This window comes from Salvelinus alpinus, chromosome 24 (genome assembly GCF_045679555.1).
Source record: "Salvelinus alpinus chromosome 24, SLU_Salpinus.1, whole genome shotgun sequence".
Lineage (NCBI taxonomy): Eukaryota > Metazoa > Chordata > Actinopteri > Salmoniformes > Salmonidae > Salvelinus > Salvelinus alpinus.
The window spans coordinates 18,038,720-18,170,668 of NC_092109.1; the positions used below are offsets into that span (position 1 = coordinate 18,038,720).

Here is a 131,949-nt window from a genome sequence, read left to right on the forward strand (position 1 = left end):
TCTTTGGCATCAACTCAACTTGCCGTGTTTGGAGGAGGAGGAATGCTGCCTATGACCCCAAGAAACCATCCCCACCGTCAAACATGGAGGTGGAAACATTATGCTTTGGGGGTGTTTTTCTGCTAAGGGGACAGGACAACTTCACCGCATCAAAGGGACGATGGACGGGGCCATGTACCGTCAAATCTTGGGTGAAAACCTCCTTCCCTCAGCCAGGGTATTGAAAATGGGTCGTGGATGGGTATTCCAGCATGACAATGACCCAAAACACACGGCCAAGGCAACAAAGGAGTGGCTCAAGAAAAAGCACATTAAGGTCCTGGAGTGGCCTAGCCAGTCTCCAGACCTTAATCCCATAGAAAATCTGTGGAGGGAGCTGAAGGTTCGAGTTGCCAAACGTCAGCCTCGAAACCTTAATGACTTGAAGAAGATCTGCAAAGAGGAGTGGGACAAAATCCCTCCTGAGATGTGTGCAAACCTGGTGGCCAACTACAAGAAACGTCTGACCTCTGTGATTGCCAACAAGGGTTTTGCCACCAAGTACTAAGTCATGTTTTGCAGAGGGGTCAAATACTTATTTCCCTCATTAAAATGCAAATCAATTTATAACATTTTTGACATGCGTTTTTCTGGATATTTTTGTTGTTATTCTGTCTCTCACTGTTCAAATAAACCTACCATTAAAATTATAGACTGATCATTTCTTTGTCAGTGGGCAAACGTACAAAATCAGCAGGGGATCAAATACTTTTTTCCCTCACTGTACCTGTTTAACAGACAAAATTAGGCTATAAGCTGTTATATCCAAAGATTTGTTGGTCAATTCCTCCACCCACCATGCACTCTTTAAATAGCCTACCTGAGTGAACGTGAAGGGTTGTTAAATTAAAACCAAGATTCGAATTGAGGGGGTATGAGAGAGAATGCCATAGGCCTAGTTTTTATTAAAGAAAATGGCAAAAAGCACAGGCCTACCCCTTGTTAGCTTAAGATTTGGAAGAAAATAAAAACAGATTGATAACAGCGTTTTTGTCAACCCTGACCATAGAAAGCTGTTATTCTCTATGTTGGTTAGGTCGGGGTGTGATTAAGGGTGGGTTATCTAGGGGAATTATATATCTATGTTGGCTTGGTATGATTCCCAATCAGAGGCAGCTGTTTATCATTGTCTCTGATTGGGGATCATATTTGGGCAGCCATTTCCCCTTTTGTACTTTGTGGGATCTTGACTATGTTTTTGCATAGTTGCTGTCTAGCCCTGCAGAACTTTACGTTTCGTTTTGTCTTTTGTTGTTTTTCAGTGTTCATCTAATAAAGAAAAATGTACGCCTAGGACGCTGCACCTTCGTCTCATTCCAACAACGAACGTAACAGAAGATCCCACCACAAACGGACCAAGCAGCGTGGTCAGGAGGAGAGGACATGACGGAAACCCGAGAGGCAGCCCCCCCAAAACATTTTTGGGGGGCAGATGACGTGGGCATCGGTGCTGAGGGGTGAGTCCGAGACCGAGGAGGAATTCTTGGACCGTTACGGCGAGGAGTGGTTGGCAGTGGAGAGGGACGAAAGAGTTTGGAAGGGTTGGAGTCTGGAGCAAGACAGTCGCTTTGAGGAGCGTATGACCCTTCAGGCACCATGCTTTGCGGTTACACGTACTGTGTCTCCGGTACGCATCCACAGCCCGGTGCACTCTGTGCCAACTCCCCGCATTTGCCGTGCTAGAGTGGGCATTCAGCCAGGACGGATTGTGCCGGCACAGCGCTCCTGGTCTTCGGGGCGTCTCTTCGGCCCTGGATATCCTGCGCTGACTCTGCGCACTGTGACTCCGGTGCGCCTTCACAGCCCAGTACGTCCTGTGCCAGCGCCCCGCAGTTGCCGGGCTAGGGTGAGCATCCAGCCAGGACGGGTTGTTCCAGCTCTGCGCTCCAGACCTCCGGTGCATCTCCACGGTCCAGTATATCCTGTGCCAGCTTCACGCACCCGGTCTCCTGTGCGTCTGCCCAGCCTGGTAAGCCCTGTGCCAGCTCTACGCACCAGGCCTCCAGTGCGTCTCCCCAACCCGGTAAGGCCTGTGCCAGCTCCACGCACCAGGCCTCCAGTGTGTCTCTCTGGCCCGGAGCCTCCAGTGGTGATCCATAGCCCGAAGCCTCCAGTGATGATCCATGGCACGAAACCTCCAGTGATGATCCATGGCCCGAAGCCTCCAGTGATGATCCATGGCACAAAGCCTCCAGTGATGATCCATGGCACGAAGCCTCCAGTGATGATCCATGGCCCAGAGCCTCCAGTGATGATCCATGGCCCGAAGCCTCCAGTGGTGATCCATGGCCCGAAGCCTCCAGTGATGATCCATGGCCCGAAGCCTCCAGTGATGATCCATGGCACGAAACCTCCAGTGATGATCCATGGCCCGAAGCCTCCAGTGATGATCCATGGCACAAAGCCTCCAGTGATGATCCATGGCACGAAGCCTCCAGTGATGATCCATGGCCCAGAGCCTCCAGTGATGATCCATGGCCCGAAGCCTCCAGTGGTGATCCATGGCCCGAAGCCTCCAGTGATGATCCATGACACGACGCCTCCAGTGATGATCCATGGCCCGAAGCCTCCAGTGATGATCCATGGCACGAAGCCTCCAGTGATGATCCATGGCCCGGAGCCTGCAGTGATGATCCATGGCACGAAGCCTGCAGTGATGATCCATTGCACGAAGCCTGCAGTGATGATCCATTGCACGAAGCCTCCAGTGATGATCCATGGCCCGAAGCCTCCAGTGATGATCCATGGCACGAAGCCTCCACTGATGATCCATGTCCTGGAGCCTCCAGTGATGATCCCTGGCCCGGACCCTGCAGTGATGATCCATGGCACGAAGCCTGCAGTGATGATTCATTGCACGAAGCCTCCAGTGATGATCCGCGGTCCGGAGTCTCCAGCTACGGTCTGCAGTCCAGAGTCTCCAGCGACGGTCTGCAGTCCAGAGTCTCCAGCGACGGTCTGCAGTCCAGAGTCTACAGCGACGGTCTGCAGTCTAGAGCCTCCAGCGGGGTTTCCTAGTCCAGAGCCGCCTGCGAGGGTTCCCAGTCCGGAGCCTCCAGCGAAGCCACCATTGAACAATGGTGGCCGGCACAAACGGGAGGGGGTAGCGGTATTTGGTACTGATGGCATTGAGACCTCTGTAGTCAATACACGGACGAAGACCCCCCTCCTTCTTGGCCACAAAAAAGAAACCAGCCGACGCAGGGGAGGTGGATGGGTGGATGAAACCCTGTTGGAGCCTCCTGGATGTACTCCTCCATAGCCTTGGTTTCAGCCCCCGACAGGGCGTAGATGCGGAGGCGCAGAGTCTGATAGCAGGTCGATGGCACTGTCCCAGGGGCAATGAGGAGAAAGACAGATGTTGCGAGTCTTAGAGAAAACCTCCCAGAGATCCTGGTAAACCTCCGTAATCTCCATCCACGGCCAGGAGATGGTGGGGTCGTGGCATTGGAGCCACGGGAGGCAGAGGACGACCTTGTGTACGGATGCCTGGATGATGAGGAAAGGGAGGCTTTCTTGGTGCAGGGGTCCCACAGTGATGGTGAGTGGTGCTGTGATGTGTGTGACTGTGCCAGACCCCAGTGGTCGTTTATCCAGCGCTTGAACCGGAAAGGAGAGCGGGTATGATGTTATGTTCAGGGAGGAAGTAAGGGCCTGGTCAATATAATTCCTGGTGGCTCCGGAGTCCACTAGAGCTGTGGAAACAACACGAGGGACAGCCAACTAGTGAAATCGGTACTAAAAGGGTTTGATGGAGAGTGAAGATGATGGAATACTCACACCTACCCCAGGAGACAGATGATCACTGGACCACTCCTCTGCTTTAGTGGCTCTTGGGTTAGAACGTAGCGGACACCGTTGAAGCTGGTGTCCCTCCTGGCCACAATAGGGACAGAGCCCCAGCTGTCTCTATGGCGTCGCTCAGCCGCGGGGGAGGTGTGGCCCCTACCTCCATGGGTTCAGGCTCTGACTCAGATCGGTCAACGAAGGAGGGAGAGAGGCGATGGGAGTGCCGACGCTCCCGAAGGAGGTTATCCAGACGGATGGACATCGTGATGAGTGCGTCCAATGAGAGGGTGTCATCTTGGCATACCAGCTCTGTCAGGACCTCTTCACTCAATCCTCTTCTGAATAAGGTCTGGTCCTCCTGCCGTAGTTGGAGTAGGCACTCACCCACCTCTCTGCCCTCCAGTGGATGATCAAAGACTCTTCCGAACAGAGCCATGAACCTCCCTTAGGAATCCAGGTCATCCTCTCCTTTCTCCCAGACGGCCGTAGCCCATTCCAACGCCCGCCCGGTCAACAGGGAAATAGCCATGGCAACCTTGGACCTCTCGGTGGTGGGGGGCTCTCGTTTTGATAAGCAAAAGAGAGCTTGCACTGATGGAGGAAGCCACTCATTTGGATGGAGTCCTGTCATGTTTGTCTGGGACAAACGGGCCCCGCTGACTTGGGCAGACTGCTGAATGGGCTGGGGTGCTGGCTCGCTGGGTCGACTCGTGGTAGAGGATCCTCCGCTCATTGGGGGTGATGCCCCTTGGGGAAGATCCAGATGTTGAAGAACACGGAGGACCTCATCCATCGTCTTCCCCAGTTGCGCCAGCTTATCGTGCTGTTGGCGAAGTAGGTCTACCTGTTCGTCAACCATCTGGGAGATGTCTCGGTTGGCTCCCGCTTCCATTTTGTGAGGCAATATTCTGTAACGTAAACGCAAGGAGTCAGGAAGCAAGTGCAGTTAGCGAGTTTAATTACGAAGATGACGGAACGATACAAAACAAGGAAACACGTCTAACATGGAAACATAAACAATATTGCCTGGTGGGGGATAACAAGGGAGTGCTGGATAAAGGGGGAAGTAGTCAGGGGAGTGATGGAATCCAGGTGTGCCTCATGATGGGGCGCATGTGTGCGTAATGATGGGTTGCCAGGACCGTGGTTAGTAGACCGGCGACATCGAGCACCGGAGAGGGGGAGAGGGAGTAGACTTGACTCATTGATGCATTCAGTTACTCTTTGATTGAACGTTAGAATGAGCAAAATAAGTGACCTAAATGACTTTGAGCATAATATGATTGCCGGTGCCAGGCGCAGCGGTTCCAGTATCTCAGAAACGGCCAGCCTTCTGGGCTTTTCACGCATGACAGTGTCTAGGGCAGGGGTCTCTAACAGTTTGATAGAGAGCTACCAGTAGCTCGCAGCCCACCTATGAGTAGCTCACCAAAAAAATCGGGAAGTGTTAAGCCACTATTTGTTTAAAAAAACATACCTAACACAATATCTGCCAATTAATTTTCAGCAATATTGCCCGTCTGTCTGTGTGGTGCACACGTTTGTCTATCACACATGTTTAGCCAGTTGATGTGATAACTTGTGGGTTGACAGAAATAATTTCCCCAAAACCTTCTCAATTAAATGTTAACTACAAGGTAGGCTTACCTGGCAGAAGTACATGAGTAAGTATATTGTTTGTATCTATTATTTGTTACTTGCAAACTGTGCCATGAAATGAGCAGCAGCAGTACAGAACCATCCTAGACCGGCACATTAGAAGGCACATTCCTCACTGGCTAGATGCGCAATTAAAGGGGAGTTACACTCAAATCAAAATGTGTTAGTTTTCTTCCTGACCTAAAAAGTTGTCTTCTGATGTGGTTTAAGTATTGACATGGGCTCAGAACATCCAATTTTGTTGTTTCACTATGAACAATTGTAATTTTGAGAGTGAAAAAACAATCAAATCTATTGGGAAATATAAAACATAATTTTGGGGAACAAATCACAGATTTTTTATGGCCCCCCTTAGTTGTTTATTAACCATTAGTTTTCCAGGTATATTGCCAGAACAAATAGTGCACTGCTTTCTCTTGTACACTAAGGACCCGGGGAAGAGTTGCAGAGGAGAAGAGAAGAATGTGCGCATTTGAAAGCTAGAAATAAATGTGTAGCTAGCAAAAAGTTTCATTTGTTTAAAGTAAATGTCGTGCTAGAAAAGGTTGGAGACCCCTGGTCTAGGGTTTACTTCTTGATGAGAGGTCGAATGAGAATGGCAAGAACCATGCAGGCGGGCCACAAACAGACAAATAACGGCGCAGTACAACAGTGGTGTGCAGAACAGCATCTCGGAACGCACAACTCATCGGTCCTTGTCACAGATGGGCTATTGCCGCAGACGACCACTCCTATCAGCTAAAACAAGAAGAAACAATTGAGGAGTAGAAAAACATTGCCTTGTCCGACAAATCCCGGTTCCTGTAGCGTCCTGCTGATGGCAGAGTCAGGATAAGCAACATGAGTCCATTGCCCCATCCTGCCTGGTTAAACGGTACAGGCTGGTGGCGGTGTAGTAACAATGTGTGGAATGTTTTCGCCGACAACGTACATTTTGCCTCCAATTGGTCCTCACACACCTCCTCTATACAGTCCTTTCACAAATAATAAGAATAATACATTGAATTTATAACATGCTTTTCATTGAAAAACAATCTCAATGTGCTACAGCAAGTGCATTAAAATAAATAAAAACGAGAGGTAGACAAAAAAGGAAGGAGCTAGACAGGGCAACTGACACAAAGGACACAGCTGATGCTACAAAAGAGGCAAGGACAGCAAAAAACACAGCTATATCTAACGGAAGGCCTTCCTTAACAGGAGGCTTGGTAGGCCATTTTTAAAAGAGCCTAGAGTCTGTCGTGCCTTCAGGTTGTCCGGTTGCTTTCAGGTTGTCCAGGAGTACATTCCAGAGGCGGGGGGGGAGGCGGTCGCGCAGAAAGCCTGATCACCCATGGAGCAAAGCTTGGTCCTGGGGATGTGGAGGAACAGGCTATCGCTTGATAAGAGGATGCAGGTTGGGATATGAGATATGAGCTGGTCTTTGAGGTATGGAGGGGCATTGCCATGGATGCACTGGAATGTCAGCAGGAGGGTTTTGAATTCGATTCGGGAAGCCAGTGGAGAGATGATGAAAGTGTTTACTCACTTTCATCAGGATCCTGGCAGCGCTGATCTGAATGTACTGGAGCTTCTGGAGACTCCTGCCAGGGATCAGGAGACAAAATAAATGGACGAGTTTCTCTGCATCAGACTGGGACAATGGGACATTTCCAACATTACCGCAGAACTTTGATATGCCTTGTTATTCTTACACATGCCTAATTTCTCTCTGACACATTTGAAGCAAAGACATATTCACTTTACTCGCCTCTGTGAGCTTAGATTATTGAAGTGGTTTTGACAGCGTATAGAAAAAGCGATGGCAGACAGAAAGCGTATGCTGTGTGTACATTGCTTAAACCCAGCTGAGGGATCTTGTAGAACTAGACTTGGCCTATATTCCAGGCAAAAACTATCATTGTGTGTCTACTCAGTGTTATTGAACACCTTGGTTTCTTCATTTTCTCCTTTCCTCCTCTCCTCCTTCTTAGAAACTTGTTTTATAAACGGCAACGTTAGTGGTCTGTGTGAAGAACCGTTACTATCTCTTGTTGGAGCCCTGGAAGACTAGCTGTCATCATGGCTTCAGCTAATGGGGATCCAAATTAAATTAAATAATCCCACTTTGGCACAGTAGTTCCCTCAGTAGCAACCCTCCCTTATTCTCACATCTCGTTGGCTGTGTCCATCACTCCCTACCTGCTCCCGGCAAGCACTGGGAGTTGTGCCAGTGAGCGGCAGTGTGTGAGTAATGGTAAGTCATCCATCAAACCCTATAGCATCTGTCTGCTAGCCACGAAACCCTACTGATCCCCAGTTTGAACCCCAGCTCATATGAAAACGCCTCTGCCACTTCTAGGCAAGTGTCACCAAACTGTAAAGCCAAGCTAATTAACCGAACAATAAAATAATTTACCCTAATTAACAAAGAACAGGCCTATAAAAGGAAGGAATGTCAAACACTGCGAGGTCACTCGAATTCTTGCACATAAAGGAAGGAATGCAGTGTGTGCGTGTATCTGTGTGTGTGTCTGTGCGTGCGCGAGTGCGACTCTTGCATATTATCATTGCGAGTGATATAGACATATTTACCCCGTAACAAGACATTATAATCTGTGCTCTAATTACACTTATGGTCTAGTCCTCCTGTGTGGCTCAGTTGGTTAGAGCATGGTGCTTGCAACATCAGAGTTGTGAGTTTGATTCCCACGGGAGAGCAATATGAAAAAGCACTGAAATATAGAGCTTTAAGCTGATCTAGGTAAGAGCCTTTGTTGATGTGTCTATTTTCTCACAAAGACACAAACACTGCAGACAGGCTCCTGTACTCAAACTCCACTGACAGTCCCATTTACCTTTGTACTAATTCTGTACAATTCTTACCTTGTACTAAGAGCAGAGACTGTGGCTGTTACTTCAGTGAACGAGTGTGTTGTTGAGCTGTCCTGTCCTCTCTGAGAGCTGGCTCCTGGGACGTGTGTGTGTTACTGTGTAGTGGGTCAGGTGGCTCCTCGGAGCCCGAGGCTGCTGGGAACACCTGCTGCTGTAGCCTGGAGGACTCTACTATCCCATATGCCCCGGCTTGTGTAAAGCATATTGTTTGTTGTTCTTGTTATGTTATTATCTCACAATTCAATGCAAAAGTAGAATCAGTCCGGAACAGCAACTACTCATGACCACATCGCATTGTAGGATGACTTTGACAATGTAATACCTGTGATGTTATTACAGATATCTCTCCTGTTCAAGTGAGAACTTCCTGGAATAAAAACTTTTGCACACCTGCCTTGTCACAGGTATGCACCATATTAGTATCCATTTTACACACAGACCGAAATCCCACTAATTTACCATGACTGCATTTTGCTTGCTCTGTTGTATATCTGAAAGGTGTAAGTGGTAAAAAAAAAACATGGGAATCCCCACCTAAAGGCCTAGTCATGATTCCTGCATTTGCACAGACCCTGTAACCAAAATACAGGTATCAGGTCTGTGTGAACGGTTCTCTGCTTGTTTGCAGGTAAATTCATGAACACTGTCATTGTTCAACACCTCCCTAATTGGAAATGCAAACAGCCCCCGTGGTTTATCAACACCCCCCTGCCACCACCCCTCCCAATTTGCCAGTTACCCACTGATATGTATAAAAGGGGTATACCTGCAAGAAAGTGGTAAATAAGGGGCTGTTTGAAAGGGGCTCATATAAACATTGCCTTGTATTTTTACAGGTAATATACCACATATTCTGTCTGAAATGGGTATAGGAGAATCAACCTTTTTTTTTTCAAAGTGAGAAACTGACAGCAATGCTCATTGATCAGACATAGGGGCCAGTCTTCGCTTGGTCAATCATTTTTCTTGTCCAGAACTACATGTGTCTGTCTGGATTATAGATTTAGAACTCGTCAATCTGAGAGCCATATTCTCCGTTTTCTCTGGCTCCATCTCTCTCCTCAGAAACCACTTTCAGCTCGAGGCCATCTCTGCCATAGAGAGACGAGAGAGGGATGAATACTCTCAACTCCACTCCATCTTATTTATAGAGTTTTGAGTAGAGTTACAGATGGCCCATATAAATCTGAATAGGGCTTCATTTCAGTAATAGGGCCTAAAATTGTCCACTGAGCCATTGTGAGGTCTATTATCTGACGTCCAGTAAGTTGTCCCTAGCCAAGTTCAGTACAGTACGGCGGTAGGATTTCTCATGATGATTTTAAAACAGGCTTTCTCGTCATGACAATTTCCTATCACTCGGCAAAGGCCGCATCTTCAAACGAGATGATACTGTCTTTTGGGTGCTAATATCCCATCTCATTCCTGGAACATTCTTTTTCCTGTGTCAGTCAGTGAGAAACCCATCTGCTCAAACCATCAGCCAAATGAAGAGGACAGAAAGTTTGAATTAAAGCAGATATTAAAAGCTTCCCCGGGGAGATCAAATGAAGTCGCTGCGTGAGGTGTGACAGTGATACGAAGGAGAAAAACAGGATCAGGAATTAGAACACGTCAAATGTAAATCATACCACTCCGCTAATTATGTTTCACAAACAAAGTTTGAATTTGATCATCAAATCCCATTTTGCCCTCAGGATACACTGTGTGTGGATCCCTCAGGCGACATACTTCAGTCAGAACATCCAGCTCCTAACCATTGAGAACATGCTCCTATGTGCATGCTTGTTGACTACTTTCCATAATTCTCTCCTTCATCTATGCAGGATGCAGATCTCTAGTCTTAAGCAGCTGACCTTCCATTTCTGGGTGTGTAGACCCAACAAGGCTATAATATCATGGTGTCCCACAGTTATCTGCCAGACTAAACACACAGTACGCTTCCTGTTGTTGACATTTCTCAAGGTGGCAGGTTTTCCTTGCGACTGAGTTAATGAACGTGATGCGCTCATACCTCCCGCTAATGCATCTGCTGGGTGAGACTCGCCACAGATGGAGAAACAGACAGAAAACAGCTTCTAGGCTTACATTTCAAAGGAAGATGATCCAGCTATACCTCCTCTCATCTATTTAACCCCTCGCCTATATTTCTCTCTCCCTGTCTGTCTGTGAGGTGGTTCATATTTAATGACACATTCATAGTAATCCAATCTAACACAGATCATGTAAAATGAGGCATGTACCACACACTCCCAGGGGTGGAAACATATCCTTCGTATTAATCACTGGTGCTTCATTGTCAGAAGTTGATCCACAGAACAGCCAGACATAAATCTCTCTGCCTAATCCCATTAAAGAGAACAAGGCTGTGGATTTAACCATCTTAATCATCTCAACATGAGAGTGTATGGAAATGGAAGGTGATTATACTTCACCTGATTTCAAGGTAAACCCCCCCGCGACGCAATACTGGGCTATTCCGAGGTTCCTGTACGCACTGTACACATTCCTGAGAGAGGATAACCCTCATTCATGGTTTACTAAAGGTCAATTATATTCTGTCTGTCTTTCAGTTAGCATACCACACCACAGTGCTGGTTGAGAATAGCAGTGGGTGTGGTCCCCTCAGGACTATGACGTAGAGTGGCGGTGGGTTTAGGTGTCACTGAATAAGGAGAGGAAGGAAGGTCAAAGAATGCAAGCAGATTCACAGGTCGCCTGCCTTGAATGACACCCAGCTCTTTTTCTCCACCAATCCTGTATAGAGTGGCTCAACTGTGTCTTGTTGTTGAAGATAAAACACATGATTGTTATAATGATTCTCTCTTGGTTGAGAACTCTGTTCTTGACCTTTAGTTGTTGTTTGGTTCCCAGGGTCTCTGTGAGGTTGTAACCTAAATGTCTGATAAGGCCTCTAAAGCTCTCCCTTACATTGTAATTACACTGCTGTTTGGCAAAAGGCTTCGGTGTCAAAATCACTGTCTGCTCCCATTAGAGAGAGAGAGAGAGAGAGAGAGAGAGAGAGAGAGAGAGAGAGAGAGAGAGAGAGAGAGAGAGAGAGAGAGAGAGAGAGAGAGAGAGAGAGAGAGAGAGAGAGAGAGAGAGAGAGAGAGAGAGAGAGAGAGAGAGAGAGAGAGAGAGAGAGAGGAAGAACAGAGAGAAAGAACAGAGAGAACAGAGAGAACAGAGAGAGGTGAGAGAACAGAGAGAGGTGAGAGAGAGAAAGAGGACAGAGAGAGTGAGAGAGAGAGAGAAAGAGGACAGAGAATGAGATGGAGGAGGAAAGAGAGGAAGGTCAGAGAAAGAGAGGGAGAGTGGAAATAGACAGGAAGGACCGAGAAAGAGAGGGAGAGAGAGGGATAGACACACAGAGAGAAAACAAGGGTAATGAGAGAGAAGCCTAGGTTTTGGCAGAGATCCTAAGAAATCACTCAACACATTGCAGGTTCAAGTATGATTGTTTGAAGTTGTGTAGTTTTTCTATTTGGGAATTAACTTCAGATAATAGAATGACAGCTGTTCAGTAGTAAGGAGTGTAAATAAACAACTTTGGATGCCTAACACGTACTGCTTATTGACAGTTATCTTCCATTTTTGTCAAAGAGCAATGAACAAAAGCTTGTCTCTATTTAATTTTCCACCCATTATTGAACCTTTATTCAACTAGACAAGTCAGTTAAGAACAAATTCTTATTTACAATGACGGCCTACCGGGGAACAGTGGGTTAACTGCCTTTTTCAGGGGCAGAACAACAGACTTTTACCTTGTCAGCTCAGGGATTCGATCACAGCAACCTTTCTGTTACTGGCCCAACGCACTAACCACTAGGCTACCTGCCGCCCCATTAGACAAAGCGGTTCAATTTACATAAAAAAGATAAGACATTACAAATTTGAGAGACAATGACAAACAACTTTTATTAAATCATTTTTTTTTGTAGTTAGTCATAGCTGCTCCAACACGTGTATTTACAAATAATGGCCTTCGTATGAAATACATTTGCAGAAAAATCTGGTGAAGCGAGTTAGACCAGGAAGAGAGGGAGGAGTTACAACAGTCTGGGGAGGTGAGGACAATAGGTCTGGGACAAGAGAACAGGGACAGAGGCCAGGAGACAGAGGACAGGGACAGAGGACAGAGGACAGGGGACAGATACATACAGTAGGACAGGGTACATAGGAGGGCACAGTGACATTAGGTTCAGGCTAAATGGCTACAGGTACCAAATTCAGGTGAAGAGCTCCTCAAATCAGACTCACTGTTCACCCTGTAACAAAACTGTGTCTAATACTCTACATCAACGTTTGAATAGAAAATGACAGTTAACTGATTTAGGACATTGTAATATGCACAGAAAACCAGCACTCAACAAGCTTTACAAAAAAATTGACATTCCATCTCCTGAATTCAGGTACAACAACATCTGAATTCAGGTACAACAACATGGTGCTACTGACTACTGAAGCTTCATCTGAAACCATTGGAGAGACCACAGACAAACTAAGCAGGTACAAGAACTCAAAACATTAGGCACCTAAACCACATTCCAGATGAAAATACTACTAAGTAAAGGTCTGGTCAAAAGGGGAGAGCGATAGGAGCGTGGTCTGGTTCTTGGAATGGGCATGGATGGATATAGTGCACTTCCAATAGCAAAGACCTTAACTTCAACCTCCACACACACACACACACACACACACACACACACACACACACACACACACACACACACACACACACACACACACACACACACACACACACACACACACACACACACACACACACACACACACACACACACACACACACACACACACACACACACGGTTGATATTTGAAGCTTACACATAATGCTAACTGCACGGTGGATTCAGAATTGATAGATATAGACTGTAACATTGATCATGTTTCTCATACAAAAAGACATTTAGAAATGAAATCAACTGTTTGTTTTTTTATCAAACATTTACATTTTTCTCACTAACAACATTAACAATGTCTCCCTTAACTCTGGTTGCCCTTCAAAGAAGTGTGAGAATCACTGCTCTAACACTGTACGTTCTATTAGACTACGGCTGGATACACAGTACCCATAAGACAAGTTGATCTGTGTTTCCCAATGTTGCCCGAAGTGAATGTCGGTGACAATGAATTTTTCTTTTCCTATCTACAGATTTGGTCAAACTGAATCCCACAATGACAGCCTACAGAGGCAGAGGCTGAATGTATTTCTCACTGATAGTCCATTCGACCCTTTACAAAGGAGGTGAGTGAGTGTCAGTACACTAAATAGACTGTGTATAAGTAAGTGAAGGGACTGAGGGAAATATTTACCGAGTGTTCCTGGGTTTGAGAAGCCGATTTCTATTGATCTCAGCTGGGGCCTCTCTCTCACTTCATCACTCACTCCGGTCCTCTGGGCTGAACAGGACACCTCTCGCGCCCCTGCTAGTGAACGTATCCAGAGACTGAACAGGACACCTCTCACGCCCCTGCTAGTGAACGTATCCAGAGACTGAACAGGACACCTCTCTCACCCCTGCTAGTGAACCTATCCAGAGACTGAACAGGACACCTCTCTCGCCCCTGCTAGTTAACCTATCCAGAGACTGAACAGGACACCTCTCTCGCCCCTGCTAGTGAACCTATCCAGAGACTGAACAGGACACCTCTCTCGCCCCTGCTAGTGAACCTATCCAGAGACTGAACAGGACACCTCTCTCGCCCCTGCTAGTGAACCTATCCAGAGACTGAACAAGACACCTCTCTCGCCCCTGCTAGTTAACCTATCCAGAGACTGAACAGGACACCTCTCTCGCCCCTGCTAGTGAACCTATCCAGAGACTGAACAGGACACCTCTCTCGCCCCTTCTAGTGAACCTATCCAGAGACTGAACAAGACACCTCTCTCGCCCCTGCTAGTTAACCTATCCAGAGACTGAACAGGACACCTCTCTCGCCCCTGCTAGTGAACCTATCCAGAGACTGAACAGGACACCTCTCTCGCCCCTTCTAGTGAACCTATCCAGAGACTGAACAAGACACCTCTCTCGCCCCTGCTAGTTAACCTATCCAGAGACTGAACAGGACACCTCTCTCGCCCCTGCTAGTGAACCTATCCAGAGACTGAACAGGACACCTCTCTCGCCCCTGCTAGTGAACGTATCCAGAGACTGAACAGGACACCTCTCTCGCCCCTGCTAGTGAACCTATCCAGAGACTGAACAGGACACCTCTCTCGCCCCTGCTAGTGAACCTATCCAGAGACTGAACAAGACACCTCTCTCGCCCCTGCTAGTTAACCTATCCAGAGACTGAACAGGACACCTCTCTCGCCCCTGCTAGTGAACCTATCCAGAGACTGAACAGGACACCTCTCTCACCCCTGCTAGTGAACCTATTCAGAGACTGAACAGGACACCTCTCTCGCCCCTGCTAGTGAACCTATCCAGAGACTGAACAAGACACCTCTCTCGCCCCTGCTAGTTAACCTATCCAGAGACTGAACAGGACACCTCTCTCACCCCTGCTAGTGAACCTATCCAGAGACTGAACAGGACACCTCTCTCGCCCCTGCTAGTGAACCTATCCAGAGACTGAACAGGACACCTCTCTCGCCCCTTCTAGTGAACCTATCCAGAGACTGAACAGGACACCTCTCACGCCCCTGCTAGTGAACCTATTCAGAGACTGAACAGGACACCTCTCTCGCCCCTGCTAGTGAACCTATTCAGAGACTGAACAGGACACCTCTCTCGCCCCTTCTAGTGAACCTATCCAGAGACTGAACAGGACACCTCTCACGCCCCTGCTAGTGAACCTATTCAGAGACTGAACAGGACACCTCTCTCGCCCCTGCTAGTTAACCTATCCAGAGACTGAACAGGACACCTCTCTCGCCCCTGCTAGTGAACCTATCCAGAGACTGAACAGGACACCTCTCTCGCCCCTGCTAGTTAACCTATCCAGAGACTGAACAGGACACCTCTCTCGCCCCTGCTAGTTAACCTATCCAGAGACCGAACAGGACACCTCTCTCGCCCCTGCTAGTGAACCTATCCAGAGACTGAACAGGACACCTCTCTCGCCCCTGCTAGTGAACCTATCCAGAGACTGAACAGGACACCTCTCTCGCCCCTGCTAGTTAACCTATCCAGAGACTGAACAGGACACCTCTCTCACCCCTGCTAGTGAACCTATCCAGAGACTGAACAGGACACCTCTCTCGCCCCTGCTAGTTAACCTATCCAGAGACTGAACAGGACACCTCTCTCGCCCCTTCTAGTGAACGTATCCAGAGACCGAACAGGACACCTCTCACGCCCCTTCTAGTGAACCTATCCAGAGACCGAACAGGACACCTCTCACGCCCCTGCTAGTGAACCTATCCAGAGACTGAACAGGACACCTCTCTTGCCCCTGCTAGTGAACCTATCCAGAGACTGAACAGGACACCTCTCTCCCACTCTCTCCTGGTGGTCATTTTTTGTTTCATTCCAGAAATAACCAACGCATGGCCCCCTAGCATGTGGTCTGCAAGGCGCTGCTCCACACGACATCAAAGACACGGCTAAATCATACCAGAGCTGCAGCTGCTATTGAGGAACCTTATGTCCACAACGTTACCACAACCTTCCTGCAAAGTTAGGAGAACTGCGGGGACGTGTGGGTGGAACATCACTGCATGGTCGCTAACCTATCAATATCAATATCAAGGAAAGTGTGTGCTGTTTGCCTGGAAGAACCCAAGAATACTACTAAAAACATAATTGAAACTAATCGTGTTAGCTACAGAATGGTATCATCCCTGTACCTTGTGTTTATAAACGTAAATGTAGTTTGGTAAAGGTTATGACAATGTTTCCAAAAGAAGTAGTGGATTGTAATATGGGCTGACTTGTTAGCACACACATATAGTTTGTGTTTACTGTTACAGAGAAGATCACAGTTATAACTCACATTCCTACACCCTGATACAACATGCAACTCTCTGTCCTCAATCCCTGAACTCAGCTTGATAAAAACAATCCAATTATATTATATTTTGAGTCCAAGCCCAGATATTTTAATGTGTATGAGTAATGAAATATTAGCATACCTGTCCTAAACAAAAAGAGAGACTGGTGCATTTTAGTGGTGGGATGTTTTGGGCTTGTCTCTGCTGTAGTTACAGTGACTGAACCAGGACAGTCATCAGAAAAGGTATAGAGCACAAGGACTCAAGAATAAATAGGAAAATACATTTGCCTGACAAAATACCATATCAGCTCCCACGCTCCTCGCAAATATACACCCGTGTTGGCTGCTAAACTTGAATTATGTGATTTATTTCAAAAATACATTAATCGATCACTAATTCCCCTAAAAGGACAGAAAGTACTAAACATGAGGGCTTATGTTTTCCGGTTAATCTCAAACATCCTCTGAGTCTCTCAGTCTCTGAGTCATTGAATACAACCCCCATCACCTGAGAGGAACTTCTAATGGACTCTTCAAAGGAAAGAAAATAACAGAGCCCCCTCCGCTTGGCAACAGGATTTCTCCAAGCTACAACCATGGCTTTGGATCCTTGTTTCACCGTTGATTGGCCAGCATGCCTTGTCCTCATTTTACTGGCCAATATACCTTGGCCTCATTTGATTGGCCAGTATGCCTTGGCCTCATTGCCATTGGCTGATCTGATCAGTCACAAGCCTTCTTCAAACGATCAATTGTCATTTGCTGTAAGACTTCATATTCTCAATCAAAGTAATTTGGGGGTTTGGAAAATGTTTTTGTTCCGTAGTTTAATCTTGCAAAATGTTTGGTGTGGCTACAGAGGAGGGCGAGAGAGAGAGAGAGAGAGCGAGAGAGAGAGAGAGAGAGAGAGAGAGAGAGAGAGAGAGCATGTGTGTGTTAGTGTGTGAGAGGGTGTGGAGATGGCAAATTCAACGGCATACCATGGCCTTCAAATATCAAAATTCACAGGAAAGTAAAATGACAAAATGAGAGTCAAAAAGGCTTTTGGCATCTTAACTCCCCAAAGCAAAGTTTATAAAAAGGACTTCCACTTATAAGTCTCTCCTCTCCCTTGCACTGAGAGAGACTGTCTGTTAAAAAGTGCTCCTTGGGGGGCCTGTGGTCCAGTCAGGGCGGTCCACTCCGCTCTGTCTAAAACCCTCAGGCTGGGCGCTATGAAGACAAGATGGCCGCCAGGAGAAACAGGGAGGAGGTCACCAGCAAGCCGGCGGTCTGAACCTGGCCCACGGAGTTGACGTCACCTCGGGATGGCTCAGCTGACTCGTGGCTGGTGTCATCTAGATGAAGGGAGGAAAAGATGGAGGAGAGAGGAAAGAGAAGGAGATAAGAATAATTGGAGAAGAGACATCATTCACATGCAAGACTGAAACATGAATGTGTGAAATTAAGTAGTGGCTTTGTCATCATAAATTGTCTATGTGACTGACTTGTAAATTCCATTGGAAGAATGGGAAAATAAGATCCTCTTCGGGATTCTGTATCAGGAAATACAATTTGTCATTCCTGGGTACACACCTGCGCAGGCAGGCAGGCACACACCCAAAGACACACACTCACACACACACACGTTATAGAGTCAAACAAACCTCTTGGTTCTAGGGAATTGTCCACTCTCTCATTGACGTCAAAGACCCGATCGTGAACACTGACAGTTTTCACACAATTGTCTGCAACAAAAGGAGTTGGGACGTAAACATTCATAGTGAGCCCAAGATTGATATCAGACTTTCACATAATGCGATAAAAGTTGTCAACAGATTGAAAGAATAGAGAATGGCATGTTCTTTCAGAAATACATTTACTTGCTGGTCTGACGAACACCTTCAGTCGTAGGCAACTTCTCCTTCCATTGTCAGCAATGGTGGAAGCTGTGAAAACATTTCAGATATATTAAGAACAATGCTTACGTACTTCAACGCTTACAGCAAAGAACTGAGAGCTATTCTGTACAGACATACACCACTGGTCAAAAGTTTTAGAACACCTACTCATTCAAGGATTTTTCTTTATTTTGACTATTTTCTACATTGTAGAATAATAGTGAAGACATCAAAACGATGAAATAACACATATGGAATCATGTAGTAACCAAGAAAGTGTTAAACAAATCAAAATATATTTTATAATTGAGATTCTTCAAATAGCCACCCATTGCCTTGATGACAGCTTTGCACACTCTTGGCATTCTCTCAACCAGCTTCATGATGTAGTCACCTGGAATGCATTTGAATTAACAGGTGGGCCTGGTTAAAAGTTCAAATGGAATTTATTTTCTTCTTATTGCGTTTGAGCCATTCAGTTGTGTTGTGACAAGGTAGGGGGGTATACAGAAGACAGCCCTATTTGGTAAAAGACCAAGTCCATATTATGGCAAGAACAGCTCAAATAAGCAAAGAGAAACGACAGTCCATCATTACTTTAAGACATGAAGGTCAGTCAATATGGAACAAGTTTCTTCAAGTGCAGTCTCAAAAAACATCAAGCGCTATGATGAAACTGGCTCTCATGAGGACCGCCACAGGAAAGGAAGACCCAGAGTTACCTCTGCTGCAGACGATAAGTTCATTAGAATTACCAGCCTCGGAAATTGCTGGCCAAAATAAATGCTTCACAGAGTTCAAGTAACAGACACATCTCAACATCAACTGTTCAGAGGAGACTGTGTGAATCAGGCCTTCATGGTGGAATTGCTGCAAAGAAACCACCACTAAAGGACCAATAATAAGAAGAAACTTGTTTGGGCCAAGAAACACGAGCAATGGACATCTTTGTGAGACGCGGTGTGGGTGAACGGATGATCTCCGAATGTGTGGTTCCCACCATAAGGCATGGGGAGGTGTTATGGTGTGGGAGTGCTTTGCTGGTGACACTGTCTATAATTTATTTAGAATTCAAGGCACACTTAAACAGCATGGCTACCACAGCATTCTGCAGCAATACTCCATCCCATCTAGTTCGCGCTTAGTGGGACTAACATTTTTTTTTCCAACAGGACAATGACTCAACATACCTCCAGGCTGTGAAAGGGCTATTTTACCAAGAAGGAGAGCGATGGAGTGCTGCATCAGATGACCTGGCCTCCACAATCCCCCGACCTCAACCCAATTGAGATGGTTACGGATGAGTTTGCAGGCAGAGTGAAGGAAAAACAGTCAACAAGTGCTCAGCAGATGTGGGAACTCCTTCAAGATTGTTGGAAAAGCATTATAGGTGAAGTTGGTTGAGAGAATGCCAAGAGCGTGCAAAGCTGTCATCAATGCAAAGGGTGGCTATTTGAAGAATCTCAAATATAAAATATCTTTTGATTTGTTTAACACTTTTTTGGTTACTACATGATTCCTTTGTGTTATTTCATAGTTTTGATGTCTTCACTATTATTCTAGGTTCTCAAAGGATGCAACTTGTGATGAATGTAGCATACTGTAGGCCACATGTACGAATTAGCAATGTCGATCAACACCTGAAACACATTTCAATTGGCTACTGAGTGAAGGCAACATCTGCGACTTAGACTTCCATTAGCTTTAAACAACACAAAAACCCGCCCACTTCAATTTTGATTGGCTTTCAAGAAACATCCGCATCTGCTACTCAAACATCCATTGGCTGAAAGAACTGTCTGCACCTGCTACTCAAAACTTCTATTGGCTCCAAATGTTGTCCACATCTGCAACACAGAATTCGATTGGCTCAGAGTAACATCACCATCTGCTATGAATGATTTGATTGGCTGCAGAAGCTGTCAACACCTGCCACTGGGTTCTATTAGCAGTAAAGTAGCACAACCCTGCAACACAGACGTCTACTCTGGATAACTGGAATATGACAGCTGCTTCACTAAATCCCTATGGTGGCAGGTCACTTCAACTCAGGCCGCTTCACCTTCTGACCTGTCAACAACTAGACAATGTCACCTAGGACGTAGTCACCAAAGTGACAAACTAGACTGCGGGTGTTTCACATTGTGATGTCTTGAGAAGCAGTGCTTCTGAAGTCTCTATCTCACTTCTATTCTGAAAGTAGGTTGTGACTGAGATCTTGTTCTTGTTGCTAGTTTGACAGACCCTGACCGTGACTGTATTCATCCCCTCTATAGAATGCCTCTCTTATTCTCCCACCCCACCCAGCAACCCCCAACTCTGTGGGCCCCTATGTTCTGACCCCGTCATTTCCTGGCCTGCCTGGGGTCTCAAGCTGCTCTTAATCTAGACATAAACCCCCACCCCTCAGGGCACCATCATGCTGTGTGTGTGTGGGTGTGTGCGTATGTGCATGTGCATGTGTGTGTGTGTGTGTTTGAGATAGAGAGAGAGCAATACAGTTTGTCTATAGTGTCCTATAGCCTATCATCTATCTTGATACACTCTTCTTCCCCGTGAAAGATACTGGCAGTCAATTCCCGATAAAAACGAGCCATGTCAGTATTTCCATGACTGAAGACTGAGGTTCCAATTTTAAAGCACTTAGCGTGGCTATGAAATATGATAAAAATTGTCTTTAGAACTTGATGTGGAGAGTTATATTGGCAGTGTGGCGTCAATCATGGCTCTTCTGTCTGTGTCAGCGAGTATCGTGTAACTTACCTCACACCCCTACAGTGGCAGGCACTCAGGCCAGACTGTACTAGCTCCCTTTCTATTCCCAGTCAGTCAATCAGACAGACAGAGACAGAGCCTGGACTCCACAATACACCACACAGCCGTGAGCTGCTTTTCTACGACCCCGTCTCACGCGCTGCGACACTAGATCCCAGGTTAGTCATGCCATGCGGCCCAGTGGAGGAGATTAGCATCCTCTCGTGAACACACACCATCCCATAAACGTCTCACACGTCCACTAACACTATACACATGCAGACACTCCCGAACACACACACACACACCACCAGACACACACACGCAGACACACACACCACCAGACACACACACACATGACCAGACACAAGCTAGGGGCTCAGATGCCGTGTAACTTAAGTCTGGGGTATAGACCGGAGATGAATTGGAGATCTGATATAAATACGATGGGATCAGATGATTCCCTTGTGATCAGTTTGTATCTGTCGGAACAAAGCAAAACCCTAGACAGTGGAACAAACACACTGTTGAACAGGGTTTATCTCATTATCTATGTAGATCTTCAGACTGTGTACGTAGTAGGACCTGGGCTTTTGAAGCTTTACAGCATACAGTCAGCCCCAGTCACACAGAGAGAGACAGACTCCCCACTGTCTCCCCAGATAATTGGATTTCTATCCCCTGAGATTTGGATCACACTTCCCCATTGGCTATTTTAGAAAAACATGCAGCTGTAGCCTGGGAGAATCCCGGGTTCACATCCAGCCATCAGGACATGCGGAACTTTGACCCCCCCGGGACGCCCCTTCTGATCCCCCTGATAGCTTCCTGCAGACGTCTGTCTGCCAGACGGACGGACAGACCCAGGGCCAACCGCAGGTGTCAGCCATTTGATTTAACCCACCCCATGTCCCACCGCACCCGTTCCTTTCCTCTCGTCGCCTGGGGGGTTAACTATCCACGGGGGGGACAAAGGGTTGTCTGTCTGTCCTCTGCGCTGAGTCGTTGTCACCGGCACATGTCAACCCCCAAACACTTGACTTACTTGCTCTAAGTTCTCAGCTCTATTGTCCAGTAGTGTTACAACATGTGCTGGTATCATCTGACAATGTAACTCTTTAGTCATACTTGACAGATCAGACACATGTAATGTGATACTGAAACTGATATCACATGGTTTATTGTGAGATATCCTGCTTTTCTGGAACTACATAGACATGATGTTGGAGCAGATTAGTGTACAGCTCGGTATGTTCCCCGGGGTGTGATTACGTACACGCCTTTTTGTTATTTCATCCTCCTCGCAGGTGACGTGTTCTTGGTAAAAAACTATTTTCTGAGTGAATCTCTAACTGTTGAATAATAATTCTGAGTCAAGGAAGGAAATGCCTTCAGGCCATGTGGCCAGTCTCTCTTTCTCTTTCTCTCTCCCCCAGTTTCACTGGAAAAGCCAGTATGGCAATATATACTTGATGGCTATTTTGACTCCATCTTGGCTCTCCTATTAGCACATTAAACAGAGCCTGAGAGACATCCTAACGTAAAGTCCATTACCTGCCCCACATCATCCTTTATTCAATCTATCCAATCCAGTAGAATAACATCCTAGGAGATTGGGCAGGTCAGCATATCATTTGCCTTTAAGAACTGCCGATTCGTCAGGCAGCTTTCTCCTAAATCACATGACGGGGGTCTGAGGCATGCAGCTGAGGCCGAGGCTGAGGCTACTGAGGAGTAGGCCTAAGTGAAGCCATCTCTGTAAGAGGAATCAGATATACTGTAGCCTAGCAGGCCGCCCGGTGCTATCTCTTATTTAGTCTCAGATCTCTGCCTTGTAGGGCTCCGACTCGACTTGTAAAAACATGGCTTCAGATGCTTGTGTTCCAGAGGCCTTCTCATGAGCAGTAGAAAGTTGAGCCTGGCGAGTTTGTAACAAAGTCTCTTCATATGGAGACCATGAGAATGGAGATGTTTTCCCTCAGGCAAATGTTGGGTTTTGAACCTCTTTGCCAGGACTTGAAAAACAAAGTTCTACTTTGCTATTGTTTTTTCCCCCGCAGTCAGTTCCATGCTTGGACTCAAATGTCTGGCCTCACATCACACCCTTGAATCGTCTAAGTATGTTGTGTTTTTCCATAGTAGCCTGAGCCCACAACATAATAACTCTTCACTGATATCATAAATGTCCATGCCATGCAGGAAAACTGTGGTAGCTTTCTCTCTGCCTTTAAGCAAAGCATTCCTGTATTCCTGTACTGTGGTATCAACCATGTTTTTGTATGATATGTAAATGAGTGGTATTCAGGCATACATGGCCCTGATAACTCAATTTGTTGGGGCATGGTGCTTGCACCAGCAGAGTTGTGGGTTTGATTCCCGCACTTTATACTGAATGCTTTTGTTAACTTTAAGCTTATTTGACTATAAGCATGTGCTAAATTACCATAAAGATGACCATTACTCACAGATGTAGTAGTACTCTCTGCCGGGGCGGAACTCGAAGCCCAGAGAGAAGGGGGTGAAGAGCTGGAACTTCTCGGAGAACTTCAGGGGTCCGTTTGGGGAGTGGGGCCTGTTACACTCCCAGCGTTTGAAGCCCTTGGCCGTGTGGTCACAGGAGCTGTAGCCATCGTAGTTGACCATGTAGAGGACGTAGTGCTCTGTCCGCTCCTCTGGGACAGAGTCCAGGTAGTGGGGACAGAAGACGTCCAGGTAGTCGTTTATACACACGTCGATGTGGTAGTCACCCCGGTAGAACCTGGGAAGGAAAGCAGAAGGGTTATGGAGTAGGAGTCTTCAAGACTACAAGGTCTAATAGTATTGATACGATCACTCATTTCCATGACTCTACCGGTCTTGATGTCATCACTGATCTAACACTGTTGGATAGGTAAAGTATACGCAAGAGCTTCATTATGTAGCTCTCACCTACTGTGTCATGTCAGGTCGGTGATGACTTCGAAAAGGGGAATAACATAAGATACATTAAAAGTTTGTGAACTAAAGCCCTAAACAAGAGAAAATGCAACCAGATGTGTTGTGAAAGACAGAGACACTTCAGACTGCCAGGTATGCCAGGTATTCATTCCTGGGGAGTGATGGGAAACACACATTCCCATAGGCGTCATATACGGTTGCATTTCTGATGCTTTTAGTGGAGACAGATTGGGTTAGGATGGCCGGCACGTCTCAAGAGTCGCTAATGGCCCGAGCTCGGTATCACTGACATACTGTGGATGTCTTCAATACTCCACCTCTGTTCATTGACACACTGGGGCCAGGGGGAACAGGCTGGAGACCGCGTCTGTGCATGCTGAGCACTGATGATCCCATACGGGTGAACTCACTCTGGCTCTGTGGGAGGTTTCTCAAGTAAGGACTGCGACTCACAGGCCAAGGAGCAGATGTTACACCCACCTAACAACCTTTCCAGGGGGGAAAGGACCACTCAGAACTGATTCAGGGTCAGGTGAGAGAGGAGCCTGCGTTGGACGGCAGTGCAGCTGTTCTCACTGACACGTACATTTCCAGGCTTTAAGAGGCGTATGAAGGGTGGTGTGTGTTGGCTGGGACCTGCTGGGGGTATCAGGTTGTCATTATACGGATTGCAAATGTGCTGCAGGATTAGTGACTGTACTACTGGGTTGGGTGGGCCACAGAGGAGTGTGTGTGTGTGTGTGTGTGTGTGTGTGTGTGTGTGTGTGTGTGTGTGTGTGTGTGTGTGTGTGTGTGTGTGTGTGTGTGTGTGTGTGTGTGTGTGTGTGTGTGTGTGTGTGTGTGTGTGTGTGTGTGTGTGTGTGTGTGTGTGTGCATGCGTGTGTGTGTGTGCATTCCATGTGTGTCCTATATTATGTGTGAGAGTGTGTCAATGTGTGTGATTCTCATCATTTTCTCTCAAGTTATAGTCTGGTCAAACACAAACCAAAGCCTTGTTTTCTCTCTAGTTATAGCCTGGTCAAACATGAAACCAAAGCCTTGTTTTCTCTCTCAAAGGCCCACGTTTCTCATGCTCCAGCTGAGTGCTGTGGCTACAGGCAAACACAGCAGGGCTTCCATCAGCCTCAGTTTCAGAGGCGTTCACTGATACCATAACTGACAGAGGGCAACCAAACCACAGAAAGCCACCAGTAAGTATCACTTCCTCAGCCAGAGGCACTGTGGGATAGTCAGCATGGTCTGTCCATCTCCTTAAGCTTTTAATGCTACCTTTCAAGTCAACCTGTGTGTACATGTAGATGCTCTCACCTAACTGTCACTCAAATCTGGCCTGGGACCTGCCATAAAGATTAACACGAATTAGAGAAGAGAGTTCCGCTAGATTTTCGTCTGACCGAGAGGTGAGGAGTGGTCACTTTTCTGAACATGACGAGCGGAAGATTTACGTCAGACGAGCTAACAGGGACAGCAGAGAGGATTACTCTGGCCCTCCTAGAGAGGATGCCCACCACAGATACACTGAGAGAGCCTTCCTTGTGAGTGATAGTACCCAATATCGATCCACACTGAGCCATAATCTTGAACCATAATGCCGAGACATATGTCTCAGTCTGAAACTCATTAGCACCTCGAGTGTGAGTCTTCAATCTTTTTGTGAATGTCTTCAGGCTAGAGAAATGCTTCACAACGCACAGACAGAGCTCAACTGGGACATCAGCGTTTTCTCAGAGTTCTTTTGGGAGTTTGCACAAAAACAATGACAAATGAGGATGTGTACAAAGTCTCTTACAACGAACATAAATGTAGCAGACAAGGAAGTAAATAACTCAGGCTTTAAAACTGATGACAACATGATTAAGAAATCGACACCTTCATTTGTTAATTCAGTTGTTCATGTGACGCGATGAGCCAATAGAGTTAAAAAATAATAAAGACACCCAAATCCTAGCACTATCGTGTTGGGATTAATTACGCTTGATTGGCTCACACCCACTTAGACAGGCTCATGTCTGATTCAGGGGCAAGTACTCTTAACAAAGCACACTCATAACGATAATCCTTCGTTTTACTCCTCTAATCCTATCTTTGCTTCTCTTTCTCCCGCTCTCTTTCGCTCAGGTGACCAAGCACGGGTAATGAATGGTTTGCACCCTGGTTCAGAGGAGGAGAGGAGGAGGGAGAGAGAGAGAAAGCCTTCCTGGTGTTTTCTATAACACATGATTACAGTGGGGTCAGAGCAAGGTCAGATTCCAATGGTTTTATAACAATGGGAGAAAAGAGGAGACACTTTCCCTGCCCAGACCACATGAAACTGCTGACCTGTCCCGAACCACATAATGGGACTATAACAACTGTCTAAATACAAACTAAATGGTCATGGGAGCAAACATTTCAAGGTTCAACTGCACTGTCTCTCACATAATTACATTGTTTTCCATTGAAAACCTATGAGTCAACAATCATAGCTTAAAGCAATGTGTATTACAGACCACAGTCTCTGTGCTTGGGTTTTAAAATATTTCCTTGATATCTATTCTCCTGACACACCAATTTGTAAGTCGCTCTGGATAAGAGCGTCTGCTAAATGACTTAAATGTAAATGTAAATTTGTTGTGGGTTCTACACACTCGCACAAGCACACACCCCACACGGTATGTAGTTCATATCCTTGACCTCTAGGGGGAGCTCTTTAGGTAGGTCATTTCACTACTGTGGCCCCACAGGGTAGAGGCTAATACATCTGGTCATTTGACCCTGGGCTCTGATGTCACCATATGGAGTCTATCTTTCCCTCTGCCTGGTGTTCCCCCTCTCCCTCAGGGTAGGAGGACCTGACCCCCATCCACCCGGCCCATCATTCATAGCACTGGGAACCTGTGCCAGCAACACCACCAGCACCATCAGCCATGGTTCAGACATCATTACCTCCACTGATCAGTGATCACACACATCTGTGCAGACAAACACAGAGAGAGAGAGAGAGAGCAAGAGAGAGAGAGAGAGAGAGAGAGAGAGAGAGAGAGAGAGAGAGAGAGAGAGAGAGAGAGAGAGAGAGAGAGAGAGAGAGAGAGAGAGAGAGAGAGAGAGAGAGAGAGAGAGAGAGAGAGAGAGAGAGAGAGAGCTGTCGGCCAGGGTTCAGAGTCCGACTGGGTGTTGACAGCAAAAATGGATGAGAAAAGAGAAACTATTTAAAAAAAATACACTTCTCTCTTTTCTTTGTGGTAAATTTCCCTGGGAACAAAAGGTTTTGTCTGAGCTTGTCAGACAAGGGCGAGAGTAACTGAGTTTTAGATTGTAAACCCATTGCTGTTCGTGGGAGGTAGGTCCTACATGGCAGGAATAGTACAATGAGAGCAACAGAGAGAGAATATAGACAGAATATAGAGTAGGAGAGTGAGAACCAGAGCGCTAAGAAGAGAAACAAAGACAGAAAGAGAAGTTTACAGTAATTCTAAGCGGTTTACCCTGAATAACATAAGAAGTTAAATCACAGTACAGGACAGGTTAATGAATGATGATGCTATTCTGGTGGTCAAAGGGTCAAATAGGCAGCATGGAGTGAGTGTCACTGAACACACACACACACACACACACACACACACACACACACACACACACACACACACACACACACACACACACACACACACACACACACACACACACACACACACACACACACACACACACACACACACACACACACACACACACACACACACACACACACACACACACACACACTCACACACACACACAAAGACACAGCAGGGCTCCATCACTCACTCAGTGCTTAACCCCAGGGGCTGACAGCTCATACCATAAACCCCTGGTCTCACGGCAGACCCTCACACTGGTTGCCATCACACTGACTTATGACAGAGCTGTGCTCTACCTCTTTTACACGCATAGGGTGCTCAAATTCAAGGACACACACACACACACACACACACACACACACACACACACACACACACACACACACACACACACACACACACACACACACACACACACACACACACACACACACACACACACACAGATCTCAGGGTGTTCTCCATCTAGCTCAGAAGCCACATAACTGGAGAAGCCCCAAGCCTTGTTAAAATAACCCTACTAAATATGGCACACTCAGCACCTTGGACAGAACAGGTGTAACATATAGCCCTAGATCATAGAAACAGACGCCTAGATCTACAGAAAACAGAAACATCAATGATGGAGCATGAGCTTGGATTCCAAATAGATTGCCTGTCTAGATGGCTAGATGCTCCCTATCACTATCAGACATTCCACTCAGGAGGATATCAATCTGACACATAAGAGCCTGGCCAGGGGTGAGAGGTCACTGACAGACCATTATTCATCTAGGGCCTCAGTATTTGGCCAATGTCTGAGCCAGGTGACGGGGATGACTCCAGGGTCGTCCATCTTAGGAGCTGCTGTGTAGGTGGTGGGGCTGCTAAGGGACGGAAGGGGAAGTTTAAAATGGTGGATCCATGAGGCTTAGAGCAAACAGAGTGGCCCAGCCCTCTCATTAAACACAAACTCACACACACACACACACACACACACAAATGAATACATACATACACAGACACAAAGTAATGGTATAAGCATCTGTGAGTTATACAGGAAGGGTCTACCTCAGTCCGTGTTTGACTAACATGACCCTGATCCCCCTCACCGAGCTGGAGTTTTGACATTTGACCCGTCCCTCCAGGGGCGATTTGAACCCCCCGCGCCGCCCTATCACTTTACTGCACCCCAGGGAACTCCAACCCGCCCTGCCCTGGGCCAAACCAACCCTGTATAGCGGTGAGAGAAGAAAAACACAACGTCTGGACTCAATCACCCACCCATGACAAGGCTCCACAGCGTTCACACACACCACCAGCCATCCACTAGTGAGGTCTTACCCATATCACAGTGGGGTAACATTGATTAAGTTGAGTAATAGTGTTCTGTGGGAAGATGGTAAAAAACAAAATGACGCTGTTGGATATTTGTTGTGTTCAAGGTTGGGAAAAGTCAGAAAGGCGAAAGACGAGGAGAACAGAAAAGAGAGAAGCAAGGCGAAAAAGAGGGCGAAAAGGAGAGATGAGAAAAGTGGGAAGAAGGAGCAAAGTGGGAATGGGAGAGGGAAGGAAAGAGGGATGTGCTCAGGTCAGATGTAACATGGGTAACTTAGAGCCAGAGAGGGGTTGGTAGATGCCTGTTAGAGTGTAAGAGGGGGTGGTCCGGCCGCCACTGAGGGGGAACCATTCTGTTCTGTCAACAAACAGCAGCAGGCCCAGAAAAAACAGCACATGTAAAATCATGTAAGGGCTAAACATAGAGCGCCCCTCAGAGTGCCAGGCATGCCAGCTCCAAGTCACAACACCTGCCCCCCTCAATCGCACCCCTCTAGGCCCCATAACCCACCTTTCTTCACCCCCGCCCCGCCCCACCCCGACCCCTGTCTGTCAAAGCCTCCTCCATCAGTCCACAACCAGAGCTCCACACATCCCTCCACATCCACACACACCACCTTAAGAGGCGGTTCCACTTCTGCAGCATTTCAGGTTCATCAAATACACTCTAACTACCTTAGTAGACCACATTGACAATACTATACCACTCCAGGAGAACATCATCTCAAACTCAGCCATTGTGACTTTTCAAAGGGCAAGTTTTATATCCAAATGTAACATTTATATAAAACGGCAACCCACAGCTAATATTCACACAGTGGTCCCATTAAAGAGTTTCCTAGCCAAAAGCTCACACACAGAAAGTTTAGCGATGCAGCTCATATTGTTCTGAGATCAAGGCCAAAGGACAGCAGGAACAAAAGCCAGTCCTGAATCACAGGCCAAGATCCAGCAGACAAAAGCAGCCCACCCCCGATGTCATGGATGGACCAGCCCAGACATTCCCTTTACCAGCTGGTCATATGCCCCTACAGCACCTGCTCAGGCCTCGCTGAAGCCAACACTGACTCAACCTCCCCTCTCTGTCCTTCAAAACTGATTTCAGATCAGCTCTCCCAATCCCAGCCCTAACACTAACCATTAAAAGAAAAGAAACAAATATATAAACAGCCACATGTCACTGGCTGTTTATATATTTGTCCAGGGATGTACAGTGTCTTTCTGGTGATAGAGTAGGTAATAACAGAGCAAGATAGCTTCTTTTGATAGATCACCTCATGACAGGCCAGTTTCCATTCCAAAGAACATTGAGTCAGACACTTCTCTGTCTGAGGTACGACGCCAGAGGAATAGAGACGTACAGTAAGACAGATGCTCTGTCTCCCTCAGACCATCCATCCACTCAGTGTTGGATCAGTGTATGTGTGTTATTAAGCCTGGCCCAGCAGATTGGATCTCATCTCAGTATCGTCATGGACGGCAGAGCTGAGCACATGTTCAGGTTAAAGAGCCTTCATTTAATCTGGGCATGGTTCCATCTATACCCATCCCATCCACACAAAAAGCTGTGTGAATGTGCATGCGCGAGTGCATTTATTTGTGTGTGTGTGTGTGGGGGGCAGGCTTTTTGGCTATGTGCTGCTGCCAGTGCAGAAGGAGGGCTGTGTGCTGAATCATTATCACTGTGTTTTAGTGAACCGACTGTAGTGATTAGCCCCAGACACTGAACCATGGGCCACCTCATTTACCACACCACTTGATGTGATTGTTATTGGAGTGGAGATACTACCCTGCTGTGCAAACGCCACCTTTCCTCTCCTCTCACTTCCGCACAGTCACTAAGTGTCCTTGCCTCAGAGAGAGAGGGAGGGAAAATGAGAGAGAGAGAGAGAGAGAGAGAGAGATAGGCGAGTTAGCAATAAAGCGTGAGGCAGAGAGAGATAGAGGAAGGAGAAAGGAGAGAAGAACAAGTGAGGGAGAGGGAGAGACAAGAGAGAGAAAGAAATAGAGGGAGACAAAGTAAGAGAGAGAAAGAGAGGGGCAAGCGAGAGAGAGACAGGAGAGGAAAGAGAGCTGTGCAGTTCCAGCAGGCCTGGAGCACAGTAGTGTGTACATAAATACACCCCCCTTGTGAATGACAGGCATGCTAGTCCCTCATCTACCCCATGTGGAGAGAGGAGCAGGGAGGCTGCAGCCATCTTAACCCTTACTGTCAGCTCACTTTACAGCCCGACAGAACAGAACACTCTGCTGCAGGCGCTCACTGTCATGGCTATTGGCTAACCTCTACCCCATCTTAAAACCCTAACTGCCAAGTAACCATAGTGATCCTGAAACAGTAAGTGCATAAAGCCTGTACGTCATCATCTCGACACATAACCATTCGTGCCTTCTACCACAGTTGAAGTGTACCTATGATAAAAATTACAGACCTCTACATGCTTTGTAAGTAGGAAAACTTGCAAAATCGGCAGTGTATCAAATACTTGTTCTCCCCACTGTATGTTCTATATGTTCTGCATGTTCTATATGTTCTGCATATTCTATATGTTCTGCATGTTCTAAATGTTCTGCATGTTCTATATGTTATTCATGTTCTATATGTTCTGCATGTTCTATATGTTCTTCATGTTCTATATGTTCTGCATATTCTATATGTTCCTCATGTTCTATATGTCCTACATGTTCTACTTGTTCCACATGTTCTACTTGTTCCCCATGTTCTATATGTTCCTCATGCTATATATGTTCTATATGTTCCTCATGTTCTATATGTCCTGCATGTTCTATATGTTATGTTCTGCATGTTCTATATGTTTTGCATGTTCTGCATATTATATACTGTATGTTCCTCATGTTCTGTATGTTCTATATGTTCTTCATGTTCTATATGTTCTGTATATTCTATATGTTCCTCATGTTCTATATGTTCTGCATGTTCTATATGTTCTACATGTTCTATATATTCTGCATGTTCTATATGTTCTATATGTTCTGCATGTTCTATATGTTATATATGTTATATGTTCCACATGTTCTATATGTTCCTCATGTTCTATATGTTCTGCATGTTCCATATGTTTTATATGTTCTGCATGCTCTATATGTTCTGCATGGTCTATATGTTCCTCGTGTTCTATATGTTCTTCATGTTCTATATGTTCTGCATGTTCTATATGTTCTGCATGTTCTATATATTCTGCATGTTCTACATGTTCTATATGTTCCTCATGTTCTGCATGTTCTATAAGTTATATTTGTTCTGCATGTTCCATATGTTCTATATGTTCTGCATGTTCTATATGTTCTGCATGTTTTATATGTTCCTCATGTTCTGCATTTTCTATATGTTCTGCATGTTCTATATGTTCTGCATGTTCTATATGTTCTGCATGTTCTATTTGTTCTGCATGTTCCATGTGTTCTTCATGTTCTATATGTTCCATATGTTCTGCATATTCTATTTGTTCTTCATGTTCCATATGTTCTATATGTTCCTCATGTTCTATATGATTTGCATGTTCTATAAGTTCTATTTGTTCTGCATGTTCCATATGTTCTTCATGTTCTGCATATTATATATGTTCTGCATGTTCTATATGTTCTTCATGTTCTGCATATTCTATATGTTCTGCATGTTCTATATGTTCTGCATATTCTATTTGTTCTATATGTTCTGTATGTTCTATATGTTTTATATATTATATATGTTCTGAATGTTCTATATGTTCTATTAAATTCTATATGTTCTGCATGTTCTACATAATCTATTTGTTCTGCATGTTCTATATGTTCTGCTTATTCTATTTGTTCTTCATGTTCTTCATGTTCTGCATATTCTATATGTTCCGCGTGTTCTATTTGTTCTGCATGTTCTATAAGTTCTATTTGTTCTTCATGTTCAATATGTTCTGCATATTCTATATGTTCTGCATGTTCTATATGTTCTTCATGTTATATATGTTTTATATATTATATATGTTCTGCATGTTCTATATGTTCTGCATATTCTATTTGTTCTTCATGTTCTATATGTTCTATATATTCTATATGTTCTGCGTATTCTATTTGTTCTTCATGTTCTGTATGTTCTATATGTCTTATAGGTTACATATGTTCTGAATGTTCTATATGTTCTGCTATATTCTATATGTTCTACATAATCTATTTGTTCTTCATGTTCTGTATGTTCTTCATATTATATATGTTCTTCATGTGCTATATGTTCTGCATATTCTATTTGTTCTTCATGTTCTATATGTTCTTCATGTTCTATATGTTCTTCATGTTCTATATGCTCTATGTATTATATGTTCTTCATGTTCTATACGCTCTATATGTTCTATATATTCTATATGTTCTGCGTATTCTATTTGTTCTTCATGTTCTGCATATTCTATAGGTTCTATTTGTTCTATATGTTCTGCATATTCTATATGTTTTATTTGTTCTTCATGTTCTGTATGTTCTTCATATTATATATGTTCTTCATGTGCTATATGTTCTGCATATTCTATTTGTTCTTCATGTTCTATATGTTCTTCATGTTCTATATGCTCTATGTATTATATGTTCTTCATGTTCTATACGCTCTATATGTTCTTCATGTTCTATATGTTCTATATGTTCTTCATGTTCTATATGTTCTTCATGTTCTATATGTTCTTCATGTTCTATATGTTCTATATGTTCTTCATGTTCTATATATTATTTATTTACATTTTTAGTCATTTAGCAGACGCTCTTATCCAGAGCGACTTACAGTAGAGTGCATACATTTTATTACATTTTTTACATACTGAGACAAGGATATCCCTACCGGCCAAACCCTCCCTAACCCGGACGACGCTATGCCAATTGTGCGTCGCCCCACGGATCTCCCGGTTGCGGCCGGCTGCGACAGAGCCTGGGCGCAAACCCAGCCCAGCCTGGGCGTGAACCCAGAGACTCTGGTGGCTCAGCTAGCACTGCGATGCAGTGCCCTAGACCACTGCGCCACCCGGGAGTCATTATATACAGTATGTTCTATATATTATATATGTTCTTCATGTTCTATATGGTCTATATGTTCTTTATGTTCTTCATGTTCTATATGCTCTATATGTTCTTCACATAATGGAATATAGACTAACACAGGTAAAATCATGGAACCCACTGGACAAAAAAGTTGGACAAAAAAGTCAAATTTTGGTTGAAGTAAATTTGACTGAAAATAAAACAAGCCTTTAAACTCTAGCATCGATTTGTGGTTTGAAAAGAGACCCTAACCCTGTTTCATCCAGGAGAGAAGGGCCTTGTGTGGAGTGTCCCTTGGATTGTTCTGTGAGTCAGAGAGGGTGGTGGGGCTTACTTTAGGTTTGCGCGTTTCCGTGTAAAGCTGTCACTTTATTAGCATACACATCTGTCCTTCCTTTCAGGGGCACAAGGTAGGCAGTCACATGCATTAAAAACTGTAGCAGAAAGCTTCAGAACAAGGGTCTCGAAGACCAACGTACAGTATCCATGACCACCAATGAAATAGAGTGTGTGTGTCCACATACGTGTGTGTGGAAGGGGGAGTGGGTAGGGTATAAAAACACTGCGAACCCACGTCAGTCAACATACACATTGAAAACACATGGCTGAACACACACGGCACCCATTGCACACACAGGAACACACAATACACACTTAACGTGCTCAACACGTCGTAGATAGTGTGTTCATCCTTATAACAACACCCAAGTACATAAACATAGAGGCTTTTCAGCAGCACTGCTGGCATCTATCTGTGCTGTATCCATGTCATACTGATGCATAGGGTGTGTCAAAGGGTGGCTACTGTGTCAACTATAATGATTGTTTCAAAAGAGGAAGATCAATCAATAGACCCCAATATCTAATTTGAAGGCCTATGAGTTTTTCCTGATCATGTGACCTGACCATGAAGATCTCTGGCTCGAGCTCAAAGCTATAGCAGTTTTATACATTTGATACCCCAGAAGAAGAACGAACTCTACAGCCACAGGTCACGAGGTCATCATTAATGTCTAATCCAGCCTAACCCTGTTAGTAACCCTAACCCAGCATAATCCTCCCTCACAAAGCTCCTCTCTCGCAGACAGCAGTGAGTGATGATCTGCCAGGTAGAATAGACTCTGCTGGTCCACTCTATTCACAGGAGGGATTACTGACCGAGGTGTGTTACTGGGAGACAACCCAATGGGGGCAGGTAGGAGGAGGAAGTCTAATGTGTGTATAACGGGGTTCAACATGATCTGTGACTGTGTGTTGAAGAGTTATGGTTTGTATGTGTCAGGGGTTGGACGATGGCTGTGTTGTGTGTGTTATTTTAATGGATTGTGTGTGTTATTTTAATGGATTGTGTGTGATCAACTGGATTCAGCCGCGGGCCGGTTTCTTCTTGAGCGGATGGTCAGGGGGCTGGAAAACATTATTTGTAGACTACAAATTGACTGCAAGAAGCCCAAACAGATATAACATTTGAATAAAACATAATACTTTCAATCCTTGCTTAGTGTGTAGTGTGTACAATCACACATACAGCTCTATTTTGCACGGGAATACTTTGGAACAGATTTCCAAAATTAAAATGTTTTTCCAGTCTTTTATATTATTTATTATTTTTTCTCAGGGGCTAAATAAACTCACCAGCAGGCCAATTCCGGCCCGCCTCCACCAGTTGGGGAACCCTGAGGTATGGTTATAGCTTTACAACGGCAGCAGACCATACCCTGGGACTGTGTCAGGGCTGTCACAGGTAGACTGATGATGTTGCCTTTTCTCACCACAGGTAAAGACACTAATCCCCATAATTCCCTCAGTGATCCCACCCAGGTCAGGAGTGATACCACACACACACACACAACAATGAGGAATAGAGAATTTGTCATACAAAGTAAATGATGAGGGACCAATCTGCTGAACGCAAACAAGCAGTACTGCAAACCAAACAATCAGTCAGTACAATTCCATTTAAACACCACACTCAGAAAGAGACGAACACACACACAACCACACACAAAGTGGAGTCTTTGCTGCATTCCTCTGTGCCTGCTGGCTCTTTTCCCTCCACACTTGTCACCAGGCAATTCTGGCCCTCGAGCGTGTTAGAGTTGTGTGAAGAGCCTCTCACAGGCCTGTTAGCATGCGGGGGGCGTCGGCTGAGAACTCTTGCCTTGAGGACACACAGGAGGGGACACTATGGCAGCCTCGGCCCCTCCCAGTAGACTCACACACATACACAGGTAACAGCCAAAATGAAGGAAACACTTGAGTAAATAAGGGATACCAAGTACATTGATAGCAGGTGCTTCCACACAGGTGCGGTTTTCTGAGTTAATTAAGCAATTAACATCCCATCATGCTGAGTCATGTATACAAATGTGTGTGTGTTTCTGTGTCTGTGTGTGTGTGTGTGTGTGTCTCAGTCAGCAGATCTCAACCCAATTGATTCTGGAGCAGCGCCTTAGACAGCGTTTTCCATCACTATCAACAAAACACCAAATTATTGAATTTCTTGTGGAAGAATGGTTTCACATCCCTCTAACAGAGTTCCGGACACTTGTAGAATCTATACCAAAGAGCATTGAAGCTGTTTTGGTGGCCCGTGGCGGCCCAACGCCCTATGAAAATATTTTATGTTGGTGTTTCCTTTATTTTGGCAGTTACCTATACACACTGGTCGGACACACACGTGAACACACACCCTGCAGGCAAAGACAGTCGGACTCTTTAGCTATATACACAGTTCTGTGAATCCTACACCAAATGAATCCTGATTTGGGCCCGTCTGGCAGTGTGTATACAGCATACAGGCCTCTGGTGCATCTTCCTACATACCTGTGTCTTCCTGTCCAGGGCCGAAGCTGTCAGAATTAAGACAGATGGTTGGATGGGGGGACAGAGACGGACGCAGGCGCTGAAACTGAGACGGCATGTTTGGTTTGGGGCTTAATTGGAAGAATAACAGTGCCCTTTCCAACTCCTAACAGATCTGGAGTAAGGCTCTCCACTCAGGCAGGCAGGCAGAACGTGAAGAGAGTGCAAATGACCACAGTAGTGGGATTTTACCTTATCCCTCCTCACCCCTTTCTCACCTTCTAAAACACATGAACATCTGCCTCTGTGTCTCTTCTCTGTCTCTTCTCTCTTGTAACATTGCCTCAACTGTTCTTCCTTCTCTTTTTATTATCCCTTTCTTCTACCTACATCCATTTCCCTGTCTCACTCAGTCTGTTCTTTACATCTACATTCCTCTCAATTCCTTTTTCCTCCTTCCTTCTTTTTGCTCTCTTTGTCTCTCTGTCAGTCCCTGAAGCCATTATGTGTCTCATTGATTGAGGCAGTCCTTATTGAATCCTGTGTTCGTGTGTGTTCGTGTGTGTTCGTGTGTGTGTGTGTGTGTGTGTGTGTGTGTGTGTGTGTGTGTGTGTGTGTGTGTGTGTGTGTGTGTGTGTGTGTGTGTGTGTGTGTGTGTGTGTGTGTGTGTGTGTGTGTGTGTGTGTGTGTGTGTAGGGATTCTATGGATGGGCTTGTTTTCTCAGCAGATCTTGGTACAAATAGAGGCGGAATGGAGAGGGGTTTAGGGGATTCCAGGAGCAAAGAGAGACCCTGGTGAAGGGTTACAAAACAGCTGTGTCCACTCTGCCCAATATCACTCTGGAAGAGAGGGAGACCACGAGGGAGTGGAGAAAGGGAGAGACAGATAGGGAGGTAGAGGTTGGGGAAGAAACGTTGACAGACGTTGCAAAATGAAGAGATCTTACCAAAAACAACTAATCATCCCAAAAATGTGACAAGGGACTTTATTCAAGCAAGTTTGAAATATTACATATGCGATTGCAGAGGCAAAGAGATAGAAAACAAGAAAGAAAAAGCGAGCGAGACTGATCCTATATAAGCCTTTGCACAATCACGTCTCTCTATTATGCGTGGGAATACTATGTGTGGGAATAATAAATTAAAATCACTTGGAGCTGATTTCCTGGTGTTTTTGCAGTCTTTTATGTCCAACGCTAATGTTTTTTTGCCCACCCAAAAATTGGGGGGCCAAATAAAACCACCGTAGGCCAAATTTGTTCAGCGGGCCACCAGTTGGGGAGCCCTGACTGTACAGTATATCTACTGTATCCTGAGCTATGCTGATGAATATTTGTGTCCAAGTTGCGTCTGTAATTTAGACGTTGAGTGGTGTTTCATCCCAGATTCCCCTTCATGAAGGGGATGTCCCTGTAAATGAGAGCCTTGTTTGGAGTAAACATGGAGCCTTCTGTTTACATTTTTACATTTAGCAGACACTCTTATCCAGAGCGTCTTACAGCTAGAGCATTCATCTTGTGGGACAACCACATATCACAGTCGTAGTAAGTACATTTTTCCTCAATAAAGTACAGTAGCTATCAGCAAAGTCAGAGCTAGCTGGGAAAAAGTAATGTGCAAGTGTTAGTTCACGAATGGCTTTTTTTTCCCACCATCATCTCCCTCTCCTATTTCTCTCTCTCTCTCTCCTGCAGGATCTGACACCGGAGATGAAAAGCAGAGACACCGTTAGGCTGGCACCACATCTCATTAACACACTGGTAAAACGCTGCCACATCCACATACACGCGCATGCACGAAAGGTACGTACACGCGCACTGCCACACCCACAGCCACTGCAATCCAAGAGTGACTGTAAACCCAAGCAGAGATCAGAGACACCGTGACTATACTGTAACTGACTGACAGTTTACCTGAACAAAGTCAGGACGGGGTTGCTGGTCAGTGTTACTGTAGGAATGAGGATTAGATATGTGTGTGTTGTCATAACACAGAGTAGATTAGACCAGGAGGCTGTGGATACTCTGCCCAGGTTTAAGCCAGCCTGCTCTACCCTGGGTTTATCCACGGCTCTGGCTTTATCACCAACCCCCCGAGGGATGGAAGACAGAGGAAAGAGAAAGAACAAAGCTTCACTGTAACAGATCCAGGTGTGAATATTTCCTAAACAAACTTGTGGGCTCCCGCCCGCGGTGCCGGGGCTACATTATGGGGAGGTGTCGGGCTGTGGTGAGATAACTGTGGTGAGATAACTATGGTGAGTGGATGGTGTTGACAGTTTACAGTATACTCCGGGATGATATTACATTCAATGAGATCTTAAACGCCCTCGGGTGGTTTCTGAAACACACAGGGCGTCACTGTTTAGGCTCAGGTTGCCATGACACTGCAGATGGACACTGTTAAGGGCACACATGGTGTGGTCAGAGGACAGAGGAATAAAGGTATAAAGGAATGGAGAGATGGATAAACGAGTGAGAGCAATGGAATTGATGGCTTCCAAATCAAATCAAAGTTTATTGGTCGCGTACACAGTTTAACAGACGGTATAAAGCGGGTGAGCAAAAAGCTTTCTATTACTAGTTCACAAATAATCAAAACCTAAACTCAAGAAATGTCAGAACAAATCCAATTAACAACTCAAATAACACTGTATCAGTAAAAACCTGCCCAGGGACTAAATAACACTGTATCAGTAAAAACCTGCCCAGGGACTAAATAACACTGTATCAGTAAAAACCTGCCCAGGGACTAAATAACACTGTATCAGTAAAAACCTGCCCAGGGACTAAATAACACTGTATCAGTAAAAACCTGCCCAGGGACTAAATAACACTGTATCAGTAAAAACCTGCCCAGGGACTAAATAACACTGTATCAGTAAAAACCTGCCCAGGGACTAAATAACACTGTATCAGTAAAAACCTGCCCAGGGACTAAATAACACTGTATCAGTAAAAACCTGCCCAGGGACTAAATAACACTGTATCAGTAAAAACCTGCCCAGGGACTAAATAACACTGTATCAGTAAAAACCTGCCCAGGGACTAAATAACACTGTATCAGTAAAAACCTGCCCAGGGACTAAATAACACTGTATCAGTAAAAACCTGCCCAGGGACTAAATAACACTGTATCAGTAAAAACCTGCCCAGGGACTAAATAACACTGTATCAGTAAAAACCTGCCCAGGGACTAAATAACACTGTATCAGTAAAAACCTGCCCAGGGACTAAATAACACTGTATCAGTAAAAACCTGCCCAGGGACTAAATAACACTGTATCAGTAAAAACCTGCCCAGGGACTGTGGTTGAAAATTTGCCAACAGGCTAAAACCGGCACTTTTACTGAAACGTTGATTAATGTGCACAAACTCAATCCAAATGCAATCTTTGCATATATACACCAAAAAGATATACTAAGAATGATATGTACAGCAGTAGATACACTAAACAAAAATATAAATGCAACAATTTCAAAGATTTTAGTTACAGTTAGAGTTCATATAAGGAAATCAGTCAATTGGAATATATTATACTGGGCCCTAATTCAAATAGGCCCTAATCTATGGACTTCACATGACTGGGAATACAGATATGCATCTGTTGGTCACAGATATCTGTAAAAAAAAGTAAGGGCGTGGAAACCATTCAGTATCTGGTGTGACCACCACTTGCCTCGTGCAGCGCAACACATCTCCTTTGAATTGAGTTGATCATGCTGTTTATTGTGGCCTGTGGAATGTTGTCCCACTCCTCTTCAATGGCTGTGCGAAGTTGCTGGATATTGGCGGGAACTGGAACACGCTGTCATACACGTCGATCCAGAGCATCCCAAACATTTTAAATGGAAATTTAAATTTCTATTGATTAAATGCAATTGTGTTTGTTTTCCGTAGATTATGCCTGCCCATACCATAACCCCACCGCCACCATGCCTCTGTTCACAGCATTGACATCAGCTAACCACTTGCCCGCACAACGGCATACACGCTGTCTGCCATCTGCCCGGTACAGTTGAAACCGGGATTAATCCGTAAAGCGCACACTTCTCCAGTGTGCCAGTGGCCATCGAAGGTGAGCATTTACCCACTGAAGTTGGTTACAATGCCGAATTGCAGTCAGGTCAAGACCCTAGTGAGGACATGGTTACACATAGTCTGCGGTTGTGAGGCTGGTTGGACGTACTGCAAAATTCTCCAAAGCAACATTGGAGGCTGCTTATGATAGATAAATGAACATTGAATTATCTGGCAACAGCTCTGTTAACTTCTTTGGGGTAGGGGGCAGTATTTTCACGTCCGGATGAAAAGCATGCCCAGAGTAAACGGCCTGCTACAAAGCCATAAAAGCTAGAATATGCATATTATTAGTAGATTTGGATAGAAAACACTCTGGATAGAAAACTGTTTGAATGATGTCTGTGAGTATAACAGAACTCATATGGCAGGCAAAAACCTGAGAAAAAATCCAACCAGGAAGTGGGAAATCTGAGGTTGATCGATTTTCAACTCAGCTCCTATTGAAGATACAGTGGGATATTGGTAATGTTGCACTTCCTAAGGCTTCCACTAGATGTCAACAGTCTTTAGAACCTTGTCTGATGCTTCTACTGTGAAGTGGGGCAGAAGGAGAGGGGAATGAGTAAGGTCTATCATGACCTGAACATGCGCTGACCATGCGCGTTCACGTGAGAGCGAGCTCTGTTCCATCGCACTTCTGAAGACAATGGAATTCTCCGGTTGGAACATTATTGAAGATTTATGTTAAAAACATCCTAAAGATTGATGCAATACATCGTTTGACATGTTTCTACTGACTGTTACGGAACTTTTTGACATTTCGTCTGCTTTTAGTGAACGCGCTTCGTGACTTTGGATTTGTTTACCAAACGCGCAAACAAAAGTAGCTATTTGGACATAAATGATGGACATTACTGAACAAAACGAACATTTCTTGTGGAAGTGGGAGTCCTGGGAGTGCATTCCGACGAAGATCAGCAAAGGTAAGTGAAGATTTATAATGCTATTTATGACTTTTGTTGACTGCATAATATGGCGGATATATTTGTGTCTTGATTGGGCTCTGAGCGCCGACTCAGATTATTGCATGGTTTGCTTTTTCCGTAAAGTTTTTTTGAAATCTGACACAGCGGTTGCATTAAGGAGAAGTGCATCTAAAATTCCATGCATAACAGTTGTATCTTTTAGCAATGTTTATTATGAGTATTCCTGTAAATTGATGTGGCTCTCTGCAAAATCAAAGGATGTTTTGGAACTTCTGAACGTAAGGCGCCAATGTAAACTCTGACTTTTGTATATAAATATGAACTTTACCGAACAAAACATACATGTATTGTGAAACATGAAGTCCTATGAGTGTCATCTGATGAAGATCATCAAAGGTTAGTGATTAATTTTATCTATATTTCTGCTTTTTGTGAATTCTCTCTTTGGCTGGAAAAATGGCTGTGTTATTCTGTGAATAGGCACTCACCTAACATAATCGTTTGGTTTGCTTTCGTCGTAAAGCCTTTTTGAAATCGGACACTGTGGCTGGATTTACAACAAGTGTATCTTTAAAATGGTGTAAAATACATGTATGTTTGAGGAATTTTAATTATGGGATTTCTGTTGTTTTGAATTTGGCGCCCTGCAGTTTCACTGGCTGTTGAAGAGGTGGGACGCTACCATCTCACGTACCCTAGAGAGGTTAAACATTCCTGCAGTACGCAAACCAATTGCACGCTACTTTAAAACTTGAGACATCTTTAGCATTGTGTTGTGTGAGTGGTCTTTAATTGTCCCCAGCACAAGGTGCACCTGTGTAATGATCATGCTGTTTAATCAGTTTCTTCATATGCCACACCTGTCAGGTGGATTAACTATCTTGGCAAAGGAGAAATGCTCACTAACAGGGATGTAAACAAATTTGTGGCCAACATTTTTGAGAAATAAGCTTTTTGTGCGTAGGGAACATTTCTGGGTTACTTTATATCAGCTCATGAAACATGGGACCAACACATTACATGTTGCGTTTACATTTGTGTTCATTGTATATTAAAGTGAGTTATGCTATTCCATATGTTACAGCCATTCTGTCACGCATGTCTTCATATCCCACAAAAGAAAGTGTTCTCTCTCTCTCTCTTTCCTCTCTCTTCTCTGTCTCTTAGTGGTTCCAGTAGCATACCCTGAGCTGTCAAGGCCAAGTCTAGGGAACAGATCAGAAACAAATTTTGTCTGGCACTCATGAGGAAGGGAAATATGCCTTATCTTAGCTTTAGTGGGGGCTTTAGGAACGCACCTCAACTCACACGCTTCCCCAGCCCTTAGCCCCGTTCCATCAGCCCTGAGCCCGGAGGAAGAGCAGCTCCCAACCGCTTTGTCTGAGGAATGTGGGAATGTGGTCTGTGGAGGCTTGGAATAGAGGGATAGGAGAGAGCGACAGGGCTTACTGGGAGAGAGGGATCAGGGGTGGATGGAAGATCTCTATATGTTGACAGCCCCCTTCTCCAAATGGACACCTTCCCCTGAGCGGGAATGCCCGGGTGGATTAGAGGCCTGGTTAAGAGCCAGGCCAGAGCCCTCACCCCCCACTCTCCCTACACACAGCCATGCCTCCACTTCTTCATGTGCCCGAGACAGAGGGCAGCTGTTTCAAGAAGACCAAATGCTATCATAACCCTCAGCTTGGATAACCAACTTTTAACAGAGAGAGCATAGGGGGAAAGAGAGGGAGCGAGCCTCTATACTGGTTTACGTGTGAGTGAGCAGTGAACACTCCCTTCCCTCTCTCCCTCTCCCTCTCTCCCCCTCTCTCCGCTCTCATTCCATTTCAGTCGATCTCTGCCTCTCATCCCTCGTAATCCGTTATCCAAACAGTGAAGTGTAAGTATTGACACACAGCCACATCGTCTGTCTCTGCCCTGTCTGCCGGGGATTCACTTCCTAAACAATGGCCCAGAGATAGAAGGGACGGACTAGCCCGACACACACTTCCCGCACACACACACACACACACACACACACACACTTGCAGTTTGCAAACACTCACGCAGTCACACATTCACATGTGGACACATTTGGAGAAGGGGGCCACAGATGGGCCCTTCCCCGCATACATGGAAACGTATTCCCATACACACACACACAGGTGTGCTCAAAGCAATCCTAAAGATCCTATCTCTCATAGCTTAGAAAGCAGCAGGACTGTGTGCAATTGTACAGGCTTGGCCGTATTTCTCCTTAAGGATTCTGTTCCAATGGAATAAACAGGTCCTGTAGTGACGAATGGCTCCCGAGAGGGCTACTTTTCCTTCACTGTCTCTCTCTCGCTTTCTCTGTATCTCTATCTTTCACTCTCTCTCCCTCTCCTTTGTCCATTCCTCTAATAACTGGGCCGCTTGCCAGCACACGGACCCCGGCCCATCCATAACCAACCATCTGTCAGATCGGAACCATCATGTGTTTGCGTGTGTGTGGGTGCACGCGCGCATGTGTGTGTGTGCAGTGTGTGTGTGTATGCCTGCGTGCGTGTGTTTTTCTGAGTATATAAACCATGTGTGTGAATGGGAGTGTGTGTCAGGCAGCTTCACACCACACCTGCCACACACACACCAGTGCCCAGTCTGTTAGATCCTCTCAACACATCGTATTCATGTATGAGCCAGCGTGGCGTTGCTAATCCATACCGTTAAGGGTCAGCTAGCGGCTATTGAGTTGCTGCTGTACTAACAGGATCCTCCACATGTCTGAATGGGAGCGGAATGCATCACAGATGTTAGCCTTATGCATAGCCTACTGTACTTAGCCATGGAGGCCTAAACCTGTGAGACTGGCGATGTACAGTTGGCCTGTATTAGATGGGCAAAATGATAGAAGAGTCACATGCATGCTAAAAAGAAATGCAATTTCAGTTGTGAATGGCCACACTGTGTGAACGCTTTCACACCAGCCCAGATTTATAGTAACACTAATTGTTTTCAAGATTGAAGACCATGTCTAATCACAATTAGCTGAATCAGGTGATTTAGTGCTGGGATAAAACAAAAGCCTGCATACACTGCAGCTCTTAAGGACCGGAATAGCACCACTTAAAAAGACATGAAGACAATGGGAGCTATAACTCTTCTCTGACTGTTTGAGTGTAGTTATGGCAGGAGGTCCATTAGCTAAATGGAGAATGTGCACATAGCAGTAGCCTTAAATGACCAGTAGCCCTAACCCTGACCCTGACCCCACAGCACTCTGAAGAATCGACCCGGACTAATTCCACACATCCCATAATAACCCCAGAAGGTCAGGCCACAGTAAATCTCAGGGTGATTAAACTGAGGTGACACCCAGGAATGTCCTAGCAATGACATGATGTCACACACTGAGGCATTCCAAGGACTTCTGGTGACCAAATGTGATTAGTAGAGGAGAGTGGTCAATGACTCACATGGGCCATTGTTCTCAGTGTCGATTGAAGACAGTGGACTGCTGGGCACTGTCTCATTCATATAAGGTAGTTAGAAAATGTTTCTAAACGGGTCACATGTTAAAACATGCCCTCACATGTTAGAGACAGGTGGGGAACGTACATGCACAGAATAGCACACACCTCTGTTTGATAAGCCAGTGCCCTGACCAAGAATATGGTCCTAAGTTTTTCCTGACCACAGGAACTGAATGAGAAAAACTCAGTGCCCTAGAACTCTTGGTCAGAGCACTAGAATACCAAAGACAGAAGTCTAATATTCAGAGGTCTAACTGCCTCACAACACGACCCACCACCAGCACTATCTTAGAACCCACAGGTCAATGCCGGGACCAATCAAGCCACTGCTCTGGCCACATTGTATTGAAGCCCAGCTGTTATCAATATCAGCTGTCTGGCTGGCTTTCCACACACTGCCAGGTATCGTGTGTTCTCAAAGAGCGTCACCCTATGATGTATTGAGCTGTTTGGGAGTGTTGCCTCTGATCTAAGGTAACAAAAGAGGCACATGAGCCGCCCAGTTTGTGTGTGTGTGTGTGTGTGTGTGTGTGTGTGTGTGTGTGTGTGTGTGTGTGTGTGTGTGTGTGTGTGTGTGTGTGTGTGTGTGTGTGTGCGCGTGTGCGTGTGTGCATGTGCGTGCGTGCGTGCGTGCGTGTGCATGCATGTGTGTGCGCGTGTGTGTGTGCGGGTGTGTGTGTGTGTGTGTGTGTGTGTGTGTGTGTGTGTGTGTGTGTGTGTGTGTGTGTGTGTGTGTGTGTGTGTGTGTGTGTGTGTGTGTGTGTGCGCGTGTGTGCATGTGCGTGCGTGCGTGCGTGCGTGTGCATGCATGTGTGTGCGCGTGTGTGTGTGCGGGTGTGTGTGTGTGTGTGTGTGTGTGTGTGTGTGTGTGTGTGTGTGTGTGTGTGTGTGTGTGTGTGTGTGTGTGTGTGTGTGTGTGTGTGTGTGTGGAGAAGGCAAAGTTACTCCCTATGATAAGGTCAGGCCCTCTCATCTCTGTGTGCTGATAAAGGGAATACACACACCCCCACACACACTGTCTACACAGCCATACCAGGCATCAAAGCAATGATAAGACACCTCATATATCTCCCTGTTGTTTTGTCCAAGACTACAATAAAATAAATTGTGTCTTGAAACGGGAAAGGCATTTCAAATCAGCTCATTACATGAGGAGACAATCTGGTGTTATCCAGCCCAAACTGAGGTAAACACAATTCTGAAGGAACAAAGCACGGTATCTGTCAAAGTTGATCTGTTAACCTTTTACTGCAGTGAGCTAAATCAGGGTCACATAGAGTGATTATTGGTAGTCTTAAACAAATCTACTTTGAAACAAAAGTATACACCTCACACACTTGGTTATGGACTTTAAAAAGAAGAAGACGCCTGTACCATGTCAGATATAGAGATGAAATGTATTCCATTTTGAGTTTGCATCCCAATATTACACTTTGTATACACCACAGAAGACTGAAATATAACAAAACCGTTTGACATAGAAACACCCGATTTTTCAGCGTTTAAAATAAAAAGATGTTTATGAAATTATGAAAACTATTAATAACATTCCACCCATGAGGCCAGTAGAGGGGGATTTGGTCATTTGACTGCAGGAAAGAGACCCTGGTCTGGGCTTGTACTAACTAAGGCCTATATATATATATATCCTCGAGTAGCTTTGGATTGTGTTTTTTTTTTCTTCCTATTATTATTTTCAAAAGAATTCAAGCTCTGTCAAATTGGTTGTTGATCATTGCTAGACAACCATAGATTTTAAAGTATATTTAAGTCCAAACTGTAACTCGGCCACTCAGGAACATTCACTGTCTTCTTGGTAAGCAACTCCAGTGTAGATTTGGCCTTGTGTTTTTATTGTCCTGTTGAAGGTGAATTCATCTCCCAGTGTCTGGTGGAAAGCAGACTGAACCAGGTTTTCCTCTAGGATTTTGCATGTGCTTAGCTCTATTCCGCTTCTTTTTTATCCTGAAAAACTCCCCAGTCTTTAACGATTACAAGCACACCCATAACATGATGCAGCCACCACTATGCTTGAAAATATGGAGAGTGATACTCAGTAATGTGTTGTATTGGATTTGCCTCAAACATAACACTGTGTATTCAGGGGAAAAAGTGAATTGCTCTGCCACATTTTTGCAGTATTACTTTAGTGCCTTGTTGCAAACAGGATGCATGTTTTGGAATATTTGTATTATGTACAGGCTTCCTTCTTTTCACTCTGTCAATTAGGTTAGTATTGTGGAGTAACTACAATGTTGTTGATTCATCCTCAGTTTTCTCATATCACAGCCATTAAACTATGTAACTGTTTTAAAGTCACCATTGGCCTCATGGTGAAATCCTTGAACGGTTCCCTTCCTCTCCAGCAACTGAGTTAGGAAGGACGCCTGTATCTTTGACTGGGTGTATTGATACACCATCCAATGTGTAATTAATAACTTCACCGTGCTCAAAGGAATATTCAATGTCTGCTTACCAATCTATGCAAGGCATTGGAAAACATCCCTGGTCTTTATGGTTGAATCTGTGTTTGAAATTCACTGCTTGACTGAGGGACCTTACAGATAATTGTGTGTGTGGGGTACAGAGATGAGGTAGTCATTCAAAAATCATGTTAAACACTATTATTGCAGACAGAGGGAGTCAATGCAACTTATTATGTGACTTGTTATGCACATTTTTACTCCTGAACTTATTTAGGCTTACCATAACAAAGAGGTTGAATACTTATTGACTCAAGACATTTCAGCTTTTCATTTGAATTCATTTGTAAAAAATGTAGAAACATAATTCCACTTCAACATTATGGAGTACTGTGTGTAGGCCAGTAACAAAACATTTCAACTTAATACATTTTTAATGAGCCTGTAACACAACAAAATGTGGAAAAAGTAAAAGGGTGTGAATACTTTCTGAAGACTCTGTATATATGGTATTACAGTACCATGATCCGATTGTAACGTTCTTCCTCATGATACTACACTGAGATACAGTATGCCTTGCCAGACCACTTCTCACAGTATCACGCGACCCAAGCCATTACGACCCTGACAGAATATATGGTTGTCTCTAGGAGATAAGGTTGGACAAACTCCACACACTCACATCCTGCCCTTAACAACTGATCTCACATCAGCTTTGCCTCTACCAGCCCCAACCTCCTTCATTCTGAGATTCAACAATAAACCTGGCACCAGGCCAGTTATTAAGGGCATAAAGCAACAACATTAGTGAACCTAACACCTAAGGATTCCCTGGCACACACAGGGGCAGTGCCACCCGATCCTGGAGCCACCGACCCACCAGACTGTAAATCAGGAGGGCTGTGAGACGCTGATCTGGCCGTGAGAAGAAGACGAGACAGACAGGAACGCTGATCTCGGTCTCTGATAGCACAACTACACAGAGCCCCCGACTCTTCCCAGTTCTCGCACGACTCACAAAAGGCCGGGCGCAAAGAGACCAGCAGGGAGATCACACCAGGACTGACATGGTGGTGTACACACTAATTATCTCCACACCAAGCTTGCGGGGGCACAATGGGCTTTTCATAGCCACCTCGTACACTACACGGGAGACGCTGGTATCAGGGTCGGGACCGCTGCCATGTATCTGATACCCCCTTTGATCTAATGTGAATGGTACTCTGCCCCCAAAATACTACACTACAGAGAGAGGGGGAAGAGAGAGGTGGCTGGACTTGTTTGAGGAGATGACTGTCACAGTGTGAAAGGCTGATGCTGGGTTTTGTTTGGGGGTTGACAGGCGTGTTATGAACAAGCGTTGCTGGTTTTGTTCGGCGAGTGACATTCTCTCAAAGAGAGGGGCCAGAGGGGCCTTTGTTGTCCATGTCCAATGACATGAATGACGTTCAGGACCTGGCCCACTGCCAAAGGGGAGTGGTCAGCAGATCACGGCCTGATGACATCACTGCTGACCTACAAATCTGACACTGATACACTCTGAAAAACATTTCCAAATTATGCTCTACTAGTATGGCAAACACACACACACACACACACACACACACACACACACACACACACACACACACACACACACACACACACACACACACACACACACACACACACACACACACACACACACACACACACACACACACACACACACACACACACACACACACACACACACACACACACACACACACACACACACACACAGACACACACACACACACACACACAGACAGAGATACCCATGCTCATCTGTGTATACAAGACTGTGTGTGTTGAGTGACACCCTCCCAGCTGTATTTCTGTCTCTGTTAACCAGACGAGGCTGATGGTTGTGATGAGCTCATACTGTTCCCTCACACACCCAGGTGGCTGGGATTACACATCAGACTTAGATCATCTTAGATCAGAAACTCACACAGTGAACAGCTTGGATGGATAGACACGTTGATAAAGGACGGGGTCTGGATTTGGAAAGCTCAGACTCTTTCCACTGTGGATGATTCGGGCAGCTAATAATGAATGTGTTTGTTTCCACAGACAAAGTCGAGATGAAAAGATCTTGGGAACAAGAAAGAAAGAGACATATACGCGTAGATAGAAATATGAAGTGAGTTCCTATCCCCCTCTCCTCTCCTCTCCTCTCCTCTCCTCTCCTCTCCTCTCCTCTCCTCTCCTCTCCTCTCCTCTCCTCTCCTCTCTTCTCTTCTCCTCTCTTCTCCTCTCCTCATCTCCCTCCTGAGGTAACGTCAGTCCACTAGGGGTGCAGAGAACATCCAGCGGGGCCCTGCTCAGCCTCGGAGCTCCGCTGATTTAAAACACCCTCATCCATCTGGCCTTACACCCCCCCAAAATAGCCAACTGTTTATTTTATTTACTGCTCAAGGAAAATAGCTGTCTGTGAGCCTCCAGCGCTAGGTACCCTGGGTTATCATTGCGCCAGCATTAAGGAAAAGCACATGTTTGGCCTGACATGAGAAAGGCCTGTCAAGAGGAATGGAGAGACTGACTGGGGGAGAGAAAGAGACACAGAGCGAGAGAGTGGAGGAGTGCAGACTGGTTTCACTGGTCCCAATCCAGCCAACTGCCGACAGGCATGCCTCTTTTCAAATGGCTGCATCGCTGAATTTGACCAGTCTGCAAATATTTCAAGGTAAACGCAAAACACATTTTATACGTTTTTTATTGGGTGTATAAAATACTGGGTGATAATAAAGAGAAGCTTGGCTCAAGGAGATGGCTTTATGTTAGCTACTGATCTAAGGTCAGTTTTCCATCAGTTTCACTCTCTTAAAGGACCATTAAGGAAGACTGAGGACAACAGAGAGAGAAAGCTGAGAAAAGGCATCCATCTCCCCCACCTCTTCAAAGCCAAGCACAAGAGATACACACCACAGAGAGGGCTAATGAAAGTGTGTGTGTGTGTGTGTGTGTGTGTGTGTGTGTGTGTGTGTGTGTGTGTGTGTGTGTGTGTGTGTGTGTGTGTGTGTGTGTGTGTGTGTGTGTGTGTGTGTGTGTGTGTGTGTGTGTGTGTGTGTGTGTGTGTGTGAAATCCTATCAATGTCACAAAGGTCACGCTCCCTCAAGATAACCCGGGGAGATTGCTGTGGGCTCCTGTGGGATTTTTTCCCTCTCTCTTTTTGTGATTAGGTGTCACGATAATTTCCTTGGTGTAAAGACGAAGCCTTTCATGTTGCGGGTTTCTCAGGGTTTACTGGGCCATGTCGCAGGCCATTCAAACCCATACAAAGCAGGGTCGCAAAGCAAACTACACACTGTTCATTCATTATACATTTGCACAAAGACAAATCCATATTTACCTAAGGAGGTGTTCTGCATCCTAATAGGGTTTTTGACCTGTTTTGGCTGTCAATGGGTGGCTGTTTGTGTTATTTCAAAGGGAAGCAAAAGAAACTGGGCTAGTAAAAACAGCATCATGTGGCATTTACTGAGCACCATGACTAGGATGAGCTTATGTTGAGAGTGTCCTGTTTGTGAAGGCTTTTTAGGGGCCAACGTCAACAGTTAACACAGGACCCACACACACACGCAGACACACACCAACAAACACACACAGCGGCTTTTCAGTGACAACTGTTTACAGCTGATATGTTAATGGCTTGTGTAATGCCATTCCGGCTCTTCCATCCCCCAGTGCCAGAACTGGCCTTTTAAAAACCCTTGCTCATCAGGAAACGAATTTACACGTTGGGCTCAGATTTGGCAAGCAGCTAAAAACTTGAATGACATTCCATAATTAAAGTGAACCCTTCCAATTACACACCCCCCGCTGAAGATATTTACACCTCATCTGCATGTGTGTGTGTGTTACTGAAGCTCTGCACAAATGTCATCTGTGAGCATCGGTCCTAGTTCTGAGATGGACAAACTAACAGAGCAGAATGAGGGGATTTCAGAGAGAAGAAAGGAGTGAGTGATGGGGATTGGGTTGAGATGGAGAGAAGGAGTGAAATATTGAACTAGAAAGATGAAAGGAGGAATAAGAAGGATTAAGAGAGAGAGAAAGCAGGACTGAACTAGAGAGGAGAGAGAGAGAGAGAGAGAGAGAGAGAGAGAGAGAGAGAGAGAGAGAGAGAGAGAGAGAGAGAGAGAGAGAGAGAGAGAGAGAGAGAGAGAGAGAGAGAGAGAGAGAGAGAGAGAGAGAGAGAGAGAGAGAGAGAGAGAGAGAGAGAGAGAGAGAGAGCGAGAGAGCGAGAGAGAGAGAGGCGAGGATGGAGAATCTACGGAATGAGGGTGAGAGGAAGATAGGGCAGGACAGTAGTGATAAAAGGAGGAAGTGAGGAAAAAGGAGAGTGAGAGTGGGTTTCCTCCGTGTGTGAAACAGTTGGGACTGGCTGGAAATCACACAGGGCTGGGGTGGAGCGGTTGTGGCTCTGCTACGTGCCTTTCTGGCCTCCGATCCCAATCATTCATACTCCCCAGCAAGGCCACAAGCCCACAGGGAGCGACCCTGCCCTGCCCTTACAGTGGTTCAGACTTCCTGTGGGTTCCTTCCTGCCGAGAAATGCACTCCTGCTGCCGCTCCTAAAACGAATGTCCCAGCTAAATGTCCCAGCTAAATAAACAGAGTGATATGACTTTGAAATCCAAATAAATGCTGTGATGTTTTACAGTGTAAACGTACATACATTGGAGTGGGGATGTAGCCCCTTGGTGATGTACTGAAACATCCAGGCCGTGCCACTGAGAAAAGGTGTCAGACCCCGTTAGAGGCCTTAGGTTGGACGCAGCTCAAGTACAACTTGGACAAAAGCGCTGCTTGTCTCCACTCATTAAGTGATTTAAGTCCCGTGTTCCCAGGTTCCTTTCATCGGCCGCCAAAGTGAACACACTTTTCTTCTTTTTCTTTTACAAGAATGCCGGGCCGCGGAGATGAATAGAGCGAGGGGGAAAGCTGGACGTTAGGGCCAGGGAACTGGGTCAAAAGCTGAGTGGCTACGCTAGCCATGCCTATTAGCGTCCCCAGTACGGAGGGCCATATGTGAATGAACAGTAAGGGCCTACACTGGGAAAACAGCCCCTCACTGGGAAAAGAAGCAGCCACTTAATCCATTAACAGTTCTCTCCCCACAGAACCAGCTTTTCCCATGGAGGTTTAGTTCTGTAAAGTGCTGCTATTTTCACATTTCTTGCTAACGAGACATAGCTGTCATGGGGGAAGGGGGGCTACTGCTCAGTGCTCTGACCAGCCCCAGGGGAGTGATGCTTCAGCAGACTGGTGTCATAATTATATCTGATAGCCTATTGGATATCACACAGTTTGCATATTTACTCTTAAAACACCATCACGGTGCGTTGGGATGTGAGTGACGCCCCTGGGCTTGGCGGGAGGAAGGAATGTGGCCAGAGAGAGAGTGTTAGCGTTCGCTAGCTGGGATGAGCTCTCTGGCAAACACACACTGTTTCAATTTGCACCTGAAAGACAGCAGGCTCTTCTGGGCCATTATGTCATCTGTTTGTGAGCTCTCTAATTGGAGAGCTGTGGAAGGAAGGCTCCCTCTGTTCAGCACGGACGGCCTCGCTGATGCCTGTTCTGCTAGCCATGCTGCTGCAGTATAGTCCTCTGCTGTACAGGGGGTACGAGCAGTTCTCATAATGAGCTGGGTTGATCTGAGATCAGTTTGTAGAGGAAAGGGATGTATTCAGAGTCTCAGTTTGTGACACATAAGTCGCAGAGGGATGATAAATGATACAGTGTGAAAAGCAGCACTTGCACATTGTCAGTTCTCTAAGTTTCCATAGCCAAGTCTCTCCAGCAGGGGCCCTAGCTATCGTCTGTAATCCTGGGGAGAATCTCAATTGCATACTTCTCGCGTCCTCTCTCCTCACCTCCTTCTCGAAACCCATTGCAGGAGGTTAGTATGGGCGGGACCTCTGTCTTTCTCATCCAATTGGTTTTGAGAAGGAGGTGAGGAGAGAGGCCTTGCGGAGTATGCAACGGAGATTCTCCCCTAGTGGGAAAGACAGGCTATGGGAGGGTTCCACAGTTCATCAGCCCAGTGGGTGTGGCTACACCCCAGCAGCCAACCTCAACCCCCTGACATTACACCACAGCCATGAGGTCAGAGGGAAGCTCTTTCCTCCTCTTCACAAAGAAGTGATTTTTCTATCTCCCCGTGAGAACAGCAGCGGATAATGAACCTTTGGGCTGGGGATATCGCGTTCGCTTTCACACGCGTCAACTCCATTCTGAACCGTAACAAAAGGCTGCAGGAAAACATTGGTAGGGAGGGACCGGGAGTCGGGGTACGCCAAAGCGCATTTCTCCATCTTAGATGTGAGGGATGTGGAGAGATAATGTGGCTACTACAGATCTGAGAATTGTATTACATGTGGGGCAATACAAACAGATGAGGCCACTGTTAACATTTAAACTGCACTTTATTCACGGCTATCGACGTTCATTAATCACAAACTCTGGTCAAAACACTTATTTACAGGGGGATAACGTAATGTATGGCATGATGTGCTTGGCAGTTCTGTGTGTGTGTGTTTTAAGACCTCTGTCTCCACACAGCCTGCAGACTCATTTCCACACCAGATTAGATGAGAGTGTCTGTCTGGGCCAGAGTGTGGTTTCAAATTAAAATCATGCAGTGCCACACAATCATCTGAAGAGCATCTGTAACAGCCATGAGCACTGAGCACAATACGAGGCCCACAAACAGTTAACATCACACCCTGCTGCTTACTGTGGTACCGCACATCAAGCTGTACACACAGCCTGGATACTGATAAAAAAAACAAGCATCTGCTATATGCAGTCATATCCAATCACACATTCACATCCATTAACAGATGCAGAGGAAAGAGTACGGGTATACAAGTTGGGAAAACGCCTACTAGAGATCCATACGATACGATGCATAGCATCAGTCCTGTGGGGTCACGCCAAGAGGGGAGCAAATGACATCAGAGGTAAACTCTAGCCGTTCCAGTATGGGGGAGTCAGCTGGGTCAGAGGTGGAGGGTTGAGGGGTGGGGGAAGGAGAGGAGTGAAAGGCTGTGAAGTCCCTCTCCTCATATCTGATATCAGCCCAGGACTGGGAGTCAGCATATGTGACAGACGTCTGGACACCAGGGCAGGGAGGGAGGGAGGGAGAGGAGAATGAGGGGTTAGAGAGGGAGAGACAGAAAAAAGAAAGCAGAGAGAGAGATGTGGAGAGACAGGGATACAGATAAATCATTCTCAAGAAAAAGGGTAAGAGAGAAAGAAAGTGAGGAACAGAGAGAGAGAGACGGGTGGTTATAACCTTCTCACATTTACTTCAGATGTCTTGGGCTAAGGGAAGGCACCTGTGTGTGTGTGTGTGTGTGTGTGTGTGTGTGTGTGTGTGTGTGTGTGTGTGTGTGTGTGTGTGCGTGCGTGCGTGCGTGCGTGCGTGCGTGCGTGCGTGCGTGCGTGCGTGCGTGCGTGCGTGTGTGGTTACTATGTGGCATGGACACTATGTTGTGGATACTGTTTTAAAATGATTGCTCTGTGCTTTTCAGTGGTTATATGCCCCAAAATAAACTAGCACTGCCACACAGCATAAATCCAACAGTGCATTAATGGCCTCCCTTTAGGCATGGGTACAGATGGAATACGATTTCCACATGGTGTATCTGCCACACTTTTGGTTATCAGTGCTGATCTCCCAATGAAAACGCAGCTGCTCTACGCCTCATTGGTTGCCACAGGTTCTAGCTTAATCCTTATTGGTGAGTTTCTGACTGATCACACCTCTCGCTTCCATTGTCTTTGGGCTTCGATTTGCATAATTCCTATCCCTTACACTAGCCTAGAGGATTTGTAATTCGAAATACTCTGGGATTTAAATAACAGGAACAAAGCTACCAAATGGAGGAGATCATTAGACCAGCACAGGCAAGCACTGCGAGCCACACTGCCAGCTGAAACTGAACACCAAAATGATTAACACAATGATATAGATCTATTAAATGAAGCCTTGAGTTTACCTAAACGTTTTATCAGAATTATCAGATATTTCTATGTTTTCCAGAAACAATTGGGGCAAAATCCAGTTGCACACGGTAAATTTTTTAACCAATAGAAAAGGAGAATTGTAACCAGCAATATTAGCTCAGCCCACCATATTTCCTATCATGTTGCTGGGCAAAATTTCATATGAGCCTGCCTCCGTCATACTATGGTAGCTTGGTTGGTGGTTGTTAAACGTGTGTGATGTGTTAGCTGGTGCACTTCTTTGGCCCCCTGTGTATCGTGTGTCTGACCTCACTAACAGAACTTCTGCATTGCCCAAAGTAGCAGTCACAGGACTTCAGCACCTAACAGACCAGTGGCTTTTTTTCAATCAATTCTCTTTTTCCCCCGTCTTTAATCATTCGATATGCTCCAATAGGCGAAACAGAGGAGTAGTGACAGATTTGGAAGCCGTCTCGAAACACCCATGGTTGGATCAAAGGTCCATCCAAGCACTGAAATGCCAGCTTCCTAAATAAAACTGCACTTTTCTCTTAGACTGAGAGATAAATAACCATTATATCTAGAAAGCACCATTCACCTGACTCTGTTATTTACTCATTCCACAAAATATGGTTAGGGCCGCCTTTACAACTTATTAACTTATCAAATAACTAACTCAGCACGAGGATCAAAATGAAAATACTTGATTGTATTTCAAACAATTCAAATGTAATTATTTTGTATTTTCCCGTTTTTGATCGATTTTGTCAGAAGTTCATTGTACATTTTATTTGATTTATACCCACCACAAGACACTTATGAAAATGTTTCGTTTTTTAGTTTAAAAAATATATATTTCTCATCTATCTATCTAAAAAAGAGTTGGCGATATTTCATTTATTTGCTTAAAAGTTGTCTTTATATTTTTCTAAATCCGTTGTTTTATAATAAAATATTGTACTTCAATTTTGGAGCATAATTGTTGAAATATATCTAGCACAGTCCAACATTTTTTTTTATTTGCTTCACTTTAGTGAATGCCTTGATTTAGTTTTTGCTCTTAAACATAGGCTACAAACAAATGCCCTAAGCGAGTGAAAACACCGATATTGCAGTAGAATATTATATGTGACAATTTACGACTGTTTCGTCACCATGTGAGTATGAACATATGAAAACCAACATATGAAAACTATAAATTCTAGTAAATATTACTAGTAGTGCCTCTGTATGATCTCTACCTGGGTTGTTCCATGTCTGGCCCTAAAACATCTCTGCCCAGAAGTGCACTTAAAGGACCTGGGCTTTGGTCATTAAGATCATAAAGTCCTGCTCATAAATATGTTTTATTTGTTCCTTGAGTGTGCTCACTGCTTAGGAAGTCTTTATAGCAGAGCGGTAATATGTCTTCTCCAGACGGACCTGCCCATTGAGTTATTATGGAATACTGTAACTGGCCAAATCATAGCATGGCTCAGAGTTTATAACTGAAATATAAAAAATATTTTCTCCTCTAATAAGCTGCTATAATATTCAATCCCTTGAGAATCTTGATTCTTAAAATGTATAGTAATAAAGATACAGTACATTGCTTGGTCTGATAGATTGATTCCATGAAATGGATGTTAGGTTTTAATTAATACAACTAAAATATCATCACTTTATTAGATGACTGTTGGTCGTATTCAAATGTTATAACGATGGAAAATAAATTGCTATCTATTTCTAACAACTAAAGGATTTCTTAAATTTTTTAAAAAGACGTTAATTTATCAATTGAAAATTAAGGCATTTTCGTTTATATATTTTATTGCCGACTAGGCTGACTTACACTGAAAAAATACTACATTCTTTTTTATTTAACTTTTAAAATATATATATAGTTGTAATTGTCTCACATCTATCCAGTACATCTGGTCCCTCTTGTCTGTCCCATAGTACTATAATACTATTGGGAATGATACTGAGTGGTTTCAAGCTCTGATCGCAGCATCGTAACCAGGAACACAGGTATTTCAGATGGGTTTCAGGGGAAGTCCTGCAGCTTTTATTGCAGTTTTTTGTTGAGAAAGGTAGTCGACTGCTTCGAAGTGGGACAGGACAGGTTATCTGTGACCTGGCCTCTTTGTTTAATAGACAACGGAGGGTTATTTGGCCATTAGTGTCTCTTTGTAGTGACTTGTCTAGGTGTGATATACACCCTGTCACTAGAGATCCAGCACAGACAATCTCTGCTACATCTAATGCATGATAAAGGAACAAAGATGGTGGAGACAATGCCTTGTGACGCAATGTACCCATAAACACCACAATCCAGGCTCATTCACATGACCAGTAAAATGCCAAATTACTTCAATTATAATCAATGTAATGTAAAAGCGTAATGCTACTCATTCTCTATTTCAGTTTAATTTAATATGAGAAAGGGCTAATAAAACCTATGAAAAACGTAGCACGTCATCTGCAGACTACAGACTGCTAACTGCGGTCGGTTGTCTGATTCACGGGGAACGTAGTATTCTGCTTCGGCGAAGACGTCTTATTGGTGGGAAGATGTTGAGCTGTGATTGGCTGGGAGGGTGACATTCTGTGTCGAACTCCACACACCAGAGGACGGGGACCTGTTACTCCAGATGTCCTCTCGTCGTCCCCTCCAATGTTTGCAGCCGCACGCACGCGATCCCCCGCTCTGCCTGGCTGCACCCTCTCATCGCATTACTTCTGCTATTCTAACTCCGCCATCAATTATGCACTAGAATAACTGAGGGACCTGGCGGAGCCAAGACATAAAGGGAGATCATAAGCCCGGGCCCTGCGAGCATCTGCCTGCTTGTTCCCACTGTGTTGCCGTGAAGAGTGATACGGGTGCCAGGCCGCCAGCTCAGCTAGGGCACCGGCAACCACGGCACAGATACAGCTATGCTAAGCTAGGGCACAAACGCAACATGGCTATGACACAAACACAGCCAAGCCATGACTATGTTGCTTCTACCATTGTTTTCACTCTAAACTAACGTTGTACATGTTTTTGGAGAAATGCATTAAAATCGCAATCAATTTTTTTTGGGTTAATCATATCTAAAGCTGTTTGTTGTCTCCTAAGGATCTTCATGTTGAATTAAACAAGGGGCGGAGCCTGTTCAGTAAGGCTCCCAGGATTCTCAACCGACTTTATTTCTTGAAAAGAAAATGGAGTCGAATTTGGAGGGAAATGGCGGTCTTTGCTTCCCTCCCTGTCACAAGACACAGCTGGGAGTCAGGCAAAGAGGAGAGAGAGACACCTACGAAGACAGAACAAATCCTAGCAGTCTGAGATTTCAATCAACAGTGCTAAACTTGGGGTGATGATAAACTCAAATGATTTCATCGAAGTCTCTTAACATCAAAGAAACATGGGGTGGGTGAGAAAACATGTATGTATTATGGAGTGAGACAAAATGTCGACCCCTGCATTAAAGTCATGGTGGTCCTGACCTGGATTTCTTCTGGTTGCGTGTGAAGGTTTGCTGTCCAGGCTCTACTGTGAGATCGCAAACAGCTTTTTAATATTTAATGGGTTCCAAAGCACTGAGCATGCTCAAAGCCAACAGGAGGAAATACTCTGTCTCCATGGGCCAGAAAGCCACACTAAAGGTCCTGCAAAGTCACATCAAGTTCATGAAAAGAACACTGTTCTTCCCAGATATCTAAATGTCACTTTTTTTTATTGACTCAGAAATCACATTATCAATGCCCTTTACCTAATCTGTCCACGGGTGCCTGAAATGCCACAACTATGCCAAAGATCATTGCATACACTAAGCTAACCCAAAATACAAGACTTCTCTTAACATGCTATGAAAAATAATGAGCTTTCATCAGATAAAACAAAGTTTCATCAGACAAAAGTAATATTTACTTCACTTGAACCAAATTAATTAGAGAGGAGCACAGTACATTCAACCATTAAAAAATGTAGGCCAATTTCGTTTTCAGAGTGTATCAGTAATTCAATATGATCTAAACAGCAAATACAATGGGGTGAAAAAATAATACTACACACTTCATCTACCCTGCTTGTCTGTAAGTCTGATGCAATCACAGAAGAAATTCGGTAGAAGCAAAATGTCTTAATCTCCCCACCCCCTCAAAAAAAAAAAAAAAAAAAAACAAGACCTTGAAAGTTAGTCACCAATGAAACGAAGAAACGTTGCCTCTTGGAGAGGGATATTTGCTTTTTCTTTAATTTAAAAAGCCACATTGACCCAAATAAAGTTCCAGAAGCATTACACGGATGCTTTGCCTGTAATCACATTTGTTTTATATCGTGCATACTTTCCGGCCAATTTGGATTCATTTGGAATAGTATATACTAAGGTCTGTAAAACACAGCTCCCTGTGCCAATGTGCCTGGTGGGAGCCACAAGCATGCCAGGTCTGTGTGCCATAGACCAGAGAGTAGCACTGGTGGAATTCCAGTTAACAACACTAAAACAGCCAAACTGTCATGACCACACCCTTCTGGAGCTATCTCAGACTGAGCACTACTAACAGCAATCATGACTAATTACTAAAGACAGAGGACGAGCCAATCCTCTGTAAATAACCAGGCTTTAGGCCAGGGGTGTCAAACATACGGGCCAGATCGAGCCCACGAGGTAGTATAAAATGTAGGTCCATTAGAAGTGATAATGGATCTACATACATACAGTTCCATACAGTTATTGCCAGTTCGCTAATAATCACCAGAATGAAAGACAGTCAGGGAGCATCAAAAGTTCCAAAAACGATGAATAGAGGACCATTTTTTATACATATTTTTGACGGTGAGGAAATATAACACATTGAAGACCGAACGCAGCCCTGGGCAAAATGAGTTTGACACCCTTGCTCTAGCACTCCAGCTGCAGAGAGCTCTGCTATGGTCGACAGAGGGAAAGGAGATCATTCCAATTCTCTTTCTGCCTTTTTCTCTCTCTCTGCCCATCTTTCCCCTGATTTGCACTGAGACAATTTGTTTTCTCCATTTACTTGATCCGTTTAAAGTCTGCAGTGCAAAATGAATCCTTAATTTCCTTTCCTCAGAGAACGTTCTGCAGTAGGGGGCATGCAGTAGATAACACAACGTTACTGTAGCTCACCGCAGTAAAAAGTGTTCAGACCCTACACTTTCTTGGTGGGATTCTGTTTGTGGAGTCCATTTTCATTACCTTGGCCTTGGCCTACTGTACATAGTCCTCTTTCATTGTGGGCTTGTTCTGCTAAAGCGTACTGTAAAAGCGTACTGTAAAAGGAAGCTCAGATAGCCACTCACCACACTACTGCATAGAGGCCGTCAATACAGAAGCCTTCCCAGCACACCACTACACTGTCTGTCAGGAGGCTTTAGGGACTCTTTAGGGCCTTCAAGCGGCAGTTCCAGAGGCTTTACTGCAGTCATTAGGGGCTGTGCCTGATTAATGTGAATGGTCAGGCAGGCCCTGGCTTTCTGGGGGAAGAACAGAGCGGGGTGAAGGGTCCCACAGGAAGTGCTTTGTGTCTCCACACAAAGGGAGGCTGACCTCTTAAGCCCCTTAGAGCCTCTCTGCTAATACCCTCACTGGTGCCTACAAAGACACAGTGGACGCCATTTCACCACTCACATTTAAACAGCACACAAAAAGCCCCGCCGAGACTTAAACCTTAAGAAACAGCAGAAAAATGAACCTTGGGAGCGCTGAAGTGAGACTTGGAGATTAGGGGCTGGAGGGTTGGCTCTAATCCACTGACTGGCCCGCGCATATTAAATGACAGATGCCGACTTGCCGAGCTATACCACCGATCGGAAAATTGACTGAAAACAAGTTTACGGAAGTTGCTGAGAATGTGATCTGCACAAAGTTGAACAGAAACAGCATGGCAAAGGCTTTCTATCCAAAAAGGGATTAATTGTGTGGTGCTCTGAATATTGAGTATTCCTGTAAGGTAACAGAGAAATCCCTACTTACACACAGTTAACACAATAAATGTTCACCAACAAGACACCCACTTAAAACACCCTCCTCTTTTTAGTCCCTGTTAGTCAAGCAGTGGCAGCCTTGTTAGTTTGAAGAGAATGACAGGGCCAAGCCACCTTTCTCTGTGTGCAGGGTCACAGAGCAGTGGGACAGGCTGCTTTCTCCACAGGACTATTATCCCCTTCAGAGAGGGCCAGGACAAATCACCTCACTCTCTGACGCCAAGAGTTCCCTGAGAAGATGGCTGCAACACATGCGGCTCCATCCACAGGCTAATTAAGGGCGGGTGTGGAAATACAGGTTTTGACCTCATGCAGGGGGCCCATGGCATGGCCACTATTTCCCCGGGTAACCCTGTGTCCCATCTCCGGGAGCTTCTGTTACCTCTGTGACTGTGTCTCGCTCCCGTTGTGTGCCCCTTCCCCTTCGCCTCCTTACGTACTCACCCTCACAAGAGCCTGCCACAACTCTACTCTCCCACTCCCCTCTCCTCCAACTCTCCCTATATGCCTATCTCGCTTTAAGAGCATGCATAGTTTAAAGACGGCTATGGGGCCGCTGAGTACGATAGGAACAATAGTGTCCTTTCACGCGGTCTGGGCTGGGGCTGGGAGAGGGTTGCGGTCCTGAGACCCAGTCAATATTTGGACGTGGCTGCTTTTTGTTTCCGTTTTGTATCCAAGCGGAACCCAGCAGCAGGGAGCCGGGAAAAGGCTGAGGGGGAAAACAAAGGTAAACACTGAAAAATGCAAACGGAGCAACTCACAATGCCACTGGGAAACTATCACAACATCAACTTGTCACAAACTGGAAAGTGGTGTATTGTTTCTTAAGTGGAGATTAAAAATGTTGCCAGAACAGAGAAAGCAAACAGCCAAGGTCATTTCGCTGAGAGGAGAACTATCTGTATCTGTAAGGGCAAGGATGTTATAAGGTGGAAAGAGAAGCCACTGAGTCATTTTCACATTTCTAAGGTGTCCTCACATGGACTGCAGAACCAAATCATAGTATACCAAAGTAGTGGGCCGCAAGACAGACGAAAAAGTAGTTTGATTGTCTTCGATAAATATGTCACATCTGTTGTAGAAAGATTTGAGGGGCATTAACGAAGCTTAAACTGCAGTCCCTAGGGTGACAGTGCTCTTGTAGAATGCTGAAATCCCTCTCCCCAGCTGTCAGGTCGTTAGTCCCACCCAATGAGCCTCTTTGATGAGGAAGAGTATCAGTTTCCATGGCATCGGTGACACAAACAGCAGGAAGATTAGGGACGGAACTCAGCCCTGATTCTCCACTGATCCCACCTATTAGCAACAAATAAACACCTTGCCACAGCAATGGTTGCATGTGTCCCATATGGAGCCTGACGCTTTTAATTAAGCAACTATCAAACTAAATACAGTCCGGTGGGGATTTCTCTAATGCTAACTCATCAATGGGCAATAATCTAATCGTTAACTTTACTTACAAATTGTGTTTTTAATTACACATGTGTTAACACAGTATTACTGAAGAAAATGCATGACTAGCCCCTCCACCGTGTTTACACAATCATTCACGCATGTATGTTAACCAACAGCCATCCAAAGATACCACAGCCCTTCTCCTCCAATCTTTACAAGACATTTTATTTTGTGGCCGAGCAATTTCTATAGCTAATTACTACCAATATAGCACATTCTTATAAGACGGGCACTTAAAAATGATGCTCTCTTAAAATTTGTCACGAACAAGTCAAACAAAACACTCTGACTCATTATAATATAGGGTCATTCCATTTTATTTCAATCACTTTTTGACTGCACCCCTTTTTATTTGAATGAAACTTTCCATACATATTTGACCATGGTAGAAGTGGTCAGAAAGTTACTTTTTGGACCTGAATGCCAAAATATTCAGGAGATATAGGTGCCCAAAGTTGACCCATTTTTCATACCCCACCATACCATGAGACATCCATATCTTAATCACTGGAAAAGATAAACGGTTGAGTTTGATAGCATTTAAACGCTCACAAAAACAGTTGTCAAACTATTCCATAATTTTGTGATTATATATATTTTTTTACTTTTTTAGCCTTAAACGTCAATTATCTGAAACCGCGGGCAACAACGATTTTTTTCATTTCCGCACATGTAGTTTAGACCCTATTTTACATAATCTGAGGTATTTGTGCTGTGCCCACCATCAGTGGTTAGAAGGGATAGGTCCATTCTATGAATTATATTTCTATGATTGAAATGACACCCGCCCTGTATTCAAGAGTATGAGTCTCAACTGATGGCGGGCACAATGCATGCACTTCAGATTATGCAAATTAGGTTTTAAGGTACAACATATGTGAATATGTAAATAATCGGAGTTGACACGTTTTTAGATCATTGACATTAAATGTCAAAAAAGTAATAATAATTATTGATTTATTTTTAATTCAACAAATGATTACATTTTTTGACAACCCTGTTTGTAAGCTGTTAAATTGTTTTAAACTGAACCTTCAATATTTTCCAGTGATGTCTTATGGCATGGTGGGGTACGCAAAACCTGTCAACTTTGAGAATCTGTGTCTCCAAAAAGTCACTTTCTTACAACTTTTACCATGGGCAAGTATTGAAAGTTTCATTCAAATCAAAAGGGATGCGGTCAAAAGCGGATTGAAATCAAATGGAACGACCCTATATCCATTGTAGCTCAGAAATGTTATGTCTCCTCAACAAGCACTTCATTTTCTTTTAATTAAGGCGATTATAATGACTTGAGCGCCTCACTGTCACTGATTGAGGCATTTGTACCTCCGAGCATGACTGAATCCTTATCATAGTTACACTACTGTTCCACTGCTTTTGATTCCCACTGTTGGAGTGTATCAACAAAGTGCGTCAGAATGCTGAGAGGTTTTTCTTGAGAGATATTGGGAGGGAAATAGGAGCAACATTTATTAAGTGCGCAACAAACATGACACCATCAACCTACATGAGTTTTAAACAATAGAAAATGTCTTCACCATTTACATTTTTCACGAGTCACTTCCCATTTCAATTTCAGAGTCCCTGTAAGGGATTTCATGAATGGCTGAGTATGGACTGCAGGACTGCAGGGCTGCTGCGTTGGGTGCCGCTTTTCTACTGTGGTCAGGAAAAAAGCCTCATCTGGAAGTTGTGACTATACCCCAGCAGGCTTCGGGCTCTGATGGCCGAGTATAGTTACATTACCCAGCAGGGGCCATGGGTCCAAGGTCTAACACAGAGCATGGTTATATTAAACGGCAGGGCCAGGGGCCCCTGAGTCTTAGCATGGTGCATGGTTACATTATACAGTGGGTTGGGTTTGGATTAGGCCCCTGAATGAGAAAAAGAGAGTCAATTTAGAGTTAGTCATTTATTTACTCGAGGAGCCCTATTCTCCTCAGACAAAACCCAGGCAGGGTGCCGTTGCATGGCCGTCGCAGAGCCTCAGAGAAGAGGCAGGCTCTGCCCCGGGCTTAACCCTGACTACAGTCCCCTCTGTGCTGCTCTGTGATGGTTAACCCAGGGCCTGCTTGGTTACCACAGAGTGTGTGACCTCAGCATGTGTGTGTCTCTCACAGGAGCATGCACCACACTGGGCCTGGGCACTGCTGAAATACCTCTCTGTGTTACCCTCATTGTCTGCCCCAGCATGTGGTTGGGGGGCAGGGGAGCCGGGACGGGGGGCTTGGCTTTGGAGGAGCAGGACTTGGGAAGCTGGAAATATATATTTTTTTAGGCAGGAGCTGTTGGAATGAGCTGATGACACTATGGGAGTGCATCAAAGATGTTATATGTTCCAGGAAAAGAGGCAGAGAGCCTTGCCTTTGATGCCACCATATTTGCGTTAATATCTCAACCGTTCTCTTTCTTCTCCTAACTAGCTCATTGCACACACTTTGCCTCAGGGTTACCACAAAAAGACAAACAAGTACAGCATCATCTGTTGATTCCGTGCAAAGCAAATCACCCCAACGGACCAGTTTCTTCTCCCTAAGCATAAATGTTGAGGAGTCATTCCGAAACTGTAAATGTCAGGAAAAACCTGATAAGGTACAAAGGTGATATGTTATGCATGACACGAAGTGGTACACTCATACTACAAACTATTTTCTGAGAATCAAGCCATCCAGTGTGAATAACAGTTAGTCACCTGGGGAGTCAACTCAACGCTGTAGGCTACTTGAGAATAGTATTGCACAATTAGCATCTCTGTCAAATAGCAGTCACATCTGACCATTCCATTACAGTGGGTAATTACAGCCATTGCTTTACCCTTGTGACCACACTAATTGGCAACTTTGACCAATTACAATAAAATACAAACGGCAGGTGGAAACCTAACTGAATATTTCTTGTATTTTATTGTACAACCATAAGGAAGGGCTTTAACATGTTATAAGCAGGCACAAGTGTTGTGGGATTTTGTTGTGCGTCATATGTAAACGCCTTATCATTTTTTCAAATAAAACTGGCAGATAATATTGAATCTTATTCAAGGCAACATTTTAGATGTGTTGAACAGACACTTGGATACATTCGTAGCCAATTCTAACAGAAATCAATAGCTACTGCTGCTACAGAATAATTTTCCTACTGCCGAATCAGTAAAAGTGAACGTGTTAAGAATCCGACTCACACACAGAATATTTTAAATGATCAAACTAACACCCGATTTCCCTCACTCGAGAGATAAGCCACATCATTTCCCATTAGTTCAATTATAAGCCTACCTAAAATGAAAGCCTTTCGCGGCAACAGATCTGTGGACGCATCCAGCAGAACCAGGATAATATTCATAATCATTCTGGTGTATTTACAGTATAGGATATAACAAACTTATTGATGAGAGGTAGATAAGATATATGTCACGCAACATACACGTTCGTCTTTGTAAATGATTGCCGAAGTGCATCAATAAAATGTATATTTAGGCTATAAACAAGTGACTATTGGTTCAATGAATCATGGTCAGCATAGTAGGGCAGAATATTTCAAATTCACATTGTAACAAATATCATATGGTCTACGGGCCATCCACCTCCAACCAATGTCATCAATGAAGTTGATCCCGCATGAAGTTTGTGACCGTGGCCCATCCCTGACACACATTGCGGTTACGCACGAGACTCACCTGGGGTTGGTCCGGTTCCAGTAGACCGCATAGCGGTCGGACACCACCTTGGAGGCCGGCTCTTGGCCGTAGACACACGTCCATAACACCAGCGAAACGCATAGGATCATTTCCACCTGCGGCATGGCTCCCGAACTTGGACACGTCAAGGTCCCTCTCGATGCAGCGTCTGGCGCGGTAGAATTCTTCAAATTAACAGAGTGAAATTAGATTCACATCTGAAGGCTTTTAAATTATAATTGCCTTATGTCTTAGTTGACTGCTCGAGTATAACGCATTGATTGGATTATTACACAAGGCAGTTATTGTGCTGAGGCTTGAATTGATATTTGTAAAAAGTTTTTTCATTCATTAAAAAAAAGCACTGCCATTTTGTGGAATACAAAAGTATTGCAATTGGTGGGTAAATGTCTTGATTATTAATTAGTTGATGATCCGTTTAAAAGACATACTATTTCAGTCAATGTTCTTGTCGTGTATTCATAGCAACAAGCGCATCCTCTTCAATCGCAGAAGATGTGGGATGTCACAGCTATTATAAACATGAATTTTTAGCTTTATAATAGTTTTCTCCTGCAGTCGGTCTACAGCAGCCTACACAAATGAATAATTATTCTCTCGGATCAACTCTTCTTTGGGCACCAATAGTTTCTGTAACTATAGGCCTACGCAGCGTTGAATTGTTGATTTTCAAGTTAATAACAGCGTGGTCCATGCATGAATATGCTATGAAATGTTTCTATAACATTTGAATAATAATTAACTCCACAGAACCAGCCGGCTACAGACAGTGCCAAATCTTCCTTGACGCTGTACTCGCTCGGATCTGTGTCCGTGTCTTCGGCGCTGTCGCTGTCGCTGTATTGTCACGGCTGAAGAGCCGCTGAAGAACTAGGAGCAGCTCTTTCCTTGAACCGGAGTCGTTCAAATGTGCCGTGGCAAAAAATGTGTTAATAAAATCCTTAGCATGGACACAAATACTTCTAAGTGTCGCTTGAAACGAGGCAAATATAAGCAGGAGCGGTGGAAAGTCGTGTAGTTCAGCATGAAGAAATCAACCCATGTCAGAGCAGCGCTCGCTCGGCTATGCATGATCCCCCACTGTGCCAGCGCGGGTACAGTTTCAGGCTCACGCACAGTCTCATTGGTTTGCATTTTGAATGATGGGCGTTTCGCTTACAAAAACAACATCCCTCCTCCTGAGGAGGTGTATCTGCTTCAGTGCTTCCTCAAGCGACAGATAATTTATTTCACAAAGTAGACCTACTGGGCACGAGGGCCATGGCCCCTAAACGAGATGATAAAGATGTGATACCAGCTCCGCAGGTCGGTTACAGGTTTACACCTTTCACGCAGGTTGATGCTGTCTTTACCCACACATACAAGTGTTTTGAAATAACCATGTTTTTTATTATACAGCATTGTGGAAACTTATGCTGCAACTAACCACTGAGTCGTATTGCCCGCTACTGTATTTTATATCATCCATTGAGCTCAAATTGTTAATTTACTACACCTTTAGCAGTTAAACATGTGAATAAAGTGACATGTATGTGGCACTCTGCATTATTTCCTAGTTTTTGTCAATGTATTCAACATTCAAACATTGGGCAAAGGCAATTTCTAACTGTTCTACCCTGTCTTGTAGGGTTTGCTGTCTTGTAGGCTTGGCTACAGACTGATGCGCCGTGTCGGTTTTTGCTCATACCATGCTTTACGCAGTAGCCTTCCAATGTTTCTTGGCGCCCCACAGTGGAGGTAAGGAGAATCGCTTATTAGAAGGCTCCCGGTAGGCTTTAAAAGAAAGTAATTCGATTAAATATTAGGTAATGTGTTATGTTTTCTATATTTGTAATCAATATGATTATTTTAGGATTAACATCATAGGCATGTAGTAGGGCCAATTGTTAAGGTATTTATTGTGTATTTTACAATGGGTGGGTCTAAGGCACGGGGGGGGGGGGGGGGTATATGGCCAATATACCACTGCTAAGGGCTGTTCTTATGCACAACGCATCGCAGAGTGCCTGGACACAGCCCTTAGTCGTGGTATCATGGCCATATACCACAAACCCCTGAGATGCCTTATTGATATTATAAACTGGTTACCAACGTAATTAGAGCAGTAAAAATGAATGCTTTGTCATACCCGTGGTTTACGGTCTGATATACCACTGCTGTCAACCAATCAGCATTCAGGGCTCGACCCACCCAATTTATAATCCACAAATGACCACCGGCTAAATCTATGACGTTAAAATGCCTATTTACTCTGTTCCATCTGACTGCGCAATCCACTGTCTCATCAGCACAGCCCAGTAAGTTATAAACTTGATCTGCAATATATAAGCATCTAGACATTATCTCAGATTTCTTTTTGACTTGCATTTAGTTTTCAACAGCAGAGATTTGTACAAACCTTGCTGTCTGTCTCTCTTACATTTGCAACATTGTTTCAATATTCAAATTAGATCTCCAGCTGTCCCATAGTAATGAGCGTGCCGGGAATTGGACCGAGACAGACAGGCAGCGTTTCTCAGCCAGTCGAAATCGCGAATCAGCTGGCATAATTTTTATGGATATATACAAATAAATGTCAATTTAAAAAAGGTCAAATGAAATAAAGTGCAGCTAGGTTGCAGTCTTTCCAGCTTCAGTTTGAAGTGATTGTGTTAGCTGTGTTGTTGGCTAGCTCCTCTGAACAACAGTGTCCTGACGAGAGAGCACATTTTCAATGGCAAGTGAAATCGCGCCTTATTAGCTCATTGTTATGGATGTATACAAATAAATGTCACTAGAAAACAGCTTAAGCAAATGCAGCTACTGTTGTTATGCTGGCTGCACGGTTTGACTTGACTGTAAATTGGCCGTAGTTGGCTAGCTAACAAGCAAGGGGTGAGAACGTTGCCAGCCAGTATGTCAATGAGACATTTAGAACGAACGACCAGGTCGCTTCCACAGATACAGAACAAAAAGACTGAACAACTGTGTAGCATCTCCGGCAACCGAACCGATAGAACGAACGACCAGCCGGCTTTGGTAGCAACCCTAGATTTGTGTCGGGACTATATGTTGTGGAAGGATGAAATAGTATGAATAAATTAATCAAAATAACGTTTTTAATGAAAATATGTCAATCATTAACCCGTCTAAAAGTGATAATGCCCTCGAAGATGGTTTTTGGAGGATATATCCTCCAAACACTGTCTTTTTGGGCATTATTACTTAAGTATAGGCTAACATACCATCGAGCAGACAGGATGGCAGTACTAGACACAGGAGGGTCTGGTGCGTCAAAGATAATCCCTAGTATAACAGTACCACGGAGGAACCTCACCTTAAACCCTGGATATTCAACCAGAACATGAATCATTCAAGATTCAGAACATCTCAACATTCCTAACCCTAACATTTGCTCAAAACAGTCGCCAACTCCTGAGTACCTTATTAAGTTCAACCATCCAGTGGTTTGGAATTGAACTTGGCTCTTCGCATAGCGACACACTTTCCAAGGCTGAGATCCCGAAGACATCTGTTGCTTAGTAATACAGTAAACACTATATTTTTGCAGAACAAATAGCCTGCGTTGCATACAAATACACATAGAAAAGGCAATTATATTGATGAAATCTGAGAACCTAGTTTTGTATGTAGAAAAGAAAGCATTAGCATAATCACACAGGACAATTAGTGTAATATGTTCCTTTGGTTGTGTTTAACTCAGTCTCACACTGTGTTTGTTTGGGTGGCCAATCTGGCTATGTGTGATGTGTGTGAGCTGGTCACCAACAGGCCCAGTCTCTCACCCAAGCAGACTAATCCATGAGCCTTAATCACCTCACCATCTCCCCAGCTAAAGCGCCTGTCCTACTTCATTCATGCACCATATACATCCATGTCACGAGAGACAATGGAGTCATTATGAATTAGGGTCAGTAGAGCCGCAGTGTGTGCCGGCGCGATACACAGCGCCGCATTCTAATGTGCCCTCTTTCTCATGGCCTTGCGCGGCTGCCTCTGTCACACATAAGGAAATATAATCTCTATCTGCCTCCACATATGAGCTACATATCACACACATACAGAAGGAGAAGGAGGAGATTGGATCTGCCGTGCACAAATGAACAAGAAATTGCACGCAAAAAGCAGTGATGGGAAAATGGCTTGTTTTTCCCTTTTTTTCCCTATGGGTTATTCATATTTCTCATAACCCATTGGCATCAAACCGTCACTGTGTTTGTGTTATAACACACTCATAATGCCCCTAGAGTCCTATTCCGTTAGCAAGGGATAATAAGGCAGTAATCACATTGTAGCTGTGTGTGAAACCAGATTCCCCCTACACATCTGATAATCTCCACTGTAATGGTTATGGATTCACTGAGAGTCAACTACCTGTTCACAATTTAGTGGGTATGGAAGATGTGAGACACAGCATAGGGGTGCTTTATCCTGAGTTTGGTTTACTGCTGGTTGTTCTGGCCTGGCTAACACCTGGAGAGTGATTAGAAAGGATGCTGTTATGATCTATGCTAGAAACTGAATGATGAATGGAAATGTCTTTCTCTTCCTTTCTTTCTCTCCCCCCTCTATCCTCTTTGACCGCATGTCATGCTAATGCTAACTCCTCATAGAAAAGTAAATGTTTATCTCTCCCTCGGTGGAGCGGTTTATTTCTCTGTCTCTCCCCGTCATTCCTCTGTCTAAAAGTCCACTGTGACCCATTCCAGCTGGCCACTCTGCTAATACAAGACTATAACAGAGCTAAGGTGAAGGATAGCTCCTAATAAAAGAGCGATGCCGAAAAGTGGTAGAGTAACATAAGTTCAGAAAGAGATGGATAGAGAGACAAAATCAAACAATGCAGTTCAAGAAATAGAGTTAAGAAAATATTTACTAAATAAATAAATAAAAATAAACTAAATAAATAAAAAGTAAAAAAGTAAATAAAAAGTAACACAATCAAATAACAATAACGAGGCTATATACAGGGGGTACCGGTACCGAGTCAAGGTGCGGGGGTACAGGTTAGTCAAGGTAATTTGTACCTGTAGGTAGGGTAAAGTGACTATGCGTACATAATAAACAGCGAGTAGCAGCAGGGTAAAAACAAAGTGTAAATAGTCCGGCTGGCCATTTGATTAATTGTTCAGCAGTCTTATGGCTTGAGGGTAGAAGATGTTAAGGAGCCTTTTAAACCTAGACTTGGCGCTCCGGTACCTCTTGCCGTGCGATAGCAGAGAGAACAGTCTATGACTTGGGTGACTGGAGCCTTGAAAAATGTTTGGGCCTTCCTCTGACACTGCTTAGTATGTAGGTCCCGGATGGGGGGAAGTTTGGCCCCAGTGATATACTGGGCCATACGCACTACCCTCTGTAGCGCCTTGCGGTCGGATGCCGAGGAATTGCCATACCAGTCTGTGATGCAACCAGTCAGGATGCTTTCGATGGTGCAGCTGTATAACTTTTTGAAGGTCTGGGGACCCATGCCAAATCTTTTCAGTCTCCTGAGGGGGAAAAGGTGTTGACGTGCCCTCTTCACGACTGTCTTGGTGTGTTTGGACCATGATAGTTTGTTGGTGATGTGGACATCAAAGAACTTCAAACTCTCGACCCGCTCCACTACAGCCCCTTCGATGTGAATGGGGGTGTATTCGGCCCTCCTTTTCCTGTAGTCCACGATCATCTCTTTTGTCTTGCTCACGTTGAGGGAGAGGTTGTTGTCCTGACACCACACTGCCAGGTCTCTGACCTCCTCCCTATAGGCTGTCTCATTGTTGTCGGTGATCAGGCCTACCACTGTTGTGTCGTCAGCAAACTTAATGATGGTGTTGGAGACGTGCGTGGCCAAGCAGTCGTGGGTGAACAGGTGGTACAGGAAGGGGCTAATCCCGCACCCCTGAGGGGACCCCGTGTTGAGGATCAGTGTGGCAGATGTGTTGTTGCCTATTCTTACCACCTGGGGGCAGACCGTCAGGAAGTCCAGGATCCAGTTGCAGAAGGAGGTGTTTAGTCCCAGGGTCCTTAGCTTAGTGATAAGCTTTGTGAGCACTATGGTGTTGAACGCTGAGCTGTAGTCAATGAACAGCATTCTCACATAGGTGTTCCTTTTGTCCAGGTGGGAAAGGGCAGTGTGGAGTGCGATTGAGATTGCATCATCTCTGGATCTGTTGCGGTAGTATATGAATTGGAGTGGATCTATAGGTTTCCGGGATGATGGTGCTGATGTGAGCCATGACCAGCCTTTCAACGCAGGCTACCTTCACTTTCTTGGGCACAGGGATAATGGTGGTCTGCTTGAAACATGTAGGTATTACAGACTTGATCAGGAAGAGGTTGAAAATGTCAGTGAAGACACTTGCCAGTTGGTCCACGCATGCTCTGAGTACACGTCCTGGTAATCCATCTGACCCGCGGCCTTGTGAATGTTGACCTGTTTAAAGGTCTTGCTCACATCGGCTACGGAGAGTGTGATCACACAGTCGTCCGGAACAGCTGGTGCGCTCATGCATGCTTCAATGTTGCTTGCCTCGAAGCGAGCATAAAAGGCATTTAGCTTGTCTGGTAGGCTCACGTCACTGGGCAGCTCGTGGCTGGCTATCCCTTTGTAGTCCGTAATAGTTGGCAAGCCCTGCCACATCCGATGAGCATCAAAGCCGATGTAGAAGGATTCAATCTTAGTCCTGTATTGAGGCTTTGCATGTTTGATGGTTCGTTTGAGGGCATAGCGGGAGTTTTTATAAGCACGTCGGATTAGTGTCCTGTTCCTTGAAAGCGGCAGCTCTGGCCTTTAGCTCGGTGCAGATGTTGCCTGTAATCCATGGCTTCTGGTTGGGATATGTACATACGGTCACTGTGGGGACGACGTCGTCGATGCACTTATTGATGAATCCAGTGACTGAGGTGGTATAGTTCTCAATGGCATTGGATGAATCCCGGAACATATTCCAGTCTGTGCTAGCAAAACAGTCCTGTAGTGTAGCATCCACATCATATGACCACTTCCGTATTTCGCGAGTCACTGGTACTTCCTGCTTTAGTTTTAGCTTGTAAGCAGGAATCAAAAGGATATAATTATGGTTAGATTTGCCAAATGGAGGTCGAGGGAGAGCTTTGCATGCGTCTCTGTTGTGGAGTGAAGGTGGTCTAGTTTTTTCCCTCTGGTTGCACATGTGACATGCTGGTAGAAATGAGGTGAAACGGATTTAAGTTTGCCTGCATTAAAGTTCCCGGCCACAAGGAGCGCCGCTTCTAGATGAGCATTAACTTGTTTGCTTATGGCCTTATACAGCTCGTTGAGAGCGGTCAGACAGCAAGCATCAGTTTGTGGTGGCAAATAGACAGCTACGAAAAATATAGATGAAAACTCCCTTGGTAGATAGTGTGGTCTACAGCTTAACATGAGGTACTCTATCTCAAGCAAGCAATACCTAGAGACTTCCTTAATATTAGACATCACGCACCAGCTGTTATTGACAAATAGACACACACCCCCACCCCTCGTCTTACTAGACATAGCTGTTTTGTCCTGCCGATGCACGGAAAACCCAGCCAACTGTATATTATCGGTATCGTCGTTTAGCCACGACTCAGTGAAACATAAGATATTACAATTTTTAATGTCCCGTTGGTGGTATAGTCTTCAACGGAGATCATCCAGTTTATTCTCCAGTGATTGTTTGTTGGCCAATTGAACAGACGATAGAGGTGGGTTGTCCACTCGCCGATGAATTCTCACAAGGCACCCCGAACTCTGCCCCCTGTATTGTTGTCTTTTCTTCAAGTGAATGAGGGATTTGGGCCTGGTCTCAGAGAAGCAGTATATCTCGTTAAAAATATATATATTTAAAAATATATATATTTCTCCAGTTCGAGGTGAGTAATTGCTGTCCTGATATCCAGAAGCTCTTTGCGGTCATAAGAGAGTGTAGCAGCAACATTATGTACAAAATAGGTTACAAACAATGCGAAAAAACACACAAAATAGCACAGTTGGTTAGGAGCCCGTAAAACGGCAGACATCACCTCCGGCGCCATTCTCCCTCAAGATAGAGATAGCGAGAGAGAAATAGAGAGAGAGAGAGATAGGGAGACGGAGAGAGTATATGAGATGCAAGGAGGCAGGGTGATTTAGATTCAGCAAGCTGAAGTTCCGTCCTTGATCTGTTCTTGTCTATTAATGTTCTATATTATGTCAAGTTTTGTGTGGCCCCCCGGAAGAGTATCTTCTGCTTTCATAATAGCTAATGTAGATCCTAATAAATACCAAATACCAACGCTGTAGGAATAGTATACATGACCATTGGAATACAAACACACACACACACACACACACACACACACACACACACACACACACACACACACACACACACACACACACACACACACACACACACACACACACAGAAACACACACACACACATGCTTGTTTATGGCCAGAATAATAACTTCCCTCCATGCATGTTTTCATAATTTATGTTTTCATAATTTATGTTTCCCTGGTCCAAAGTAAGTAATGTCTGTGACCCATGAAGACTGCACTGTTTAAAGTCATTGTAAAGAAAGTGAGGACTGCTGACATTTGAATGCCAGCTATTTCAGTTGGGAAAGTTCTCACCAGATTTCTACATTTCCACATACAGTATCTTGCAGAGCCGTAGAACGAGGATCAGAGTCGCGGTTGTGACACGGGGAGAAAAGAGTCACAACTGTGGGTGTCCACTGTTGGATAATCAGAGTGGGTCAGAGCCAATCAGCCTCAGGCAGTCACATAACAAAATCAATGGGGTGGCAGGTAGTCTAGTGGTTAAGAGTGTTGGGCCAATAACCAAAAGGTTGTTGGTTCAAATCCCAGAGCCAACTTGGTGAATAATCTCTGGATGTGCCCTTGAGCAAGGCACTTAGGCCTAATTGCTCCTATAAGTCACTTTGGATAAGAGTGTCTGCCAAATGCTTAAAATTTGAAAATGTCCAATCAGCTCATCCATCTGTTCATATTGCCCTCTCAGTCCACTGATAACATTGTTCTCTCATCAGTCACATAGTTTGTTATGTGAAATAAGCTTTGTTCAAGGACACAAGATAAGATCATCTTTGTTCTAAGATAAAGAAATAATCTAAAATTGTGCTCTATTGAGTGGTATTACATGGCCACCTTAAGCACTAGGAGGCTCTGCTGATCCATAGCCGTCTGGTTCAGTACAGTATGTCTGGCCTTTTGGTTGTTTTTGTGTCTGCTTCTTACGACTGAATAGAGATTGATCCAGTAACCAAACAAAGCACAAAATGGTCCAGCCTTAGAAGCAGCTTTTGTGATTGTTAATCTTTTTAATAACTGATTAATTATGCATCATATACTCAAACACACATCTAAACCCCCTAAATGAAAAGGTCTGGAAATGAGTTTTGCCCGCTTTTATTCATTGGCCTTTGATCTGAAGAGTTTCAAGTTGAAGTAGGTACGTGTTCATAACAGGACTAAAGGGAGTTGTCATGAATTGGATGTGTAAAATGAGAAAGCTCAAAGCGGTGTAAAATTGATCTGAGGCCACTAGTGTTGAAGGGACATCAGTTCACGTCTCCCGTCCAATGAAAGGAGTGGGCGGCATGGGGTCGTGATCCAGGCCTGACAGGGTCTAGGGGAGAACAGGAGGGAATACATGGAGGAAAATTAATGTCTGGCTTCACTTCCAACAGACACCTGATCCCCTGTGGGGATGGGCGATCGGTTGTGTGTGAATGAAACAGGCACTTTTCAATAAAGATGAGAAGCCAAAAGGTGGCCTTTAAAACATGCTCGGAAAACAAACGCCTTGTCAAACATGTGTAAGGAGCCTGAAATTGGTATTGAAACATAATAAGAATGCCTATATAAGGGTACACTGCAAAGCATAAGATATGTTGATGTAAGGAAATGATACAGCATTGCTGCACATGTGTTACATGGTTTGGTGTAAGAGTTGACCAAATATGCTACAAAGTTCTTATAACTACACAAGCTGCATGTCGAGGCATATGGTTGATGCAACTGCACTGGGTAGTGTAGGATCCTGTGCTTTAGTCTAAGGCTAGGCAGTCCAGCCGTACTGAGGAAGACCTCATAGGACTGTGGATCGAGTCTTCTGGTATGGCCTTAGGATAGTTTAATTAAAGCCTTGAGATGGAGCAGCCTGCCAAGTGAAACACTGAATAATCCATATGGAAAGGTCAGACTAGCCCTTTGGAAGTCAATACTTATCTTATCTTATTCATGAGCTTATTTGATTTTGTAAGGTACATAACTATAAACTATCAAAATAAAGAAAGTCGCACACTCCATGTATAAACTCCCAGCAATTTAATGGGTATTACGAACGTTTCGGCATCACTGTGCCTTCCTCAGGGTAATGTCATGAATACTTGAACCAGGTTATATAGACAAACAGTGCAATTAGTGCAACCAATGACAATAGTGAGGAGTGTGTCATAATAGTTAAGTTAATTAAAATGAATTAGTGAAACTATTTTTTTTTTAAACAATAGTTTATGGCATATTAAATATATTACACTATTGTTATCATATAGAAACATAATTGAATATTGTACATCATATTAGCATCAACATACATTATTGTTAATTCAATTTTGCATAATTGTTTCATATTTAATTTCATATTTGTTACATGTAATCTGTTGGTTCAACCTTAATGTATAATGAGCATCATCAACAGGGGGAACATATTAGGTGTACGCTAATAAGCTGTAGCAAGAATATATCAATTTCTAAGACTTGTTCATAAAAGAAAGATTTGTTCATAAGAATGAATAATTTCTAAGACTTGTTCATAAAAGAATGTTCTTATGAACAAATCTTTTTGCCGTTAGTCAGCACCTCCACACAAACACATTTTTCTGGGTGTACGCCAGCTCATGTTTTTTAAGGTACAAAACTGACATACTTTCCCATTCACTAACGAGGTACAACCCCATGCTTGTTTTAGTTGGTTTTGCACATCCAATAATTGGGATTGGTTGTTTGGAATTGGATGTCTTTAAAGGCAAATCCTTTATACGTCTTTAACTCTCTTTAAACACAGCTTTAGTCCCCCAAAGGTGGTGTATTTGTTTAGTTAATCTCCCAGGGAATCCTAAAGCCGCTCGCTATGGTGAACAGTCAATGGGGATTAAGGGGCAATCCGAGAGGAGCTGCTTAAAGTATACACATGAGGGGCAGAGTTTTTGGGAGGAGAACTCATACTTAACGTACACACAGTGAACAAATTCCATTTCACCCCTGGTTTGTGTCCCACAAAATTAATAATAATAATAATAATTGATTTGTATAGCGCTTTTCTACCAACTGAGGTACTCAAAGCGCTTTACATAGTAGGGGGAAACTCACCCCATGACTGTATGATGCAGTGAGAGGTGAATAGGAGGAGGGAAAGGGAGGGCCTGGATAGTGTAACATGCTATGAAGGAATTCCCATAGTTGGCTTTGTTAGCTAGTTACATAGAGCAGGTTTCTCGCCTACACCCCCATATCTCTGAGAAAACGGCGTGCCTGTGTGTGAAGTAAATGGGTCAGACTAGGTTGCGATAAGTTGGCATAGCAGTGTTACATGGAGAGTTCAATGGGCATTGCGATGAGAAATAATGGAAGGTTTCAACTGTGGCAATGGAGCACACATCCATCCTTTGAACTTTTCCAGCAGATGCATACAGTAATTTTCATGTATTCACATAAACACACACACACATTGTGAGAGAGTGACACACCACACACATGACCATCACTGTGTCACTGTAAACACATTTTATAACCTGTGGGTCAGCAACAGTCTGAGTAGGTTGGTTCACCTCCTCCAGCTGTGCTCCCCACTAGCCTCCACACACACACACAAGGTGCTCTACAGAGCTGTGTTTTCCTTTTACAGGATACTGTGAAACCTGCTCCCCTGGGTTTGAGAGAGACTTTAATGAAGGTAGGGTGAGAGCCAGGTCACAGTGACTAGTCACTCTGGCCCGGCCCGATCCCGCCTCAACAACCATCTCAGTTCTGTGGTGGGAGAACTGAGAATAATCATAGAAATTTGGAGTGCCTAGCCTAATGTTTGTAGTAACATTTGGGTGCTGGGTTCAAAAGGCATATACTTGAAGAAAGGAAAAACCTGCACTCACTGAAATATACGTTTGAATGTATTTTTTTAGCAGCAGAGGTCTGAACAAACTGTCGCGTTTCGGCGGCAGCCTTCATCACCATTAAATAAATATAACAACTCTGAAATCATACATTGTTATTTTCTGGTCTCAATTTGACAATGCTTTAACCCTGGAGGTCACAGTTCATCATTTGTACATCTGTAAATAGAAATATAGATATGCTAATGATTATGCAATTACAGTCGTAGTCAAAAATATTGTCACCCTTGCAATTTTCCCTAAAAATAAGTTGAAATTGACCAAAGTCTTTGATCTCCACAATTCTTTATTTCACTGTTAATATTACAAAACCTTTGTTCTGTAATAAATACATTTAAATCAGAAAATAAACAGAATTTTTTTTGGGGGGACACCCTAGACAAAGGAGCATATCCTTTGGCCAAAATAACCGCAATCAAACACTTTGTATAGCCATCGATGAGCTTCCTGCACCTCTGTACTGGCAGTTGGTCCCAATCCTCTGGTGCAAACTGCTCCAGTTCTCCCAGATTTGAAGGGTGCCTTCTCCCCACTGCTGTTTTCAGATCTCTCCACAAATTTAATGGGATTTAGATCTGGACTCATTGCTGGCCACTTCAGAACAGTCCAGTGTTTTGTCTTGAACCATTCCTGGGTGCTTTTTGTGGTGTGTTTGGGGTCATTGTCTTACTGGATGACCCATGACCTGCGACTGAGACCCAGCTTTCTGACACTGGGTCCGACATTGCGCTCCAAAATGCTTTGGTATTCTCCTGATTTCATGATGCCATGCACACATTCAAGGCACCCAGTTCCAGAGGCAGCAAAGCAACCCCAAAACATCACTGAACCTCCTCCATGTTTGACTTCAGGGAAGGTGTTCTTTTTTTTAAATAGTTTTTTCTTTCTTTCTGTAAACATAGAGATGGTGTGCTTTACCAAAAAGCTGTAATTTGGTCTCATCTGTACACAGGATATTCTCCCAGAAGGATTTTGGCATGTTCAGGTGTGTTTTGGCAAATTGCTGTTGGGCTTTCTTATGTCTCTCTCTCAGCAGTGAAGTCCTCCTGGATCTCCTATATATAACCCCCTTTCATTGAGTTGGCGATGGATGGTGCGAGTTGAAACTGTCGTACCTTGTGTCTGAAGGTCAGCTTGAACCTGTGTGGCAGTTGATCGAAGTGCTTTCTCCACCATTCGAACAATCCTCCGCTGCAATCTTCCATCAAGTTCTCTCTTGCAGCCACGTCCAGGGAGGTTGGCTACAGTGGCATGGGTCTTGAACCTATTGATAACATTACGTACGGTGGAAACAGGAACATCAAGGTCTCTGGAGATGGACTTGTAACCTTGAGATTGTCCATGCTTGGCTACAATATTGTGTCTGACCTCAGATAATTATCTGGTTTTCTTTCTTTTCTCCATGCTCATTGCGGTACACACAGTGACACAAAACAGAAGCATGATTTATTTTCTCTATTCAAACTGGTTGAATGAGTGATTTTTATATTACAGGCACCTGCAACTCAAATTCCAATTTATTTTTAATTTTTTTATGTCATAAACCCTCAGAGTTCCAGAATGGATTGAAAATGGCAGCCATATTGGTCAGGGAGAATTCCAAACCAGTCTAATTGGAATGAATGGCAGTTGAGGCATAATCCTGATTTTACTTATGTAGGAAAATAAAAGTAAGTCATGTGATATATCAGAATTTGTGTAATTTTTGTCAGTCTAAATATTGTCATATAATTATAAATACAGTTTATACAGATTTTATACAAATGTTCTATATAAATAGCCTCATTTTTGTTTTCTTGGAAAGCTGTAAATGCTATTATATGATACAATATCAGTACTTGTTACATTTACAACTTGTCTAAGTCTTATCATCAACTGATTTCATCAAGTGTATGTCTGTGGATAACCCATTCATAGACGCTAACTACCTTTAGCACCTATTGACGACAGTAACTTCTGGCCCAGGGAATTTTGTTAAGCGCCCCGATGCTCGTTCTGAATGTTAAAACGCATCGCTTGCGGTATTGGATTTGGATACATAAGGAATGTATCTTTCATATCAGCTAAATTACTACACACCTTTATAGAGTAAGGGTTAGGGTTTCCACTCAGCCATATTTGCATGTTAAAGTGCTTGTTTATGATAAACAGACGGGAGACAGAGGCGAACCTGTGCTAATTAGCTATGTGCGTCTCCGAACACCTGTGTTTAAACGGAAAACGGATGCCACAAACGTGTTGTCACTGGAAAATACTGTCGGCTGCAACTGTGTTAAAACCGGTTGAAACAGTATACATGTATATTTTGCATTTGTGAAATTATTTTGATGTGATATGAAACTATAAGGCTATGTGAAACTATTTATGTTTCTAGAGCCATACTGAAATTGTGAACCGATAAAAGTTTAGATGGAGTATTTGGCTGTTTTGGCTGGCTGAACCAATTTGTCGTTTTTTAAATTTATTTTACCTTTACTTTAACAGGGAAGACGTATAGACCCCTTTCTGTTTTAGCAAACATTGCCACAGGAGGTCGACGCATGCAAGTAGGTGGCTGAACAAGTGGGAGTTCTTATAGAACACCAGCAAAAAAAGCCACTAAGTACATTTGCTTATGAGTGCATTTTACACTACTTTTGGATTATAATTGGATTTTAAGGCCCGTATGAATGTCCTGCTTAATATAATGTTTGCGTCATCAATGCAAATTGACTGCATTATACTTTAAAAACACTTCAACCAGTAAAATGGCTCTTTGGCAAGCTTTCGCAACAGCCTACATCAATGAGTATTAGCATTATAGCTAACAAATGCTGCATCCATAATAGTTATTTTCCAAAGATCACAACCAAATACAATATTAGCAACTGAATCTGTCAGGACCCGGTGAGAGAAACAGTCACTAATAGTCGGCAGAACCCAGAAGATGAGGCAGACTCAGCAGTACTAGAAATGGTGGTTTAATAAAAGGACAAGATCTTCAGGCAAAGAATATAAATCCACCACGTCCAAAAATAAAGCCAAGAGGCACAAAATGGATATCCTCCAAAATACAAAGAAACTCCACAAAGTGGTAAAAACAGCAGGGAAAAACAAACCTCAAAAGACTACTCAAAAATACACAAGCACTAAACCAGAGAACCTCTGGAAAATCCAATAAGAGAAATATGTTCACAACAAGGCTGGGGCTGGGTGCTAACATACAAACACTGAGCAAAGAACTGAGGAACACACAGGGTTTAAATACTAACAAGGGAACGACACACAGGTGCAAACAATAATTAGAGCAAGGAAAAAACAAAAGGTACAAAAAAGGTGCAATGGGGACATCTAGTGACCAAAACCTGAACAGTCCTGGCCAAAACCTGACAGAATCAAAACATAATTGTAAGTGTATGAGAACCCCAAAAAGTTATTTTGTTTAGAAGTACTAAAAACTTCAATCTAGGCTATGTTAAATGGGCGCAGATGGCGATGGCTCTCATACTGCCGCCAAGAGTCGCACACATCCGTTCGTGACGTGGAAAAGGTCTAAATTTGAGACCTAGGTCTCATTTTCCAATGCGCCCTGTATGATACAACATAAATATACACATGATACACTATATATATATATATAAACTTATATATATATATATATATATATATATATATACAGTGCCTTCGGAAAGTATTCAGACCCCTTGACTTTTTCCACATTTTGTCACGTTACAGCCTTATTCTAAAATGTATTCAATTGTTTTTTCCCCTCATCAATCTACACACAATACCCCATAATGACAAAGCAAAAACACGTTTTTAGAAATGTTTGCAAATGTATAATTTTTTTTAAACTGAAATATCACATTTACATACACTACCGGTCAAAAGTTTGGGGTCACTTAGAAATGTCCTCCTTTTTGAAGAAAAGCACACTTTTTGTCCATTAAAATAACATCAAATTGATCAGAAATATAGTGTACACATTGTTAATGTTGTAAATGACTATTGTAGCTGGAAACAGCAGATTATTTTATGGAATATCTACATAGGCGCACAGAAGATCATTATCAGCAACCATCACTCCTGTGTTCCAATGGCACGTTGTGTTAGCTAATCCAAGTTTATCATTTTAAAAGGCTAATTGATCATTAGAAAACCCTTTTTCAATTATGTTAGCACAGCTGAAAACTGTTGTTCTGATTAAAGAAGCAATAAAATTGGCCTTCTTTAGACTAGTTGAGTATCTGGAGTATCAGCATTTGTGGGTTCGATTACAGGCTCAAAATGGCCAGAAACAAAGAACTCTCTTCTGAAACTCGTCAGTCTATTCTTGTTCTGAGAAATGAAGGCTATTCCATGCGAGAAATTGCCAAGAAACTGAAGATCTCATACAATGCTGTGTACTACTCCCTTCACAGAACAGTGCAAACGGGCTCTAACCAGAATAGAAAGAGGAGTGGGAGGCCCCTGTGCACAACTGAGCAAGAGGACAAGTACATTAGTGTCTAGTTTGAGAAACAGACGCCTCACAAGTCCTCAACTGGCAGCTTCATTAAATAGTACCCGCAAAACACCAGTCCCAACATCAACAGTGAAGAGCCGACTCCAGGATGCTGGTCTTCTAGGCAGCGTTCCTCTGTCCAGTGTCTGTGTTCTTTGCCCATCTTAATCTTTTATTTGTATTGGCCAGTCTGAGATATGGCTTTTTCTTTGCAACTCTGCCTAGAAGGCCAGCATCCCGGAGTCACCTCTTCACTGACAGCCTTTTCTTTTCTTTCAAGTTATTATCAAATGATTCCCACTCACATAAATTACCTCAGATTTGTGAGTGCTTTTACTATTTCTAATAGTTTCATTTCAAATGGAGAAAACATCTCAACAAAAAGTAAACAACGTGTGAGAATTTGATAATCCTGTTTGAGTATATAAATGACAAGCCACATGTTCAAATGTTTTGCACATGCCCATGAGGCAAATACTAATCCCACCATATGTCTGCATTGGGCATACATGCCATAAATAATCTCACATCCACTGTAAACTATAGAAGCAAAAGGGTAGAGCACGGATAGTGGAGGCAAGAGAAAAATCCCCTGGAGAGTGACCACAGTGAAGGGTCACTTTACATTAGCTGCAAAGTAGTCATGTAATGTATGAGTTTCATCCATGTATGGCTGACCGAGCCAGGACACAAACCCTGATCAAATTACACTTGAAGCTAGCATGCCAACCACTGGAGAAGAAGAACAGTGAGTGTAGCAGAATCAAGCAAATTGGTGCAAAATGTGAGATTGTCCCCCAGCTGAGAAGTTACAGTATTAAAATATAGATCAATTCATGATAGACAGAAGGAGACACTATTTCAAGTCTCAGAAGGGGTGACATCACATCATAGTGGCTACTAGAACTCACCTGCAGCTCACCTCTGCTCCAGTCACACCCCTTTCACCTCCTACGCCGCCGGCAGTATAACTCAGAGGCCGACTGTGTGGTCTGAGTCAATGTAGCAGAATTAAATACCTACAACATGAATTATGTGGGTGCTAGAATGACTGAGTTCACACAGTCTGCTCTACTGGCCGCTGAGGTTGATGTGGAGAAGGAGTAAGTCAGTGAGTGTAGCAGAGGGGTGAGTGTTCAGCCCATGTGAGCTAGTTGACAGGTGAATCCTAGGCTCTTTCTCAATTCACCCCTCCTCGAAACTTCTCCTCGCCTCCTTCTCAAACCCACTGGAGAAGAAGGTCAGAGGGGAGGGACCTTGTACCTTCTCCAATACAGCTGCGAGACAATACAGGTGAGGAGATGGGATGCGAAGAATCATGGAAAGAAAAAGTGTGACAAAGCCCTAGTAGCCATCGTGTGGTGATGTCACCTGCCCCAAGACCTAAAGTACTGTTATCCTAGCCGAACCAAGATCATTGGTTTTTGTAGGATAATGGACGTTGCTCTGTGGGTATAAAGTGATGTTGTGGACAGGAGCTGCATCCCAGATCTGCCACACAGGGATTGTTACACCCACACCAATGATCAAGGACACCAGCTGCAGCTACAAATCGGTGCGATATCATCAGACAAAATGAGAGTGTGTGACAACCAAATAAAACAGACAGACAGGGAATGATTAAAATACACAATACTTAATTCAAATGATCAACACTTCATTTCATATCATACAAAGAACGCCTATGTAAATGGTTAGTAGGTTAAGACATCCATACTCCAAAACAAGATTTGAATAGTTGAATGAATAGTGTCTTATACAAATAATAAGCAGACTGCCAGGTGTTGTGGCTGGGCTGGAACAGAAACCTGCACACCCAGCAGCTTGATCTCTAGGAGCAAAGTCGGCAATGCATGTTCTATGCCTATGCATTGTTACTTTAACGGTATTTTTGTAGTCCTAAAACCATTTCTAACAGTAAACCCAGAGCATATAACCCATTGGAGATACAGTGCCTTCGGAAAGTAATCAGTCCCCTTGACTTTTCCACATTTTGTTACGTTGCATCCTTATTCTCGAATTGATTAAATAAATAAAAAAATCCTCAGCAATCTACACGTAATACCCCATAATGACAAAGCGAAAAAAACAAGTTTTAAGACATTTTTCCAAATGTATTAAAACAAAAAAACAGAAATATGACATTTACATAAGTATTCATACCCTTTGCTATGAGGCTCAAAATTGAGCTCAGGTGCATCCTGTTTTCATTGATCATTCTTGAGATGTTTCTACAACTTAATTGGAGTCCACTTGTGGGAAATTCAATTGATTGGACATCATTTGAAAAGGCACACAACTGTCTATATAAGGTCCCACATGTCAGAGCCATGAGGGAATTGTCCGTAGAGCTTAGAGACAGGATTGTGTCGAGGCACAGATCTGGAGAAGGGTACCAAACAATTTATGAAGCCTGAATGCCAAATGTCACGTCTGGAGAAAACTTGGCACCATCCCTATGGTGAAGCATGGTGGTGGCAGCATCATGCTGTGGGGATGTTTTTCAGCGTCTGGGACTGGGAGACTAGTCAGGATCGAAGCAAAGATGAACAGAGCAAAGTACAGAGTGATCCTTGATGAAAACCTGCTCCGGAGCGCTCAGGACCTCAGACTGGGGCAAAGGTTCACCGTCAAACAGGACAACGACCCTAAGCACACAGCCAAGACAAGGAAGGAGTGGCTTCGGAACAAGACTCTGAATGTCCTTGAGTGGGCCAGCCAGAGCCCGGACTTTAACCCGATCTAACATCTCTGGAGAAACCTGAAAATAGCTATGCAGCAACGCTCCCCATCCAACCTGACAGAGCTTGAGAAGATAAGCAGAGAAGAATAGGAGAAACGTGATGTCTTTTACATATGCACGTCTCACTGTCTCCAAATTGCATGAAAAATAGTAGCTCAGACAGAATCAAGCATCACTTTGCACTCAGTATTCTCAGAAGTTTTTCTGGTGCATTTTCTTCCGAAGCCATCTCTGTCTCTAAAGCCAGGAGATTAGAGAGACAAGCAGATGAAACATCACAATGATTAAAATAATATGCCTCTTATTGTGGGGGAGAGAGAGACACAGCTTCTAGTGAGGAGTCAGTCTCTCTCCGCTCGATATCACCTCTGTGTTAAAAATGAAAAGTATTGATCCCTTTTACCTCAAGCAGCTTGGCTGATTGAGCCTGAGAAAACCTGCATCAGCTGCCAACACTCACAACCAGGCACCAGAATGATAAACGGGCCAGGTCGACCACCATCTCACAGTTAATTTCAAGCAACACATTTCCAGTCCATATGATTTGGGTTGAGCCCTGTCTGCTCCTGTCCTATACCATGGACAGACTTATCTGGGGATCACCAAGGCTTCTCACGTCACACCTGGACATCCATGGTGGCTGAGATAGTGGCTTTGCCCAGACGTGACCCCTTGTTTCCCCCTGCATACCTCGTTGGTGAGATCTGGTTCTATGTTGACTGGAACTGGGTTCCTCCCACTGTAATCTCTATGGGAAGCAGACAGGGCTATGTGAATCAGCTCAAACAGAGCTTGTCATTGAGGAAGGTAATGCGGTGAGTCGGTGACAGGCAAGTCTCTGTTCTTTCCAGATCTCACTCCTGACTGTCATATGGCTGTGGCTGGGCTGTGTGCCTGTTCTCCAAGCTCACTGGCTGCCAATTACATTTGTGGACCTGTAATCAAATGACAGGGTCTGGTGACCAGCAGCAAGCCTTGCACACATTCCTGGTCCGGTGAATGAGTGAAAAAGTAATGTCTCTGTCAGTCTATGAATGTCAGTCTGTAAAGGAGTGTATGATGGAGACATTACCTGTTCCATACTGATGAAGTGTGTGGTTCACAGTGTCATACATAGGCCACAGTTCAGTGTCTGACCAGCAGAAGTAACTTATGGAGTTTGCATGGTGTGGAGATGGTATACCCATTAGGGCTCAATTCCAGTCCAATTCAGTCAACTTAGTAGATTAATTAAAGTTTAATTAATGAATTGAAAATACCCTCATTCATTGACATATACAAAACAGTGCACAAAACATTAAGAACACCTAATATTGAGTTGCAGCCCCCGCCCCTTTGCAATCAGAACAGCCTCAGTTTGTCAGGGCATGGACTCTACAAGGTGTTGAAAGCATTCCTCGGGGATGCTGGCCCATGTTGACTCCAATGCTTCTCACAGTTGTTTCAAGTTGGTTGGATGTCCTTTGGGTGGTAGACTATTCTTGATACACACGGGAAACTGTTGAGTGTGAAAAACCCAACAGCGTTGCAGTTCTTGACACAAGCCACTTAAATGTTTTGTCTTGCCCATTCACCCTCTGAATGGCACACATACACAATCCATGTCTCAATTGTCTCAAGGCTTAAAAATCCTTCTGTAACTTAAAATCAAATAAAATGTTATTTGTCACATGCGCCGAATACAACAGGGGTAGACCCGTGAAATGCTTATTTACAAGCCCTTAACCAACCACCCAGTTTTAAGAAAATGAGAGTTAAGAAAATATTTACTAAGTAAACTACAGTTAAAAAAGTAACAATGTTCCCTCCCCTTCATTTACACTGAATAAAAATATAAATGCAACATGTAAAGTGTTGGTCCCATGTTTCATGAACTGGATAAAAGATCACAGAAATTTTCCACATGCAGAAAAAGCTTATTTCTCTCAATTTTTTTGCACAAATTTGTCTACATCCCTGTTAGTGAACATTTCTGATTTGCCAAGATAATACATCCACCTGACAGGTGTGGCATATCAATAAGCTGATTAAACAGCATGATCATTACATAGGTGCACCTTGTGCTGGGGACAACAAAAGGACACTCAAGTTTTGTCACACAAGACAATATCAAAGATGTCTCAAGTTTTGAGGGAGCGTGGAATTGGCATGCTGACTGCAGGAATGTCCACCATAGCTGTTGCCAGATAATTAAATCTTCATATCTCTACCATAAGCCGCCTCCAATGTCGTTTTAGAGAATTTGGCACTATGTTCAACCAGCCTCACAACCGCAGACCATGTGTAACCACGTCAGCCCAGGACCTCCACATCCAACTTCTTCACCTGCAGGATCATCTGAGACCAGCCACCGGACAACTGATGAAACTGTGAGTTTGCACAACCAAAGAATTTCTGCACAAACTGTCAGAAACCATCTCAGGGAAGCTCATCTGCGTGCTCGTCGTCCTCACCAGTGTCTTAACCTGGTGAGATACACAGAGATACTGTGATGAGATCCTGAGGCCCATTGTCGTGCCATTCATCTGCCGTCATCACCTCATGTTTCAGCATGATAATGCACGGCCCATGTCGCAAGGATCTGTACATAATTCCTGGAAACTGAAAATGTCCCAGTTCTTCCATGGCTTGCATACTCACCAGACATGTCACCTATTGAGCATGTTTGGGATGATCTGGATCAACGTGTAAGACAGCGTGTTCCAGTTCCCGCCAATATCCAGCAACTTTGCACAGCTATTGAAGAGGAGTGGGACAACATTCCACAGGCCACAATCAACAGCCTGATCAACTCTATGTGAAGGAGATGTGTCACACTGCATAAGGCAGATGGTGGTCACACCAGATACAGTACTGTCTAGTTTTCTGATCCACGCATCTACCTTTTTTTTAAGGTATCTGTGATCAACAGATGCATATCTGTATTCCCAGTCATGTGAAATCCATAGATCAGGGCCTAATGAATTTATTTCAATTGACTGATTTCCTTATATGAGCTGTAACTCAGTTAAATCATTGAAATTGCTGCATATTGCGTTAATATTTTTGTTCAGTCTACATTGATTGAAGTGGATAAATAAGGGATTATAGCTTTCATCTGGATTCACCTGGTCAGGCTACGTCATGGAAAGAGCAGGTGTTCCTAATGTTTTTTACACTGTATATGTGTCATTTTGAGTTGACACAATGGAATTGAACTCAAACCCTGGTACCCGCACACTCTGACTGGTGGATAGTACATTACTGTCAACTGGATGTTACACTGCACACCATGTGGCTGATGTAGCTGTGCATGTGTGAGTGGTGTTGACATACAGCAGTCTGATTGTGCTGTACAAAGTAAAGAGGAGGAGGACAGATTAAGCCCATTTCAGGCTCTGTCGGAGGCTTCAGACACTAGGTCAGAGAGGTCACAGCTGAATCCACAGATTACTCTACTGCTCAGTGAGACGGAGGGATTTGATGGTGATGGGGATGGTGACCACCTCCCTGAAAGAGGAGGTGATTCATCATACAGGCTATAAATCAGGCAGGCTGACACACCCCCCCCTCCCACTCACACCTCATATCCGCCTATTTATTTTACCGCCCCAACTATCCATAATACTGCAACTGTCAGAAGGACCACGGCTGAAATACATGGACCAGCCAGACTAAGATGTGAGTCACTGCATGTGAGATCATGCGTGTGTGTGTGTGTACGTGCACGTAGGCATTGGTGACTCGGTGTGTCTGTGTGTTTGTGTGGGTGTGCACGCGTGTGGGAGGAATCTTCTCGCAATAATAAATACAAAAGGCTTGTTTGGACTGTCTGTGTGCTCAAAGTGCTAATTTAGATAAACTATAAGCGAACACACTTGAGCTAGTCAACGTTTATTGCCTAAGAAACGGAGGAAGTTAACAAACACTTATCTCGTGGCCAAAGGGGTTAGTTTGTGTTCAGACGGAGAATGGCTCTGCTAGTGACTGTCTGCTACCTTTGTCCTCATTGTCATCAGGGACTTCAAGTAAACGCACTGAAACCTTCCAACAACAAACTAATAAAGGCACAGTTTATATCATTTTTTTGTCTCCTAATCAACTCTATCAGAGCATTCACCTGAGGCTGTGGAGAGAATTCAAATATTTACTCCATCAATAAAATCCTCATTGGCACAGTAGGCTCTGCTGAATTTGAATCAGGTGAAATAAAATAATAAAATAGGAGTAGAACATTAAAAAGAGAGTGACTGTTAGTTCACAGATAGTTCACCCAAATTATCAAAAATGTATTGTGAAGTTCAACAATGTCACGTATAGATGTTTTGAATATGATGCGTGAAAAATGCTAATATCGGTCCCATGACTTGAATGGGATTTGTGCCACAAATGCTAAAACGTTAGCATGTGGCCTACACAATGGCGCCGACAGAGATGGTCGCCTTGCTTCAGGTCCTTAGGAAACTATGCAGGAATTTGTTTTTTTATGTATTATTTCTCACATTGTTAGCCCAGAAAATCTCAAGTGTTATTACATACAGCCGGGAAGAACTATTGGATATAAAAGCGACGTCAACTTACCAACATTTCGACCAGGAATACGACTTTCCCGAAGCGGATCCTTTGTTCGGACCTCCACCCTGGACATGGGATCTGATCCCAGAGCCGACCCAAAACTACGCGGTCGCCGCAGGAGAGGCAAACGGAGCGGCCTACTGGTCAGACTTAGAAGGTGAGCACACCGCTTCCAAGCATATTACTCGCCAATATCCAATCTCTAGACAACAAGGTGGATGAAATTAGGGAACGAGTTGCATTCCAGAGAGACATAAGAGATTGTAACATTCTCTGTTTCACAGAAACGTGGCTCACTCGGGATATATTGTCAGAGTCAGTACAGCCACCCGGTTTCTTCATTGCGCCGTCAGAAACAAACATCTCTCTGGTAAGAAGAAGGGCGGGGGTGTATGCCTTATAATTAACAACTCATGGTGTAATCATAACAACATACAGGAACTCACATCCTTTTGTTCACCTGACCTAGAATTCCTTACAATCAAATGCCGACCGCATTATCTACCAAGAGAATTCTCTTCGATTATAGTCACAGCCGTGTATATCCCCACCCCCCAAGCAGATACCTCGATGGCCCTAAAAGAACTTCACTGGACTCTATGTAAACTGGAAACCATATATCCTGAGGCTTCACGGCTTTATTATTGTAGCTTGGGATTTTAACAAAGCTAATCTGAGAACAAGACTTCCTAAATTCTATCAGCATATCGAACACGCGACACGAGCTGGTAGCATTCTGGACCATTGCTACTCTAACTTCCGCGATGCATACTAAGCTCTCCCCCGCCCTCCCTTCGGAAAATCTGACCATGACTCCATTTTGTTGCTCCCAGCCTATAGACAGAAACTAAAACAGGAAAAGCCCGTGCTCAGGTCTATCCAACGCTGGTCTGACCAATCGAATTCCACGTTTCAAGATTGCTTCAATCACGTGGACTGGGATATGTTCCGGGTAGCCTCAGACAACAACACTGACATATACACTGACTCGGTGAGCGAGTTGTTTATTAGCAAGTGCATCGGTGATGTTGTACCCACTGTGACTATTAAAACTTTCCCTAACCAGAAACCGGGGATTGGTGGCAGCATTTGCGCAAAACTGAAAGCGCGAACCACCGCTTTTAATCATGGCAAGGCGACTGAAAACATGACCGAATACAAACAGTGTAGCTATTCTCTCCGCAAGGCAATCAAACAAGCAAAGCGTCAGTATAGAGACAAAGTAGAGTCGCAATTCAACGGCTCAAACATGAGATATATGTGGCAGGGTCTACAGTCAATCACGGATTTAAAAAAGAAAACCAGCCCCGTCGCAGACATCGACGTCTTGCTCCCAGACAAATTAAGCAACTTCTTTGCTCGCTTTGAGGACAATACAGTGCCACTGACACGGCCCGCTACCAAAGCCTGTGGGTTCTCCTTCACCGTGGCCAACGTGAGTAAAACATTTAAACGTGTTAACCCTCGCAAGGCTGCCAGCCCAGACGGCATCCCTAGCCACGTCCTCAGAGCATGCGCAGACCAGATGGCCGGTGTGTTTACGGACATATTCAATCGCTCCCTATCCCAGTCTGCTGTGCCCACATGCTTCAAGATGGCCAACATTGTTCCTGTTCCCAAGAAATCTAAGGTAACTGAACTAAATGACTATCGCCCCATCAAACTCACTTCTGTCATCATGAAGTGCTATGAGAGACTAGTCAAGGATCATATCACCTCCACCCTACCTGATACCTACCCACTCCAATTTATTTACTGCCCCAATAGGTCCACAGACGACGCAATCGCCATCCCACTGCACACTGCCCTATCCCATTTGGACAAGAGGAATACCTATGTAAGAATGCTGTTCATTGACTACAGCTCAGCATTTAACACAATAGTACCCTCCAAACTCGTCATGAAGCTCGAGACCCTGGGTCTCGACCCGGCCCTGTGCAACTGGGTCCTGGACTTTCTGACGGGCCGCCCCAAGGTGGTGAGGGTAGGAAACCAACGACTGCGTCGCCTCCAACTCAATCATCAAGTTTGCAGACGAAACTACAGTGCCAGGCTTGATTACCAACAACGACGAGACGGCCTACAGGGAGGAGGTGAGGACCCTTGGAGTGTGGTGTCAGGAAAATAACCTCTCACTCAACGTCAACAAAACAAAGGAGATGATCGTGAACTTCAGGAAACAGCAGAGGGAGCATCCCCCCATCCACATCGACGGGACAGTAGTACAGAAGGTGAAAAGTTTTAAGTTACTCGGCGTACACATTACGGACAAACTGAAATGGTCCACCCACACAGACAGCGTGGTGAAGAAGGCGCAACAGCACCTCTTCAACCTCAGGAGGCTGAAGAAATTTGGCTTGTCACCTTAAACACTCACAAACTTTTACAGATGCACAATCGAGAGCATCCTGTCCGGCTGCATCACCGCCTGGTACGGCAAATGCTCCGCCCACAACCGTAAGGCTCTCCAGAGGGTAGTGAGGTCTGCACAACGCATCACCGGGGGGAAACTACCTGCCCTCCAGGACACCTACAGCACCCGATGTCACAGGAAGGCCAAAAAGATCATCAAGGACAACAACCACCCGAGCCACTGCCTGTTCACCCCGCTATCATCCAGAAGGCGAGGTCAGTACAGGTGCATCAAAGCTGGGACTGAGAGACTGAAAAACAGGTTCTATCTCAAGGCCATCAGACTGTTAAACAGGCATCACTAACATAGAGTGGCTGCTGCCAACATACAGACTCAAATCTCTGGCCACTTTAATAAATGTAATAAATGAAGGTATCACTAGTCACTTTAAATAACGCCACTTTAATAATGTCTACATATCCTACGTTACTCATCTCATATGTATATACTGTATTCTATACCATCTACTGCATCTTGCCTATGCCGCACGGCCATCGCTCATCCATATATTTATATGTACATATTCTTATTCATCCCTTTACCTTTGACTGTACAAGGTAGTCGTTGTAAATTTGTTCGATTACTTGTTAGATATTACTGCACTGTCGGAACTAGAAGCACAAGCATTTCGCCACACTCGCATTAACATCTGCTAACCATGTGTATGTGACCAATACAATTTGATTTCATTTCATTTCATTTCATGTGGAAACCGTGCCAGGGAATCTAAACCAAAGCATGGATTGCTGTCATACCTTTTCCATAGACTGCTTACAGGGTAGGAAACCAATTTGTCATTTGTAATTTGGGTGAACAATCCCTTTAACTCTGTAGACCTCCTCAACAAATCGCTTAACTGTTGTAGCTTATGTCAAATCAAATCAAATTAATTTATATAGCCCTTCTTACATCAGCTGATATCTCAAAGTGCTGTACAGAAACCCAGCCTAAAACCCCATACAGCAAGCAATGCAGGTATAAAAGCACGGTGGCTAGGAAAAACTCCCTAGAAAGGCCAAAACCTAGGAAGAAACCTAGAGAGGAACCAGGCTATGAGGGGTGGCCAGTCCTCTTCTGGCTGTGCCGGGTGGAGATTATAACAGAACATGGCCAAGATGTTCAAATGTTCATAAATAATCAGCATGGTCAAATAATAATAATCACAGTGGTTGTCGAGGGTGCAACAAGTCAGCACCTCAGGAGTAAGTGTCATTTGGCTTTTCATAGCTGATCATTGAGAGTATCTCTACCGCTCCTGATGTCTCTAGAGAGTTGAAAACAGCAGGTCTGGGACAGATAGCACGTCCGGTGAACAGGTCAGGGTTCCATAGCCGCAGGCAGAACAGTTGAAACTGGAGCAGCAGCACGGCCAGGTAGACTGGGGACAGCAAGGAGTCATCATGACAGGTAGTCCTGAGGCATGGTCCTAGGGCTCAGGTCCTCCGAGAGAGAGAGAGAGAGAGAGAGAGAGAAAGAAAGAAAGAGAGAATTAGAGAGAGCATACTTAAATTCACACAGGACAGCGGATAAGACAGGAGAAATACTCCAGATATAACAGACTGACCCTATCCCCCCGACAAACTACTGCAGCATAAATACTGGAGGCTGAGACAGGAGGGGTCAGGAGACACTGTGGCCCCATCCGATGATACCCCCGGACAGGGCCAAACAGGCAGGATATAACCCCACCCATTTTGCCAAAGCACAGCCCCCACACCACTAGAGGAATATCTTCAACCACCAACTTACCATCCTGAGACAAGGCCGAGTATAGCCCACAAAGATCTCTGCCACGACACAACCCAAGGGGGGGCGCCAACCCAGACAGGAAGACCACGTCAGTGACTCAACCCACTCAAGTGACGCACCTCTCCTAGGGACGGCATGGAAGAGCACCAGTAAGCAAGTGACTCAGCACCTGTAATAGGGTTAGAGGCAGAGAATCCCAGTGGAGAGAGGGGAACCGGCCAGGCAGAGACAGCAAGGGCGGTTCGTTGCTCCAGAGCCTTTCCGTATGTGTCCAGTGACTGTGACTTCCCATGACTGTGAGAATGTGCCACACTACTTTTTAGTAGCTCTTTGTAACTTTTCCCATGGGAACGCATGGTATGCGCATGGAGTGATTACATGGCTCTTCCACTCTTTTTCAGCTGGAGCTCCTCAATAATACAGTATACTGTACACATGCAGGATTCTTTCCATTTGTATTCAGCCTCTGCTACCGAGCCAGGACATATGTGCTCTGAGCTCATGAGAACGATCATCATTGTCTTCATTCTGGTAGTAGTCCCCATAGACTCACAGTGCAAGCAGCACCTCCTGGTGGAGAGAACAGCTCACTGCAGGGCAGGACAGAGTTCACAGGATCGTAAGCAGGATTGGGTAGGTTATTTTCTAAATGTAATCTGTTACAGTTACTAGTTACCTGTCCAAAATTGTAATCAGTAACGTAACTTCTCAGTAACGTAATCTGATTACATGCAGTTACTTTTAGATTACTTTCCCCTTAAGAGGCATTAGAAGAAGACAAAAATGTATGTTACCAATTGAACAACATCTACTGCATGATAAACCGATGTTAAAGTTCACATAGCTGGCCATATATGGATGTAAAATGTTACTTTATGGGTTGGTTATATAGGCTTCTTCTAACCCATCACTTTCTACTACATATAGTAATATTAATAAATTATATCTTTACATTAAAAACCAAAGTCTATCAGAATTCCAGCCATTCCAATAAATGTTATACCTCTTGATCTTCAAGAATAGGACTTGGAAATATGGAAGTATTTATTAGTCATATTGTTTTACCTGAGCATAACCCCCAAAACGAAGTACTTATTAGCCAGCTGAGGGATGGGCCTGGAGAAGTGTAACCACTCTCAGATTAATAGGCAGAGCTATGGATGCAAGGACTGACCATCCATGATATCAAAATGATTGTTTTAACCATGTTATGAGGCTATACAGTGTTTGTTTACATTTCCAATGTAAAAGACATCAAAACTATGAAATAGCACATGTGGAATATTTTAGTAACCAAGCAAGTGTTTAACAAATACGAATATATTTATTCAAAGTAGCCACCCTTTGCCTCTTGGCATTCTCTCAAACAGCTTCAAAAGGAATGCTTTTCCAACAGTCTTGAAGGAGTTCCCACATGTGCTGAGCACTCGTTGGCTGCTTTTCCTTCACTCTGCAGTCCAACTCATCCCAAACAATCTCAATTGGGTTGAGGTTGGGGGATTGCTGAGGCCAGGTCATCTGATGCAGCACTCCATCACTCTCCGTATTGGTCAAAAAGCCCTTACACAGTCTTGAGGTGTGTTGGGTCATTGTCCTGTTGAAAAACAAATGAATGCTGTGGTAGCCATGCTGGTTAAGTGCGCCTTCAATTCTAAATAAATCACTGACAGTGTCACCAGCAAGCACACCCACACCATCACACCTCCTCCATGGTGGGAACCACACATGCGGAGATCATCCGTTCACCTACTCTGTGTCTCAAATTTGGACTCATCAGATCAAAGTACAGATTTCCACCGGTCTGATGTCCACTGCTCATGTTTCTTGGCCCAAGCAAGTCTCTTCTTATTATTGGTGTCCTTTAGTAGTGGTTTCTTTGCAGCAATTTTACCATGAAGGCCACACAGTCTCCTCTGAACAGTTGATGTTGAGATGTGTCTTACTTTATTTGAGCTGCAATTTCTGAGGCTGGTAACTCTGGGCCTTCCTTTCCTGTGGTGGTCCTCATTAGAGACCTTCATGTCTTAAAGTAATAATTGACTGTCATTTCTATTTGCTTATTTGAGCTGTTCTTGCCATACTTCATGAAGCTGGTTGAGAGAATGCCAAGAGTGTGCAAAGCTGTCATCAAGGCAAAGGGTAGCTACTTTGAAGAATCTCAAATATAAAATATATTTGGATTTGTTTAACTCTTTTTTGGTTACTACATGATTGCATATGTGTTTTTCATAGTTTTGATGTCTTCACTATTATTCTACAATGTAGAAAATAGTAAAAATAAAGAAAAACCCTGGAATGAGTAGGTGTGTTCAAACTTTTGACTGTACTGTATATATATATATATAAATCAAAAAATTGGATAATCTTTGGATGCCGACAGCAGTCGCACCATTGGAAGACATAGCTTGGACTGTAGCCTACACAAGCCTATTCCTGCTCTTTTTCCACGATCCATCAAAAACATTTTGTGTGTCTTCACAGTGGTCTCTGACTTGTGGTCAGACTCGCTCAAGTGGAACAAACTTAAACTTGTGCCTTTTTTCAATGCTGATTTGAATGTCATTGAGAAAGCAGAGAAGGGTCAACAACAAAAAAATCTCACAAACATCCTTTCTGAATTTTAAAGTAATCCTCAAAGTAATATATCTAGTTTTTGAAAAGTATCTGTAATCTGATTACAATATTTTAGCTGGTAAAGTAACGAATTACAGTTACAGTTTTTTGTAATCCCTTACATGTCCCGGATTACATGTAATCCTTTACTCCCCAACCCTGTGTATAAGTATCCACACTCATGCAAAACGCAAGACAAGAATCACACATAACCAAACCATTGGAAAAATAAAAAACCATAAACCCCAGTGGCAGAAACACACAGAAATCTAATACATAGACCGATCATTCATCTAGGAATTTTATTAACTCATAAAAGTTGATCCTCATAACTTTTCACCTGTTTGTATGAAAAGTCCACATTCCACAGCCAGGTCTCTCTCTGTCAATGCAGAGAGGGGTCCTCATTAGCGGTGACCCTCTTGCTAATAGCTCTTAATTTCACATGAGTGCAGCGACCTTTAGCACCACCAAGTCAGGGGTCGCGACCTGCCTCTCGTTAGCTCTCTAAAGGGACATTGGCTACGTTTTATATACCAGTGATTAAAACAAAGCCTCGGCTGTTGCCATTTCAAAAGGCTCTTTCTGGCAATCAGGTGCTCTCTGTGAGTTTACCCAACCCTAACACTCAGCTCTGTTTAGGCCCACAGAGCCTTCAGAGGGAGATGTGACCTCAAAGCCTAACCCCAGCGCATGGAGAGACAGACGCATCGCTGACCCTAACCGTACCCCGTAACACTTACTGTCAGAGTGGGATACAACCCCTAACGCGAACACTTTCTCACACAGATGGATATGCCTTCAAACCTAATGAACATTTAAATGTCAAAGACCCACACAGCCCTTATACAGACGCCCACTCACAATAATTGCATTGTCTCAAAAGCTAATGCTTTCATATATGGATAACGGTATTTTTCTTATTCTTATCCTTAGCTGGAGGGAGAGTGATATGAAAAGAAAACATAATACAGTCAAAGAGCATTTGAAGTATTATTTGGTGGTTTGATACTAGTCAAGAGTGCATATCTACAGGGTTCATGACTGGTTGGAATGGGTTAACATTTTTACAGGTATGATGTCATAACAAGACATGATCTTGGGCGTAACAGCATAACTTGGTGCATTATGGAAAGAACTGGACTTCAAATAGAGCCCAGATAGCTCAAATAACTCAAGAGACAAAATAGTTCTAAGAATGTAAATCTAGAGATTTGGTTGCAGAAAACAAGCAGGCGGAGGAGAATCAGGGCTTTTGTGATTTTGTGTGAATATTCCTGCCCTCTTTTGCTCAAAAAGGTTTGTTTGATTTGTTACAGTATCCCTACACACACACACACACACACAGAGGTAGAGAGATATATACAGAGAGAGATACAGAGAGAGAGATACAGAGAGAGATATATACAGAGAGAGAGAGATATACAGAGAGAGAGAGATATATACAGAGAGAGATGTATACAGATAGAGAGAGATACAGAGAGATATATACAGAGAGAGAAAGATTCAGAGAGATACACAGATATAGAGAGAGAGAGAGAGACAGATACAGATACAGAGAGAGAGAGATACAGATACAGAGATAGAGAGAGAAATAGAGAGATACAGATACACAGAGAGAGAGAGATACAGATACACAGATAGAGAGAGATACACAGACACAGAGCGATACAGAGAGATACAGATACAGAGAGATAGAGAGAGAGAGAGATACAGATACACAGACACAGAGAGATACAGATACACAGATACAGAGAGAGAGAGAGATACACAGATACAGAGATAGAGAGAGATACACAGATACAGAGAGATAGAGACAGATACAGAGAGATAGAGAGATACAGAGAGAGAGAGATACAGATACAGAGAGAGATATATGCTACTATATGAACAGAGAGAGTTGTCACAACCTGGCCATCTATAGCCATCATCCATATCCACATGTTACTGACATTGATATGAGCAAAAACTGCATCATCAGTGTAGACATATATGATGGAGAGAGTTGAGGTTGGCAGTACACGTGAATCTTAGTTGATGGTGCTTAGGAAGAACCAATATTTTTCTAGGGCTGATAGAGGACATGCTTTTGCATACACAGCGGTGATATTAGTGAACGCTTGCCTGCGCCTCCGCACAGCAGGTTTATAAAACACTAATGATGTATGCAAATGCAAGCCACAAAATGATTAAACATTGTGACAAAAACTGTTTGTTCTATTTAATCTGTACACATCAGATAGGGGGATTTTTATTTGGTCCAAGTGATATGTTATGCCCCAAACTGTGTAGAAAGAGATAATACAAGCAGGCTTTGTATTTAGAGTTGTGTGACCTAATTGTAGCCTAATTATTGAATTTCAGACTAACATCATTGATATTCAATTTAAAGTTGTCACGTCTACACCTGCTCCCCCGCTCCGCCGTTCAACATCGCCGGTTTACTAACCACCGGTCCTGGCAACCGATCATTAAGCACACCTGGACTTCATCACTACCCTGATTACTTCCCTATATCTAGCACTATGTAGCTTTTCTCACCAGGCAGTATTGGTTCTGTTTTCACGTCAGGTGCGGCTCTTTTGTATCGCGCCATGGTTGTTTATATTAAACTCACCAACTGCACTTGCTTCCTGTCTCCCTTTGTCTCCATTACAAAAGTAAGATGGAATTATCACTCTGCCCTGACCAGTCAATGTTTTGTTATTCCATTATCCTTCTGATGATTACTGGTCTTTGTGGATCTGGCACACGCAGTGAAAATGCGTTCTCTGTAGTGACGAGTCACACTTCACCATCTGGCAGTCCGCTGGACAAATCTGGATTTGGCAGATGCCAGGAGAACGCTACCTGCCCCAATGCATAGTGCCAACTGTAAAGTTTGGTGGATGAGGAATAATGGTCTTGGGCTGTTTTTCATGGTTCGGGCTAGGCACCTTTGTTCCAGTAAAAGGAAATCTTGACGCTACAGCATACAATGACATTCAAGATTATTCTGTGCTTCCAACTTTGTGGCAACAGTTTGGGGAAGGCCATTTCCTGTTTCAGCATGACAATTATTATTAATTTTTTTCACCTTTATTTAACCAGGTAGGCAAGTTGAGAACAAGTTCTCATTTACAACTGGCCAAGATAAAACAAAGAAGTTCGACACATATAACAACACAGAGTTACACATGGAGCAAAACAAACATACAGTCAATAATACAGTAGAAAAATAAGTCTATATACAATGTGAGCAAATGAGGTGAGATAAGGGAGGTAAAGGCAATAAATAGGCTATGGTGGCGAAGTAAATACAATATAGCAATTAAAACACTGGAATGGTAGATTTGACAGTAGATGAGTGTGCAAAGTAGAAATACTGGGGTGCAAAGGAGCAAAATAAATAAATAAATACAGTAGGGAAAGAGGTAGTTGTTTGGACTATTTATAGATGGGCTATGTACAGGTGCAGTGATCTGTGAGCTGCTCTGACAGCTGGTGCTTAAAGCTAGTGAGGGAGATAAGTGTTTCCAGTTTCAGAGATTTTTGTAGTTCGTTCCAGTCAATGGCAGCAGAGAACTGGAAGGAGAGGCGGCCAAAGGAGGAATTGGCTTTGGGGGTGACAAGTAAGATATACCTGCTGGAACACGTGCTACGGGTGTGTGCTGCTATGGTGACCAGCGAGCAGAGATAAGGCGGGACTTTACCTAGCAGGGTCTTGTAGATGACCTGGAGCCAGTGGGTTTGGCGAGGAGTATGAAGCGAGGGCCAGCCAACGAGTGTACAGGTCGCAGTGGTGGGTAGTGTATGGGGCTTTGGTGACAAAACGGATGGCACTGTGATAGACTGCATCCAATTTGTTGAGTAGGGTGTTGGAGGCTATTTTGTAAATGACATCGCCGAAGTCGAGGATCGGTAAGATGGTCAGTTTTACAAGGGTATGTTTGGCAGCATGGGTGAAGGATGCTTTGTTGCGAAATAGGAAGCCAATTCTAGATTTAACTTTGGATTGGAGATGTTATATGTGAGTCTGGAAGGAGAGTTTACAGTCTAACCAGACACCTAGGTATTTGTAGTTGTCCACATATATAAGTCAGAACTGTCCAGAGTAGAGATGCTGGACGAGCGGGCAGGTGCAGGCAGCGATCGGTTGAAGAGCATGCATTTAGTTTTACTTGTATTTAAGAGCAGTTGGAGGCCACGGAAGGAGAGTTGTATGGCATTGAAGCTCGTCTGGAGGGTTGTTAACACAGTGTCCAAAGAAGGGCCAGAAGTATACAGAATGGTGTCGTCTGACAATGCCCCCGTGCACAAAGCGAGGTCCATACAGAAGTGGTTTGTCTAGGTCGGTGTGGAAGAACTTGACTGGCCTTCACAGAGCCCTGACCTCAACCCCATCAAACACCTTTGAGATTAATTGGAATGCTGACTGCAAGCCAGGCTTAATCACCCAACATCAGTGCCCAACCTCACTAATGCTCTTGTGACTGAATGGAAGCAAGTCCCCGCAGCAATGTTCCAACATCTAGTGGAAAGCCTTCCCAGAAGAGTGGAGGCTGGTATAGCAGCAAAGAGGGGACCAACTCCATATTAATGCCCATGATTTTGGAATGAGATGTTCGACGAGCATACTTTTGGTCATGTAGTGTATGTTGCCTAAATGTTTTTTGTGCAAGACTTCTTAACAGGTGAATGATAATGGCAAAGAGAAGTAATCAACATTTTAAAATGAATAGATTTGGTGGATAGTTTTTCATTATTTTGACCTCCCCACATAACTGGAAGAGGAAGTGTAAACTCTAACATGCCTTTCTAGCTAATAAGCTAACTCCAAATACATGTTTCACTAATAACTGTTAGAGTCTAAGCTGTTGGGGGGGGTTGTTCTTTATCGCCCATAGATGCGCATTGAATAAAATAAGGAATAAGGTTTTTAAGTGTCTGTCCAAAGAGATAAAAAAAATCACAGATGACCTGGCCTCCACAATCACCCGATCTCAACCCAATTGAGGTGGTTTGGGATGAGTTGGACCTCATAGTGAAGTAAAAGCAGCCAACAAGTGCTCAGCATATGTGGGAACTCCTTCAAGACTGTTGGGAAAGCATTCCAGGTAACTACCTCATGAAGCTGGTTGAGAGAATGCCAAGAGTGTGCAAAGCTGTCATCAAGACAAAGGGTGGCTACTTTGAAGAATCTCAAATATTTGAATTTGTTTTACACTTTTTTGGTTACATGATTCCATATGTGTTATTTCATAGTTTTGATGTCGTCACTATTATTTTACAATGTAGAAAATAGAAATAAAGAAACCCTTGAATGAGTAGGTGTCCAAACTTTTGACTGGTACTGTGTATATATAGTTCTACACATATAACCTCTTTTTCGGCTAGCCACAAAACTACCTCCATACTTTTAATCCAGTTACCTACAAACGAGTCCCCTGACACTTGTAGGGGTCATAGAGCAAAACAGCATTGTGTCCGTGTCGTGAGAATCTCCCCTAACCACAGTAGGGTCATGTTAGTTTGCATGCCAAACTGGTACTTGCGGTTCCTTTTTCAAAGCCTATGTCAGAAACTGCAGTGACTGTAATTAGCTTGACATCTTTAGAAAGATACGCTCATATTGTATACAGAAACACATTTGTTTCTGTTGTTGCTAGTGTTATTCATAAAAACGTTATATTCAGTGCATTCAGACCCCTCGACTTTTTCCACTTTGTTACATTACAGCCTTAATCTAAAATGAATTAAAGGACCACAGTACACTCGAAAACCAACAAACACTAAGTCTCGCAACCACACACAGTAAACAATTCAAGTTTCTGCAAAGGAAACCAGACAACACACCTCTTTTAACAGGTAGATCATAATGAGTAGTAGGACACACCTGAGTGTCATTAATGTCTCTAGGGCGGTCTCTGCTGCCCTCTGGTGACAGGTGGAACCAGTTAGGGGGTTGAATACTTATCTAATCAAGATATATTAGTATTTATTTATTTATTCATTTTTCTTGATTATTTTGTACAAATGTTAAAAATGTTCTTCCACCTTGACATTGCAGAGTATTTTGTCTAGATTGTTGACAATTAATGACAATTAAATCCATTTTAATCCCACTTTGTAACAGAACAAAATGTTGAAAAAGTCAAGTGGTGTGAATATTCTCTGAAGGCACTGGATATTTTTGCGGGCCCCCTGCAGTACCCTAGGGGTCCACTGACCACAGGTTGAATACCCCTGCACTATGTGATTGGTACTGATATGCCTTATTCATACAGCTCTACTCTACCATAACACATAGATGAGACTTGTTCATATTACGAAAATATATATCCCTAGAAATACCAGACAAAAATCAAAGGCAGAAATCCCTTGATGCTAAGGGGGGAAATCTGTGCAGAAAAGCAAACAAAAACAAAGTATTGGATTTTTTAAGGAACAAAATCTTTGGGACTGTTGGCACATAACAAACCATTAGGCGCCCGCCTGGATTTAAGAACAGGAAGCCATTTTAGGAACACATCAGTGCATCATAGCAGAAAATAATCCAGCGTGAAATGGAGGGGAGTCCACCATCCTTATAAAAGCTTGGTGTACACACTTATACACACATGCCTACACAGTGCACACACACAGCCTCTTACTGTAGGCCTTACAGTAAGTCTCATCCGTTGCTCTGAGAGCCAAATCCAAAAATCTCCTCTGTGCTGGGGCGGTCAGCAGTCTAATGAGGCCCTGTAGAAGCAGCCAGCCCTACTGTAAGCAGTAGTTAGAAAGTAGTAGCTTTGGATGTGTGCTTGTGTTTGCAGGCCAGCACTGCTCTTCTCAGGCCTTGGATCTCACACTCTCAGCCCTAAGCAGGATTCAAGGCTTTAGGTGAGTTTACTTTAGCCTGCTGTGTAATGCTGAGAAGACTGAGGAGACATTCCATTGGAAGCATAGAGCAGCGTGGTGCTGTATATGTGGTTGGGTTCTATATAATGTAAAACCATGCAGGAACATGACAGGGCCTTCATAGATATCTAGCATGAGTCTTCAGTGAAACATATTTTCCAACTTCATGTACAGTAAATCCCAGCAACAGTCTGCTCACTGCTTTCCATGTGGACCTGAAGGTCATTTACATTGTACTGCAGCATAACAAGCTCTCAACTAGTGGTTTACTTGCGTGTGGGCATGAATGTGTGTGCCTCGTGCATGCATATAAGCGTGCATGTGCATGAAACAGTGGCAATGAACTGGGCACTGTGCTGTATGCTGTGCTGGTCCATTTACAGAAAGTGTGTGTGTGTAAGTGTGCTCATTTTTTAAAGTAACGAGCATAAACCATCATTATAATGGAACATAATAGTCTCTCCAGCACCGCTTACTTATGTGTGTGTGACTCCTCAGTGTTAATGACCAGAGCTTCTCCCCTCCCTGCCTGCCCCTGACAAAATGGCACCACTGTGTGAGAATAACAATGATCATTACTCATATGTACACCGCATGCATACACTACACATGAACCGGTAGGGGATTGGAATCATATGTTTTCAAGGTCTCATGTCCAGTCCAGTACTCTACTACACATGAATAACACCCTCAGGCTAGCATACGTTTTGGCCTGTGATTCAAAATGGCATGCTCTCAAAAATGTACATTTTGTGTTAATCCAGAAGTCTTCTTTCGCTATCATTTGTAAAATTCAATGTGTAATTGACAAACATGAAGTCTAATTCCTTATCCGTCATTAACTTGACCTACAATGTTATGACTATTCAACCAGATCTTTCTCTTCTCTCTAATCTACTGTCTTTGTTATGCAGTCCCGCCCATGTAGTGCTGTGCTTGTTACGCTCTGTGTGAGTCCTCTAGTCCACTGTAGTCCTCTCAACGGTTTAGTCTTTGTTCAACATTGACTTCTAGCCCTCTTCTGTCACGCCCTGATCTGTTTCACCTGTCCTTGTGATTGTCTCCACCCCCTCCAGGTGTCGCTTATTTTCCCCAGTGTATTTATCCCTGTGTTTCCTGTCTCTCTGTGCCAGTTCGTCTTGTATGTTTCCAAGTTAACCAGCGGTTTTCCTGTTCTCCTGCTTTTTGCATTCTTCATTTTCTAGTCCTCCTGGTTTTGACCCTTGCCTGTGTCTGGACTCGGGACCCACATGCCTGACCATTCTGCCTGCCTTGACCACGAGCCTGTCTGCCACTCTGTACCTCCTGGACTCTGATCCGGTTTTTACCTTTTTGCCTGTCCACGACCATTCTCTTGCGTACCCCTTTGGATTAATAAACATTGTAAGACTCCAACCATCTGCCTCCTGTGTCTGCATTTGGGTCTCACCTTGTGCCTTGATATCTTCTCTCTGGTGCCCTACTTCGACTATTTGTTTGTCTCTTCACCTGGCCTGGCTCTCTCTAGGCCTCTCGCAGCCCAGTCACTCTTCATGTCTAACTCCGCTCTCGCGCGCTCTCACACAGCACAGGAAACTAGTCAGCCTGTTATTCCTGGCAACCAATTCTGCGACAGTGTTTTAATATTTATTCACCAAACCCCTTGTACCACATAAATCAGCAGCGCGGCAGGGCAATACCAGCTCAATCACACCATTACACAGACCACAAAATGAATGTCCTTGGACAAGCAGGGAAGGTAAATATTTGAACGGATTGGCAAAGTGGAGGGAGTGGCTGCCAAGATACAATTCTAGTTGGTAAATTGAAGTAAAGGGAAGGGGGGGAACATTTTGTGCTAGAGTGATTGAGAGATTCTCCATGCATCTTGATACAGACTCAAACCACATGTGGACTCAGGACATTCAGGTAACACCAAGATCCACGGGGGCAAGATAACGGAGTAGCTCTGGGTGAATCAAGACTTTAATTCCACACCGCACGTAATGGACTGGCTGATTCACTTAGTTTATCCATCATCCTCAATGTGGAGACTTTCTGAGAGGCAGAGCCAGCCAGGGTAGGAATAGGATCTCAGTCGGCCAAGAATTTCACTCACACCTGTCCTCTGAGTATCAGACTCATAATGAAATGGTACAGTGTCTGTAGGTTAAACACATAAAGCCATTAGCATGTCATATGTCAGTTAACAAGTCCCTGGATCCTATCCTCAGTGTCAGCCGGTGCCGGGATCAGGAGCCTTGAATGTATAAAATGGAGCCTCAACATGGACCCTGTCACCAGGTAATATGTCCTTCACTGCCTTTAAATCCTATCCTTAACTGAAGGGTAAAGGCTCTAAGCATTAGCCCTCAACAGACCAAAGCTGAAGAAACGTTTTGTTTTTCAGGAACCTCCACTTCTCTCTAGGTTGGTGAGGGGCCAGTGTATCAGAGAATCTCCAGAAGTGTGTAATATTGTGTTACATAGAGTAAGTAATTGATAAAGAAGGCAGACAGTATATTTTTTGTCGTATATACATCATATATGGAAGGGGCAAAGGTGTACGGAAACACGGTGCACATTTCCCCCATAAAAGGTTAGCCAGAGTAACACTGGGGCTGCTGAACCAATCAGAGGGACAGGGAGTGCTCCTAGGTGTCCTTAAGCCTGTGTCAGAGGGAGTATCAGGTATCCTGCACACGGTCAGCCAGACCCTTTTATATAAATCCCAGATGTTTATGGAGAGATGTATATGGCTTTTAGCTTCAACTAAGGTTCTAGAGCTGACGCTGGACCAGACTCGGCCATATCCAGTCCTCCATGACTGTTTGGCGCATGTGGGGCAGGGAGCTTATTGGGAGCCGAGAAATGTAGCAGCCCTGGGGAGAAATAATATAGAAAGCACCCATGATCTAACTCTCAAATAGGTACATGCAGTATCAAAAGTGCAGTGTTCGTAGGTGTATGTATGTATGCGTGCCTGCCTGCCTGCCTGCATGTGTGAGGAAGAGAGAGAAAGAGACAGACAGTACATGTGAGCCCATATCTGACAGTTGGTGTTGGAGAGGTTTCCCCCGGAGATGTGAATCTCCCTAAATCTGGACCTAACAGGTTTAGCCATGTGATATAAACACTTCATGTCCATTACAGCACGCCAAGCGTGGAGATGTACCGAGACGAGAAACCTCTCCACCTTTTTCTTCACATCACATCTCTCTGCCCTTCTCTCTTACTTTCTTTGTCTTTCTCAGCCTAGCTTTCCATTTTGCTCTCTCTCTCTCTGTCTTTCTATTTCTATTTCTCTCTCTCTTTCTCCTTATCTCTCTCCTTCTCTCTCTCGCCTTGTGCTTGGAGAGGAGCCTTCAGATATATAATCAGCCTCATTTCACCATGCAGAGAGAAGCTTGCTTTCTCACCAAAAATGAGTCTGCCTTTCACAGAAAAGTGCTCTCTCCCCTGAATACAAGGTATATTAATAGAAGCACCAAGCATGCATTCACCATGCTGTGGCATAAATTGAGATGTTTGGTTGGGAGAGGTGCGGAGCTCACGCTCTCAAAGGTGTGAGTGGCACAGTACTGTGCTGGAAAAAGATCCATTATAAGCATTGACACATGTAACCTATTTTAATCCATGGCAAAATTATTGATTCATGTCCGCCTAAGTGACAGCTCATATCAATACCAGCCTTTTAAGCTAACTAAAGCTCTATTGTGTGAAATACTGGTGTTCTCTTGACTGTATTTGTGGATATGGTGCTAAGAGTACTCTAGCAGGATCTCTATAGAACCAGACCCCATATCACAAGTCTCCATCTCCACCAGACCAACAAATGGCCTTTTAGTGGTCCATCTAAAATGACTCATAGCCTATTAGTGTGACCCCTGATCCATTTGGTGACACAGGTACCTGCCTATAAGAGCAGCTCTTAGTGATGTCTGAGTGCTGCTCTATTAGTTAACCCAGAAGCAGGGTTGTTAGTGTAGTTAGTGTTGACTGCAGCCTTGCTGGTTCCTGTAATACTGGGATGATTTCTCTCCCTGGGCTAATGGAAGCTGAGGCGAACCCAGCTCTGAGGAGCATCCGCCAGTCATGACCGATAGCCCTCCACATACCACAATGGCACTTTCATGTTGTTGCCATGACGACAACCACGCTCCCCAGCCGAGTGGAGGGTTTGCGTGCCACTGCGGTATGGCCGGCTCCTTGGTTACGGGAGCTCCGAAGGGGTGCATCCGTGGCAACCGCATCTGAGTGAGAATCGATGAAAACAGACTGGTTTCTGACTGAACATAACAACACTACAAACAGCTCCAAAGCACAACTGACAATGACCCAACAAAGAAAAACGCACGCCTTTCACTAACAGTATGAGCAAAAACCATGAGGATTGTAAACTGAGCACAAGTACACAAACACACACCTGACCGAGACGGCTGTGTTATCTACACAACAGTGAGGGGTCAAGGGGTTTGCTTTACTAAGATTGCCCATGATCATGATTCCATTTTGACTAACTAGCAGTGCATGAAGCTTAGTGTGTGTGTGTGTGTGTGTGTGTGTGTGTGTGTGTGTGTGTGTGTGTGTGTGTGTGTGTGTGTGTGTGTGTGTGTGTGTGTGTGCGTGCGTGCGTGCGTGCGTGCGTGTGTGTGTGTGTGTGTGTGTTTCTGGCCTCAGCAGGGTTCCATCAGCCTCGTGGATCACAGACTGTGACCAACACAGTGGCTGGGAATCTTCTGCCCTTGTAATGAGCTGCATATGAAAGCAGAGGAAACACCAGCTGTGGCTCATCCACACTCCATGGCTCTAGTATTGGGATTACTTTTTTTGTAAGATTTTATTTATTTAAACAATTCTAACAACATACACATACAAAAGACAACATACAGACGCACACAAACATACGCACACAGACCAGTAGACGTGAAACATGAGCTAAACGTTACAAATGGTTGAAACGCTAAGACCAGAAAACGTGTAGCTGTTGCTACACTGTTGCTAGCTGTTGCTACACGGCTGAAAGTGGTTATAACTTTGAATCTCCACAAGAGTTGAAGAAGATCAAGACTAGACCTTGCCAGTCTGCAGCTGGGCATGTACAAGTGGTCCTAGTACTTAAGACTAGGACTCAAGCTGCAGCTAGGTCTCCATTGGTCAGCACCCTGAAAATCAACACGAGGGGAAGACGACAAAGCAGCCTCTAACAATCAATGTTACGGCTGAGTAGCTGTTCTAAGTACTGTATCTAAGAAAGTTAATTTAAGTAGGACTATCCGGTTATTCTCTTCAAATCATTGTCGTCTATACTGCTCTCATCACAACTCTGGGGATCATCGACACGGCTGATTAGCTGTCCTCAGAATGAGTGAAAGTTAACACAGACAAAACTAAGAAGAAGGACATTGTGACCTGTTGTGGACAATCAGAGCCTTACGCTTACGAACGAAGGAGAAAGCCCAATTGAAACCCTTTCGCAAAGTGGAACCCTTTTCACGAAGGCCTGGATCCAACCGAGATACACGACGAAGAAAGACATTCGACATGTAAATACATGCATTGCTTCTTACCCAAACGGTCGGCAGTTCGGGACAAGATATTAGGATTACTGTGAGTGTAGTTCCCAAATGTATCCAAGTGTTGTCTTTCTTTCTCTCTCACTTTCTCTCTCTCTCTAACTCTCCATCTTTTGCAACAAGTGTCATATTGTGTTAGCCCACTAGGGACCTGTTTTCATCATATTAAGTTTCTATTCAATAGCCTATACCGTGTGTGTATCCTGTGTTATAATCTAATCAATAATCTAATCAATTGGTGTGGTACGGAATGATCAGTAAGATTCGGGTTTGTGCAGATTCAAGAAGTCTGCAACGTTCAGAATGAGACTGATATGAGTTAATGATTAATAAGTGACTGTTATCGATATATAACATATCTTTTAGAGTAATTCGGGAGATGGTAACTCTATAAACAACTTCTTCCATGGTGCCCCAAATTCCTAATGAGTTAGTTGTTACATGATTAATTTAATCTGGTAACAATTAAACATAGTTAGTTGATTTGATAAATAACAGTCATCACATTAAAATAAGTCATGTCACGACACTGATAACTACTTTTTTGAGGAAAAGTCTACTTACTATGCCTGTTATTTGTGGTTGTTCCACAAAGCTATCTTAAGATGGAGGCACTAACTGTAAGTAGCTCTGTATAAGAGCGTCTGCTAAATGACTAGAAAATCAAAAGATGAGAACACAGTCATTTTTTTCAATGATTTATTGAAATTAGCTGTCATACATTTTTGCAACACCTCCACCTTTGCAGGATGAGCATGGGATATGGTCACTAGTGTAACCAGGAGGAGAGGCTTCATTTAACATAGTAAATTCATCAGGCTTGAGCCATGTTTCCGTCAGGCCAATCACATAAGGTTTATGATCAGTGAGTTGTTTTTTGACTACTGCCTTGGAAGTGAGGGATCTAACATTAAGAAGTCCTATTTTGAGATGTGAGGTATAATCACAATCTCTTTCAATAATGACAGGAATGGAGGTCTTTATTCGAGTGAGATTGGTAAGAACACCGCCATGTTTAGTTTTGCAAGACCTAGATCGATGTACAGACATAGTCTCAATGGGAAAAACTGAGCTTTGTTATTATTTTGTTGTCGCAAATTATTCAACTTAGGGATCTGTAATCAGCAGAGCACTCCTGATTTTCCTGATTTTAAAATAACGGAAATAACTCTTTGATACATGGAACTAGGAGGTACTGAATTGAGTGACGTGTGTTTACGTTTCTGTAAATAGGGGTGCTACTTTGTCCCAAAATGTTCAATTGAGCCGTCAATTCCTGGTGCTTTTCTCCGCGTGAATGTTTTAAAGGTGTCTAATGTTTTTTTGGGTGGTCTCTGTTTTTAGTGATTATTTTTTGGCTGCTGATATTTGCTTCAGGGTTGTTGAGTCTAAGAAGGATGTAGGATCAGTCCAATTGTTTAATTCTGATTTATATATCAATCAATCACATTTATTTATAAAGCCCTATTTACATCAGCCAATGTCACAAAGTGCTATACAGAAACCCAGCCTAAAACCCCAAACAGCAATCACTGCAGATATAGAAGCACTTTCATAGAATCTATATATTGTGTTGTTCTTGTTTCTAATTAATGCATTTCTATCTTTATCTTTTAAAATTATAACTGATTAGGTGTGTATTTGTTTTGTGAGGGCTGCAAGAGGTTTACCAGGTTTATTGCAATTAAGTAGTATGCTTTATTTGAGTTTAATCTGTAGTTGTTGGCAATCTTCAAAAGTAAAAGATCATATTCCTGCTTAAATTAAAAACAATTGTATGTTCTTCTTTACCGTGTGAAGAGTTTTGATGGTATTTTTCTAAGATAGTGATTTATTTTTCTTTTACTTACATTTTTATTTCTAACTCAAGTTTAACTTTTTGCCGAGTATGAGATTATCATTTCTCTAATGTACGCCTTAAAAGCATCCCAAAGAAATTTGAGGGTCGGCTTTTCTCTGTCCTCTATGTTTATATTTGTAATGGTAAAGGTTGACATGTTTCATTTACATTACGGGACTTCATTCTCCATATTCTGTCATTAAGTGTACTTTCTGTTTGTGTAATTAATCATGATACAGGTGGATGATCCGATATCACTATGTCATGGAATTTTTTAACCCAGCAAATTGTTGAGTGCATTTTTGGAAATAAAAATGTAGTCAATTCTTGAATAGCTTTTCTTACTTTGAGAAAAAAAAATGTAGTCTTTTGTAGGTGTCCTGGAAATCATTTGTAGAGATGACATTTTTCAGCCTCTTTAGAGGCTCCTTTAATTTGCCTTTTTTATTGCTACGTCTGTCAAACTTATCGAATGTTTGATTTAGGTCTCCTGCTAAGATAATAGTTCCTATCTGGATTTGATCTAATATAGCTTGCATTCTATCTTTAAAAACAGATTTGACTCTGGGGGAAATACAATGAAATCAATGTGTATTTTTCACCATGTAATGCACAATTCAACATTAGAAAACGTCCTTGATCTGTGTGCTGGGATATAAGGGAAAAAGGTGTATTCTTATTTATTAAGATACCTATACCTCTGCTGTTACTAGTTACTACTAGTATTGGTCTTCCTGTTAGCGTTGTTTCCAGAAAGATTTAAAAAAAAAAAAAAAAATTGACACTATCGATCAGTAACAAGAAAATCACAAGACAGCAGTTACTGCAGTACATGGCAAAGACTTAACGAGACATGAGTTAGAGGTTGTGTCTCAGGCTGTCTCTGTGGAGGGACTGAGGGTTCTGTGCCAGGCAGGGTCTCAGGTGTTGGCCTGGCCCCTGTTCCAGAGGCCTGTGTCCCTGTCCTGTCTTCTTCCTCTCTTCTCCCAGCTGTGACACAGTGAGTGTGCTGAAGGTGATTAGATTAGCAGCATCTGAGGCCTCGCTGTCTCTCCAGGTCTCTGTTTGTTTCACTGACAATGACCCTGGGTCCATGGCCATAATACAGCGTTAGTGTCAATATGGTCCCCTATCTACTTTCAAACCTCCACACTTGGCTATTCTTCTGTGTGCGTGTGTGCGTGCGTGTGTATGTCTTGCACTGCAACTGGTGTTAAAACCTAACTAAACTATCATTATTCACTGTTGAATCATCTCACCATCAGTGGTGGTAGAAGGTCTCAGGTTTTGTTCCTACATAGTTCAACAGCTGGTTAAGTAGTTAACAGAGTGTACATGTAAATGGGAAACCTTGCCTATTGCTTGTCTGTCATTTGATAGATACAAGCTAAAAGAAGAGCTGCGTTCACCAGCCACATGGGTCCTGTTCTCAACACAAACTAGTTTTACAGAACTCTAAATCTGCGATCAGCTATGCCACCAACATTACTCTGACGAAACATCTCCATAGAAGAATCTCAACTCAATCTTAACTTTCATATTTTTTCTTGATTGTTTTCCGACTTGGAAAGGAAGTGCATGCAACGCTGCCTACCAAACACATCTGTGTTATACAGAGTTCATATTAAAAGTCAGCCACTCCGTCTGCAATACATATTTATCATTTTCCTCCTTGAATAATCTTTTCACCTCTCTGTTCAGTTTTGAATATCATTCAAGCACTTCTCTGATGCCACTCTTTGCCAAGCATCTTGTCCATCTCTGGTTGCCAGCCAGGGTACCCAGGTGTAGCATTGAGGTACCCAGCTGAGAGGCCACATGCCCAGGCATGACTCATAACCAAGTCCCCCCCAACCCTGTCATACAGTCAGTCACGGCTGACAGAGGCCTCAGCAGGGCACCGAGCGTGAAGGATGGGGAGTGTTTGGAGGGGTTGGGTGGGTGTTCTGTGTGTGTGTGTGTGTGTGTGTGTGCGAAGGTGTCTGTCTGTCTGCCTTGGCCAGGACACAGTGTGTGAGCCATGATGTGTGCATGGATGAGTCAGTAAGAGAGTGTGATGTCATGCTCTGGAGTGGGTAAGAGCCCCTGGTGTGCATTATGCGAGGGTCTGTGTAGCTCTATTGAAGGACGCTGAGGTAGTGAGAGCGTTTGCATGGCCACTCTCAGCTTGATCAACAATACTGGTTACATGTTCTTGCCCTTTCTTCTTCCCACCCTGACTTGCACTCCCCAGTCTCTCTCCCTCCTCCGTTCTCCATTCCCCACTTTCTTTGCATTTCTCTTGCCTTTCCTCTCACATTCTCTCCCTTCCACTATCTCCATTGCTCTCTCTCTCTCCCTCTCACTTTCTCATTCATTGAGCCCACTCATGCGGAGTAGATGATCTGCGATTCTGCCTCTGACTCCGTGTTGCGCTGCAATGACCCATCATTTCACACCAGGGCAAGCAGCACGAGTGTATACATATGAATAAGAGGCTGCTCCCGCCGACACTGAGACTGGGAGAGCACCTCTCTCCCGCTCCACCACCCCACCCCTCCTGAAGCAGACCTGATGAGTTCAGTCACTTGAGGAAGACAGTGCAGATACTGGGAGGAGAGAGAGAGAAGGCGAGAGAGAAAGAGAGATACTGGAAAAGGAGTCCATCCACTGAATTTCATTAATTACTGTACACACTCCAGCAAATATTTTACTTTTCCTGTTGAAAAACATTATCCCAAATATAAATATAGTAATGTACTCTTATATTTTGAGCAAAATAGTGTTTTTTTAGACATTCAGGGAGTTAGTCTGATGGTCTGGTGTGATGTCATTGGCCTCCCCCTTGCTTGCGGTAACAATAAAGGACAGAAGAGGAAAGCCCCCCCACACTTGTGCCATGTGATGTCATACCTGGACCACCTATTGAGAGGTGCCTTTTGTTAAGTAAATCAGGTGATAAATGAGTTTAAAAGGAGACTGGAGTAGGACTTTAAGCGGAAGGAGATGAGGCCCGTTTCTAATGGCCCAATGTTTCTTGGTTGGACATGATGGGTTGGTTCCGGTTGCAGCTGATTTCTATGCTTATGTGTGAGTTACGGTGTCAAAAATGTTATGCTCATGTTTCGGCACTTATGAGGACTAATTTGATCGTGTGAAGAACATAACAATTCTGCCGCGGAGGCAGTAAATAAACATTCAATAGACATCAGGAGGACATTATGTTGTAATGTTCCTCGGGGCAGATAAATACCCTGCCATATGCGGGCCTGCAATGTGATCATTTAAATTATCACCCCGGATATTAGAATTAACCACAACTAGCAATTACGGAGGCTACGGCTATTAGTGAGAAATGTCAATCTAATTATGCATGGGGATGGGACATTATCAGGTAATCCAGGAGAGAGCCTGGCCCGACGCGTAGACATTATTGTCAATGCCTGCCACACGCCTTACGTGGAAAATCTATTGGCTGTTACTCCGCAAAGGTCAACCTGCCATGCCTGATAACATTCATGTCCTGAGTGTCAATTATGATCCTAGGCTGCCAAAATAATTACAGAGGGAGAAGGGGAGAGACAGAGTGGGAAAGGAGGGCAAGGGCTTCAGAGCTCGGTTGAGATGGGTGGCCAGTAGCTGAGTCTTGACAGTATTGTGATCAGGCATTGTGAGAGGCATACATACATTTAACCTGGGCATGAACATCAACAAGCAACTGCAGGTGCTCTAAATTGGTCACAAAATGCGTAAGTCAATGCGTTTACACAAACAGCCCGATTCTGATATTTTTCCCAATTATTGGCATAAGAGCTGATCTGATTGGTCAAAAGACCAATTTGTGGGAAAATGACAGTATTGGGCTGTCTTTGTAAACACAGCCAAAATGTGTTTAAGTTTCTAAAACAATCTACTCAGCGTTCAGCGAGCATGACCAATCGTGTGTCTCAGAAGAACCGAGGAGCAAAGAAGAGGTCAATGGGGAATTGATTTTTCGGAGCTGTATCTTTACAGAGGCAGACTGTCTTCAAAGCGAGCAGGAGATGAGGTGAGCTGTCTGTGTCTCTGTCTTTGTCCCTCCATCAGAGACGGGCCCTGGAGGTGAGGGATGGCCAACCCACTCACTGCTAGGGAGAGGACCAGACCATGTCTGTTATTTGACTGATAAAAGAGTAAAAAACTCAACATTGTGACCCCCTCTGCTCTCTCTATGCCTCATAGGAACGGAGAAAACAAAAATAATCATCACCAAATCTGACTCCAGTGAAGCATCAGCGGGAGCACAGAGGGGGAGGATTCATTAAGTAACACAGACTCAGATGAACTCACTACTCACAATTGTGATCCTGCATATTCTGTGGTTATTACTATTATGATTTGTGTCCTACTTACAGGGACTCTGTAATTTCCTCCGACTGCATTCATTAGACCCAATCTGAACCATTTTGGCCGGCCAAATGATTCTAAGATAGAGAGTGGGGCTTAGCTGAGTGTTTGGACACTAATGAATGTCTTGTGTGGAGCTGAGAATAACTCTCTCCAAGTGTCTGTCCCTGTGTGTGGGGGAGCCTGGGTAATTGAGTTTGGGAAGAGGCCATGTTTTTAATATAAACAGAGAGGGTCATGTGTCTTGAGCTGGTAATGGAGCCATTTGTTGCTTCCATTTGTCATTTGAATGTCATTATGACAGCCTCCTGTTTGTTGTGATTATTAATCTGTTTTACAACAGACTGAGGATTTAGACTGGAACATGAATTAGACTGAAAAATGTGACGACACATGTCAGTAAAATGTTTAGTCACCTTTCAAGATTTCCAAATGTAGGTTTTTCAGTAGGAGACCAAAGTCAAGTCTCTGTACTGTATCCTTACTCTATGCCAACATGAATATCCAAAATCAATGCCAGGCATTCAAATAAGACGTTTTTTTCTTCAGGAAATACAGAGAGGGGATAGACAGTGGTAGGGGCAAAGACTGAGTGCGCTAGACGGGGTTCAACCTCTGTCGCCATGGGGCTATGCGTGGTCCGGAGTCAGGAGTGTTACCGCTGTGCCAGACTCCGGCACAATAAGACCCATTCTCAGACATATTTATGTTTGGTCTTGTTCAATGGCCATGCGCACCCTGGTATGCGAGGCCAGTCTCTGTCTAAGTATTCCCGACTCTGAGCGATTCTCTAAAACCCTAATTTAATTCAAGAGCACCTTTTCACTCAGAGCGGGGTCCTGTGCGGATCGCATTGTCATAAGAAAACACATTCCTCTCCTATTCATTATTCATTCACAGACCTCCCCTGCAGGTGGTCATGACACGGCATTCCTCGTTGACATTCCGAGACGAGGGTCTGAGCCCCGGCTCTTCCGGCGAGATTGAGGAACGCTCTGGAGGCGCAGGGTGACATCAGAGGGAATTAAACAAGGGTAAGAGGCAGAGAGAAGCGTAGCCTCACCTTATTATAACCTAACCCCAGGCCACAGGTCTCTCCCAAGGGAAGGACACGTCCAGGGCAACGCTGCTGTCACACACACACAGAGCCACCACCACCACAGAACATACTCTTTCAACTGTTGATTTGCTTTGAGAATATAGGACTTATGTTCACATTAGTAAATCATGTGTCTAGCTTAAGCAATGAAATATGTTACTATGCAGAAATCGCTCCGCCTTTCCTGGTTGCTACATTTCGAATAGCTTGCCTAATTTCAGTTTATTTGACAAGACAAGCAAGGTGAGTGTAGAGAATAATTGTACCATCTAAACCGCTGTGAAATATATTTTCCTTAACCAAAAATATTGTATTTACAGCTGTTTGAAGATGGTGTACAAAAACAAAAGTAAAAGACGTAAAAACAAAATAGCGCACATAGAACAAATCTACCGCTTCTTAGACTTGCTTTCAATGACAATGACAGATCTATAACTCACATTTCTATGTGAATTTGGTCAGGTCGCCCAAAAATTCAACATTGCAGCTTCATCATAGGAGTACGGAATATATTGGTCAGTGCAGGAATGTGAAACTATGCTCTAGGATTCTATGGGTTGACAACATGACAGGTTGAATTTTATGAAGAATGTAAGGAAAGCACATTCAGTGACCCGGAGAGCCACTTTGTAAAAAATGTAGACACACACAGAGACGCACACTCCTACAGTCCAATATAAATGTCCCTTTCTCTCACAAACACACATTCGCGGAATGAAATTACATTTCCTCTAACACGCCTAAGATTCATTTCTCATTATCCATCTTACCTGGCCTCATCTTTTCCTAAAGTCCCATTGTGTGAGTGACAACAAGCCAGCGTGCTTCAGTAAGAAGAGGCTTTGGACCCGGAGGTCCCAGATTTATCTTTGGATGGAGAGGAACCCAGGCAGTAATGCTGAATAGCCCAGGCCTAGGAGCACATACGAACATGGAGGAATTAATTGACCATGCCTGAGCAGCTGGAATTATACAATAACATCCATGGAGAAGAACATGGCAAACGCCGGGAGATGATCACACGTTTCTCCTCTCACTGCTGATGATTTATGAGAGCTTCCCTCCTCCAGTCCAGAGACCTGGCACCAGTCCTCTCTGTTTGACACGGTTTCATTTTCATTATTCTGTCAAAGCCCAAGATCGATGACTGAGGCATGTGTACACAGACATATGCAGCATACGCTCCGAATATGAACAAGAGGCAAACATTCATTTCTTCATGAAAGCACATACATGTGACATGCTGATGAATTACATGTGAAATGTGCGTGTTCTAATACATCACATTGATTCCCTTACACCTACAATAATGTACACTAGAAAACCTAATCTGTCTTTATATTCCTATCATATACCCTGCAGCTTCTATAAAATGAAAACCTGTGTTTGAGAAAGAGTACGAATCTGAAGACTCAGGAGAAAAAGCCCACTAGGCACAGACGTCAATTCAACGTTGGTTCAACGTATTTTCATTGAAATGACATGGAAACAACGTTGATTCAACCCCGTGGGAAGGTTGCATTTATCTTAGGTTCCTTTTTTACAAACATATTACCTCATCAACGTCTGGAAACTTACTCCACCCCTCACTCAATCACAACCCTTAGAACACACAGGATATCTGTTCTCTCATGAACTTCAAGGAGGTAATTGCGACTATATAACTTTTACAAGCGTAATGAGAGGTTCTTGTCATTATCGACCCTGCCTTTATGTCTTAATACACACTTAGAATACAGCAGAATTAACCCAATGTCTTGATGATAACTCATGTAATGGGTTGAAGATGGCAGGCAGACAGAAACTGTGCAGACTCTGGGTTAGCACAACCGGGGTAGAGAGACCCAGTAAACACATGGCTCAGCCAGGACCTTGGATGTGGAAACCTGCTTCATGAGGTGTTGCTGGACGGGGACAACAGGCTTTCGCTCATGAGGTCATCCATTTTTCATTCCACCGACATGGCTTTGAAACCTAAGTGGATATCATCAGCCTGTCGGGGACTCGTTGTGGTTCTGAACACCACTGGTCTGGTAATGGGGGCAGAAAGGACGCTGAGTTTTTCCACTTTCTGCCATCACATGACCACGAACCAGTCTGAAATGACCCCGTAAGGACAGCTAACAGGGTTTTTCCTAAAACACCATTCCTACCATGCGGTGCCTTTTGGACCTCATAATGTTTGGAGAGAAAAAGTATACCATGAAACATAAATACAGTACCAGTCAAAAGTTTGGACACATACTCATTAAAGGGTTTTTCTTTATTTTACTATTTTCTACATTGTAGAATAATAGTGAAGACATCAAAACTATGAAATAACACATATGGAATCATGTGGTAAGCAAAAAAAGGGTTAAACAAATCAAAATATATTTTATATTTGAGATTCTTCAAAGTAGCCATCCTTTGCCTTGACGACAGCTTTGCACACTCTTGGCATTCTCTCAACCAGCTTAATCTGGAATGCTTTTCCAACAGTCTTGAAGGACTTCCCACATATGCTGAGCACTTGCTGGCTGCTTTTCCTTCACTCTGCTGTCCAACTCATCCCAAACAATTATGTTGAGGTCGGGTGATTGTGGAGGCCAGGTCATCTGATGCAGCACTCCGTCACTCTCCTTCTTGGTCAAATAGCCCTTACACAGCCTGGAGGTATGTTGGGTTATTGTCCTGTTGAAAAACAAATGATAGTCCCTCTAAGCGCAAACCAGATTGGATAGTCTATCGCTGCAGAATGCTGTGGTAGACATGCTGGTTAAGTGTGCCTTGAATTCTAAATAAACCATGACAGTGTCACCAGCAAAGCACCCCCACACCATCACACCTCCTCCTCCATCCTTCACGGTGGGAACCACACATGCGGAGATCATCCGTTCACCTACTCTGCGTCTCACAAAGACACAGCGGTTGGAACCAAAAATCTCCAATTTGGTATCATCAGACCAAAGGACAGATTTCCATCGGTCTCATTTTCATTGCTCGTGTTTCTTGGCCCAAGTAAGACTCTTCTTATTATTGGTGTCCTTTAGTAGTGGTTTCTTTGCAGCAATTTAGCCATGAATGCCTGATTCATGCAGTCTCCTCTGAACAGTTGATGTTGAGATGTGTCTGTTACTTGAACTCTGTGAAGCATTTATTTGGGCTGCAATTTCTGAGGCTGGTAACTCTAATGAACTTATCCTTTGCAGGAGAGGTAACTCTGGGTCTTCCTTTCCTGTTGCTGTCCTCATGAGAGCCAGTTTCATCATAGCGCTTGATGGTTTTTTGCGACTGATCTTCATGTCTTAAAGTAATGATGGACTGTCGTTTCTCTTTGCTTATTTGAGCTGTTCTTGCCAGAAAATAGACTTGGTCTTTTACCAAATAGGGCTATCTTCTGTATACCACCCCTACCTTGTCACAACACAACTGAATGGCTCAAACGCATTAAGAAGGAAAGAAATTCCACAAATTAACTTTTAACAAGGCACACTTGTTAATTGAAATGCATTCCAGGTGACTACCTCATGAAGCTGGTTGAGGGAATGCCAAGAGTGTGCAAATCTCTCATCAAGGCAAAGGGTGGCTACTTTGAAGAATCTCAAATATAAAATATATTTGGTTACTACGTGATTCCAAATGTGTTATTTCATAATTTTGATGTCTTCAATATTATTCTACAATGTAGAAATAGACAAAACCCATTGAATGAGTAGGTGTGTCCAAACTTTTGACTGGTACTGTCAGAAAAAGGATGTTTGATTTTCAGAAAAACATATTGGTCAAGCTCAGGCACTTAATTTTTTTAGGTGCATTTTCCAATCTGTTACGTGCATAATCTTAACAGGATGGAATCTAACAGGGTGGTAATTTGGAGCCTAAATTAGCCATAGCTCTGTAAGTGAGCAAAATTTTGCTAGCATAATGTTGAACACTTGAACAGGATTTTAACTTCTCTATCAAACATTTTAACATTTTGAAATAATAATGTAGTCTAACAGGGTGGATATTTGTAAGTGGGACAGACTGACAACATGAACTGAGTGTGTATATTTAGCTTTGCCCCATTGTTTTCCCACCAAAGAAATGATGGCACTTCCTGAATGTGGTGTTGTTGTATGATGGGGTTGTTTTCTTAAATGGAGAATTACAAAAAACAGTGTGGAAAGTGATACAGTATCAGGGACACACAGAAAACCTTAAATAAAATAATAATAAATACAATAATCATGAAAACAGCATTATTAATGAGAGAGAATTTAATTAGGACTATAAAATAATGATCAAATATGTGTTATATTTTATTATTTTATGGCATATATTTCTCATGGAAGTTGATGAATAACATCCGGGGACATGACAGAAACGCCCACATCAACTGGAAAAACGTGTTCAAAATGCATACAATTCAATTTCAAGATCCATATTTTTGTGTTTTTAAGGTAAAGGACACTTGGCCTTATATTTAAAGCCTTTTGGAATCCACATTTTACACAAAATAAGAATAATCCAGTTATGCAATTTCCCTGTATGCCCTCTTTCTGACTTAGGACAAAGAGTTTTCATAAGTAAACAGGTGTCTAATGTGTTTTGGTGGTGTGTGATGGCACAGATGTGTGGACATTTCACGGCTAATAAATACTGTGGAATTGTCCTGCTCTATAATGACATTTTAGGACAAAAAAGGCTGTCATTCTACTGTAAAGAACTTGGACACAACTCAAGAAGGACCGACATAAATCCTATTAATACCCAGACCATGACATTTATGATATCATAAATATGTCAATGGAATACTACGCCCTACATAGTCCTAATGAGGGCCGCTATAAACAAAAGGATGTCAGATTGTCAATTGTCGTATTATTTTGAATCAAATTCACCTGTCTGACTCTGCACAAGAAAAACAATTTTACACATATTATTTTGACTACTGTTTCACAAGTAAGCTATTCCAGTGTAATCAAGCAGTTCAAGCACAGGTGTACATTCAAAGATCCCCAAGGGCATCCAATTAGTCAACGACAAAGCAAGGCGCAAATACAGTGTGACACATTGATAATACATGCAGAATAAGCCCAACCAAAACGGGAAAGCACATTGAAGATGAGACCTTCTAATTAATATAATATGCTGCTTGGTTAGAGAAGTTCATTTGTATATCTTTAATACACTTATCAATCAAGTCATTGTTTATATTGGATCTAAATAATGTATAATTGTAAATCATTAGAATTAAACAGGTGACGAAACATTTAAACATTTACCATATAGCCTTCATAGCAAGCTCTTTCTTTTGGGAGGCAGAAGACAACAAGCTCTTTCTTTTGGGAGGCAGAAGACAACAAGCTCTTTCTTTTGGGAGGCAGAAGACAAAAAGCTATTTCTTTTGGGAGGCAGAAGACAACAAGCTTTCTTTTAGGAGGCAGAAGACAACAAGTTCTTTCTTTTGGGAGGCAGAAGACAAAAAGCTCTTTCTTTTGGGAGGCAGAAGACAAAAAGCTCTTTCTTTTGGGAGGCAGAAGACAAAAAGCTCTTTCTTTTGGGAGGCAGAAGACAACAAGCTCTTTCTTTTGGGAGGCAGAAGACAAAAAGCTCTTTCTTTTGGGAGGCAGAAGACAAAAAGCTCTTTCTTTTGGGAGGCAGAAGACAAAAAGCTCTTTCTTTTGGGAGGCAGAAGACAAAAAGCTATTTTCAAATCTGATGCCAAAATTGGAGGGGAAAGGTTTATATTAGGGGAAAGAATACATACTGCAGAGATAGAACAGAGTCATTCAGTCCATTATAGCTAATGCTCTAATGCTGTCACTCTTACATTATGAGTACAGACACCTGTGTGCCTCTCTGTCCCTCTCTCTAAGCATCCCTGCTACGGGTCATTTGGACTAGCAACTTGGTCATTTGGTGATTCAATTTGGACAATAGTTAATTGAGTAAATTTACATTCAGAGCAATAACTTGAGCAAAGCATCTGAATAATCACAACCAAGCGTTTCGGGAAATCTTTATATAACGTTAGAGGGGTAAGTAGATAAAAACATTAAGTCAGAAATTCCAAACTTTCTTTCTCAACCATTTTCCTCTCATTACCAGAAGTATGAATCAATATGAAATGGAGAAACATTGGGTTGATTCACTCAGCAGGATATATATGTCAAATCCAATAATTTCCTTTTGCTATGTAAACACGGAACAGGGCAATCTATTCCCTGGAACCTGTGGAGGGAGAACTACAGAGAGGGGCTACGGAGTCCGGTATTCCACAGCACTTCAGTGTCTTAGCCTCCCGCAGTCAACAAATCTCAAGCAGCCCATTACTACGGGAGAGCGGGAGTCAGCCAGCGAGCAGGCCAAACATAACATTACTCACATTCACTATACCATAAAGATGTGTCCAAAACATTGCTCAGCCCCGGCAATTCCTTATGGAGATTGTCATAACAGTCTGTAGAAGGATAGAGGGTCACTATCCGGTTTCAGCCAGTTCATCTGAGGACAGGACAGCATGCTGACTGTTTAATTACTTCCCCTCCTCTAAACATCAGGTTTCTCTTTGTATTCAAACATGGCGTAATGCTGTAATGCCAACCCCAGATCAATGCCAAGGCAACATGTGGTTGAGGCAGTTTTTTAGTAATACGCAGGTGGCCCAGTGGAGGGCAATTTAATGAGTTAAGATTGATAATGTGCCATTTGGGAGATGGGGACTCGAAGGAACTCTATCAATCAAAACTCTCCGCTTCCAAATTGCCTTGTTATATTCCAGTCCACTGGACAGATGGATCTCTTTAAGTTCTTCTCTCAGACCAGTCTGTGCCCGGTGTAAGTGTGTTGACTATGACATATGGTTGTCTTTATGGTCCTGGCCTAGGATCAGTCTGTGTGCTGTATTGGCTAGTGATACTGTATATTGCACCTTCAGAGGCTGGACTGAGATCAGATGGTCTGTAATCTGAGCATGATGGTATTGTTATCAGGTACTGGAGATGGAAGAGGAGAGCTCTCAGGCATAAGTCAATGAAAAGCAGAAGAAACAATAGTCTCGTTTACATATGTTGTTGATCTACTACATCTCACTTGACACACTATCACATAATGTGGTCTGCAGTCTTCTTCTTCTGCCACTCTCATATACACAATGGCAATCATTAGACAATATATGAACTGCAATACGATAATCAATATACTGAAGTTCATTGAAATACACTATATATACAAATGTATGTGGACACCCCTTTAATTTAGTGGAATCGTCTGTCCTCGGTTGCAACACTCACTACCGAGTTCCAAACTGCCTCTGGAAGCAACGTCAGCACAAGAACTGTTCATCGGAAGCTTCATGAAATGGGTTTCCATGGCCGAGCAGCCGCACACAAGCCTAAGATCACCATGCGCAACGCCAAGCATCGGCTGGAGTGGTGTAAAGCACGATGCCGTTGGACTCTGGAGCAGTGGAAACACGTTCTCTGGAGTGATGAATCACGCTTCACCATCTGGCAGTCCGACAGAAGACATAGGGTTGGCGGAAGCAAGGAGAACGCCACCTGCCCCAATGCATAGTGCCAACTTTAAAGTTTGGTGGAGGAGGAATAATAGTCTGGGGCTGTTTTTCATGGTTCGGGCTAGGCCCCTTAGTTCTAGTGAAGGGAAATCTTAACACTACAGCATACAATGACATTCTAGACGATTCTGTGCTTCCAACTTTGTGGCTACAGTTTAGGGAAGACCCTTTCCTGTTTCAGCATGACAATGCCCTCGTGCACAAAACGAGGTCCATATAGAAATGTTTTTTTAGAGATCGGTGTGGAAGAACTTGACTGGCCAGCACAGAGCCCTGACCTCAACACCATTGAACACCTTTTGGATGAATTGAAATGCCAACTGCAAGCCAGGCCTAGTCGCCCAACATCAGTGCCCGACCTCACTAATGCTCTTGTGGCGGAATGGAAGCATGTCCGCACAGCAATGTTCCAACATCTAGTGGAAAGCCTTCCCAGTGGAGTGGAGGCTGGTATAGTAGCGAAGGGGGGACAATCTCTATATTAATGCCCATGATTTTAGAATGAGATGTTCAATGAGAAGGTGTCCACATACTTTTGGTCATGTAGTGTACCAGCCCAAGGCTTGTTTGAGCCTATATAAACACAGGTAGAGGAGCCACAGCACCACAATAACCCCCTCCAACCACCCCTGAAATGACTTTTGTCTCTCCAGCGTATGCTGCCTGTTTGCTGTAATTGAACAGAACAACAACGTACAGTGAGGAGCCGAGCGGGACTGTAAAGGGTCCGTTTGAGATGCGCCCTGACCCTGACGGGGCATAACAGCGCTCCCATCCACCTCATTAGGCCTTAAACAGTCCAATGCCCAAGGTGTAATGAGAGCAAGCAGCGCAACCAGCAGCCCCCTAGCTCCGACCTCAGGTAGCATTTATGAGCAGATCACTCAATGTGATGAGGAACAATAGCAATAAAGTTGATGGGGAACAGCAATACAGGTTCACTGGACTAATGGTCCGAGCAATGGAATGAAACATTAGCACTTCTTTCTATAGGAGACAGGCTTGTTGAAAGCAGTTACATGCCAATTACTCAATGGACTGCGGAAAGGGTTCTGTGATTGGAGCAAGTAATCCAACACCCTACGAAGGCAATCAGGACATGCAGGATTTCTACTGCGATGACTTTTTGACTGCAGATTAGGCCGTCTGCACAGTATAACAAGCAACTTGTTATTATACAACAAGCCATTTCTATGTCATTCATTTGTCCTGACGTCTTTGTATTCCAATTTCCCCGCCTTGATTATTTATTGACCAAGACGAGAATGGGAATTGAGCAGGGCCAGTGGGTTCACTCAGTGATGTGAAAAGGGCGAATGATGCCACTTGTTCACTTTCTTCCATGCCCTCCTCCAAATGATGCCTGCTTATTTTATCCCTCCCTTCCTCTGTCCCAATTCCCTCCATCTCTCCCTCCCTGCGTGCCAGCCTGTGTGCCCCCTGTAGTGACGTGTTTCTCCTACTGATGGGTGTTCATTAGAGCAGGGCTCTCAGCGGGCCTGACTACGCAGGGAACACAGTGTGATCATCACAGGTAATAAGGCTCCAGCAGTGCCAGGGTGTCGTTCACCAGGCAGCGGCCGCTTCGTGTCACGCCTGTGTCTCCAAGATGGTGAGAGGAAAAGGAAAAGTAGAGAGGACGCAGCAGTGTCCCCTATCAACCATCTACGGGCATGAATACTGTCTCCTTATCAAAGCCTGATTAATAAACCCAGTCCACAGAGAGATAGAGGGGGATGAATCACTGTCTAATTACCTCTTCCTCTGCCTGCTCTTCCCTCCATCCACCCCTCCGGCTCTCTGCCTACGCTGTATTTTGTTACATTTTGTTCCTTCGCCCATGCTCTGTCCCTCCTTGGACACCCTGTCACCATTTACCCCATCAGGTAAACAGAGTGTGCTAGCATAAGATAATAGATGCATGAGGGTGTTAAAGCACATTTTACGTGGAAGAATACACATTACAATCATTAGCAAATGGTGAGACACTGGTGTGTATTGAAGCAGAATGGGGAGAACTCCTCAATACAAAAACACTGGAGGGTGTACCTGAGATGGCCGCCAACCGGGAAGACATTTGAACCTGGGAAGAATGTCAGCACAGTCAGCGGGGAAACACTGGGCAGGACATGATACCTTCTCTGCCAACCAGTCAGTCAGTGGGGTACAGGGAGATAGGGGGCAGAGTATGGGTTAGAGTGCTGTCTCTGTGCCTATGGGGCTTCCCCGTCTCTCAACACCTAACACTGTACGGAGTTACTGAAATAGCACCTCACACAGGCAGTATTGAATGAGAGCGGATGTTAATGAAGCAGGTTGGCATTTATTGGGATGCCTCATGTACTGGAGGCAGCTCTGCAATGTTGTCACTAGCTGGCACAGCCACAAAGTCATTAAATCTGATTTTAAACCTAACCCTAACCGCACTGCTAACCTTATGCCTAATCCTTACCTTAATTTAAAACCAAAAAGCATTAAAAAAAAATTATTCATTTTTACGATATATAGCCAATTTTAACTTTGCAGCTGGTCCATCTAGTGGAAATCACTCAGCTCGGCCTCCAGGACAAGATTCATCCAAATAAATGTGAACCTGCGTCAATTAAGTTAAACATCCCATATCAGTTGGAATGTAGCTAGCCTAGCACATGTAGGGCCTAGGCTTTGCCTTTTATGTTGGTTATCCCACCACCACCACCACCACCACCACCACCACCACAGACCTTGGTCAAATGGTTAATTAATTCTAACGGACCAAGAGACAGGGCTGAGATATCTTTAAAGAGATGGTGGGAGGCTATGTGAAATGACGATTCCAGCATCCATTATTACTGTGTTATACCTTGGTTTTGCACTGTCTCTATTCTTTTGATGCCTCCAGGTAAGTTAGTATGTATGTGAATAGATTCTCAGAGCAATTGGGCCTTTCAAGCACAAATCCTTCACCCTCCTCCCTTTTTGGTGTGGAGAACTAGGCAGCGTATCGATTTTTCTAGCCAGCTAAAGTCTGTGGACTGTCCCGCTGTTGTTCCTCTGTTCCATTTTCTTCCGCGTTTCCTCTGACTAAATCTGCGTGCCTTGTGAGTGAAATTAGCTGGCCGTGCGGATGCTGTGCCACTGGGCTCCTACTGATAGCTGCCTACCGCCGCACCGCTGTAAAGCCAGAGACAGCGACCAGCAGGCTTCCTTCCCAACAGATTAAAAAAACACAAATATGAATTGTTATTATTATTATTATATCTCCCTCTCTCTGCTTCGCCCTGACATCCAACTGCCTTCTTCCCATTGGTTGTCAATAGAGAAGCCAAGAGCCTGTAAATCTGTCTGTTTATATACATCACATCAAGTGCAAATATGAATGCTCAATTTCCTAGCAGTGGGCCATCATCTAATGCATTTATCCTCTGCAAATAGCAATGTCACGCTAACTCTGGGGAGAGGCGTCCGCTGAAATGTTATGAATAACTTGATCAAATTACACATTGAAAGCAAGAGGGGAATACTAAGGCTAGCGCCAGTGCTTCCCAGCCCATACAAGTGAGCCGAGTTAAGAAAACGAGCCAGTCGTCATGCGTGGAAATAAATGGAGCCGTTTAGAAATGCTCCAGGTCATTCAGTATCCTGTGTTGTTTTCCCTCAGGACTCAGCTGAAATCTGAGGTATGAAATAATAGTCAAGGAAACACTGGAATTATCATTATATGATTCAACAAAAGATGAACATTTTTAACACTTTTCTGTGAATTTAACCTCATTGAAGTGAAAAGGTGCTGTATGTGCAGTATAAAATATGCCTCAGACTTTTTGTTCTTGGCTGTGTTAAATCTCTGGCTAGCCGTAATCAAATGCATAACTGTTAACTTTGATAAATCCTACTTTCAATCATAGTGAATGGAAACCAAGTGTGTCGCTTGCCACAGCCAAGGCTTAGGCACAGTAGAGATTTTTCAGTTTACAAATGGAAGGGAGAGAACCACGCTAAGTTGTTCTGTTTCACTGAAACAGGTCCCTGAAAGAGATTTCTCTACACACTAATTAAATTATAAATTCAATATATTTTATCCATATGCCAAATGTCAAGCTGTTTCTGAGTTATTCCTGAGTATGTGCAGAATCAGTTGGTTTTGGCCGGATATCCAGAGTGAAGCACGCTGGGATAGATGCAGCACAGCTGCGTCTCTGACTGGAGATTGATAAAAATATTATAGACCTCCTGGTCATGACCTCCAACAAAAGTCATGCAGGTCAAATACATATTCTCTACCTTTATATGACATACAGTCACTGTAGCCTACAACAAGTGTTGTCGAATCATTCTTCTTTCACATCAAGAATACATATTTGGATTCATGTACCTAACAAAATAATATCCACAGTATGACAAAAAGAGACTCTAATTCAATCTCTCTCTCTCTCTCTCTCTCGTCTGAAGAAGAGGACCAAAGCACAGCGTGGTATGTGTTCATGATTATTTATTCAAACTGAACACTGAAACAAAATAACAAAGTGGAACAAAACGAAACCCAAACAGTTCTGTCAGGTGCAGACACAAAACAGAAAACAACTACCCACAAAACACAGGTGGGAAAAGGCTACCTAAGTATGGTTCTCAATCAGAGACAACGATAGACAGCTGCCTCTGATTGAGAACCACACACGGCCAAACACACAGAAATAGAAAACATAGAACACAAAACATAGAATGCCCACCCCAACTCACGCCCTGACCAAACCAAAATAGAGACATAAAAAGGATCTCTAAGATCAGGGCGTGACACTCTCTCTCCCTCTCTCTCTCTCGCTCTCTTGCTCTCTCGCTCTCTCAATAATGTTATTGATGAATGCTCCTGGAAAGCTGGTTACCATGGTTTGATTGAATAGTGGCCAAGGACAAGTAATAAAACCATTTGAATGTGCCCGATTCCGACTTGAGTTAAGCGTGCATAAATGGAATGTAATTCCCTTTTTATACACTTTTCTCACTGCATTCTGAGCTAGAACTTTAGTGTGAGAATAGCATGCTAATCACCCGCTATTCATTTTGGGTGGTGATAAAATAAATGAAGGTGTGGCTACAGATACTCCGTATTCTGACCTTGACTTAATTCCCTAAATATTCCATCCCCTTTATGCGTGAGGAAACGTTTACCTAGCGTTTCTAAGTAGAAAAAGCATCTACTTTAATTTTCAGATAGAAATAACACCATTCTCCATGCGCTGTAATTCAGAGATTGATACGAGCTATTGATAAGAGCCAGGTAAATGAGTAATCCGTTTGGATGAGGGGATTGTAAATATAAATGACTTGTTTTAGATAAATTTGACCAAATGTGAAACCGGTTATATGGCTGTAAACTGAAGCAAATAAAATAAAATAAAATGTTATTGGTCACATACACATGGTTAGCAGATGTTAATGCGAGTGTAGCGAAATGTTTGTGCTTCTAGTTCCGACCGTGCAGTAATATCTAACAAGTAATCTAACAATTTCACAACAACTACCTTATACACACAAGTGTAAGGAAATGATTAAGAATATGTACATATAAATATATGGATGAGTGATGGCCGAACAGCATTGGCAAGATGCAGTAGATGGTATAGAGTACAGTATATACATATGAGATGAGTAATGTAGGGTATGTAAACATTTTATAAAGTGGCATTGTTTAAGTGACTAGTGATACATTTATTACATCCAATTATTAAAGTGGCTAGAGATTGAGTCTGTTGGCAGCAGCCACTCAATGTTAGTGATGGCTATTTAACAGTCTGATGGCCTTGAGATAGAAGCTGTTTTTCAGTCTCTCGGTCCCAGCTTTGATTCACCTGTACTGACCTCGCCTTCTGGATGATATCGGGGTGAACAGGCAGTGGCTCGGGTGGTTGTTGTCCTAAATAATCTTTTTGGCCTTCCTGTGACATCGGGTGCTGTAGGTGTCCTGGAGGGCAGGTAGTTTTCCCCCAGTGATGCGTTGTGCAGACCTCACTACCCTCTGGAGAGCCTTACGGTTGTGGGCGGAGCAGTTGCCGTACCAGGCGGTGATACAGCCCGACAGGATACTCTCGATTGTGCATCTGTAAAAGTTTGTGAGTGTTTTTGGTGACAAGACAAATTTATTCAGCCTCCTCCTCCATATCAACATATCAACTTTCCCAGAGTAAAGTTTCTGAAATGCTGTGCCATTATGCAGAATTTAAATTGTACGTACTTTTAACTTGCAGGGATGGGTACTCTCGAATGTCTAAATTATAGGTTACCCCGACTTTCTCTGTCTCCTATTTCTATCATGTTCATTATTAGCCACTATCAATATGGACCGTCAGCAGGCCTAATAACAACACATATTGAACTGCCAATTTACTGTTAGTTCCCTTCAGTTGGTATAGCCTACATTATTATTCCATGTAATTACATTGTTAAGTTTACCTTTATTTGCTTCCTCTGTAAACGCCGTAACTCCTGTGTTGTTGTTGCTGAGGATCATTAGTAACAGATGATAATATAACAAAAACATACATCCAGGCTAATTAAACCATTATGGAGCAGAGCACAGACCAAGCTGTATCAGTTTGAACCTGACGCATGGCACAATACTTGGCTGTGTCATCGCACAGTTCCATGGTTAGTACAGGCAATAGATGAGGGTACAGCCTACTATTGTACCCTATTATAATTCTAAGTACACTAATCTTCCAACATTACCATGGGTTAAAGAACTGAATGTGGTCATTTACTGAATGAATCGAACCACCTTTTTGTTCCTTTCGTGTTTAAAGGCTCTCCAAACCAGTTTATTATGATTCATAAATACTTTCCTCAACCTAAGTAATCTACAAGATCAGAGTATTTTTAAATCTACCAATTGGTGCTAAAACAGAGACGAATATGCATATATTTACATACATTTCTTTCATTGATCCCTAATATTCTGAATCCGTTCTCTCGAGTCTGTTGACAAAATTTTAACCAGAAGGTGCACCGTATTCTTTTTGAGTGATGGTTTAAGATAATGGATTAAGATGTGATGGCTTAAGATAATGGATTAAGATGTGATGGCTTAAGATAATGGATTAAGATGTGATGGCTTAAGATAAATGCACTAAAAACCCTATTGAATGAAACCTCTACAGGAAAATCTGTTGGCCAGCAAGTGGGAGGGTTTTTAGCAGTTGAATTAAATGTATTCGGAGCGCGCAAGTTAGCCACACCTGCAGGGCGCGTTATGTGGCTGAATAAGCTAAATCTGAAT

At 43.7% G+C, this 131,949-nt stretch overlaps 1 protein-coding gene and 1 long non-coding RNA gene across 7 annotated transcripts; one reads left to right on the plus strand and one right to left on the minus strand.

Annotated features, from left to right (window-relative positions):
• Nucleotides 1-12,260: 12,260 nt before the first annotated feature.
• Nucleotides 12,261-67,787, minus strand: LOC139551775 (ephrin-A5-like). Of its 6 annotated transcripts, none has more exons than XR_011670320.1 (6): nucleotides 66,675-67,787; nucleotides 23,424-23,716; nucleotides 18,181-18,252; nucleotides 17,971-18,051; nucleotides 15,703-17,661; nucleotides 12,261-15,561 (listed from the first exon to the last, which is right to left on the minus strand). XR_011670320.1 is itself a non-coding variant. In XM_071363110.1 (5 exons), exons 1-5 carry the CDS (start codon nucleotides 66,797-66,799, stop codon nucleotides 17,537-17,539), a joined length of 696 nt encoding a protein of 231 aa, XP_071219211.1. In that variant the 5' UTR covers nucleotides 66,800-67,787; the 3' UTR covers nucleotides 12,261-17,536. The 6 variants fall into 6 exon arrangements, 2 of the variants coding, with proteins under 2 accessions (XP_071219211.1, XP_071219212.1); XR_011670319.1 differs by having other exon boundaries at nucleotides 12,261-14,739; nucleotides 14,834-17,661; XR_011670318.1 differs by having other exon boundaries at nucleotides 12,261-14,598; nucleotides 14,646-17,661.
• A 130-nt stretch (nucleotides 67,788-67,917) lies between these two features.
• LOC139551943 (uncharacterized) lies at nucleotides 67,918-105,669 on the plus strand. Its single transcript, XR_011670343.1, has 3 exons — nucleotides 67,918-68,000; nucleotides 68,323-68,432; nucleotides 105,501-105,669. It is a non-coding gene; the product is annotated as an uncharacterized lncRNA (long non-coding RNA).
• Nucleotides 105,670-131,949: the final 26,280 nt, after the last annotated feature.

Coding starts and splice junctions, on each gene's coding strand:
- LOC139551775 (XM_071363110.1), bottom strand. CDS start 66,799: ATGCCGCAGGTGGAAATGATCCTATGCGTTTCGCTGGTGTTATGGACG. Junction 23,717..66,674: donor TGGAACCGGACCAACCCCAG/GTGAGTCTCGTG, acceptor TTTCCTTCCCAG/GTTCTACCGGGGTGACTACC. Junction 18,052..18,180: donor CGTCAGACCAGCAAGTAAAT/GTATTTCTGAAA, acceptor CTTTTGTTGCAG/ACAATTGTGTGAAAACTGTC.